Source organism: Galeopterus variegatus, unplaced genomic scaffold, assembly GCF_000696425.1.
Source record: "Galeopterus variegatus unplaced genomic scaffold, G_variegatus-3.0.2 Scaffold2042, whole genome shotgun sequence".
NCBI classification, from domain to species: domain Eukaryota; kingdom Metazoa; phylum Chordata; class Mammalia; order Dermoptera; family Cynocephalidae; genus Galeopterus; species Galeopterus variegatus.
This window is the reverse complement of record NW_007728153.1, coordinates 207,246-324,898: the sequence shown is the minus strand read 5'-3', so window position 1 is coordinate 324,898 and position 117,653 is coordinate 207,246. Positions and strand designations below refer to the sequence as shown.

At 39.8% G+C, this 117,653-nt stretch overlaps 3 protein-coding genes across 5 annotated transcripts in view; all 3 read left to right on the top strand.

The window, feature by feature from the left end:
• The first annotated feature begins 40,848 nt into the window (after positions 1–40,848).
• On the top strand, positions 40,849–64,679 carry LMAN1 (lectin, mannose-binding, 1). 3 transcript variants are annotated; one of them, XM_008580183.1, is made up of 14 exons: positions 40,849–41,104; positions 44,313–44,467; positions 44,551–44,658; positions 45,348–45,409; positions 46,414–46,513; positions 48,946–49,069; positions 50,482–50,540; positions 50,989–51,121; positions 52,427–52,620; positions 52,752–52,822; positions 59,290–59,443; positions 60,835–60,956; positions 61,241–61,303; positions 64,624–64,679. In XM_008580183.1, the coding sequence occupies exons 1-13, from the start codon at positions 40,867–40,869 to the stop codon at positions 61,275–61,277; spliced, it is 1,557 nt and encodes a 518-aa protein (XP_008578405.1). In that variant the 5' UTR covers positions 40,849–40,866; the 3' UTR covers positions 61,278–61,303; positions 64,624–64,679. The 3 variants fall into 3 exon arrangements, with proteins under 3 accessions (XP_008578405.1, XP_008578404.1, XP_008578403.1); XM_008580182.1 differs by lacking the exon at positions 64,624–64,679 and adding an exon at positions 62,880–64,567; XM_008580181.1 differs by lacking the exon at positions 64,624–64,679 and having other exon boundaries at positions 61,241–64,567.
• Positions 64,680–70,054: 5,375 nt separating this feature from the next.
• CPLX4 (complexin 4) lies at positions 70,055–92,862 on the top strand. The gene is made up of 4 exons (XM_008580179.1): positions 70,055–70,349; positions 72,869–73,040; positions 78,511–78,598; positions 92,415–92,862. The coding sequence occupies exons 2-4, from the start codon at positions 72,874–72,876 to the stop codon at positions 92,640–92,642; spliced, it is 483 nt and encodes a 160-aa protein (XP_008578401.1). The 5' UTR covers positions 70,055–70,349; positions 72,869–72,873; the 3' UTR covers positions 92,643–92,862.
• A 20,985-nt stretch (positions 92,863–113,847) lies between these two features.
• Positions 113,848–117,653, top strand: part of RAX (retina and anterior neural fold homeobox) — a 4,471-nt gene continuing 665 nt past the window's right edge. The window contains exons 1-3 of the mRNA XM_008580185.1: positions 113,848–114,136; positions 114,429–114,682; positions 117,519–117,650. Coding sequence (XP_008578407.1) covers positions 113,848–114,136; positions 114,429–114,682; positions 117,519–117,650 — 675 coding nt within the window. The remainder of the gene's footprint in view (positions 114,137–114,428; positions 114,683–117,518; positions 117,651–117,653) is intronic.

Sequence of the window (117,653 nt, the reverse complement as noted above, 5' to 3'; positions counted from 1 at the left end):
GTCCCCCCAGCTCCCCAGGCCACAGGGCTGGTCCAGCTCGGTGCTGGCCACTGGGACTATTTGGTACTCAGGGCTACAGATGGGCCACTGGTTTGGGCTGATTGAATGTTCTTGGTTACTTTATGGTTAATTCACAATCTTTGCTTTGATACTAATAAATCTGTTCTAAAATTCATGAACTTACCCTTTACCAGAACAATAATATTTAGTTAGCAAGATTCCTTTTTCTTTCCTCTATTTTCCAGTTTCCTGTAATGGGGTAATAAGATTTTTATATTAATAGAAATGCCTTTAGTAAACACACGAATCCAGTTTCCTGGCTTAAGAAATAGTATATACTAGAGAACTGAGCCTTTGTTTTATGTTTGAGAATACTCTAAGTCTTCAGACTCCTCTTTCTGAAAGTTCTCACCACAAAGGATGAATCAGAGATTCAGAGGCATCAGAGATTGTGTTTAATGTGGATTCTGATCTCAGAAAATCTAAAAGTTTAATTAATTTTTTTGTTTCAGTTGTTATGTACTTTTCTACTAAATGCATTGTGTGCTGTGTTAGTTGGGGATCTTCTGAGAAGCAGATGCAAAGATAGAATTCAATGTACGCAAACTCTATTAGGAAAAAGGCCTGTGAGAAAAAATGGGGAAGGAGCCAGGACAGTTTGAAAGCTGTCAGACTATGCAGGTGTAATCCCAAGTACTTGTTAGTGTAGTGATGTAGCTAATTAAATATTGACTAAATCTATAAAAATGAGTACACTGAAAAAGAATCCTGTGTCTATGAAAACTATATTGAATACTTTCAAGAGACTTGGTATAAACAAGTAGTCACTAAAACGTATCTGATCAAATCAGAGATAGCTGAGATTGCTGTAAAAGTTTGGGAGAAAATAATTCAAACTTAGCATAATTGTACACTTTTATTGTGTTGCAGTGTCTCTGCAGTTTAAAGAAACCCAAACTGGAAATGATTGTCAGTGCATTAAGAATATGATTTGTGCAACAGGAATGATGAAACGCTCTAACTGATGGATCTTATGCAAAGAAAAGACGGTAGGCTTGTATCTTAAGAATGGTGTGAGTACACTTTTCTATGCCTTAAGCTAAATGAAAATGTTTGCTTTTTGAAAGTCTATGATTTGATGGACTTTCTCGATTAACCAATCAACTACTGCTGACCACAAGAGGCTTCTGCATTTGAGATTCTGAGTTCAGTACAACTGCATTTGCCACTAATGTTTTCATATGGGATAATAATGGAAAAAACACAATGTTTCTGGCATGGAGGGTGTATGTGGAGGTCAGTTCATGGTGAGAGTTAGATCCTTACGTTCAATAAATATTTATTACAAATGGTTTTAGAATCTATCCAAAAGTCATAGATGGCCTACTTTGGTTTCATGTCTTTGGCAAAACTATATGTGTGTGTGTGTGTGTGTGTGTGTGTGTGTGTGTATATATATATAATATATAAAATTCTATATAAAAATATATAAATTCTATATAAAATATATACATATTTCTATATTCCCATATATATATATATATATACACACATGTACATATATTTATTATATGGCATAAATTTCTGGACCCGAAGAGATAAAGATCAGCCAAAGGGCTTTTCAGCTGTCCCCTATATTCTCTACCAAAGACATAATAGGGAATATTCAACACTCACCTACATTACATTTCAGCTCTCTACTGAAGGACAAATTAGCTTTTAATTTTGATTGCTCAGGACCAGGCTATTTCTTATTAATTCATGCATGCAGAGAGAACAATGAGGAATTTTCCTGCAAACCCTCAACTGAAGTTTATGGGACTGTTCCACATGGGGGAGATGTTACAGTTTTTTTTTAAAAAAATCTCTTCTGGAGCTTACATTATCAGCTGTTATAATATGTGATCATAGTTCTCTTTCCTTGCCTGGGGCAGGATAAAATAGAAATGTAAAATCAGCAAGCAAGTGTGATTCCTGGACAAGAAAGATTTTCACAGGGATTTGGCAAATATGCTGTCTGCTTCCCCCTTTGTTGCACCGTATAATCTAGAAGTAGAGATGTGGCCCACCGACCTTGAACTCCTTGAGGACAAGGTCGTCATCTTTGAATCTCCAGCACTAGGACTACGCCTGGTTCAATAAATGTGAATTGGTGGATCAATTTAATGAATACACTGCTTTTGTCTAAAAGGATAAAAAATACACTGGTTCCCATTCAGAATAGATTCAAAACATAAAGCATTATCCCATACTTACTTAAACCCATGGCTTGTCCGCAGGCATGGCAGCTCACGCCTTACAGCAAGGCTGCAGAATGTCCAGACAAGAAGGACTCTGTAAGCAGCTGGAAGAGAGACTGCCAAGGTTCAAAAGGTTGGGACCCTCTAATTTGCAAAGAGAAAGCCCAGGGCAAGGAGGAGATGATAAATATAAAATGAATGTTATCCCTATAGTAAACATGAACTTACCCCACAAATCTCAAGACTAGGGAGCCCCTCTTGAAGCTCCAAAAAGACATATTAGGCAAACTGAAAGAATTACTGTTTTCCACAGGGTCTAGAAAAGTCACAAAATGCTTTGCTTGAAGACAGACAGTGGTTCTCACACCTTATCAAATATCAGAATCACCTGTAGCCTTGTGTGAACAGACAGACTCTCTGGCCCTTCCTGCAGAGGTTCCAGTTCTGTAAGCCTGAGCTGGGGGCCTGGAAAGCTGCATGTTTTAACAAGCTCCCAGGTGTTGCCAGTGCAGATAATCATAGAAACATGTTTTGAAAACACTATCCTAAGAGATGGTAAACTCTGAAAACTGAAAACTGAAAACAAAGTTTCTTCCAAGATTTTAGATTAATAAATAAATGCTAGACCCATAAGTGAATTCTTTTTTTTTTTTTCTTTTTTTCGTGTCCGGCAACGGATCGCAACCCTCAGTGTCGTGCTCGTACCGGACCGGGACCGGCAACGGGATTGCAACCCTCAGCGCTGCACACGCACCTCGCCCAGCCAGTGAGCAGGAACCGGTCTGTATGTGGGATCCGAACCCTCGGCGGGAGCGCCGCCACGCTTCCCAAGCCGCACACTGTAGCAGTGCGCCACCGGGCCGGCCCAAGTGAATTCTTTTTAAAATTTTTATGAAGAACATGAACAAAAGTGGAAAGACGAGTACAAAAAACCCACAGTATGCCCCATCCGGCTTTCAAAAATACCAATCTTGTTTCACATGTCCTCCTATAACATTTTTTTTATCTGCTGAAACATTTTAAAGCCTATCCTAGACATATCATTTAATCAGTATTTATTTCTAATAAATAATCACTCTTTAAATTTATTCACTTACTGAGGGAAGCTAGGCTCTTTGGGATAAATTTCTTTTTCAGGCTGTGAGAGCCAAGAAAAACTGGGTTGAATGGATGCTATTTTGACTTCTGTCCATCTCGGCAGTGACCACTCTCTGCTTCTAGGCCTTTTTGCTCAGCCTGTGTCCAATCACCCTCCCCCCATCTTGTTTCCCCTTCCCACCCATCTCCTCATATCCACGTGCTGCTCACCCTTGGAAACATGCCTCTTCTCCATAGAACCATCCTCCCGCAATCACTTGTCTCTCTGACGTATAGTCCAACCTTACATTTCTTATGACATGAAACCTTCGTGTTCAGACTCAGGACAGTATTCTAACAGTGATATGAAACTTTCTGCCTCCCGTTGCCCAGGGGACTGTCCTCAGGGAACTGTGAAGTCCCCAAGGGTGATATAAGGAAAGCATTCTGAACAGGCTCAGAAAAGCCCCAAATCCTCTCTTCTCTGAAGCACATTACAGTCCTCAGCCTACAGTTGAAGGCTAGAGGCAGAATTTTCATTTCGAAGGAGTGAACCCTGGACGTCAAATGATTATCCACAAGCCCTTAAGTCCCACCAAACTCTGAGCACTCGGAGGACAAGCCCGGTCTTACTGATGGCTGCCACCGCAATTCTGAGGGTGGGGGGCAAGCCTAGGAAAACTGGGGGAGCAGCAGAGGGTTCTTGGCCCAATCTCTGCTCACTGAGGGCTTTCAAAGAAGAGTTGGTGGAATTGTCCAGACCTGCAGAGGAGTCTTGGGGGCATGAGGGTGGTGAAAGTAGAAATGCTAAGAAATATTCTGGTTAAGTTAGAGATTTGGATTTCTGACCCTTTCAGGAGGAAGAGGATGTGGCTGAGTGTGGCACTGGGGTGCATTAATGCCCACATGCGGAGTCGATGCTTGAGAATTAAACCACCCTTAAAGCAAGGCATTATACATGGGCTGTGAGTGTGGCAAACATTTACTTTGGGTGACAGAGGTCTGGATTTGCTGAGTGTCACGGGTGAATGAATGGCGGGGGTTGGAGGCAAAGAGGGAGGCTGCCAGGAAATTTTCAGTGCTCTGGAGGTGTTTTCAAGTCAATAAAATCAGCCTTGGTAAGATCTGATATCTGAATAGGACAATATAAAAAAAAAAAAAAACCACAAAGAAACTGTCTCCTAATTCGCTTTTTTAAAACGAAGTTGGGTGGTTACGGTTCCTATTAGAAAGTTTCATGGTATTTTTGTAGTAAATTATGAATTCCTCTTTGGAACACAGCAAAACAGTGTGAGAAAGCACCACTCCCTGCAGCTGGACTAACAGGCTGTCAGCCTGGCTTTGCTCACCTCCCCAGCTAAGGCACCTACCTTCTTCTAGGGGAGTAGACAAATCGCCCCCTGTGGTCCTGTGGCCCTGCCTCACCCCTTGAGAATCTCTTTTTTTTCCCTTTCCTTCTTTCTTTCTTTTATGTACATTTAGTTCCCACAGGCTTCCTTTATCAATATTTCAATTGGTTGCTGCTGACCTATACTTGAATCCAAATATTTGCCCTATTCAGTGTGAATTGTTCTTTCAGCCAAATGCTTGATTATGTCTGTGCTCTTTTGAGCAAACTGAATGGGCTACTTGACTATGTAATGCCGATATAGCCTGGTCATTAGTAGTGTTTGTTAGAATCGACCAGATGCGACAAGGAAGGAAGGGGAGAGGAGAAAGGGTTTGTGTTCAGTTTTCCTTCCCATGCAACTATGGTGAAGAGAATGAAATTGTGTACTTTCCAGGGCATAATTACACACTGTCTCCATGTTCTTCAAAATTAGCCCTTAGTCTAATAGGAATCAAATGGGTCAGGAATCAAAAGAGGTAAATACCCTGTAAGGCTCACAATTTTATTTATTGGAAAACTATCCCCTGAAAAATGAATATGGTATTTTTTTTTCAGTGACAGCGGGCATTCTTATTTTCATTATTTAGATCAGTACACAAGAAGTACAATAAAGCTACACACGTCACTTGCCCTTGGGTAATCCCTACCCTGACTGAATGGCATGTCTTTCCATATTCAAACTGACCTTTTGTCAGCATCAAATGTCATATGACTGCCGAATTTTTAACTATCACTATCGTATGCTCAACCACAGTTCATAATGTAGGGGAGGAAAAACCTCTACCTTCTAATGTTCAGTGACTGGGGCTCTGCAAATTAAAATGACAAAAGACAGATTAACAGGAGAAAAAACAGTTTATTTGTGCATGTGATTTTCATACACATGGGAAAGCTCAGTAATGAATAACTAAAAGATGAGGTTAGAATTAGGGACTTGTATATCATCCTAACAAAGAGTGTTAAAGTGCAGAGAAGAAGCTAGATAAAGAAAAGAAAGTTTGGGGCTTCTGGGGGTGATTTATGAGAAGGTGATTAAGAAATGAATGGTAAATAAGGGTCATTTAGTAAGGTTTGTTATGCAAATAAGAGCTCAGGTGGTAAGAGTTATCTGAGTAGTTCTTGTCCTGTTATTGAGAGGCACCTTCCCAATTTTTGTTACCTTTATAAAGGTTTTTATGCCCTATTTTTAGACCAAAAGGAGGAGGGCAGAGAGCTAATTGCCTTAAACTCCAAACAATCTTTATGCCACAATGACATATTTAGGGTAGCATACTCTGATCCTCTTCAATACAATTATTTATTGACCACCTACAACATGCCCAGTATTGAATTATGTTGTGGAAATCCTTCATGCAGAATAGGAGTTAAAATTCTTGGCCCTGACCCAGGGAGGAAACCAGCACAGGTCCAGGTGGATTTTGTCAGAAACAAGAGTGGCTTTGAAATGGAGATTAATTTGTCCAGTGCCTCAGAGCAGGAAGTGGTAATAAGAATGTGCTTGTGTGTTTGTACTTGCCCTTGGGGAGTTCATATCTCATTGGCAAAGGCAGGCATGTAAACAGTGTAGAAAAGATAGGAAAAAGACTACTTGGGGCAAGATATTGAGTGAGAAAATTATGGACCACAAAGACAAAAAACAAAATAAAAATTGTGACTAGAAGGGGCTCCTTCCCTCTGGGAGCTTACAGTCTGTTAGAGGGGATAATTTACAGACACAGACAAATAGTATCCAAGGCAGACTGTGCTTAAAGGAACTGCAAAGTAACATAGTTATTCAGAACTTGAAAAGGTCACATCCAAGTGCACTGGGCAAGTCTAAACTGTGCTTTTTAAAGCCTTACATGAAGCTCATGGCTCTGATGCTCCTGCAAGCTCACACCATGTGTATTTTAAATCTGTCTAAAGAATTTACAAAATTCTTTAAACATCTTCCACATAGCTCTTTGGTTACAACCAGATTTGCCACTTTACTTCCTTGTTTCTATTACACTAATTGTAATGCCCTATTATATAAAAGAGGGAAAGGGATGAAGAAAAACATATTTATTAAGCACTAATATGTACCAGCCATTGAACTAGGCACTTTCAGTTTGTTTCTCACTTATTTGCAGAGATTTTCACTTACTCCTTGGTTCCGCTTTATTCAAGTCTCCCTGTGTCTCACATTTATAAGTCCCTCTGCTACTCACGCACTGGGCAGCCTTGATGAATCCCTTAAACTCTCTGAGACTCTGTTTTAACACATGTAAGAATGGGCAAAACAATGCCAGCCACATCATGCAGCTGAGGGTACTACAGAGTAACATATGTCAAAGCACACAGCCAATGCTCAGTGCATAACAAGCGCTCATTAATTAGTTTTCCTCCTTTCCTGCATTTTGGTGGCCTTGTGTACATAAGGCATTAGGAGCATACATTGCAGGGAAAATCCAGTTGTTGCTCCCAGCTCTAAAAGGGTATGATGATAATAGCAGGGGCTTTATAGGATTTTCTGAGAATTAAATTGAGAAAATATATGTAAAGCCATAGTTTAATGCCTGGTCATAGTAAGTGTTCAGTAAAATGTTAAATATTATTTTTATCCAGTGCTCAATGTGTGTCAGTGCTATAAATACATAATTTCACCTATAATTTTTGAAATGTTTGTATTACCTTCATTTTACCAATGAGAGACTGAAATGACCTCCTGTTAGTAGTGAGATGGTTACCTTGACATCTGGTGTTTTCTCTATGGTCAAGAACACCACAGAGTAAAGGCAAGACATTGAAGCAGCCTAAAAATAGGACATTTGACAGGGGAGGGAGTGAGGGAGAGAAGTGGAGGGTGTCAAAGGAGTGTCTCAGAAATATTTTTTTCTAAAAACTATCTAGCAAGATCAAATTGCTAGTGCTTGAAGATGTGTTGTGCACATCAATGTCACATCAGCTGGTGGGATTCTAACCTTCTTCAATAACACACACACACACAAACACACACACACACCAATAACTACACATAGGGACGGAGGAGTTCACTCTGTTGACTGAGGTAAATGAATTCAGCAGGAACACAAAAGAAACTTTCTGAGATTGGTGTAAGAGGTCTAGTGTTTCCCAGCTATTTAAAAACCCGAATGTGTTTTCCTGTTTTCAAGTCAAAAAACAATAAGGGTCTTAATCAAGAGCGCACAGTGGCCATTTCGACAATGACCAAGCCCAGTGAGTTATGACCAGAGGCCAGAATAATATTGGTTCTCACATTGGCATGATGAATTATTTGCTAAAACAACCAATATTATATTCAATAGGGAGATATTTTGCCTTGCTGATGAAGAAAAAAAGTTTTTGCAAATAATATGCTTGGCTTTGACAATGATGGAGAGGTTGAATATGTGCAAATTATCTGATAGAGTTACAATGACTTGATGTAGAAAAATACATTTTTCGCCATTGCTGGTATTTTCTTCAAGGTCAGAGCTACTTATATTTGTGGCCCAAATATTATGACCTTTTCTCGGAAATGTTTTGAGTTTTTTATGCTTAGAAATATAGAGAGCATTTTAATGGCATGCTTAATATCTGACAGTTTTGAAATAGTTATCACTTAAAATATTATCTGATAAGCCATAAATATTAAATATATGAATTAATGCAAAACTATAGGAATTCACACACCTTGGAGCTTTTCCAAGGTGTGATGAGCATTTAGCTTGGTTCAACAAGTAGTTATTATTTCTATTGATCTTTCCTTACCCTTTGAAACTTGCAAGGCACTGTTTATATGTTTACTCTTCACATGTGTTATCTCATTTCATCTTCATGTACGGGTTTTATTATCCCCATTGAAAAAATGAGGAAACTAAGACTGAGAAAACTGAAGTAACACAATCACGGCAAAGGTGGTGTTTCTAAAGCAGACGGTCTGAGTCAGCGTCCCATAGTCTTTCCACTGAGCCTCTATACTGCCTTGTTCGTTGTTTCTGGTTTTGAAAGAAAAAGCAATATAATTTTACTTGGTTTTTACCCTTTTTTTCCCCATCACTGGAAAGCCTTATCTTGCCTCAATCAGTACGAGGTTTAGAAATAAACACACTTCTGTGGGCCTTTTATGTAAGGTACTTGGTGTGTGTTCTCTCTCTCTCTCTCTCTCTCTCTCTCTCTCAGCTTGTGCTTAATGATTGAACACCACTCTGGATCCACAAAGATCTACTCTATCCATTTGTGATTCACTAACATCATGACCCACATGCTGTACCATTTTATATATAGACATTGCAGCCAGGAGAGTATTGCCCAGTGTCCTGATCTGTCTTCTTTATAAACAAATTGAGACTGAGCCAAGGTAAACACACTTGACACTCTGGAGGTAACAAAAAAGCAGCTCCCCCCTCAAAAATCAAAGTATTGTGTCTGACCCCAAGCTTACACTGTAGTGGCTTTTGGTCCTGCATTTGTCACTAACCACAATTGTGAGGAACTCCCTCAGGTCCCCTGAGCCTCTGCTTTTTCACCAGGCACTTCGTATCTAAGCCTTATTTCCTAAGATGGTTGTAGCAAATGAGAAAATGCTGGGGAGAGAGCTTTTTAAAGGTTAAATCCCCAAAGTATGTAACTTTAAAAATAATTATGAATCATATCATTAAGCTCATCTATCTGGTGCTGTGTTAGGTCAACCCACTCGCTCAGTCTGTGCACTTAAGGTTTTATTTTTCCCCAGAAACAGTGACATGCATGGCACCCTTCAAAAATCGTGTTAGGCAGCACAGATAATAAATTATTAAGGGCACAAAGACTGAGCTCATCGAAAAGCTATTGCTCTGTGGGTAAATACAACCCCACTGTGTATTAAACAAAAATTAAACCCCATTTTCTTTTTTATAATTAAGTTGCCATCAATTCAAACGCAGAGAACAAGGCGCTGGACACAGTTAATAGTCCACAGACGGGCCAGCCCCGGCTTTGAAAGCATTTAAGCTTTTCTGAAGTGCTACTTGTACCCAATTATAACTCACTACTTACCATCTTCATAATTTAAATCTGTCCGCCCCTTAGGGGGGAAAATTTTTGCTAATCAAAGCCATGAATGCACCTTTTTCCTTTTGACAGCATTAAATTAAAGCTAAATGGTCGGTTTTGAATGAGTTACTGTGAAGAATAAAGGCATTAATGAGGTAATTTCATTATGGAGACTCATCCAGGCCTATGTGAAACGGGGGAAGTGGAGGAGAAAGCTGGGGAGGAAATTAGGGTTCCTTCCACCCTAATTAATGTTTGGGGGCATTTAGTACAGGCACCAAATTAACTGCTCCAAAGAACTCTCATTGAAAAAAATACATTGTTGCCCTCCCTTGTCATTAGAAGACAGTACAAGGAGAACCCTCTGTGAGTATAAAGCCAGCCTTTAACTTGTTGGGCTGGCTACAGAAAGCACACCATTAGAGAGCTGGGGTTTAAGGAAGCGCTGGGCATACAATATAGGATTGTTTAGGTCCTTGGACTCTGTGAGCTGTAAACAGGTAGCTTCTGAATGAGGAATTATGAGACTCCTGGGAGGCCTGTCTTCCCAGCAAAACAGTCTTAAATGCATCCAAAAGGAAGAAAGAAAGGTGAATAGGCCCAGCGTGGTTCGCAAAGAGAATGCTCAATGCTTGTCTTAAGTGATTACATGATGTTGGGCCGTCCCCTCTCCTTGAGTTATCTTTACACTGCTTTTGTCTCCTCTAATTGGAGCTGATGAGGTGCTAATTGGAGCCCTTTTTAAAAGCCCACTACTTTAATCATTGGAAAATCAAGGGAGGCTGAGGGAGTGGAGTTAATGAGAAGGGGGAAAAAAGAAAACTTGTATAGTGTAGTTTGATAAAAAATAAAGCTGTGGTTTGTGTGTGTCTAGGAGGGGTGATGGGGAGGTCTGAGGAGACAGGAAAGGAGCTCAGGATATTTTATTTTAAAATCTTTCCACAGCATCTTCACAGGTCAGCTAGAATAGAAAGCATCTAGTGAGTCTAGCGGTTTCCATCCTTGAATTCCCATATTGGGACTGAATTCAGGCTAAAGCATTTATGTTCCGGCCCTCTGGCTTCACTTCAAAATTGTAGGAAGAAATTGTACGGAGACAGCGTGCCTCCTGCTGACCTTCCTCTCTTCTCAGAGCAAAAGCTTTTCTTGAGCCCTTTGGATGCGATTTGCCATTTCTTCTGGCCACGGAGTGGATTCTTCCTCTCAGACTTTTCTCTACATCACAGGCATGAAGCTAAATGTGGCGATGAAAATGTCTTCCCGGGATATGAGTTGGGGAAAAGAAGACCATTGACTTACCAACAGTTCTGATCTTTTGGAGTTGTTTTTTTGTTTGTATTCTGTTTTTGTTTTTGTTTTTTATTCTTCTCCTTTATACTTTTCTATGCTTCCCAAATCTCCAGAATGAGTCTGTATAAGTTTTGGCTTCAGAAAAATAAATTTTTTATATCTTCTAGATAACTTTGCTTAATTTTTCTAAGCAGCAAAGTGATCAGAAGGGAATGTGTAGCAGGGAAGAAAGGAATGCTGTGGAAGAGTGGACTTCTAGAAACATCTTCTCAAGGACACAGAGGCCTTGCTGTGTAACAGACTCCTGGAAAGTCAGGAGACCATGGAAATTCAGAGATGAACGTCAAGTACGTGGTTACTCAGGCCTGTATTCAATTCTCTGTTCCCTGACCTATGGTGGAATTTATGAAGTATTTATGGAGTATCTTGGAGAATTTATAAACTATGCTAAAGGACTTAGCACCTCATATGTTATCTCATATCATGGTCAAACCCTTCTTGAAAGTTAATCTTCTGACACACTGTAACTGACTTTAGAGCAGTGACTCTGCAGTTTGTCTTTGGTTCCCACTGAAGTATCCAAATCCTTAAGTTACCTTTTCCCTGCTGCCTCAATGTAAAATCCAGCCATGCTATAGCACATCAGTCAGAAATATTAAATTGAGATGACACAGGTTGGCCCGTAAATATAGGATATGACACATGCAGAACTTAGTAGGATGGCATTTTAGCCTTGGCAATGAGGTGTACCTGTCCAGGGCTTGGAACAGTGTCTAGCATGCAGTTAGGGATCAGTAAGTTAAAGCTGACACAAGAGAGAGAGAGACCTGGGAAGCAGACAGAGTCCTAAAAGGCAAAGATGATTGTGCAAGGAAAGAGAGATGCAGTATTTGGTTTTGAAAACTGTGCATCTGTCACTCATGGGCTGAGATGGCAGCCTGCCAGTATCTGGGGTCTAGGTCAGTGAGACGACACTGCCCACAGAGAAAATCTCTGGGTCGCAGCACTAGAAAGAGCCCTACAGGTGTTCTGGCCCCAGATCACTGTTCCGCAGATGAAGTGTGGGCTCAGAGTCATCCAGGTCACCAAGAGTGGCTGATTCTGCACCAGATTCTACATCTCTGACCTAGCAGGTCAGTGCTGTTTTTCCTAATAGCATACAGACTCACAGGAAGAGGAACTTACCAGCCTCATCCTCTGAAGTTTCTGAGTATGTTAGATTACAGCAGGAGCATCCCGTTGTTTGTAGCATACACATACATGTATTTACACACATGTACTGACACCTAGAGCTCCATGTCAGCCCCAAATTGGGGGTAAATCCTTCTTTAATCTTACATGGACAGTGTGTACATCAAGAGGAAAGGAGCTGTGTGTCTGGTTGGTGCTCCAACAACCTGATTCACTCTCTCACTCCTGCACCCATGCATTCAGCTCCTGGCAAATACTGGGATGCCTACGAAGGACTATACCCTGAGCTGAGTGCAGGATACGAAAGGGAGCAAAACTTGACTCAGCCTGCCCTCGTGGAATTTATTGTTCAGTGCACGGTGTGCAATGCCATAGTCTACGGACACAGTGCTATTTGCCAAAGACTCCAGGCGACACTGAGGCAGGTGCTTCGAAACCCTGAGCTAGTCAGCAGAGAGCAGACCGCCCCCGCCCCCCCCCCAGCTGCTATTAAAGCAGCTCTTAATGAGTTAATGAGCAGCCTGAGGGTGGGGGGCGGTGACTGGGTGGGGAAGGGGGAGGGGTGCAGTAATCTGCAGAGCATTAGCAGATGCTTCAGCAGGAGGCTGGGGAAGCTATTTGCCAGTTGGCTGCAGCTTCTGAAAGAGCAAGCCGAAGCGTCAATCAATGTGGCCTTCATCAGTTCAGTGACCATATCTTTTAATAATAAATTTTTTTAAAGTAATCTAACAAATTCTTTTGTTTCACAAATTAATTTGATAAAATAACTTGCACAAACACAAAAATTAAATTAAATTTATACAATTATTCAACAGGCTTTATTAGAAAAATACCTTTATATGAGGTCTGGCACATGTGAAAGCCAGAAATAAAGATCTCAGCATTTTAGCTCCAGAGGGGGACTTGGGGATTGTAGAGACACCAACCCCACGCCCCCAATTTTATAAGGAAGAAATTGAGATCCAGAAAGATACAGGACTTTGTTATATGTCATGCCAATGGCAAGAGTAGAGACCAGGGCTCCTCCTGGTTTATAATTCAGCACACTCTTAAGTACAGCATGCTACCTACCTTGGCCTATGTACTGGTCAGCTGCAAACTTAAAGTATACCAGTTAAATACAAAAAAACTCCTGCACGTTACTATTAATAAAAGAAATGCACTGCTCACTGCACCCCACAGGTATGTACGATCAATTATATTTTAATAAAAAAAAAAGAAATGCACTTCTCATCTCTGAGATTGAAAAAGTTCAAGAAAGCAAAAAAAGAAAAAAAAACTATTAAGGACTACTGGGATTGTATTAGCAGGACACAGGAGGCAACTTGAAGAGACTACCATTGGCATGATTTGTGCATTATTAAGGATAATAGATGAAGTGGACTAAAACACATCCAATATGTTAAAATCCGTGAGTTCAAAATGATATCAAACACAAAGAAAAATAGTGATGGTCAACAACAACGAACACATAAAGGTTACTCTGGAAGATGCCTGGGAACCAACTCTGTAGTTTGAAACTGGTTTTTTAAAAAAAAAGTCTTTTTTTCCCTGTTGCATAAGAACTATAGATAAAAGTAAATAAATAGCTGATGAGAGGAAGCTTTTTTTTTTTTTTTCCTTTTTGTCTTTTTTCGTGACCGGCAACGGATCGCAACCCTCAGTGTCGCACCCGTACCGGCCCGGGACCGGCAACGGGATCACAACCCTCGGTGGCTTGCCTGCACCTTGCTCAGCCAGTGAGCGGCCAGTCTGTATGTGGGATCCGAACCCTCGGCAGGAGTGCCGCTGCGCTCCCAAGCGGCGCACTGTAGCAGTGCGCCACCGGGCCGGCCCGAGAGGAAGCTTTTTTAATAGAAGCATCCCACTAATAAATGAAGAAGAAATGATGGAATTTAAATGTCATCCTTTTATCAAATCTAATGAAATAAAAACAGTCTATGAAATGATGCCCAGTGGCTGCTAGGAACCACACATGATGTGCCTCCTGATGGATGCACACATTCCCCACTGCCTAGAACTATTCTTGCCAAAAATTCTGACTGGGTTGGCCAGTGCTTCTGATGGCTCAGCATTCTTACAGATATGGCCTTTGTTCTGGCCTCAGCAGTCCTCACTTGCTGTTTGGCAATAAACTCCTAACTGATCCTCCAGCATCTCACGGTCCTGCCAGTCTCCTCACCTCAAACCACCAGAATGACCCATGTAGAATGCGTATCTGTCTGCATCTCTCCCCTGCTTTAACTGGACAGACCCTGTTGTCAGTTGAATTATGTCCTCCCCAAAAGAAATATTCAAGTCCTAAACACTGGTACCTATGAATGTGACCTCGTTTAGATTAGGGTCTTAGAGGTTTAATCAAGTTAAAATGAGTTTATATTGCATCAGGAGAGACCTTAATCAATGACTGGTGCCCTTATAAGAAGAGAAAAAATTAGACACAGAAACACAGATGGAAGATGGCCATGTGAAGATGGAGGCAGAAATTTGAATGATGCATCCTCAAGCCAAGAAATGCCAAGGTTTGCTGGCAACCACTGCAATCTAGGAGAGTTCCCTTTCCAGCTCACCTGCAGGGGATCCATCCCTCACGCCCTATGTCAGCTGCACCAGACCAATCACGTTTCCTCAGGGAAGCCAGGCTATTGCACACTTCTCACCTTTGCACATATTATTTCCTTTACCTACAATGACTGTCTTCCCTCTCCTGGTCTACTCAGATGATCCCCTTCTGGGATCCCAAGGCACTTTGTGACCACCTCTTCTTTTGAGTTTGCCAGGCAGCATTGCAGCTGATCCCCCACCAGATGTGAATTCTGCCATAACAGGGAGCCCAGCAGAGTAATAATATTCAGCAGCTAATGTAACTGAGTGATTCCTAAATCTCAAGCACTGTTCCAAGCCTTTTCCATGTATTAATTCAGTTATTTCTCACAATTCTGAATCATCATCCCCATTTTATAGATGAGAAAACAGAGACATAAAAGGTTAAGTGACTTGCCCAGTGTCACACAATAAATGATGGAGGCATGATTCAAGGCCACTCTAGACCCAGAGCTCATGCTCTTAACCACTGTGCACTACTGCCTCCCACAACATGGAGCAGTGTAGGTGACCAGGAGGTTGGGTGGGTAGGGAGTAGGAAGTGGGGGACAAAGGAATGAATAAGCAACAACTTCTCTTCATAGGTGTTAATATCGAAATCTAACTAATCCACGGTTCTCCTTTGTTTCTCAAGTTAACCAGGTGCAAAACCCAGAATTGGAAGCAATATGAGAATGTGTCTGAACAACTCTGAATGTAATGACAAGGGAACCGAGTGGTTTCTATGTGATCTGCAATTCACCGATGTATGAATCCACTTACTGAAATTGACTTTTTGTCCACAATGCTCCCTTCTGGATTCCCAATGGCCATGCTCTTAGGCTCTTTGATTTTTATCTCCTTCACCTTTTTCCACCTTCCTGACCTTAGTAACTGTTCATTTCCTCTGCTTGACCTTGCTGAACTACCTTCAACTTGATTCTAACCTAATTCAGCCACGTTCATTTTTGTTTCAGTTTTCAACAGTATACTGACTAGGTCTATTAGCTTGATGATTTCTCAATGCAAGGTATGTGCATTTTAAAGTTTTAGTATCCAGATCACTAATAAAATGTTGCAAGATTAAAATACAATTTGCAACCACCCGGTAAACCCACAAAAATAGCAATCGGGGAAATTCCATTTGCTATGTTTTCTGCTCTTGCTCTTTCCAGTTCTTTTTATGGTGCAATAAACATAACATAAAATTTACCACTACTGACATTTACTATATTCACAGTGTTGTGCAACCATCATCACTATCTAGTTCCTGAACATTTTCATCACTCCGAAAGGAAGCCCTGTACTCATTAAGCAGTCACTCTCCATCCTTTCCTCCCCCCTGCCTCTGGCAACCACCATCTGCTTTCTGTCCCTGTGGATCTGTCTGTTTTGGGTATTTCATATAAATGGAATCATACAATATGTGACCTACTGTGTTGAGCTTCTTTCACTCAGCATGTTTTTAAGGTTCCTCCATGTCATAGCGTGAATCAGTACTTTATTCCTTTTATGTCTGAATAATATTCCATTCTATGAATATACCGCATTTTGTTTATCCCTTCATCAGATAATGGACATTTGGGTTGTTTCTACCTTTGTCTATTGTGAATATTGCTGCTATGAACATTCACGTACAAGCTTTTCTTTGAACATCTGTTTTCAGTTCTTTTGGGTATATACCCAGAAGAGGAATCACTCTACGTGGGTAACTCTACATTTACATGACTCAGGAGCAGCCAAGCTGTTTCCACAGCAGGGGCACCACTTCACATTCCCACCAGCAGTTTGGGAAGGTTCCAATTTCTCCACATCCTCACCAAAACTTGTTATTTTTCTTTTTTAAAAAAAATTATAACCATGCTAGTGGATGCAACTTAGAGTCTTTTTAAGGCAAATGCTTTTTATAGCAATGCTTCTCCAACCTTCATGTACACATGCATCATTTAGGGATCTTGTTAAATATAGACTCTGTTGCAGTCAGTCTTGGGTGGGATCTGAGAACCTGCATTTCTAATAAGCACCCTGGGGATGCTGGTGCTGCTGGGATTCGTGTATTGGCAGACATCACATAGAAAGATTACAGTAGTCACTTGCTTAAAACCCTCCAGTTGCTGCCTGCTGCAGTTAGAATACAAGCCAAGCTCCTTGCCACATTTAGAAGGCCCCTGCCAGCCCTCCCAGCCTCCTCTCCTACCATTCTCCCCCGCCTGACCACACTCCTGTCATTCTGGGGTTCTTTTCTGCTCCTTGAACATGCCATGTTTTCCAGCCTCTGGGACTTTGTACTTGCTGTCCCCTCTGCCAGGAACACTGCTCCTGATCCTCACTTGGCTGCCTCTTTATCCTGCAGACCTCAGATCAAATATCTACCCCATGGAAAGGCCTTCCTAGAGCCATCTACCTGAAGTTCCAGATTCCACCCAACCCCAAGCAGTCACTCTCTATCCCATTTCTCTGTTTTTTGTTTGTTTGATTTTACAATACTTGTCAATATTACAATTTGTATTTTTCTTTTTAAAAATTTGTCAGTAACACGACGGTCAAGAGTTTGGCTCCCCAAACCAGCCAGCAGCAAAATAAATAAATAAATAATAAACAAACAAACAAACAAACAAATAAATAAATAGTATAATATAATATAATATAATAAAAATTTGTCTGTACTTTTATTGTCTCTTTCTCCTGGCTAGCATGTGAAACAGAATGATGCCAAGACCTCACCTGTCTTGTTCACTTCCCTATCCCTAATGCTTAGAACAGTGCTAGGTGTTGGTCATATAGGTGCACAATAAATGCTTTTTGAATGAATAAATTGATGACAGTTTCAGGCCTTTCTTCTTGCATGTCTCCATGATTTTCAGATATGGTCATGCATATCTGAAATTTAATCCAGAGAAGGTTGTAAATTATTATCAGAATTGAAGACATGGAACACCTTCCTGCAGACTTCCAGACCATTTAAACAGTCAGATAAATTGGTGCAGTTTATCTCAAGCTCCCAGTTGGCTTGTTCGTTGTCTCTGCTCCCAAATCTCCTCCCCTCCCCAAACCTCCAGTGCTTTTATATCTGTTTACAAATACTCAGAGAAAGGAAAACAAGATACCCGCTTTCCCTCTCCCGGTTCCACTTCCCTTTGTAAATGCACACAGCTGTGTGAACATCGCAGATGCAGGTCACACGAGCTTTTCTTTGCTCCCCCACAATAAGCAGCACATTTTCCTGACTCGTGTCTTCGCTATATAAGGAAGTGTATTCCATTTCCCTTGGAGTTGGTATCTCGTTTTCTCTTTTTACGTTTGGATCTGAAGACTCTGATTTTCTTTCTACCTTCTTTGGGGCTCTGTCCTGCTTCTCATTCAGAGATCTTATTTGGCTTTCGACTCCCCAGAGCATTTTGAGCTTTATTCTATCAGATAGGTTACCTTTTGTCTTTCTCACTTTTTGTCAATGTTGGGCATTTATTCTTTTATCATTAACACAGTTTCCTAAATAAACACCCAACCTTCATAAATCCCTTCAGCCTTTATACCTCTGTTCTGTAGAGTTTTAAAATTAGTCTCCTAAGACTGTAAAATCTGCCCTTTTCCAATTTAGTTTCACGTTTTAATGAATGGTCTCTTTCTACTTCGTGTAATCTAAACCTGATCAATTTTGGATCACTTTCCTTCTTTACATCCTCAAGCCTGTCCTGATGGAAGAATTAGGTCAAAAGGCTGTTTACCTCATCAGATGCTGAAAACACATCATGCTGGTCTTATTTTCCTTGTTAGGAGGTTGTAGTAAATCTTTGCCAAAATGTTTTCTTTGCTCTTTACTCTTTTCTACCTTAACCCAAAAGTTCACTATTCTCTGCTTTTCGTCTGTTTCTTGATTCGGTGATTATGTGCTAAAATTTTCACTGCTGATATTTCCTAAAAACCTTTCTTCCAGAGCTGTGTCTTAGTCAACCACACATTGGCCTTGGTGTTAAATCATAATTTCTAGCTCCTCTTTCCTGTTACTGAACGTCTAAGAATGCACTACACCAAATGCGCTTCCAGCTGTTTTTACATCTCTTTTGGAGTTATCGCACTTTTCTGCTGGCTGACCTGAATCTTTCTCTAGTCTGTGAGCTTCTGCTTGTAAACACCATGTTCTACCGATCCGTGTATCTCCAGCATCTAGCACATGCCCGCCTCACAATGGATTCCTAGTAAATGTTTCGAGTGCAGAGTGAATACACCATGATCCCTTACTTTGCAAGCTGAGAGATGCAAAACCCAGGTATGTCAGACTACTTATGAACATGGAATGAAGACATACAGTTACGTGTGCAATGTGGTTCAATATGCATTCAAAGAAGAAAAATGAATAAGGACTCATAGTGTTATAGAAAGCTTCATGGAGCATGTAAGACTTAAATTTGGCCATTAAGAAAAAGAGAGAGAGAGAGAGAAAGAGAAGTATTAAGTAGAGAAAGCACTTGATGTCCCACTCTGTCCCTCTTAAGTTTCCTTGTGGGGATGCCCTTGTTTTTCCTTTTCCCTTGTCATAGCGCCTCCCTTCATAACACTTCCCTCATTAGGTTGCTTGAGCTCTTCTCTTCCACCTTTACCATCCTTGTCTAAAATCCTCTTATGGTGCTTATCTGTGCAACTTTATCTTATTTTTAGTCCAGCATAGGATATCAAAGACTCTGATAGACAATGCCACTTTTGTCTGTTCTTCCAAAAGTGCCTTGGGCCACTCTCCCAGCCTAGTGTGATAACTGAGGCTGCCCCTCAGGAAAAACCAGCTTGTGGAGTAATTAGGTCATAGGAAGCACTGAAACCAGAAGATTCAGCTGGAGACTAGGCTAAAATTCATAAATAAAGATCGGCCTCCCTTGAATTCTCAACAGGCTATTTTTAGATCTGTAGGCTGTGGTCTAGCAGAACAGTGACAATTATATCCTTTCTCTAAATGTTTTGCCACCAGCTTTTTGAAGCATTTATTTTCTATCACTGAATCATTCAATAGCAATATAATTCGTATGTCCATTTGCTTGGCTCTCACAGGTTTGGGAGGCAGTTACCTTTCCCAGTTCATTAACCGACTGGCCTTCGCATTAACAGCCCCTCCATCAGGGGTTGCCTTGGAGACAAAGCTTCCTGTGGGTAATCCAAGATTATCTAGCTCTTTGTCCTACATGTGACCCGTAATTACTTGCTAAATTAGAATGGTTTTCTGAAAATCACAAGCGGAGGTTAATATGTTCTTCCAGAGCTGGTCAAGCTAAGATGACACTGAATTCACAGGGAATTCAAGTGACATGATCCCTGAAGGCGTCTCTTTGAGTAAGAAGATGAACTCTCCCCCTGGGAGGCACTGCCCCCCCATAAAACCCCTGTCACTCACTGTCCCTCCGCCTGCTTTTCTAGTTGTGGGTTAATCTTCTCAGGACAATTCACTATGTCAATATTGAGCAGATTCATGCTGGCGCGGGATCCTGCATGCATTTGTCTTTGAAAACTAACTGCTTTAAATTTAAGGACCTATTTGTATCATAATTGCAGGTTTTTACTCTGTGTATTTACAGAATTATAAGGCTTCATGTACCAATGAGGGACAAGCAAGGGAACTGAAGAAACTATTTTAAAAAACAGATAAGTAAACACTTAAAGTAAAAAAAAGTTTGAGCACTAACATTTTATAGACCTCAAAGGGAGATTAGTGGAAAGGAGGGAGTCTTAGAATGCACCTAATGAGATGCATCTACCAATGCTTTTTGGAAGTAAGTACCCTATAAATAAATGCAGGTTTTGAATGAGGATTATCATTGGAGATCATAAATTTAGTATTACTAGATGTTTATTCTTGTAGACTATAATGAAGCTACTGGGTATAGTCCCAGAAGTAAACAACAGCAATAACAAACCACTGTCTTAAAATTTAAAATATTGAATAGATCTCAACAGTAAAGTATCAAACGAGGAAGAGTACAGAGCCTGGAATCTCACAGGCATCCATTCAATAAGAGTTTAGGAAACTGAACTGAGTTGTGTTAGAAACAAACATCATGGGTGATTTGACACTTCAAATCATTCATTCAGATTTCTGAAGAAGTTGTTGGCAGATTGCTACAATTCTGTACAATCAGAATGCTTGACTAATTTTTTATAAAGCTTTGTGTATCTGTGATTATATTCTTCAGCTGGGTACCACCTTTAAAAATATTTAAGCATCTATTGTGTACAAGGTGTCACACAGCCCTCGTTTTGTTGAAGTGTAGGAGTCTAAGAAATTAGCGGAGAAGTCCTATGAAAACTGCTTTATGACATTTGCTGACATCTTAATCATGTATGTTAAACATCAGGAAATTGACTTTGACTACAGTACACTTGGATTAGCCATCAGAGTGGATTTCTTTTAGAGGGAGGTTTGGTAAATCTTGGAGTGGTTACCAAGGAAAACTGAGATTGTCTTTGATATCATTTTAAAGTAGTTTCATTCAGCATTTCCTCAAGTGTGTTCCACAAGACAGAAGTCCTGCAGCATATTAATAAGTGCTATGCAAGAAGGAGTCTGTGATCAAATAATCTTGGAAAATGTTGTGTTAAAACAAAGATAATTTTAAAAAACTCAATTGGGCTTCACCACTAAAGAACTTCCATGACATTTTAACATTTAAATGTGCTTTATGTAAACCCAAGTCTCCTAAACTTCTTTGCTTATAAAGTTCCTGTTCTCATATTATCTCACAGTATCTCTTGAACTAGTGAGTTTAGAAAGCATACTTTGGGAAACACCTTTATATATTTTTTAACCTGCTTTGGCTAATAGGTACAGATACAACTGATTTAAAAAAAAAAAAAGTTGATGAATCAAACATCCCATTATCACACTCTCAAAACCTAACTACTTTAAAAAGATGATTGAACTCCACATTCAATTTTTTGATAGTCTACTTCTTTCCTTTACTTCAGTGATTCAGTGATTCCTACTAACCCTCATCTATGGGAGATTGTTGTTAATCCAAATATTTGCTACATGTCCCCACCCCATTGATGTCATGTGGCATCTTTTGGCTGATAGACTGTGAGTAAAAGTGACACATGCCACCTCTGAGCAGAAGTTCAACTGTCATTGTATGGCTCTGTTGTTTTCTCGTTCCTTCTCCCCCAGCAGCTCTCATACTTTATTTGGCTACCACTTTACATGTGTCCCAGAAGGCAGCTGCAGAGCCGAGCCTTGCTGACTTGCAGGCAACATGTCACATGAATGAGAAATGCGTCCTTGTGTTTGTAAACTGCCAAGATTTTGATACACCCACTTCTGTTCCTCCCCCGGATCATTTCCCAGGAACAAGACAGAGAGTGATGCTCCTTCTGAGGAACAGGTGTTGCTATTCCTGCCTCACTTCCTTTGATCATGCTGTTCCCTTGCCCAGAAGGCCCCTCCTGACCATGTCTGTCTTTAGAACCCATGTTCATCTTTTTCAAGCCCAACTCACATATCACCTCCATGATAAAACAATTCCTGATCTCCACCCCTGCCAAGGTAGCATTGATCATTCCCTCCCTTTTCACATCCTCACTGTACCCTATACCAATTACTGAATTTTAGTGTACAAAGACTCCTTGGAGCTTGTTTAAAATCAGATCCCTGCACACCTTCTCCCAACCCAAGATGATTTAGGGGTCTGGGGTTGGGGACCAGGAACCTGGGTTTTAAGTAAGCACTGTTCTGTGATTTGAATCAGCCTGGTCCAAAGACATTGCTTTGAGAAGCATTGTCATCGGAGCACAGACGGTACCTTAGGCACATCTTATTTGCATACCTGTCTATGTCTACTAGATAATGTCCTCCTTGAGAGCAGAAGCCAAGTCTTGTTTAACTTTGCAGCCAAAGCACCTAGAGTGACTCATGGTAAAGGTTCAATAAAAGTTGAGAAGAGAAATTTACACCATAACTTGTCATATGGGAAAATCTCATGCTATAAAAGATTGACCCGAAGATTGCTTTCTAAGAATTAATCTTTTGTAAGCAGAACAGTAAAATAACACAAAATGTAACTGGCATCCCCAGGAATCAGGCATATTTTTTCCATATGTAAATAGGTTATTATTGTCAACAAGCTCTTACATTTTTTACTTTTCCCCAGAAAAGCAGTCTGTAACCTCCATTAAGAATCTATTCCAATATTTTTCCACCTTTCCAGAACAGGATATGCTTTCTTTACCTGGATATAATTCCGAAGTTCTAAAATATTTTTCTTATTCAGCACCTATGCAGTACAGATAGGGAATTATTTTTAAAATATAGAATGTTTCTATGAGGAATCAAAGTTTTCATTATGAAAAAACTAGACTGAGATTTTATGATTGCTATGATCATTTCTAGTTACCTCCCTGGCCTCCAACCTCCCTGAGCTAGGCCAGGCCACTAAGGGTCGTTCTGGTTAGAGATGGGTAAGAACGAAAACTTGGACGTTGCTGACATTTCACTTTGCTTTTCTACCAGTGCAACAAACATGCTGTGCAAAGGACGCAGGACATAGGAGCATGAATGAATGGATGCAGCTCCACAGTTCTGCCCGAGTTCCTCGTGCATTCACAGCTAAAGATCAGTCTGTGTAGCCTGTTGGGAGAGAAGATGGCACTAGCCAGTGGGTCTCACCAGAACAGACAGTCCCAGAGCGTCAGGCTGGGGAGGGACCACTCCAGCCCTCCATGATCTATGTACCAACATAGAAAGCAAGTCCTGCTCTATTTTAGTTAGCCTCTTTAGTGTTCTATTTCTTATGGCATTACTGAGCCTAAAACAGGTCTATCTCATCCTCCTTCCACAAAGCCCCCTGTTTGTGTTAGCAGATCCATGAAGTTAAGGGAAGCTAAAACTAACCTTGAACAAGGGGAGAAACAAGTGACCTTGGCCAAGTCAGTCATTATTGACTGCCTTCACAATTATTTCAGGGAAAGGCACATGCCCTAAGCAGTTCATGAAGAGTGAACCTCATAACAATTCAGGGACTGCTTTGACAATGATGCTCTCTCTTGGTCTGTGTGGTGTAATGTGGCAACGTGAAGTCTGGAAGTGCTGTAGTCACTTTCCTTTCATCAGAGAGTGGGACTGAAGATGAAGCTGACACACGGAAGAAAGCAAAGGCTGAAGCCCTAATCTGACTGTGCCTGAAGCCTAACCCACCTCTAGTTTTTTTCCACTTATATGAGCCAGTACCCTTTATTGCTCAAGTCAATTTGATTTGAGTTCTCTATATTGGCCACAACAATCACCCAAACTGATACAGGCCTTAATTATTTCCATTGGAACTTTGTTTAAAACAGAAGAGGAAGAGTCGTCAGATCAGATGACCTCCTCGAAGTAAGCATTCTTGCACAGACCTCAGGGACACCTGGATCCCAGCTCTATAAATGAATGTTGGATATGAGCTCAAAATCACAAAGGAGGAAAAACATTAAGTCATTAACAGCTCAGCATGGATTAGGTGTCTGAACTTAGGTGGAGTGAGAAAGGGCCCTGGGTGCCCAAGGCAGCAGATAATAAGAATTGGTAGACTCGCTGACTTTATCTATCAATAACTCCCAGTTGCTTTGCCACATTACACATGATAAATATTCACGACATGAAATTATACACATTGTAACCATTTTTTAATAGAAAGAACCCTGACAAGGGCCTTCAACTGGGCCCCAAATTTTAATGTGTTTATTTTTAATTATCTAAAGCAAATATTGAAAGTTGCTAAGATTTTTAAAACAGACAGGATTGTGTTCCGTTCATCTCTGTACTTTTCAGTAAGTTCGAAATATTTAAAAATTTTTTTAAAAAGAGTCTTGATTTAAGCATTTAGGTGATGCTCTTCTGAAAAAGTGTGCTTTGATACTTAAGAACCTTTTTTAAGAGGCAGAAAGAGACTGGGGGAGGCTGGCCCCGTGGCTCACTCGGGAGAGCGTGGTGCTGGGAGCTCAGCGGCTGCGGGTTCAGATCCTATATAGGGCTGGCTGGTGCGCTCACTGGCTGAGCGTGGTGTGGGCGACACCAAGCCAAGGGTTGCGATCCCCTTACCGGTCAAAAAAAAAAAAAAAAAAAAAAAAAGAAAAGAAAGAAAGAGACTGGGGAAAAAGTGAGTTGGGGTCAAATTTTGTAAAAATTGTGGTAATATGATCGACTCTTGGTTCACTTTTTCTGTGCTAGCAAAAAGTATCTGAAATGCTAGAAGATCAATAGGACTGTCCCACTTATAAAACAAATGAGCATCTCAGCATGTGCTGATGCTGTGTTCCTGGGTGAGTGAAAAGACAAGGAGCAGAATGGGAGACATCTTTTCTTCTAGGGAGCCCTTAAGGTCCATGGGTTTTTGTTTTTTTTTTTAATAATTGGTGACCAGTTTTAATTTCCTTTGACCCAAGTGATTAAAGGTATTTGCGAAGTGTTATTTGCAATAGCAAAAAATTGGAAACAATCCAAACATCTGTCTGTACGAGATTGGTTAAATAAATTATGATATGTCTGTACAATGAAATACTAAAAATAATTAAGCATTTCTAGGGCTGCCAATATGGCACCTCTGTAGGGATTAGAAAAAGACACCTCTGTAAGAAGTAGAAAAAGGTAATTCTGTAGGAATTAGAATCGTCTAGATGGGTGTAGCCTTACAGACTTGCAGACAGGGTTGATTTCCTCCCACGTTTGCCCCCTTGAACAGGCACCCCTACTCAGAACACAATCATGCTGGTGGTACTGGGCAGATCCATGCTTATAAATGTGGAAAGATGTACCAGTTACATTAATGAATGAAACAGTATATGGCAGAAAGTTATAATATAATTCCGTTTTTTAAAACCTACTTCAAAAAGTTCATAGAAAGACTGGTATTATCTTTCAATTCTATTTTTTTCACAAACTTTTTGAAAAACTCTCATTATCTGTAAATGCCTAGAATAGAAATTTTCTGGAAGGACGTACACCACACTATTAATCATTGGTTACCTCTGAGGAGTGGGGGTGGAGCGGGGGAGGGGGAGGAAGTTGTTTCTACTTTATACAGTTCTCCTCATTTGAATTTCTACAATAGCATATTTTACATTTATAATTTTAATATACTTAAATTTTATTGATAAAAATTATAGCAGGAATCCTAATTTAAAATCATCCTGAGAAGAATTTAAATGGATTGCTTCGTAACCCTGCCTTGAAGTTATACAGTAGACTTGCAGAGAAAACAATGACTCCATAAACCATGAGGAGAGGTGATCCAGGGAGGGGAGTGGCTGTCCTACATAGTAGCTCAATGCAACTCCGTGTTCACCTCCTTAGAAAATCTACAGCTTGTATCCCTGCTGATTAAAAACTGATTATTTGAAATATAGCATAATCTCAAATTGAAAACCCCTTGTTCTTGTTATGTTCTCATATCTTCTTAACTTAGATCATGCCTGTATTTTGCATGATACAGTAGATAATCTAAGAGACATTATCATGTTCTTGTTTAACTACGTGCAGGAGACACTGTTGGTTACCTTCCAGTCTTTAATTTCTACCTTCTTCCTTCTGAACTAAGCCATGACTTTGTTTATATATTCACCCTTCTCACATGTAGCCCATGTGACGTGAGGGAAATTGATTTCATCCCCACCTCTTGGGGGAATTATGATTTGTCTAATGAATGATTCTGAAGTGTGTTCCCCAAACCATATTAGTATTATGTGGAACTTGTTAGCAATACAAATTCTTAGGTCCTACCCTTGACCTTCTAAACTAGAAATGTTGGGGGTGGGGCTCAGAAATTTGTGTTTTAAAAAGCTCCACAGGTAATTCTGAATTGATTACCTGTAATGGATTCAGTGCTTGGCCTCCGCTTGGCTACTGTTAAGGTTCCAAATATGGACTTGTAACCTAAGTTGGCCTAATTAGAATTAAAGGCAGGAATTTTATTACAAGATTGCAAAAGAGGTTTTTCTCACTCTCCTGTTGATCCTGAAATGCCATCTTAGAACTTTAAGAGAATTAGCCTGAGGACAAAGTCAACACAAGGTAGAGCCAGAAATGCAGAGCAGAGCCCAGTTTACCCTCCCGGGCCCAGTCCTACATCTGATATATAATTCTGTGACATAACAGGTTTCTTTATTGTTTTGGCCATTTTAAATTGAGTGTTTTGTTCTTGCAGCCTAAAGCATTCCATTTACTAAAATGTGTATAATAATTTTCCAATTGTTTAAGAATAATCTGAATTCTCCAAGCAGGCTGTATTGCTACTGCCTTGCCTCTAGTATAGCAGTGTACTTAATTGTTTGATGTGCTGAAAAAGAACAAACACACTTGGAGATGAATGAATGATCATACATTGAAGGAGCAAGCAGACAACACCATTTTCATTGTTCTTATCAAACACAATCAATTTAAAGTCATTTTGACACTCCAAAAATAGAGTTAATCCACTAACATAAAAAATGAATTGGTATGGTAACTTTAGTTTTAACACTATTTTGGCTGCAGATAAGTGAAATACTTTTCTGCTAGCTTAAGCAAAATGAGGGTCTATTATAAGATGATTGGAGAGTCTCATGGACCATAGATTTTACCCCTGACTCTAGCCAACAATATTGTGTGCTATTGGTGAGGGGAGTGTGGAGGAGTCACAGAAAATTGAAATTGATCACCAACTATGGAAAAACAACCCATTAATCCACAGGGCTCCCTGTGAGTAGGAAAACCGAGAAAAAAAGATGTCTCCCAATCTGCTCCTGGTCTTTTTTATCCATTCAAGAGCAAAGCATCACCATGCGCTATGTGCTTTGAGATATCTATAGGTTTTATAAATGAGACAGTCCTGTCAATCTGCTGGCATCTGAAACACTTTTTGCTAGCACAAAAGAGGCATGCAATGAAATCACTGACAGAAAAATTGAACATAATATAAAACATTCACAAAAGCACTATCCATTTTATCAAAATATATTTTTGTATTTGCCACATTTATTATAGACACATATTTTTATTAAAAAAAATAGTACAAATACAGTTGAATCCCTTGTGAACCTCTCCCTCACCTATTCTCAGTAATCCACTACCCATTAGTTGCTTTTTATAATTTCCATACATGGTTTTATATTATCAGTACATATGTGTAATTGACATCATCAGCACATATTAGAATGCACTCAAAAGTAAATACAGAACCATTTCACATGTGCTTTATACTTTTTATAATCGGTATCATGCTATATGTATCACCCAGCATCTTTTCTCCCCTCAGTTGCGTTTAGAATGTTTGCCCTTGCTGAGACAGCACTGGTTTAATCACTCTTTTCTTTTGGTTTATTACTTTTTAACCCCTGTATAATATTCAGCAAATAAATATATCACAATTTATTTCTCCATTTTTCTGTTGACATTTGGCTGTTGCCAATATTTTGCTATTACTCTCTATGCTGTTCTTCCCCCTGGCACATGTAAGACTGCCACTGGATTCTGGAATCTAGAACAGAATTTCTCAACCTTAGCACTATTGACGTTTTGGATCGTTTTTGTTGTGGGAACTGTCCTGTTCATTGAGAGGTATTTAGCAGCATCCCTGGCCTCTATCCACTAGATGCCAGTAGCGCAGCTGTGACAACCAAAAACATCTTCATACGCTGTCAGATATCCCGAGTTGGGGGAAACAAAATCACCTCTGGTTGGAAATGCAAATTAAAACCACATTGAGATACCACCTCACTCCAGTTAGACTAGCTATGATCAAAAAGACGGCGAATAACAAATGCTGGCGAGGGTGTGGAGAGAAGGGAACACTATTGCACTGTTGGTGGGAATGTAAATTAGTACAATCACTTTGGAAAACAATCTGGAGGTTTCTCAAACAACTACACATAGATCTTCCATATGATCCAGCAATCCCTCTTCTGGATATATGACCAGAGGAATGGAAATCATCACGTCAAAAAGATACCTGCACTCCCATGTTTATTGCAGCTCTGTTTACAATAGCCAAGATATGGAACCAACCTAAATGTCCATCAATAGATGATTAGATAAGGAAACTATGGTATACATATGCTATGGGATACCACTCTGCCATAAAAAAGAATGAAATACTCCCATTTGCAACAACATGGATGAACCTGGAGAAACATGTTGAGTGAAACAAGCAAAGCACAGAGGGATAAATACTGCATGTGCTCACTCATATATGGGATCTAAGAGAGAAAGAAGGCAGGAAAGAAAGACCACAGTAGTGCTGTGATCCAACAGAGAGAGGGAACGTTCCTAGGGCTGCAAATTGGAGTTGAGGGGAAAGGAGGAGGATTGGGAGGGAGGTTGGGGGATAATTGGAAGGGGACAAAGGGTACAAAAGTAATTTCTGGTAATGGGTATGCCCCCAGCATGAATCTGGCCCTCACATCACGGACAGGAGGGGGGACAATCAGCTTTGTATCTCATGAATATTCGTAATTAAAAAATAAAATCATCCCTGGTTGAAAACAACTGGTGTAGAATATATTCCTAGAAGAACTATTGGGTCAAAGGGAAAGAGAGAATGCACATCTCAACTATATCAGATACTTCCAAATTGCCCTGCAAAGAAATTACACCAATTTACCATTCCACAGGCAGTGTTTGAGATTTCCCATTTCAATATATACTTGCCAATATTTGATGGTATCACACTTTTTTGTTTTTACTAGTCTGATGACTGGGAAATGACATCTCATTGTTTTAATTTAAATTTCTCTGACTTAATTCACATTACTTGGGATGAACGTCTTTACATATGTAGTCTTGGCAATTCAGATTTCCTTTTGGGGGAATGACCTATTCCAATCTTTTGTCGTCTTTTCTTTCTTTAATCAGGCTGTATGTTTTTTCTTATTGATATCAAGAAGTTCTTTTTGCATTCTGTATACTAATCCCTTGCTGGATTTATGCTCTGAAATTATATTCTTCCGATAGGTGATATTTTCTTCCCTTTGTTTACAGTGTCTTTCATTAAAAGTTTCTGGTAAATTTATGGTAGGTAAATTTGTCAATCTTTTTTTTTTTCTATATTTGAAAAGTAGAGCTTTCCATTTTTGTTTGAAAGAAATCTTTCCCTACACTGAAGTCATAAACATAGTCACATATTTTCTTTTAAAAGGCTTATAATTTTGCTTTTTCACATGTAGATTTTAATTCTACTGGACTTTAATTTTGTATAATGTGGGAGGTAACGATCCATTTTATATCGTTAATTCATATGAATTAACCATTTTTCGCCATACCGTTTATCGAATAGTCCACCTTTTTTCTACTGATTTGTAATACAAAAATTCAACATTCCCAGATATGTGGATGTCTATGGGCTTTATTCTGTTCCATTGGACCATTTAGTCCTGTGCCAATACCACCTTGTTTTCATTATAACCATTACAATAATTAGACATTAGAGTTGATAAAAACAATCTGTCTAATAGAGAAGATCCTTCCTCTTTGGTCTTTTTCAAGGTAGTTTTGGCTGGTCTTGGCCTGTTGCTCTTCCACCTGAATTGTAAGATCAACTAGTCAAGTTTCATTCTCCTCATTTATTGGAATTGCTCTTAATTTATAAATTAATGGGGAGAAAATTGAGATTTTTGCCATTTAAATCTGTTCAAACATGAACACAGTATATATTTTACTTATTCATATATTTTATTATATCTTTAAATAATGTTTTATGTCTTTTCTATAAAGGCTTTGCACATTTAAAAAGTTAGAATTATTATTCAGCAATTTATAGTTTATATTCTTATTACAAATGCCATTCTAACTCATATTTCTTCAGATATCTTTGTCTCTGTGAGTTCTCTTGAGTTTTCTGTGAAGATGATAATATAATATACAAATAAGGACATTTTATCTTTTTCATCCCAATTCTTTTTTTTTAATTGGTTATGAATATTCATGATACAAAGCTGATTGTCACCCCTCGTGCCCATAGTGTGAGGGCCAGATTCATACTGGCTATATACCCACTACCACAAATTGCATTAGTACCCTGTGTCCCTCACCCAATTATCCCCAACCTCCCTCCCCCTCTCCCTTTCCCCCGAACTCCACTTCATAGCTCAAGGAATATTCTCTCCCTCTGCAAGTCCAATGCACCACTGTGGTCTTTCTTTCCTTCCTTCCTTTCTCTCTTAGCTCCCACATATTAGTGAGTACATGCGGTATTTATCCCTCTGTGCTTTGCTTATTTCACTCAACATAAGTTTCTCCAGAATCATCCATGTTGTTGCAAATGGGAGTATTTCATTCTTTTTTATGGCAGAGTGGTATCCCATAGCATCTGGTAGTTTTAATTTGCATTTCCCTGATGACTAGTGATGTTGAGCATTTTTTCATGTACCTGTTGGCCATTTGTATGTCTTCCTTTGAAAAATGTCTATTCAGCTCCTTTGCCCATTTTTTAATTGGGTTATTATTTTTTTTAATGTATAATTGCTTGAATTCCTTGTATATTATAGATATTAGTCCCTTGTCAGATGCATAGTTAGAAAAAATTTTTTCCCACTCTGTAGGTTGTTGTTTCACTCTGTTGATTGTTTCCTTTGCTGTGCAGAAGGTTTTAGCTTGATATAGTTACATTTGTTTATTTTTCTTTTGCTGCTTGTGCTTTCAGGCTCATGTTCATAAAATCTGTGCCCAGACCTAGTTCCTGAAGTGTTTAATCTATATTTTCCCTTGGTAATTTTACAGTTTCAGGTCTTATACTTAAGTCTTTAATCCATTTTGAGTTGATTTTAGTGTGTGGTGAGAGATGAATATCTAGTTTCATTCTTCTGCATATAGATATCCAGTTTTCCCAGCACAAGTTGTTATAGAGGCAGTCTTTTCCCCAATGCAGATTTTTGTTGCCTTTGTCCAATATCAGATAGCTGTAGGCCTGAGGGGTGATTTCTGGGTTCTCAATTCTACTCCACTGGTCTGAATGTCTATTTTTATACCAATACCATGCTGTTTTGATTACAATAGCTTCATAGTATAATTTGAAGTCAGGTAGTGTTGTGCCTCCGGCTTTATTTATTTATTTATTTTTTGCTCAGGATTGCTTTGGCTACTCGGGGTCTTTTGTTGTTCTGTATGAAAGGTAAGATTGTTTTTTCCATTTCTGTGAAGAATATCATTGGTATTTTGATGAGGATTGCATTAAATCTGTAGATTGCTTTGGGTATTATAGACATTTTCACAATGTTAATTCTTCCAAACCAAGATCATGGAATATCTTTCCATCTTTTTGTGTCTTCTTTAATTTCTTTCAGAAATGGTTTGTAGTTCTCATTGTAGAGATCTTTCGCCTCCTTGATTAAATTGATCCCTATGTATTTTTTTTTCTTGATGACTGTAAATGGGCTTACTTTCTTTATTCCTCTTACTGTTAGTTCATTATTTGAGTATATAAATGCAATTGATTTGGGGCATTTATTTTGTATCCTGAAACATTACTGAAGTTATTAACCAGCTCATTTTCTTCAGCTATTGCATTAGCTAAGGCTATTAATATAATATTAAGTAATATGAAATAATAAGGGTGATAATTAGCATTTTTCTGTTGTTCCTGATTTTTACAAAAATGCTTTTAAAATTTTACCATTAAGAATAGTGTTTGTTATAAGTTTTTCATAAATTTTATCATGTTAAGAAATTCTCTTTTATTCCCAGATTGCTAAAACTTATTATTTTATGAAATTATTTTCCTTATCTCTCATTGGTATATTACATTAATAAATGTCTTAATATTGAATTATTCTTGGATTCTGGGATGATATAGATGATTTTATAAATAATTTATACTCTTGCTTTAAAATGCATACTGTAAAACTTCACTCAGCATAACAAATTGGGTTAAGGTCACTTTGGTTTAGTGAAACAGTTAAAGAAGCATTGTTTTTCATGAGATATTAATTTGTACATTAGTCAGCATTGTCAGGAATTTTTTAAGGAGTGAAGTTTTATTCATTTTATTTACATACTATAACAAGTAGGAATACAGTGTTGTTTTAACAATGAAATCAACTAACCTGTCATAATCGGCATACATTTCTTTTGTATAATTAGTGAGCTAAAATCTCTAAAAATGTTTACATTTTAAGGTAGATTTAGTGTGCTGCTAGTATGTCCTTATCAAACCTTTCCCCATTAAACAATATAATGATAAATATCAGCCCAACTCAAATTTGGGTAAAACATTCCATGTTCCAAGCTATTGAAGTTTGAAAAAAATACAGATTTGTTGCATGGTATGCTCGATGATTTCCTGAAGAGAGAGGAAGAAACCTCTAATTCTGACCTAAACTGGTGAAGTATTTACTTGTCTGATGGAAGATTTGCATTGCTGAACATTCATTATTGACAAATTGCTCTCCTTCCAGTGTCATCTTACTAAAGGTGTTACAACTCTGGGTGGTTTGAAAGAATTAGATAGAAAAATGCTTTATCTACTGAGCTAACTGGTAACTGACAAGAAGTTTTTTTTTTTGTTTTTTTTTTAACTGCCTCACATGCCACTGACATTTCTTTGTGCTTCCATTTTGAATATGTTCCAGCTTTCTAACTATGTGCAAAAGCTTTTGTCTCTAGGAAATGCATAAAAAGCTCCTAAAAGCACTGACTCAATTCTTCTCTAATACATAGTAGAGGGTGCTATTTTTCCTTATCTCTGTGTAGATCCCCCTTTCTTTAGATATAGCTTTGATTCCCAGTCTAAATGTTTTGCTTAACCTCTCTTTTACTATCCTTAGTCATTTTGCACTGGGAAATCAATATCTACAAATATTTATTCTGTGGTCAAAATGGTGCAGGATACCATAGTCCAGATAAGAATATTTTTCTCCCCTCCCCAAACATTTCTTTCTTTCTTCTTTTGCTTTCTATTTTCCTGCCTCTATTTTCTTCTTCTTTTCTTTCCCCTAAACTGTGCCTTGAACTTGTCAAGGGATGAAAGATAATGTCTTGTCCCAATGTGGACAATGTGGACGTCATTGCTGACCTTTTCTAATATGAAGAAAAGTTAATTAGCCCTATTTTATAGTAAACAACATACCCTACTGCAAGCGTCAGGCCTATTGTATACATTTCGGTAAGATTTTAAATTTAAAAAAATATTAAAGGTTGGAAAGGGGTCAATTAGTCATCTAAACAAAGCAGGACTAAGAAAAGTATCTTCACGTACACTGACTTCATAATACAAATATTATTTGAAAGCTTATGAATATCTAACTTCCACATGGCATGTTAATACAGAGGCAATTGATGTCAATACATACTGTGTCAAATATGACAGCATTTTCCCTTCTGTTTCCTAACCTAAATTGTATCTAAAGCAATTCTTATCTACATTTTATTCCATTGACTAAGAGGTAAACATGAAAAAATTAAACTGAAAATTTATTATCACTGGCAAATTCTTTAGTACTAACTACCATAATATATAATACAATTGAAATATATGAAATTAATCATATTAGCTCTGCTCTTCCCAAGTCAGTGGGATGACTATTAGGCTAGTTATAAAATGTCTGCTACTTACCTAGAGGAAGTTAGGCAGTTTATGTTAATATAAAGTCAGCAAATACTTCAGTGCTCACAGTCCAAATCTCATTGCACTGGTGTATTTTCTTACCTTAAGGTAAGAAAATAAGAGATGGGAAAGAACAGATGGACTGTGAGTTCTGATGAATGCAACCTAGATGGGACTGATTAATGAGGCCGAGTTAGGCTTCTCTTTGCAATCAGTGGAAGGGTGAAGAAATGTCACTAGGACAGCTAATATTTACTGGGAGCTCACCAGGTATAAGCACTGGATTCTTTCTAAAATGTATGACATAGGTACTATTGTTAATCTCCATTATACAGATGAGGAAACCAAGCTATTAAGAGGGTAAACGCCAAGACCATGCATTGGGAAAGCCAGGATTTGCCTCTAGCTCATCGACTCCAAAGACTTTGTGCTCAATTACTGACTCATAATTGGTAAAAACCTGGAGAAGAGCTTTCAAGCTGTTCAATATGTTATTTTAGCTGAAATGAGTGAGGATCTTACCTCAGAAAATAGAACTCTGGAGGTAGGCAGTCCTGGACTGTTAGAGGGTATATAGTCCATTTCTGTTGCTTATAACATAAATACCTAAAACTAGGTGATTTATAAAGAAAACAAAATGTATTGCTTACAGTTTCAGAGGCTGGGAAGTCCAAAGTCCAGGAACACATCTGGTGAGGGTCTTCTTTGGTGGTGGCTTTACAGTAATGCAGGAGACTCACATGGCAGAAAATGGCAGAGCAGAGAGAGACTCTCACATGCTGACCTTTTAAAGCCCTCAGAACCAGGCCCCTGACCATCATTATCAATACATTCACTATGCATGGGTCCTACAGTCCAATACCTCTTCAAGGCCCCGCCTTTCAACTACCATAATAGGATTTCCCAGCCTCTTTACACTTTTACCCCTCTTTTCACTGTTATAGTGGGGACTAAGTTTCAGGGGGACATCCATCCATAGCAGAGGGGCTCAAAGAAATCACTAAAGACGGGCACGTCTGGCTTCCCGTACCACCATTCTTAGTGGTCACAAGACAGCTGCGTGTCTTCAGGCATCGCATACGCATTTCAGGCAGGGAGAATAGAAGCAGCTAAAGGAAAGGCCCTTCGTGAGGTTTTGGCTTCTTCTGGTAAGTGACTCCCTCCTCAGGCATTTCTATCCACCTCTCATTAGATGCCCAGGTGGCTGGAGAAGCAAGTATTTAGTTGGGCACATTGCCACCCTGAACAAACTAAGGTTCTGTTAATCAGGACAGAGGGATAAATAGGTAACGTGTGGGTATCTAGGAACGTCCACCCAGGCTGTTAGAACCCCAGCTGAGAGGCAGGCCTAAGGAAATAAGAGGTGGAGGGTGGGATGAGGTAGGTAGGTGTGAGACTAGAGAAGATAGCGTCTTGCTAACTGAAGTTATTTTACCCTGTCAAGTTCCTGAGCGTCTTTTCTCTTCTTTTTGTGCCCCAGCGGCCATCTCACTCTAGGCACTAATAACCTCTCACCTAGGAGTTCTCTCTCCGCAGAAACCTGCTCCCACCTTTCCCCTTTAAGACTATTACAGACACTTCTCATGTTTTAGGTCAATCTTTAAACTCCTCAGATTAATATTCACATCCTTCTGGAATCTGATTCCTTCCTACCCACCCACATCCCACTTTTCCCCTGTACAAATTGTGGGTTCCTGTCAAATGGCCTACTTATTGTTCCCTAGATAGAAGTTGTGCCTTCCTGGAGGTTTGGGAAGTGATAGGTTGGACAAAGGGCATAAAGAAATTCATGATTTGTAAAAATGGATATGCTAATAATAATAAAAAAATTTTTTTAAAAGAAAGAAATTGTGCCTTCCTGCCACCTTCTTCAGGACATTGCCGGTGCTGAGGAAGCCTCCTCCACCTTTATAAAAACTCTTCAAGGCACAGTAATGTCTCACTGCCCATAAGAAACCACTAAGTTTAGTAATTCTCCTGTTTAATTTCAGAACTACCAAAGATCTGACATTTACCTGGGATGAATCCTGAAAGCTTCTCCAATCCCCACATTCTGGGATAATTCCAAACATAAATCAACTTCATGAGAATTTGACAATAAGGAAATTAAAAGGAGATGGTAAGATGTATATACTCGACAACTAGCTACACTAATTAAGTGATTTGTTCTCAAAACTTGGTCTCCAACAGAAATGGAGAGAACACTTGGGGCCTATTTTTATTATACAAGCATAACCTTGATTCCAAATCCTGACAACAACTTCATAAGAAAGGGAAACTTACAGACTAATCTCTCTCATAAACCTAGATGCAAACATTCTAAGCAAAATCCAGAGATCTATTTAAAAAAAATAATAATACATTTCAACCAACTGGGGTTTATTCGAAATGCATGTTTGGTTTAAGATTTAAAAATTGACTAACATGATTAAAAGTCACTAACATGACTAAACAGAAAAAATATATAAAAAATAAGGAGATCATCTCAATAGATGTAGAGACATTATTTAAGAAAATTTAACATATTCATTATTTGTAATGCTTTTTAAAACTTAGCAAACTAGAAACTAAAGGCAAATCCCTTAATCTGATCTTTTAAAATCCCAAAAACCTACAGAAATTTCATACTTATTGGTGAAATATTGAAAGCTTCTCCCAAGGTATTAGAAATGAGACAATGATGTTGATTATTATTACTTCTATTCAACATTATACTGGAGGTCCTTACCCAGTGCATTAAAGCATAAGAGAAATAAAACCATAAAAAAATAAGAAAATAAAAAGCATAAAAAGCAAAAAATATTACACTATCACTATTTGCAGAAAACATGAGATTGTGTACGTAGAAAATCTAAAAGAATCTACAAACTTAGAATCAATAAATTAAAGTAGCAAGATTGCTGAATACAAAATCAATGTTAAAAAATCAATTGCAGGGCCGGCCCGGTGGCGCACTGCTACAGTGCGCCGCTTGGGAAGCACGGCGGCGCTCCCGCCGAGGGTTCAGATCCCACATACAGACCGGTTCCAGCTCACTGGCTGAGCGAGGCGCGGGAGCAACACCGAGGGTTGCGATCCCATTGCTGGTCCCGGTCCGGTACGGGGGCGACACTGAGGGTTGTGATCTGTTGCCGGACACGGAAAAAGACAAAAAGGAAAAAAAAAAATCAATTGCATATCCATATACCAGTAACAAACAGAAAACAAAAAACAAAAAGTCATTTACATCAGCATAAACAAACATCAAATACCTAAGAATAAATTTAACAAAATACATGCAAGATATCTACACAGAAAACTACAAAACCTTACTGAAAATTTTTTTAAAAATCCAAATAAATGGAGGCATCTATCATATTCATGGATCAGAATGCTTGGTCTTGTAAAGATGTGAATGTTTACTCAACTGACCTATAAATTTAATGCAATTCCAATCTCAATCTCAGCAGTTTCTTTCCCCCCAGAAGTTGACAAGGTGATCTAAAATTCGTACAGAAATTAAAGGGCAAAAAATAGCCTATGCAATTTTGAAGAAAAAGAAGAGGCTGAAGGATTTACACTACTAGATATTGTAGCCTTTTTTTTTAACACATTAGTACTTAAGACTTAAGTATTGGCACAAGGATAAACAAACTGACCCAAGGAAATGAATAAATAGTCCAGAAATAACCCACACATATCCGTCACCTGATTTATGACAAAGACGATATTGAAGAGCAGTGAGGAAAGGATGTTATTTTTAGTAAATGATGCTGGATGAATTGACTATCCACATAAGAAAAAAAAGTCTATCTTGATTTCTTCTTCATACCATACAGAAAATCAATTTCATACAGACTGCAGATTTAAATGTGAAAGGTAAAACAAGACTTTCAGAGGAAAACATCATCGTGACCTTAGAATAGGAAAAGATTCCCAAACAGGACACAAAAAACCCTGTTAACATTGTGACCTTAAAATAGGCAAAGATTCCCAAACAGGACACAAAAAACCCTGTTAAGGGAAAAAAATGATAAATTGAACTACATTAAAATTATAAACTTCTATTCATTAAAAGATAACATTAAGGGGCTGGCCCGGTGGCGCACGGGATAAGTGCGCTGCTTGGGAAGCGCGGTGGCGCTCCCGCCCGAGGGTTCGGATCCCACATACAGACCGGTTCCCGCTCACTGGCTGAGCAAGGCACGGGGGCAACACCGAGGGTTGCAATCCCGTTGCTGGTCCCCGGTCCGGTACGGGGGCAACACTGAGGGTTGCGATCCGTTGCCGGACACGGAAAAAGACAAAAGACAAAAAAAAAAAAAAAAAAAAAAAAAAAAAGATAACATTAAGAGTGTTAAAAGTCATCTCATAAAAGTGGGAGAAAATATTTGCAAAATACGAGGGTACTTCAATAAGTTTGTGGAAAAATAGAATTGAAAGATATTACAAATATTTCCATGAACTTTTTGAAGTACTCTTGGATATATCTAACCAAAGACTGGTATCAAAATAAAAAACTTCTACAAATCAGCGAGAAAAAGTCAGACAGCTGAAGCTCTCATACACTGCTGGTGGGAATGTAAATTAATACAACCACTTTGAAAAACTGATGGGCAGTATCTACCATGAACCAGCAACTCTATTCCTATGTATATACCCAATAGAGATGAGTTCTGTTTTTCTTTGTTTTTAATCTGGATTCCAGTTACATGGGATGTGTTCATTTTTTAAAAAGTTTATTGGGCTGTATCCTTGGGTCTTGGATACTTTTCTGTAGGTATATTATGCTTTTTAAAAAAATCCTCACAAAACATGAGGATTTATACTTACCATTCAGCAAAATTACAGAGTATTGTTGCTTGCATTACTTGTACTTGAAATTCATGTCTCTCATGACTTGAAACCATGAGTAATAAATTGAAAATATTCACTGTAGTTACTGTCTAACATAGAACGGTTCTTAAGATTGAAGCCTCTACTGATAGAATGCCTAGAGTTGAAACCCATCTCTGCCACTTACTGTATGACATATGACATTAACTATTTTACCTTTCTTTGCCTCTGTTTCCTTATCTGTAAAATGATATACTAATATGGTACCTACCTTAGATGGCTGCTGTGATATTTCAATAAGCTATGTAGAAGGCTTTGTACACACTAAGCACTCAGTAAATGTTTTCCATTTTTTATTAACATTATGTTTGTTTAGCTAATATTTATGGATAATATCTCTGTGCAAGATGTAGAGTTGGTTCCCATAGAGAGGAGAGAACTGAAGAAGATAAAATGATTAGATCCTATGGATTTAAAACCCTGGACAGCCTAAGGCAATGACCCACACATACTATACAGAAGATAAATGTTACTGCTGTTGCTGAGACTGCAGTGAGGGTAGTATTTTCATTTAAAATAAAATTTTATCTGAAAGGTAAAAGCCTTAAATCCATATTCAATTTTAAGGTTTGACTTGAGTACTACAAAGAGATTTAACCAGTAATGGTGCATGAGTCTGGAGATAAGAAACTGGGAGGTCAAAGAAAAATAAGAAAAAATAAGGTGGGCATGTCATCTCTAAAGCTAGTGTGTTCATAGCCCACATGAACAGAGCAAATGAAATAAAGAGCTGTGTGTAAAGACAATATAAATTATTGTCTGATTCTCAGATTTTAAAAATTCATCATAAAACACATTTATAAAAAATAAAACCCTGGATGACCATGAATACGTTTGACAATATTTTTCTCTAAGTAAGGCAAGGAAGCTTCCCCTTCTAAAATGCAGAACTTATTCATTGAGTCAAAGACCAATCCTATCTCAAAGGTTCTACTGACGCCTCAATCCATAGCACATAATCCCTCTCACCAAAACTAAACAAAACTCAGTTTCATTTGAATGCACTTTTATCACTGTTTCAAAATTTGGAAAGCTCTTGGAATTAAATATTGAGAGGTGAAGGTTGACTGTCAAATTCATTGAAACCCCCGATTCAACACCAACAAAAAGATCCTAAGACTCTAAGGCCCTGTAGATTGCTGGTTCCCAGACTGAAATGCCCTAACACAGGTTGGTGACATTTAGTGGGCTGGGACCATTAGCATTCCCGATTTAAGCCTCGTTTCTGGAAAGTTCACCTAATGAAAACCAGCCACTGAACAATCGGTGTCACATCAAAAGGAAAACCTTTCTTCTTGTACTTGAAAGGTTTATTATAGGCTGGATCCACTTGTCTTAGAGCCTCTGCCGTATTTTAAGAGGCAAGCGAGAGCCTCCGGCAGGTGAGCATCATCGATCCGCTACTCCCTCCCTCTCTGTCACGTGGGAGAGAAAGGTTGGAACCCTTTTCCCGCCCCGGAGGATGGGCGGAGCCTGCAGACCGCACCGCCTCCAGGCCCCGCCTCCACATGGCCCCGCCCCGCCCACGTGGCCCCGCTCACAGATGCTTCGGGCGCGGCGGCAGCCTGTGTAGCGGAGGTCGGGGGCGGGGCTCACCCTGCCCTCGGGGTCCCCGGGCTCCGCCAATCAGCGAGCGCCCTGTTGGCCATCCGCAGGCTCCCGCGCCCCTCCTTCTCCCGCCGGCCTCCGCGTCCCAGAATCCAAGATGGCGGGATCCAGACGAAGGGGTTTCCAGGCCGGAGCTCGGCCGCTTTTCTGCGCCCTGCTGCTGTCGCTGAGTCGTTTCGTGGGGGGCGAGGGCGTGGGAGGCGATCCCGCTGCCACTGGCGCCGCGGGCACCCCAGCCGCGCTGCCACATCGCCGTTTCGAGTACAAATACAGCTTCAAGGGGCCGCATCTGGTGCAGAGCGACGGGACCGTGCCTTTCTGGGCCCACGCTGGGAGTAAGCTGGGGCAGAGGGCGGGGGGCCGGGGGCCCGGGGCCCTGCCCGCCTTCCGCCGCCGCCTCTTCACCTTCTCTCCGCCGGTACCCTGGCGTTCCAGCCGCTGTACACCATGTGTGCTGCGGAGAGAACCCTCTCGGCAGCCCCTCCTCCGGGTTCCCTCCCGCCCGCCAGGTTCCCCCCGCCTGTCCCCGAAAGTCTTTCCACCCCTTCTGTTCACTCTCACCCCTCTCCTGTCTTCCTTTCTTTGATCTTTTCGGCACTTTCCGTTTGGTCTAGAGGTGTTCTGTTACTTCTTACACTTCGAGCACTCAGTCGCTTCTAGGCATCAGGTTTCATCCTAACTCCACGTCTCTATGGGAAATGCCCATCACCCCAAGCCTGAGACCTGTCCAGCAGCCTCCATGCCCCCTTCCCGCTTCCCCCCGCTCCACCCCCACCCCCACCCCCGGCTTTCTTTTTCTGGTATTATATAGCAATGGTTTATGCTCCGGTTTGTACCCTGTGGCCCCTGATGGCCCCAGAGATGGCATATATTGGTCTTAGAGTAATTTTTAAGTTTTTGTATGTCAGAAGACATTAGGCCGTTGAACTACACCTTAAATTTGCCTCTCAGTGACTTGGAGTGGTCTTTGACCACACTTTTTGTGTATTAACAAATTTATGTAACTTTATACTCACACTCGTGGCTTTATTTAGTAGGAGAAGGGATATATTTTTTGGTATTGATTGTTTCTGAACCTGAGACTAAGAATACCATTATATCTTCAACTCTTTTTTAAAACGATTTTTGGAAAAAGTGAAATAACTTCTGTTTCGTAGTTTACTCATTCTCTTTGTTTGGCACTCTTATAGACAAGAAAGCCTTGCTAGAGCATGTATGTTTGTGAAAGAAAACATATCTGCACGTTTTAGTACTGATGTGTCACCGCTGACTGAGGAATCAGCCTTAGCACTTGGCATGCAATAAGCTCTGTTCAGTGACCATTCTATACACCCTTTGAAACAAGTGGCAAGTGCCTTTATATGAGATCTGAAGCTCTGGCGATTTGAATTCTATGTTTATGTGTGTTCAAGCAGTCATTTGTATGAGGCTTGTATACATTGTCTTAGATTGTCCAATGCTTGAAACGAAACGTTTCATTTCGAGAAAGTAATTACTGAATAGGAAGCACACTTTTAGGAAGGGCCAGTTGCTTGAAAGTAACATGTAATTAAAAGGTATAAATTTCAATTTGACTTAATGAGCGAGTCCTCAGGTATTTGAAGTAGAGCAATTATTTTGTTACCTAACGGTCATTTATTATGCACCCACTGTTCTTGATACACAAAAATGATACCCAGCAGAAGTTTTTGGATTTTTTGGTTTTGTTTTTCTTTTTGGAATGATGAACTTTTGAGTACTGGTGATGAGTTTGCTCACACTTTTTCATTTCTACCCCTCTCCATTGCCTGCCTGTTCTCTCTTTCTCACACTCACATACACCAGATCACCCGATTAGGAATGTTAATCAACTACTCAAATTAGTTACCTTGACTTTCTTTACAGAGCTATAACGAGCTAGTCTGCTGCAGAAAAGTCAAGATAATTTTCCTTAGTGAATTGAAGTTGTGTGACCAGACTGAATTTGAACTAAAGGGATTAGTATTTTAACTATGACTTACTTACCTATCTACTGACTCTGGGAATCACTGCTTTGGATATCCCTTGCTTTCACTGTCACTGTAATTTTTACAGTCTCTCTGTTCTTTTAACGCCATTGATCATTTTCCCCCTGTTCATTCTGCCCTGCAATCCATCATTAAAACAATTTTAAAACGGGGAAATTTAAGATTTGTTTAGAGACCTTTACGTTCACATACAAATTAAGACCAATCTATGGTGTTCTCTTTCTTAACTCTAATGTCCTTTTGTACTGTTGGTCCAGAAGGGCAAAAAAAGAGATAACAGTTTGTAACCCTTTACAGCTCTGAAAGCTCTTTTGTGTTCACGCTCTGATTTGATCCTTATTAGGTGAGGCAGGTGTTATCTGTTTTATAGATGAAAAAAATGATGTTCAGAAAGGTTAATTTTCCTGGAAAAGGGTACATGGTGTCAGTAAAATTGCATTCAAATCTAGGTCTTCTGATTCTGTGTCCAGTAGTCTTTCCATGATGCTCCCCTGCCCAACCTTTGAGTGTTTGAAAGTGATGGTGACAGTGACTGATTTTACTAAAGTATCTCAACTTTTCTTTCGTTGTTTTTCCTACCTGTAAAGTGATATTACAGTTGCTTTGTTTCCCAGCATGGATGTCAGAACAGGTTAACGTCTGAGAGGGTATGCTAGATTTGTTCAAATTTTAGGTGTGGTTGGTGCTTTAATAATTACCTAGTGCTATAATAGGAGGAATAGCTAACATTTATTGAAATATTTACATACACTTACATAGGTTCTTAGATACCTATGAGGTTGTTATTTCTCTAACTTGGAGTAATTTGCCTAAGGTCAAACGGCTAGTAAGTAGCAGAGCTGGGACTTGAACCTAGTCTGAAGATTTTCTCTGAGAAGCTGCCGAAGAATTGCCTATCGAATTGAAATTCAGTTGGCCCTCTCCCTAACAGAATGTATACTTTGCATATAACTTTTAAGGTATTTATTGAAATGATTGGGCACACCCCCTTCATTTTACAGTGAGCATATGGTGACCCCAAGAGAGTAAGAGAATTATTTGATCAAAGTCACACAGCTGAACTGAGGCTAGGAACAAGTCTCTTGATTCTTAGTGATATGTTTTTTTCACACTGAGCTTTCTAACATTTCTAAACTGACGAAACACATTGCAGTTTTAAAAAAATAATATGCAAATGCTTGAGATATTTAAAAAAGAGTATTATGAGAATTGAACAGTTTGCCTTTTAAGTCATAATTAATTTCCTCCCTCTGCCCCAAGAATTTTTAGTGTATGGTTGCAGCTTTATTTGTTTTTTTTCTTTTTTTGCAGAGAGATTTCACTGTTCAAAAGATAAGGGAGGTGTTAGCCCTAAAATTTTAAAGTCGAAACTCAATATGAAACTTTTTCACAACAAAATTATTGTACAGGTTACTAAGTTAAAATTTGATTTTTTTTTAAATTTGATCTTTATAGGTATATGTAGCAGTTCGCTGATGATTCGTTGAGTTTTACCTAATTATAACTTAAAGCTTTTCTTCCCTGATTTCTCTTCTAGATGCTATTCCAAGTTCAGATCAAATTCGAATAGCACCATCTTTAAAAAGCCAAAGAGGGTCAGTGTGGACAAAGACAAAAGCAGCTTTTGAGAACTGGGAAGTTGAGGTGACATTTAGAGTGACTGGAAGAGGTCGAATTGGAGCTGATGGCTTAGTATGATCATTTCTTTAACTTAGAAAATGTGTATAAATGAGTATGGCTCTAGTCTCTAACTGTTCCCCATTATGTATTTTTAGGCAATTTGGTATACGGAAAATCAAGGCGTGGAGGGCCCTGTGTTTGGATCAGCTGATTTGTGGAATGGTGTTGGAATATTTTTTGATTCTTTTGACAATGATGGAAAGGTATGTTTATTGTCAGGACTGCTACCCACTTTGATGTATCTGCCAGCAACATTAGGCAGTAAGAAATATAGCTTATTTAACACTTTCAGTTGAATAGTATAGAACTCCCTAAGCTATATTTTAAATATGATAATTAATATTCATATAGCTGGGAATTTACCAATTTAAAGCTATGCATGCACGAATTTTCATACACCAACTTGAGATCATAATGGAGTAATTTTGATGGGTAAACAATAATCGTTAGATGTAGGCAGTGAAACCAGTAGTGTTTAGAAGACTAGCAGTTTTCTTTCATGAGAACATCCAACCAAGTGCATGACTACTGTTAGCTCACATATTCATATTTTTTCATATGTTAATTACTTTTTTTGATCAGGCCAATTTTTCTGATGACCTCTTCTAAGACAGTTAAGAACAAAGTGTACTTTCATATAGAACATTGACTTGTGGGTTATAGCCTTAAGATTGATGATCTTCCATTCAGCTGGTTGTTTCTCTACTGATTTTCAGAGGTCATTATTAGCAATTTAAAGAACTTTGATAATTCCTTGAATGCCGAGCCCATGTTATTTTTTAATTTTGAGTTTTAGAATCTTAGAGATGTGAGAGACCTCATAGCACACCAGGAATGATCTAGAATTCTTTGATTAAGGATTTTAAAACCAATACTTTCTCTTTATTTTTAGAAAAATAATCCTGCTATAGTAATTATAGGCAACAATGGACAAATCCATTATGACCATCAAAAGTAAGTGTGTATGTTTTACATTATTTCTGATTTCAGCTTTTCTTTGGAAACCTTATGAAATATATTGTTTCAAATCTGAACACTTTCCAAATAAAATGAGATTATTCTTTTTCTTGAGTCATATGAGTATTTTTTAACTTGGTGGAAAGGTCTTATTTTAATTTTGTTCTGTTTTAGAGTTCTTTCTGTGGACCACCTCAGGTTTTAAGCATAAAAAATGTTTTTATTTAAGCTAAAATTATATAATACTTCTGAAAGGTTAGAGGATGTTGCAGGCTCTCAGTGATGCTACTAGTCATGCTTTTTCATCTTTAGTAAAAGAGATCTTTCAAAAATAAAATTGAACCTTGACCCAACTGAAAAGTAAGCCATTTATGCCACTTTATTCAGCCTTAATATTGCTTTATTTAAAGACTCTCCGTAGGTTACAAAGCTTCTAAGTGATTAGTATATTTATAATATATATGAATTAGGGATACACATTTTTGATTTTCTCATGTTGGTTGTGGAGGAATTACATTTAGCCAATCAGTGAACTGTAAGAAAAATTATTTATCTGTGCTCTGGTTTACTGTTTCTACCTTAGTGATTTTCAACCTTGGTATTGTAGTTCATCACAACTCCCTGTGGAGCTATGTAGAGGTACCTAGGCCTCCTCCTTTTGATTCTGCTTCAGTTGATTTGGGTGGAATCTAGGAATCTACATTTTTAAAAGCTCTGTGAGTGATTATGTTTCTGACTCAGCGTAGAGAACCACTGCCCTAATCTCATGTGGGATAGTATAACTTTCCCTTGCCATTAGCACGTGGTAATAACATTGGGCTTCTAATGTTACCCAGAGTTCTGACAGGAAAAATTTATGTTAATTTTGTGTCTTCTGAATAAATAACATGAAGTATCCCAAGAGTTTGTCATAGCTTGATATTACTTTAATCTTCCTGAATTTTTAAATATTGAAAAGTCTTGTAAGTTTCTTGTTTGTTTCCCCTTTTCTCATACTATAGTGATGGTGTTAATCAGGCTTTAGCAAGTTGCCAGAGGGACTTTCGTAATAAACCCTATCCTGTCCGGGCAAAGATTATATATTACCAGAAAACATTGACAGTAAGTAACATGCATTAAGAGATAATCAGATGAACAATATTCTAGTATGACTTTGCATTTTGAGTTCTTGATAGAAATTAAATGCACTTAAATTTAGGTATTATTCATGTACTCATCAGTGTTACTCTAAAAGAACACAAGTGGCTTCAAAGCTCAGCATAAGTGGTCATCTGTTGTAAAACCTTGCCAGTAGATTTCCTTTTTCTCAGTAAACGTTTAAGCATCCAACTGTATGGCACATATTATGTACATGTCCAAGTCTCCAGATTATAGATATGAGAAGGACAAAGGTTATTCTCCCAGAAGAACTTAAAATCCAGCAGAGAAGACACATGTAGCATCACTGTGCTGTGTGATAAATGCTACAGCAGAGACACCATCAAGGGATCAAGGTGTTAGAATCCTGTAACTCTGCCAGATGGGGGTGGGGCACATCAGGATCTGTTTCTCAGAGTTGACCTACCTTAAAGAGGAGCCTGAAGTTCTTAAATGGAAGCAGGGGGAATGTATGTGTGTGTATTCATTCCAGGCAGAGAGAGCAGGCATAGAAATTTGAGAGAAGTTGAACTATTTGAGGAAGGCAAGTAGTTTGGTATGGCTGGAGGATGGAGATAAGTGGAAAGTGAGGTGAACGGCTGGCAGTAACAGGCCTTGCAAGGCCTCCTGTAGTTTATGCTATAAGGAACTTTTAAGAAAGTTTAAATAGTTTTAAGCAAGAAGTGAAATGATCAGATCTGCAATTTAGAAAGATGACTTAGGTCGCAGTGTTCTTATAATGGTATTTATGAAAGGAGCAAAGGGTAAGATGATTTGTACTTCTTGACTTTTAAAGTACTATGCTTTGTGCTTTGTACTGTACATGCAGTTTCTTTGTTATTCTAACAACGCTCTGGGGTAGCATCCCATTTTGTACATGAGGAAATTTAGTATGGGAGATTTTAAGTAGCTTGGACAGTGTCATACTAAATAAGTAACAAATATGATTTGAGCCCAGCTGTATCTTAACTTGCAGGATCCTACTTGTGGTCTGAACGTAAGCAAGGATGAGGGACAATAGAAGAAATGATTAGAAGGTGGAGACTATAGGACTTAGTACCAGTTTGCTTGGGTTTGGGGAGATTAACTCCTCATATTGACAGGTATTTTATTCTCTTGCTGAAAATTTGGACAGGGTATTATAATATTTCATCTGTGTGATTTAATCTTATCTGTCTCTTACTAAACTTTGACTCTGAAGTGTGATAAAAGTCCGCCTGACCTTTTGCGTCCACTCTATACTGATTGGGTTGTTAGAAGTAAAAGGTATTGAAGAGGCTAAACTACCACTTGACTGGGATAATGAAAAGATTATTCATGCGTCCAGTGGGATCCTTTGCTTTTGTAGAATTCTAAGATTTTAGTGAGAAATTTAGGATTACTTTAAACATACCTTCTGCAGAGTAGAAACTTATATCTTTTTTTTTTTTTTTTTGTCCTTTTTGTCTTTTTTACTGACCGGTAACGGGATCGCAACCCTCGGTGTTGTGCCCGCGGGGGGGGGGGGGGGGGCCCTCGGTGTTGTGCCCGCGGGGGGGGGGGGGGGGGCCCTCGGTGTTGTGCCCGCGGGGGGGGGGGGGGGGGCCCTCGGTGTTGTGCCCGCGGGGGGGGGGGGGGGGGCCCTCGGTGTTGTGCCCGCGGGGGGGGGGGGGGGGGCCCTCGGTGTTGTGCCCGCGGGGGGGGGGGGGGGGGCCCTCGGTGTTGTGCCCGCGGGGGGGGGGGGGGGGGCCCTCGGTGTTGTGCCCGCGGGGGGGGGGGGGGGGGAACCGGTCTCCACATGGGATCCGAACCCTCGGCGGGAGCGCTGCCACGCTCCCAAGCGGCGCACTCTCCAGTGCGCCACCGGGCCGGCCCGAAACTTATGTCTTTTTAAGTTTTTTCATTTTCTGCCTTTTTTGTCAGTTTGACTTGTCACTTCTGTTGTCTCTGTTAACTGTGACAGTTCAGTTACCCCGCTAATTTAATATAGAGGAGCTCACTACTTGTTGAGGCACTCTATTTAATTTTCAACCAGCTGAAGTTAAAATTGTAAATTTAACCTATTGGTTTTAGCTTTGTCACTGGTGTTTCAGAACAAGTCTGATTCCTCTTCTTATGAAACATTCAAAGAGAGTAATAGTCCTTAAGTCTCCTTAAGAAAAGGTAAACTATATTTCATTTTAGAAAGATTGTCATGGAAAGTTATCAAATTTTTCTCTTTTTAAGCATCTGACATGTAGTGGGGCAAAAAATATTTTCTTTAGTGAGATATCTTATTGTATAATGATACCAAATAGTTGAGGTTAAAGTTAATCCTTTGTAATAACAAAAAGAAACAAGACTGAATAGTATTAGTCATAAATTTGCCTAAATGAAATTCATTTTACAATGTCTGTAGCTACAGTATGTCTTTCTAGGTTATGATCAATAATGGCTTCACACCAGATCAGAATGATTTTGAATTTTGTGCCAAAGTGGAAAATATGATTATCCCCACACAAGGGCATTTTGGAATATCTGCTGCAACTGGAGGTCTTGCAGGTAATTCTTGCTATCTTTAATATTAAAAGTTTGTGAATTGACTTTTATCGTGAACAGTATATTTTGGGAATTTGTAGGCTTGTTTACTTTTAAGCTTTAAGAACTAGTTGGAACCTTCCCATAGTCTGCTGTGCCAGTCTTTTGGTCTGTTGAGACTGCTTTTACACCATTTTGTAGGTATGCAGCCAGCAGGCGCTACATGCAAATATGTAAATTAGAACACCAGTTTGAGTGCTGTTTTACAGTGAATGAGACATATTTAAAGTCAAGTCTATAAAAGGTTAATTGCCAAGTGTTTTAGGATCCTGAGAGTTGTCACATCACATATAAATGATTTTGGCGACCTGAGGAAATATTATTTGGGTTCTAAACTTTAAACAAAGATAAAGTTACCATTTTTTTCCACTTGTAGTGATAAAAGAAGTTATTATTCAACAATACCATTTGTGTTTAAATAGTAGATTGTAGTTTACATATTTTCAAGTATATGGATTATTCTTTACAACCTTATTTTTTTTTTATAACCCTATTTTTAAATGAGTTTGCCAAATCTTAAATGAAAAGAGTTTCTGAAGATCCCATGGCCAGTAGTGGTCAGCCCCAGGCAGGACTTGGTCTGGATTTCTGACCTCTGGGTCCAGTGCTTTATACCGCAGTACTTCTCAAATTACCTAACTGACACTGTAGTATTACTATTTTCTCCTTAATCTGTCTAGATCTCTAGATCTCCATAAGAGTGGCAGAAAGCATAAAGATTGCTGCACACTTGAAATTGATTGCTCTGCTTTGTGAATATGACTAGCCAAGATTGGTATTTTAGTTAAGTGTTACGAGGTTTGATCCGTTGAATAGCTTGAAATTAATTTGATTTTTTAAATGTGACTTTAGATAAAATAAAATTATTAACATGTTCCCTGTGAGAGAAACAAATATGAAAGTAAGACAAAAAGAGTTCTATGTGTGATAAGACAGGTTTAGAGATAGAGCAGTACAGGAAACAAATGGAGAACAGAATTTTGTGTCATTTTGCTGGACATTTTCCATGAAGGAGATTTGTGGGAAAATATGGGGGAGGATCTTGGTGCCAGGATTAGGAGTTTGGACTTGTTTTGGCCCTTCATTTGTTTGTTCATTCCTTATCAGACATTTATTAAACATCTGTTATGTGTTAAACACTGCTAAATGTTCTGACTTAGAGTTTAAGAAAATGATTTTTAGATTATTTCCAGTGTAAATCTTTCAGATGAATTTTTGTCTCCAAGCTCAAAGAGCACCATTGCCCTTACCAAATTAGAGCTAATTTTTCTTTACCTTATTGATCATTTTTTTAAAAGCAATAAATATCTATAAATTCAAAAATATAAAAAAATAATCTATTAAGGAACTTTTTCAGACTTTTTTTTAATTTGTAGATGACCATGATGTCCTTTCTTTTCTGACTTTCCAATTGACTGAGCCTGGAAAAGAGCTAGTAAGTATATAAAGTTTTTCAAAAAGTTTTATCAGTTTAGTGATTTTTGCCTTGTGGCTGAAAATTTGGGAAGCCTGACTTAGATTTGGATCTTGTTTCTGTCAGTTGTTGCTGTGTGATCTTGTGCAAGTTACTGCCCTCTGTAACATTCCAATTCTTCATTGATCAAACAGAGGTGTTTGTACTGGCCGCCTCATGACGTTGGCAGGATTGAGTGAAATGCTGCACTCATAGCACGTGCTCAGTAAATGGTAGTAGTTACTATTTTTGTTATTATTAGTAGCATGATGTTTGAAACATATGATTATGATTTAAGTAGGGAATAACATTTTTATGTTAACCTTTCACCTAGTGGTGAAATAGTTGAAATGAGGAAAAGAACATATATTGAAGTATCTTATTGTTTTTCTTATCTTTTTTTATAATCTATTCTTAAACTCCAAAAAAGCCCACACCAGATAAAGAAATATCAGAAAAAGAAAAGGAAAAGTATCAGGAGGAATTTGAGCACTTTCAACAAGAATTGGATAAAAAAAAAGAGGAATTCCAGAAGGGTCACCCTGACCTTCAAGGGCAGCCTGGTGAGTTGTAGTGAAGCCTGCGGTGGTTGTGGCTGTGTCATGGATTTTCATGTCTGTGTGTTGCCTGTCCCATCTCTGCTCTCTGAACTGCTACATGCCAAGTAATTTCTAGAAACAATTTATGAGAAATCTTCAATCTTTAAGGGTCTGGAGATTCATGTTTTACCCATGAGAGTCTGGCTTAGAGAGGTACGAAGAGCACCATGGTGATGTGGGTGAGCAGTGAGCCACTAGAATGGAAGCTCCGTGAAGACAGGGATTTTGTTTGCTGTGTTCACTGCTATGTCCTCTGAACCTAAAAAAAACCCCAAAACTCTGCTGACCTAGTAGTGAGGCTCAGTAAGTATTTGTTGAATAAAATCACACAAGGTTTATGTCTTTCCTTTTAGTGGAACACAATTACCTTATTAGCATAGGGATAATACTTGAAAACTGACAAAACTTGAAAGAATAGTAAAAACTTGTAATACTTGAAGTGATATCTGCCTCTCCTCCTACTACTACTCAACAGAATCTTGAACTTTAAAGATTGAAAATGTGAAAATACTAATCTAAGCCAATATGATTAAAAATTTAAGTGTGCTGATGTCAAAAATAAAACATGTTAAGGCTAAATAGTGTGACTATATTATCTACTAGCTTTTATTATCTGGGTCGTTAGCCATCAGCATAAATGCTCAAGGTTGTACTTAATAAAGCCTGTGGCCAGCTTTTGAACACTGTTTTGTGTGCAGTTCTCTCAATGATCAACAGTATGATTTAGACTTCAAGAAGATAAAAATAAAATATAAATGTCATTATTTTCTTGAATTTGTTTTAAACATCATTACGTAAGACTTAGTGTTCAGAGTATAGTTTGGTTAATTTTGGCAAATGTGTATGACCATTCAACCATCACCCAGATTAGTACAGAGAATATTTTTATCACCCCAGAAAGTTTTCTCATGCCTCCTTCAGGTCAACCCCCACTCCACAGAGCCCATCACTATTTTGATTCGTATCACCATAGATTAGTTCTGCCTAGTCATATAAATAGAATCACACAATATATATGAAAGAGAAAATTATCTTTAAATGAAAAAATTCAGACTTAATTTATAAGTGTTCAGCCACCAAAGAAGGCAAAAACAAATAGTAATTTAATCACAATTGAATTAAGTGCATGCTTACTATTTGGGAGATTATACCACTATGTTGGTAATGTTCTAATTTTGGCATATGTTGGCATTTTGGTCACTTGTGGTGTTTTGAAAAGTACATATGTGTAGGTGATTCTGATCATTTTAATTTGTAATTTTCTTTCAGCGGATGAAATATTTGAGAGTGTGGGAGATCGTGAGCTAAGACAAGTCTTTGAAGGACAGAATCGTATTCATCTTGAAATCAAGCAGCTGAACCGACAGTTAGATATGATTCTTGATGAACAGAGGAGATATGTCTCTTCCTTGACAGAGGAAATCTCTAAAAGAGCAGTAGGTGTCCCAGGGCAGCATGGACAGGTGAGCTGTCAAAATATGCAGGGATGCCTTGTTTAGCCTTTGCTGGAGGGGAAGAAGATAAAGGCTACTGTGCTATGTCCTCCTGCAGAATGTGGATTGTTGAGCTGGCTGGTCATCTTTTTTCCCTCCAGATCACTCAGCAAGAACTGGATACTGTTGTGAAAACTCAGCATGAGATTCTGAGACAAGTAAATGAAATGAAGTAAGTATGTAAAAGTAGTGTCTGAGTGTTATGTGATGTCTTTATCCTACATCTGTGACTTTTCTAGGTGCGCCAGTGCTGTATCATTGTAAGATTCCTGCATGAGGGTAAAAATCACTTTCTAGATTAATTTTATAAATAGGGGAATATACCTACAGGAACTTTTAATATTTAGAAACTACAAATATGTCTAAATTTTTACATTGTCATAAACTTGAAAAAAATGCTTTAGTATCTTTAAAAAAAATAGGTCTATAGTTACTTGACAGCCAGGTATAGTCTTATATTTATAAAATATGAAAACATGGAGTAATATGTAATAGTTCTATGAAAAATACTAGGAGGGTAAGCATATGTAGCATTGTAGGACTGTAATACAAGCAGACTTGGTGCAGGAAATTTTTGATGGAATGAAACCATTTTGAAGGAAATATGTGTGACCATCTCTTTTTCATGCCCATCTTGTACTCTAAGAGAACTGGTCAAAGAGCAGAGAGGAGATACTGTGTTCTTGGAACACTGAATGATAACTTTCTAATGAGAATGATTCATTTATGCAAATAATTAACAGCTGTCAATGCTTGCAGCAGAGAAAACAAGCCATCATGTCATGTTCTCATAAGCTAATATTTTAGTACACTGCCCCACCTAATACAACCCTTAACAAACACGAATGTCAAGGTGAGTTCTTTAGGACTAGACAATTAAATAGGATTGGATTAAGCAGAAGGTGATAATACCTAAACATCTAGAGATTAAAGGCATCTAACTTGTAACTGCAAATTTGTATTTCTTCAATTTTGCTCTTTGGCATTTTAAAAAATCTTCAAACTGTGAACTCATGATTGAAATTTTTATGATACTAAATGAATAGTTTAGCTATTGAAACAGTTTAAATAGAATTATTTTAGGAAGAGACCAGATCATGTAACAACACTTAAAAAAATCTTTTTACTTCAGTCTAATTTTAGACTTCAGAAGCTGCAAAAGTAGTACAGAAAGTTTCCATGTGTCCCTCACTCATCTTCCCCTAATGTTAACATCTTACAAACCATAGTATAATTGTCAGAACCAAGAAATTAACATTAGTACAGTACAGTCAACTAAACTAATGACCTATTCAGATTTCAGCAGTTTTTCCACCAGTGCCTTTTTTCTGTTCCAGGATATTATCAACAGTCACATGTTGAATTTAGTTGTTATTTTTCTGCAGACTTTTACAGTCATCTTTCCTTTTCTTTCATGACATTGACACTTTCCAAGAGCTTTAGTAAGCTTTGTCAAATGTCCTTTGATTTGGTTTGTCTGGTGTTTACTCATGATTGAATGGAAGTCTTTTGACAAGAATACAACAGTGCATCATGTTCATGGTGTGATATATCTCATTACTGGTGATGGTGACTGTGGTCACTTAGTTATGGTGGTTTCTTCCTAGTTTCCTTACTATAAAGTTACCATCTTTCCCTTTGTGGTTAATATTTTGGGGAAGATACTTTGAGACTATGTAATTATCCTATTTCATTTCAAATTTTTGCTCACTAATTTTAGCATCCATTGATGTTTCTTGCCTGAAACAAGAATGTGGTGTTTAACAAATGCTGATTTTCCTATTTTCATCATTTCTTCTACATTTTTTAATTGGAATTTTACTATAAGGACCAACTATTCTTTTTCTCCCAATTGTTATTTAATCAGTTATTTATAGCAATACAGACTCATGGATATTAATTCTGTGAGTTACAATCCAGTACTATCATTGTTTATTTTGCTGTTCAGATTGTTTCAGGTTTGGTCATTATGAGCTTCTCCGGGTTGGCTTCTTTGTTCTTTCAACAAGTCCTCTTTTTTTCTTGGTAAACATTTCTTTACTTTCTGTTACTGTACTATGTTCCAGGCTCATCTTGTATTTTCTCTGCCCTAGCTCTGGAATCAATCACTTCTCCAGTGAGTCCCGTTTTCTTTCCTTTTGGAGAAATGTATTTAAAAGCCAAGGTCTGGGCATTAGGTGTGCTCATTACTACTGGGATGCCATTGTTTTTAGGCCCTCTCAGTGAGCAGTGCTAGGGAATATATGTATGTATAAAACCGACACATATACATATGTCTGTATTTCTGTATCCATCAATGTACTTTTGTGTTAAAAATATATATATATATATATGAGATTATGCAGATATTTTGGATTCCAGTTGGTCTGGACTAGACTGAACAGTACAGGGTTGATTTTTCTTCTACAGGTTGACCTTCCTTCTTTTTCTATTTGAAAATTGTTTCTCCAGGGAGAAATTTGGTTCTATTACCTATATTTACTTATTGGTTCCCTTTTAGTATGCACATACGTACATGTAAAGTGGTTTCAAATTGTTAACTCATATCCCTGTGAGAAAGATATTTACTGATGTAAAATTATGTAAAATTCCTTTTGTCTCTATCCTTACAAGTATCCAAACCAGATACTATTTTCTGGGTAGTTACTTAATCTAGTTCTCTTCTTCCCCACTCTCTTCAGTATGGTTAATGTTATTCATTTATAATATAGTTATGTTCTTTGTTAGTGTTTATATTCCTCCTATATCCTGGTTGATTTTATTTGTTTATATTTTGGGTATGATTCTTAGAGGCAGAGGCCCCCCCCCCCCCAAACACAAGCACACACACACATACTTTAAAAAGTTCACGGAACAATTCATATATCTAATTCTGTTTTTCCATGAACTTTTTGAAGTATCCTCAGGTCTATGCATGTGTATGTGTGTGTGTATGTGTATATGTATGTATGACTTCTCCATTCCTGCTACCCCATTCCCATCCTTCCCTTCTTTCCAATCTTTTTCACTTCCTCTTGGTAACCAATCCTGTTAGTTTCTGGATTATTCTTTCAGTGTTTTTTCTGCACATATGTATTTTCTTAAATCCCTTCTGTGAAGGGTGGCATACTCTAGATACTACGTTTGTGCTTTGCTTGTTTCACTTAACAGTAGTATGAAAATATCATAAAATTCAGCGAGTGGTTAGGAATCCTATCCATCCAGCTGAATTATCTGAAAGCACTTCTTTAGGGTAGTTAGCAATCCTTGCAAACTCCCACCTACTGAGAGCAAATGTCATGCATACAATAGGTTAATGTCAAAACAGAACTTAAATTTCTGAATTTGTCCTCTGGAGCTTTTTCTTCAGGATTAAGCCTCAGAAAAAAAATGCAAAGAAATAGGAAATATTTGCCTTTTACAGAAAAGGTGGTTTGTGTGTGTATGGATTTTCATATTCTTAGGGAATCATGAATTTTTTTTTAGCAGAAAGAAATTTTAAAGAGCATGCTGTTCAACCGCCTTTCTGTGGCAGCTAATGCTTTTTTCCACTTCTTCATCTCAAAATTCTTCCCTTTGAAGACTTCTGGCGTTCCGCTCACTCATGGTGTTCTTGGCCCTTCTGCTTCCGTTCAGTTTTTCTCACTTGTTGCGTTTTCTCCCATCATCCCTTAAAAAGTGTTTTTCTCTAGGGTTCTGTCCAGCCCTCTTTTAACTTGACCTGTTCCCTGATCTAAATATGCCCTCCTTCCGCCACATTTCCGTCCCCATAGACCCCACCTCATCCTTTAACACTCAGTTCTGGGTACCCAGCTACATTAAATGTATCTCTCTTTGTAAAGCTCTAGTTGTTCTATCACATTGCTCTCCTGCTACACTGTTAGTCTCGGCAGGGCAGGAATTACATTTTTCTTGCAGTTTATATTCGTAAAAATTGGTTGGCTCATAACATGTACCAAATAAATGTGAGCAGAATCAACAGGCAAATAATTATTGAATGGACTTCATTAAGTGACTCAATTCTTGTATATTAAAAAACGTGTATATGTAAGTGAGTTCATGCTTTTGGAAAGTGATAGGTTTAAATACAGATATGTGAGAAAGTTATACATTCTGGAAGGTTTTAGTCTTGGTAAGTATTTTAGGTACATTAAAATATAATTCTTAATTTGGGTTTTAATGCATAAATTTTCTTGAGCAAACATATACCATTAAAAGAAATGTTCATCAACACCTGATATTGATTCAGAAAGCACTTGAGCTATTTTATACCTAGTTTTAAATTTATTACAAATATAACTCAAATATAATTTTTAAAAAATTTTATTTTACTTAACATTCTGTCTGACATATTGTGTTATTTCTAAGTAATTCTAGTATTTGAGTCTTTTTCTTTGTGTTTTCTTTCAGTAAAGCTCTTTTTCAACTAATTTTAACTCCAAGGAAATAAGTGAGATAACATGAATTTATTCATCCAAATTGAACCATAACTGTTGAAGGCACTGTCAGGAAATCAGAGACATGACTCAGGGAGCTTATGATATATGAGGGAGATCATCCATATATGCAGATACAAAGCAAAAAGTGTGTGTGTGTGTGTGTGTGTGTGTGTAGGGAGTTATTGCATCTGGCAGGAAAGGATCAGGGAAAGGAGATTGTAGAAGAAAGGTAGCATTTGAATTGGGTGTTAAATTTTAGACCATAGATATTGGGAAGGGATCATGACAAGAGAGAACATCACAAAGACAGAGGCTTAAAGGTGAAGGGTATTTTCAGGGAATGACAGGAGCCAATACAGATAAGGGAGTAGTGGGAGATAAAGTTAGGAAGATAAGCTGCAAACAGATTATGGAGACCCTTAAGGATTCTTAAAGACTTTTTATGGCCATTTTCAAACATACATAGAAGTAGAGAGGATAACACAGTGAACCTCTGCATAGCCATCAATCAGCTTCAGCAACTATGAACATTTTGCCAGTCCAATCTTATTTTATCTACCTCACCCCAAAATCACCAGACTTGAAGATAATTCATATTATGTATGTTAATTTCAAACCATTTGCCATTTATAGAGCTTTTTAATTATTCCTAGGTAAAGTAACTTGATATTTTCAGGTGAATTGAAATCCATATTCATTTTTATTTATTAATAAATAGTCCTGTTATATTTCTGCCATTAATGAAGAAAAATATATGTAGTGTCTTGCTTTTCTGCTTAGAGACTCATATCCAAAGGGCATACTCAGTGTTAGAGCTATTTATTTTACATCTGATTAGTGGAATCACATCTTGCATGGAGATTATATTTTAAAGTCAGTATATAAGGTAAAATGTTGTACAAGGGCTCTTCAAAAAGTTCATGGAAACATTCATATTATATTTTAATTCTATTTTTCCATGAACTTTCAGAAGTACTCTTGTATAAGGTCAAAATTACCCTTCAAAAAGATACTGCATTGGATACTATAACACCTCAATATACCAAACAGCAAGTTTTTTCTTTATATTTGGAACAGATAGATGCTTCTTGGTTTGGTTCCAGTTGAAGCACTAGGTTTGTATATGGGGACTATCTGGTAGAACCACAAGAAGAAATAGAATTACATTTGTACTCAGGTCCCCAAGACTCCTTTAGTTCTATGATTTGCTAGAAGTACTCACAGAACTCAGAAAAGCTGGTATGTTCATGGTTATTGTTTATTACACTGAAAGGGTATAGAGTAAAATCAGCAACAAGAAAAGATGAATAGGGTGGAGTCCAGGAGAAACCAGGAGCAAGCTTCCAGTTGTCCTTTCCCAGGGGAGTCTCACAGACATTACTTAATTCTGCCAACAGAGATGTTTGACAGCACATGTAAAGTGCTACCAGCCTGGGATGCTCACCCGAGCTTTCATGTCCAGAGTTTTTATTAAAGGTCAATTACATAGGTGTGGAGCACCCACGTGACTGACCTTCAGTACTCAGTCTCCAATCCCCCTTGAGGTCAGATTGATACAGTGGAAGCCTAAGGCCCCAGGCAAGAAAAAATCACATTGTTTGCATAAATTCTCTTGGGGGAGCTCAAGTCCCCAGATATAGAAAGGTACTCTTAAGCAGGCAGGATAGTTCAGGGGTTCATAGGTCATCTCCCAGGGGATGGTCAAGGTCCAGTCCTGAAAACCTTCAGAGTGTAGAGGATTTGGAAAGTCCAGGCCTGATAAGGTAAATCCTTTACTGGACAATATTGAACACCTAGAAAGATTTCTTATTACTTTATTAAGAGTATCATCCATTATGTTATTCAATATCCACTTATACTATTGATTTTAACACAGATTACTTAGTAGTATTATCTATGTGGTTAGGTGACCTTTAGTAAATATTAAGAGTATCATCCATTATGTTATTCAATATCCACTTATACTATTGATTTTAACACAGATTACTTAGTAGTATTATCTATGTGGTTAGGTGACCTTAGATAAAGACATAATGTTAAGTTGTAGTTTTATAAATTATTTTCCAATTTTGAAGACAATTCAGTTATTAAAAATACTTAATTTTCTTTACCTTTTTTTATCTGATATATTAAGCTTAAAAAGATACAACCATTTGAAATCTGTGATTGAAAAAATCATCTTTCTAGTGATTTCATTGTATGAAGGAATTTTCTGTTTCAGGAATTCCATGAGTGAAACTGTTAGACTGGTCAGTGGAATACAGCATCCTGGCTCTGTAGGAGGAGTCTATGAGACAACACAGCACTTCAATGACATCAAAGAGCACCTGCACATAGTAAAGAGGGATATCGATAACTTAGTGCAGAGAAATATGGTAACTTTGTTTCTTGCTCCTTTTATAATTATCATAATCTTTAGGAAAGGAAGAACTCATATTCTACTTTATTCTATTGAAAATATTTTAACCTTTTAGTTGGTACTAATGTTCATTTTTAATGTTCAAGATAGAATTGTTCCATATGTTCAAAATGTCCATGTGTCCTGGTTTTCTAGTTGTTTAAGGTGGAGGAGTAGCTCCCATAGCAGTTAACCGTTCATGGTCAGTAGCATGGGATTGGAGTTGCTCCTCCCATCCCATGAGTTTTTTATAGGTAGTATTTATATTTTATTGCTCAACAAAAATATTTTCTGATTTCCATTTTAATATCTTTTCTGACTCATGGGTTGTTTAAAGTGTATTTCTTTAGCTTATTTTTTTCCCCAAGGTTCTGATCTGATAGTTTCTTACTGTCTTGTTAGCTTCATTTGCCTTTAGTCAGGTTTTGTGTGTTTGGATTGGGTTGGATTGCATTGGGTTTGTTTCTAGCAACTTAAGTCGTCAACTTGCAATCTTGCCTTCTTTATATTTTTGGACACTACCTTTCTTAACTGTATTTTTATGTATATTTCTTGAATATACATTTTTTTTCAAATATGGCCTAATAGTTTCTTATTAACCATGACCTCTCATCTAAAGCATTATTATCTGTTTTCTTAGTTCTGTTTGAGATTATTTTTTCCCACTATTTGCATTTGTTGCAGTGACCAAGTTGATGCTGTGGGTAGGATATATGTACTGAAGAACTTTGCCCTGTAGATGTAACCATACTAAAAACAAGTCATCTTAGAAGCCATTCTGTCTGGATACATTGATGAAATCTTTGTCCCTGGTATTTAATTACCACCTTAAAATGGAAGGAATACTCATGGAAAGGAAAAGAAACATTTTTCAGAACGCTAGTCAGTAATGTTCAATGCTGTGAACTGGAGAGGATGAGGACTGAGAAAAAGCTAGTATATTTGTCAAGTAGCTTATTGATAGGGTAACCATGTACTTTATTGTCTGAACTGGAACACTTTTGAGAGTGAAGGGGGCACTATTAATAACTACACCAGTATAGCAAGTGTGAACTGGGAGTGTCCAGGGGTCTGTGGTGACCCCAGTCTCTTGATCTTTAAGGACACTAAAATCACCATCACCGAAATGAAGCTAGGAGCCACATGGCAATGAGTTAGTGACTGAACAGGAAAAGGTGGAGGACTTTCACTGTCAACTACACTTTCAAAAAAAATTGGCAGTAAAAGTTAAAGGAATAAAAGATATTTGGGGGGATGAATAAATAACCATACTTATTTATATAGTAAACTGTGAATTTAAATATTTCACACTTGTTTTTCCAAAGTACTATCTAGAGTAATTGTAATAGAAAGTTCTTTGCCTTGTAGCCATCAAATGAAAAACCGAAATGCCCAGAACTACCACCATTTCCATCATGTTTATCTACGATCCACTTTGTTATATTCGTAGTGGTACAAACGGTGTTATTCATTGGTTATATCATGTACAGGTAAGTCTCTTGATAAAATTTGACCCAACATTTTCTTGTATCTGTTTAATTTGAAATATTCAGCAAAGTTATATATGCCCATAATACAACTTGCAATACCTATAAAATTAGGTTCATACAAAGCAAATGTTATTTCTAGTCTATTTCATTTCACATAGAATATACACTTAATGTATCTTTTTTATACTTCAGAAGGCATTGGTATTTTAATTTAAGTGATCCTACTTCTTTCCAAAGTTAAATGTATAGAACTTCTTTTAGTTTTTCTTCCTTTTTTTCTTTAGGACTCAGCAAGAAGCAGCTGCCAAAAAATTCTTTTGACCACCATTTTCATATGTGTACATCATGTATGTATATACAAAATGTCCTTTTGAAGGAATTTTAAGTATTTAAATTGCTTCATAGTCTAAATTATTAAGTTTTTTATAAAATAACTGTTTATTGATTTGCAGTAAGAATAACCCTTAAACAAAGACGACTACACATAAATTTGTTCATAGTTCATAAATCTGTTTAAATTTCAGTGAATTTCTGGTCGGTAGAATGCAGCCACTGAAAAGAATATTGACAAGTAAGAGAGTTAATAATGGGGGCAACCCCTGGATATGAATGTTACCCCTAAGTCTCCAATATTGGAGGTCTCCTTATTTAACATAGATATACTTGCCTTCCTGCCTTCCAAAATGTGAGGTCTAGTTAAGATTTCCCGTCATGTTTATTTTGTAACCAAAGTATTTTTTTAGAGGTCATAATTTCCTAATCTGAGACCCAGTCCTGCAGTCCGTTAATCTTAACACAGCTCCGTATGAAATCAAAGAATATTTTGTCTGGAAGTTTTAAGATCTAGATAATAGGCTTCAGGATGTTTATTGAAGTCTTTTTTCCCTCTGATTATCAATGGTATATTTCACTTTTAAAGAAAATTCTTGGGGGAAATTAAGAGCTGCTTTTTGCCTATAAAACCATTTAGATGAAAACATTCCTCTGATAATGGTTTTTATGGGTATTTTGTCTGGTAATGTATTCATTTCATGATTGCCTATATTCTTGCATGCCTCTATTCCCACAGTGTCAGTTCAATATTATGAAAATGATTTTCGTATTTATATTTGTAATTTAAGGAACTTATTTTTCCCATTTTGTATAGCATGTAAATTCAGCTCAGATTGCATGATCTGAGGATGTTTTAAATTCAAAAAACCTACCACTACATTCTGGTTTACGTTACTCATTGCAACCTGGAGTTTGTGACTATTTGCATACTCTTTTAAATTAAGGAGGCTGTAGTTGAAGCAATTTTAAGAGTTTTGAAGGCAAAATTTGAAAAATACAGTGAATGCTTTTGATTTCTTCCTTTTTATGCCAGAACTTAAGGATATTGTGAAGCACTTGTTAGTAAAGTTAACCTTCAAGTGTCAGACTGGAAGGGGTTTTTATAGTCTGTGTACATAATTCTAGGTATTATAGAAACAGTCTCTAAATGACATTTTAAAATGCAGATTAATTTAATTTTTCGCAGTGGATGTAGACTTAGTTTTTCTGGCTTCAAAACACTGTTTTATCTCTTTTAGCTAAAGTGGTTGTCTTTCATTTGCCATAGAATTAAAAACAATACTGTTCTATTAAATAGTACTATTGAATTCTTCCAAGCCTTCTTAGGTTTGCTCTCAAATGTCATTTACAGATTGGGCTAATGACCTAAAATCTGTACAAAGACTTTATGAAAAACTCTGCCTTAACAATACCTTACTCGTCCTGTGTTGGCAAACAGACTTGTGTTGCTTTTTATGTTAGCATTTATTTTAGAACCCTGAAAGAGAATTTGCTAATGATGACTTACTCTGGTTCAGTCACTTCAACATAGAAAATGTTTCTTTAGTGTTTTTCCTTTGTAGTGTTAACATTTTGAAATTCATGTTTCAGAGACATCATCATCACAGACTTTACTCTTATTCCATGAAAAAAACTTAATACCTTCAGAAGAATGTTTAAGTTGTAGACTATGAAATTTGGGAAATCCTCTTGAGATAAAAGGCTGCCAAATCCAGTATTATAAAGTCCATGGTCACATGTGCCTGAACATTAAAGGAATACCAGATCTATGTATGCAGTATACATTTTTCAGGCTAAAATTCAAGGGGAATCGTTCTGGCCATTCCTAATACAAGTGGAGACGGCTATTAAAAAGAGCATGAACATGAATCTTTTTTCTTTTTTACTTAGTAATTTAATTTGCTTGAAAACCACTCAGTAAAGCAGTTCACACCAAGTGTTTATCATATTATTTAAGTTTAGTTTGTTTTCTTTAAAATCACTGACTTTAAGTAGCTCATTTCTGAACAAAAATGTTTGTTTTGTGGAAAAATCAGTCACTGCCAGGATTCTTTCATTTCTGTGCTATTCTGTATAATTGAATTTGTTCACTTCTCTCACACCAGCAAGTATTTCATAGGTGCCTTGGATTAAAACAAAATTGATTTAAATTTTTAATGAAAGTCATTATGTTTAAGATGCCACTTTTAAAAAGAAAATGCAATTACTTAATGGTTAATGCTCTTATTTAATGTAGCTATTTGTGTTCTAATTGTTTGAATGTTTTATTCAGCTTGAAATTTTACCATGAAGTTGCAAACAATAAACAATATTTTGTTATATATTAAAGGGATATCAGTGTTTCTCATAGTATGGTCTGTGGACCATCTAGGTCATGGTGTACTTGTTAAGAATACAGATGCTGGGGCCCCATTTCAAACCACCTGAATCAAAACTCAGGGGTGGGGCTTCAGGATGTCAGTATTTAGCAGGCACCTCAGATGATTCCAAGCACACTAATGTTTGAAAACCACTAAGAGGGGAGTGAAAAAAGCATAGGTGTTTGCTTTGTTGCTTTAAAGCTGAGCTGAGAGCATAATATAATATTTTTATTATCGATGACATGAGCAAATGTGCACTGATTCTTTTATACTTAAACAATTTAGTTAATGTTTCTTTAACTAATACTCGTGGTTCATTAGCAACTACAGACTAAGTCCAGATCATTACCTACAGCTCTTAGTACTTTGGTAATGGCTTTCATACTTACAACATCATCTTCAGATCATGGTCAAGCCATGAAAACTGCTATCTTGAAGGCTCTCTGCTAAAGCTTTTTGCTTTCCTGATTTTGATTGTGGTGACATTTTATTGCAGACAATTGTACATTTTGATAACCTGGGGAAAACAGAAATTACTTGAATAAGGGATTGCCTCCCCACTGCTTTGCAGAGATGCAATCTTTGTAAAGAACATAAATAACACTTGTGAATATTAAGATGTGATTATCTTTCCATGTGCTTGTTGAAAGGAGATAGTGAACAAATGATTATATTGGGGATTTTTTTTATTTATAAGATCTAGTGTAAAATCAACACTTGCAACTTTTTAGATCTGTATGTTGCCTATTTAATATATTTCTTTTATGATATCACTTAAAGTTTAAAAGGATTTTCTATTCGCTGTCAATTTCAATTGGATAACATTTTGTCAAGTTTTTTTTCTGATTGTTACTTGACGCTAGCTGGAATTCAAGAAATGACATTGACCTTATTCAAATAAAGAAATATTTTAGTAAATTTGCTTTTTCTTTCATTGATCTTGGGTAATAAGTAGCTATTTATTTTCCATATAGGCCCTGGTTTGTGATAGAATTTCATTTCTCATATGCTACGCACTCTGCAACACATGGAAGCATAACAAGAGAACGTAGAAACAATAATGGACAAGTATTTATCCTTGCTGGTAATGAAAAATACAAATTAATTAAAACAGTGAACTTGATGTTTTTATATTTAATAACCAAATGCTGGCAAAAATGAAGTTAGCTAAACTAGAACTCTTATTCATTATTAATTTGTGGCCATTTTAAAAATCTTAATCTTTTTGGCAACTACCATTTAACCAAATAATTTCAATTCCGTGAGATAATGGGGTGTGTATAAAGAGAAAATGGTAGGGTTTTGAAAGTCATACAAATCTGGGTTTGAATCTTGACTGCCACTTACTAAAGGTGACCTTCAGTTTCCTTATTATACTTACCTCACATGGTAGCATTGTAAAACAGAGTCTTTACAAAGAGGTTTTGAAAAATGGTAGACTAAGTTGATAGACACAAAAATGCTGGATAAAATAACAGATTTAAATATATAGATGGGTCCAAAAGAAATCAGAGAGAACTTAAAACCTGATCAGAGAGCCTGCCAGGGCAGGGGTTGGCAGAAACTGGAGTATATATATAGGCCCTACACACTATTATTGGAAGTTACATTCATTTGGGGCATTAAGGACATGGCTTTGGGCCTGGAAAACCTGGGAGGCTCAAGTTGAGGCAGTTGGATAAAGCTAGGATCCTGGAAAAGCTGCTCCTTCAGGGAAAATGGGCTAAAAGGACCTCTTACCCATACCCCAGCAACTCAGAGAAGGCATAAGAAAGCTTTTTTTCCTGGGGCTCTGGGCTGGGGGACAAAATTTCCTGTAAGAAATTGAAGCCCCATGTTTATGCTTTACCTGCGTAGTGTGGAATTCTTCAAGTCAAAAACAATGTATAAATTGGTTTGGGTGTGGTAAAATTTAGGAGAAGGCGAAACAAAACCACTTTTAGCAATAATGTCACAACCAAAGTACGTTAGACAACCACAGAATAGCCAGTACTACCTGAAGTGGACTCTAAAAATTACAAATCAAATAAGAAAAACATGAAAAAGTGACAGTAGACAAGTGAATAGGAAACTTGGCACCTCCAGGAATCTGGGATAATAGAACAGTCTGAGAAAAACAACAAATAGGTACACTTAAAATGACTTTTAAAAGACTGAAGAATTTATAAAAGAACAGAAATCACAAGGAAGGAATAGAACACTGAAAAATAGAACAGTTGGAATTTTGAAGAAACACCCCAAACAACTTAAATATAGGAGGAAAGGATTAAATTTGGATACCTGATTGAACACGGCTGAAAATAATTATTGAATTAGTGTGATGCCTTAAGTTTTGTGCTTTTTGCTCAGGATTGCTTTGGTATTTGGGATCTTTTGTGGTAGGATTGTCTTTTCTGTCTCTGTGAAGAATGTCATTGGTATTTGGATGGGAACTGCATTGAATCTGTAGATTGCTTTGGGGAGTATGGTCATTTTGACAGTATTCTTCCAAGTTAACATTAATTCTTCCAAATTAACATTGTGAAAATGTCCATACTCCCCAAAGTGATCTACAGATTCAGTGCAGTCACCATCCAAATACCAATGACATTCTTCACAGAAATAGAAAAACATCCTAATATTCATATGGAACAACAAAAGATGCCGAATAGCCAAAGCAATCCCAAGTAAAAGAAATAAAGCTGGAAGTATAATGCTACCTGACTTCAAACTATACTACAAAGCTATAGTAACCAAAGCAGCTTAGTACTGGCATAAAAACAGACACTCAGACCAATGGAATAGAATAGAGAACCCAGAAATCAGCCCACAAACTTACAGCCAGCTGATCTTTGACAAAGGTGCCAAGAACATACACTGGGGAAAAGATAGCCTCTTATATTAACGGTGTTAAGAAAACTGGATATCCATTTACAGAACAATGAAACTAGCCCCCTATCTCTTACCATTTACTAAGATCAACTCAAAATGGACTGAAGACTTAAATTTAAGACCTTAAACTATAGAACTACTAGAAGAAAACAGGGGAAACACTTCAAGACATTGATCTGGGCAAAAATTTTATGGAGAAAATTTCTAAAGCACAGATTTCTCAAAAGAAGACCTACAAATAGCCAACAGGTATATAAAAAAATGCTAAACATCACTAACCATCAAGAAAATGCAAATCAAAACCACAATCATATCATCTTACCCCAGTTAGAATGGCTATTATCAAAAAGAAAAAATAAATGCTGGTGAGGATGCTGAGAAAGAACTCTTAAACTGTTGGTGGGAATGTAAATTAGTACAGACATTATGGAAAACAGTATAGAGGTTTCTCATAAAACTAAAAATAGAACTACCATATGGTCCTGCAGTCCTGCTTCTGGGTATTTATGCAAAGGAAAGGAAATTAGCATACTGAAGAGAGAGATGCACCCACATGTTTACTGCAGCACTATTCACAACAGCCAAGATAAGGAATCAACCTAGGTGTTCACTGACAGATGAATGGGTAAAGCAAATGTGGTATATATACATAGTGGAATACTACTCAGCCATGAAAAAGAATGAAATCCTGTCATTTGCAGCAGTGTGTAGAAGACATTGTTAAGGGAAATAAGTCATGCACAGGAAGATAAATACTGCATGTTCTCACTCACATGGGAGCTACAAAAATAAGTTGGACTTTTAGAAGTAGAGAGTGAAATTGTGGTTACTAGAGGCTGGGAAAGAGGGAGGAGGGGATAGGGAGAGGTTGGTTAATGGACACAAAATTACAGCTAGATAGGAAAAATAAGTTCTAATGATGTACAGTAGTGCTAGGCATCTATAATTAACAATAATTTATTGTATGTTCTCAAATGGCTAGAAGAAAGGAGACCAAATATTCTCATTGCAAAGAAATAATAAAGTTTTATAATGATGAATATACTAATTACCCTGATTTGGTCATCACACGTTATATACTTGTATTGAAATATAACTCTGTACTCCATAAATATGAACAATCAACACATTTCAATTAAAAAAATAAATTCCTTTAAAAAAATAAATTTTAAAAAGGAATAATAAAAGAATTATTGAATTGATAGATCTGAGAAAGTTACCAAGAATGTAGCACAGAGATTAAAATGGTAGAAAATGCAATAAATTGGCAATTAATAAGTAGAATCACACATCTAGCAGGACTTCTAGATGAACAGGGAGACTCAGGAAGTGTTCAAAGTTACAATAGCTGAAAATTTTCCAGAGTTTACACACAGATACTCATATTTGAAGAATCCTGAGTCTAAGGGTAGATGGGGGTGGCGTGCGCAGATAATATTTTACAGAAGATGTTATCTGAACCATGTTTTAAAGTATGTGTAGGCATTGATTAGCTGTGCAAATAAGGGGGGCTGGCAGAGAACTTATTCCAGGCAGACAAAGTAACACAAACGGAAGCATGTCTTACAACTTTTGCTGGGGAAGAAGGGGAAGATGATAGTTGGACTGGATATACAGAGGCCGGATCCCAAGGCTCTGTAGCCTGTATTAAGGAGCTTGGACTTCACAGGGCAGTGGGAGGCCATGAAAGTTTTAAGCAGGGGGAACATCTGCATTTCAAACATCACAAATCTCTGACTGCTTCATGGAGAATGGATGGAAGGAAGAAGACTTGAGACAGAGACCAGTTACAGTGCTCCCAGTGGAAAATGATGGCCTGAAGGAAGGTCAAGACAGTGAAAACAGAAAAAGAAAATTTATGAAAGTAGTAGGGGTAAAACTAACAGCATTGTCTTAGTCCATTTGAGCTGCTAAAACAAAATACCATAGATGAGGTGATTTGTAAACAACAGGAATTTATTTCTCACAGTTCTGGAAGTCTGGGAAATTCAAGATCAAGGCACTGGCGGGTTTGGTGTCTGATGAGGGCCTAAAATGATCACTTTGAGAGAAAAAAGTTTGAAATATGTGGTACTGAAGAGGATCTTAAGTCCTGTAGTTCAATGTAAATTTTACTGTTGTGATCGGAATAGCTCTTTGCACAGTATATAACCTTGGGTTTGCATTTACAAAAATATTAACCAATCCTATAGAAATGAAAAGAACCATGCTATCTGGGCTGGCGTGTAATAGAGTTCATTAAATATGTATGAGATGTCTATGATGTACAAGACACTCTATTAGGTAAAGCAAGAGCCACTAAAATTTCTCCAGCAGGTAATTATTATAATTAGGACCATATATTTAGTTTGCTTTGTGGTTTCCATAATGGCCCTTCCATTTCCCAAGATTTTTTTCTCATTGTACATTACCTCTTTTCCCAGTCAGAATGGAGATGGACAGTCCATCCCAGTGAATCTCATCTTTTTTTTTTTTTTTTTTGTCTTTTGTCTTTTTCCGTGTCAGGCAACGGATCGCAACCCTCAGTGTTGCCCCCGTACCGGACCGGGGACCGGCAACGGGATTGCAACCCTCGGTGTTGCTCCCGCGCCTCGCTCAGCCAGTGAGCGGGAACCGGTCTGTATGTGGGATCCGAACCCTCAGGCAGGAGCGCCGCCGCGCTTCCCAAGCGGCGCACCATCCAGTGCGCCACCGCGCCGGCCCCTGAATCTCATCTTTAAGTCATCTCTACACAGCATCTGGTGACCTTCTTTGCCTGCCCATTCTGCTGATCTTCACGAGCACTGAGATTTAACTGCATAGCTACCCCCAAAACGCTGTTGTGCACACAAAGAAGATATAACAACTAAGACAGGACAACTTAATAGCCATGATTTCCTTGGGAAAGGTCAAAAAACAAATGATACCACTAACCAACTTAATTGCAGGAGCAAAATTAAGCATTTAATGTGAAAAAGAAAAATCCCAGAAGAAGGGCCTAAATGGATTTCTGCTGTTTAAATGTGATATTCTTCTAAAATGTAGTTCCACTAATGGGATTATTGCTTCTGTAGTAAATTATTTGGGTCAGATGCCATCAAACTTCTCAAGCTGAGTTGGTCACAACCAATCAGTGTTTATGAAGGTGATCCATTAAATAAGGATGAAACATGATTTTTAAAAACCATAGCAAGTAGTCTTGTTCCTGGGAACTAGTAAACAAAGCAGCAACCACTGTGGCTTTCACTTGTAAAGCACTGAGATTATACTCCTGCCTGAAAATAAGCCTCCAAGTGCCCCTCCTATCCCGGGTGGTATCTTGTTTACATCCATTAAAGATGAATGGCTTAAACTAAGCCGTTAGGGGCTGGCCAGTTAGCTCAGTTTTTTAGAGCATGGTGCTGATAATACCAAGGTCCAGGGTTCAATCCCTGTACTGGCCAGCCACACACACACACAAAAAAAAGCCATCAGACCTAGTGGCAATAATTTTTTTTTTCAAGATTCTTATCAACCACTTACTATGTGTCAAGCAAGATTCTCAGCGATGAGGATACAAAGGTGAACACTAGCCTCTCTCACGGAGCTTACGTTCTAATGGAATAGATGGAAAGCAAACAACTAAACCAATGAAAATATAATTTCAGATAGAGTTAAATCCTATGAAGAAAAACAGAGTAGGATAGAGGGGTGGAGAGTGTGGGATGGTGGAGCCAGGGTATTTTAGGATGACCAGAGAAGTCCCCTCTAAAAAGGTGAACTGGAACAGAGGCCTGAATTAAGTGAGGGGGAGCTATGTGAAGATGTGGGAGAAGAGTGATCCAGGCCAGGAGGTTCCACGAGGACAAAGGTGAGAACGAGCATGTTTAAGGGATGAAAAGGACATCAGTGTGATTAAAGCAGAATGAGCAAAGGGAACGTGGTAGATGAGGTTGGCAGGTTAGCAAGGGCCAAATCACGTAAGGCCTTGCAGGCCACAGTAAGGAGTAGGGATTTTATTCAGGGTAGGGAGCCATTGGAGGGGTGACATCTAGTGGTTCCATTTCATGAATCCTGGGGTGTTTATTTCCCCTTTCTCAAGGAATAAGAGAGTCTACATTTCTACAAGATTCTACACACAGCGAGAAATAGTTACTGGATATCTGAGTGGAAAGGCCATTGTAATAAATTGAGGAGTACAAGGTTTTTTAAGACATGACCCCATCCTCAATGGAATTATCTGTTGGGGAGAAAATGAGCAATTTGATTTCAGAAAACAAAGCAATATCAGGAGTATTCAGTTGCCACACCAGTGAAGCTACCACCTAAGAGTCTCTATAATGCTTGGCACGCCTCTTCCTCTCCCCACCCCCACCCACACATGCACATACAGAAAAGAACTGGACAGGGAGAAACTGTTTTACAAACTGGCTTTCGAGTTTAGGATTGACACCCTCACCACTAATAATATATCCTAATTCCTAATGTAATTTTTATAATAGAATCCATCTAAATGATAATTGCTTAAAATAAAATGGATTTGTGTTTTATTTTGGTTTTTTTATCCATCAAATCCAATTGACTGTAGGTATAATTTTGGGGGTTTCACTTTCTGATCAAAACTACTATGTAGGACAGAAATTCAGCAATTTGTCCTTCGAGAAATAAAAGAGTTTTTTAATGTCATGAGACACCTGTCCAGTGTTTTTCTAAAGGAGAATTTCTGTGTGCTGAACTGGAAAATAATAGACAAACACAAGGCTATGGTTTTCATTTTATGGTCTAAAAAGTCCTATGAGACCATATCAATTAGTAACACTTCTCAACAGAGATGAAATATAGGTTATTATAAATGGCAATTTAGAGATAATGGTTTGACTGTGTTAAGTTCCAAGCAACTCATCTAAAAGGGAAGGGGAGCTAAGTGTTAATGTATGTTCTCAATCAGACAGCAACAAGTAAAGTTTATATTTCACCCTAAATCATCTTTTGTTAGTCTTTCGTATTGAGACCATTTTAGCAGCATTTTAAAATACATGAGTAAAAGGGAAAGCAGATCTTAAAATATATAAAGCAATCATTTTAGGCAAAAATCCAGATTATAAAATTCTATGCAATCTGAGGGATAGTCATCTATTTTCTGAGAGGGTTCAAGCCTTTTGATAAAATAATAAGCATAGGTTACATCTCTTTCCTCCCATGCACCCCCACCCCCCCGCCTTGGAGTGCTTTAATTAAAAAGATACCAGTATAGATTAAAGTCAATTCTATCACTCAGTTCTTGCCCTGAAGACAACCACAGCCGTAGAGAATCTGCTGTAATACAAACCATGGTCAAAGTTTTATCCAAATGCACCAGTGAGCTTCAAAAGAGCACCCAGGAGGTGGACTGTATATAAGAGAAAAAAGTGACACATTACCTATTGATGGCTTGACTCATATGTTCTTACCTTCTGGATCAGAGCCCAGAAGTATTAAGCGCATAATTTCCATGCAGTAGAGTAGCATTTCCTTGCAGGAGAAAGCTAAGATGATCTTCCAGACGTAAACTGAGGACCCACTGGCTCGCCCTAGACTTGCCTTGGTTGTGTATTTATATGTGATACATGGTAACTACAGAAGCAGTACAAAATTCAAGCAAACCAAAAAGCAAATCCTTGCATAGTATTTAGAGCCCAATGAGGTAACATGATGGACCAAAATGATTATTTTTGCTTAATGAAGCATTCTGGGTTTTGAGTCTCATTGGATTCAGTATTCAACAGGATGTTGTACTCAAGAGCTGGAATTTGGAAATTCCACAACAGCTATATAATCAGTCAGCTCTAATTTAATTGAAACAGGACTCTTGATGAAGCCCTGCTGTGCCTATAATTAAAAATTTAGAAATGGGTAGGGAGAGAGGGGTAGAAAATATGAGAGGGTTTTTTTTCTTGTGAAATTAGCTGAGTATATTAATTCAGAAGGTAGTTGGTTGCATCTGATTGTATGCTTTAGTAATCTGAACCATCTGCCTCTATATACTAAGGAGTTCATCACTTTAATCCAGCTTACAGCTGACAAACCACTCTTTATCGTTATGCCCTTGAATAGATGAAGCTGTGCAGAGTCCTTTGCTCTTAATTGTCTTGCTGTCATTGAGAATATTTAGAGGTTTTACTTGGGTTTTATTGTTTGCTTTACCCCCCCCCCCCCCCCCCCCGTTTTTCCTGAGTTTTGGTTTTTTTTTTTTCTTTCCCCCCCCCCCCTCCAGTTTTGCCTGAGTTTTGGTTTTTTTTTTTTCTTTCCCCCCCCCCCCTCCAGTTTTGCCTGAGTTTTGGTTTTTTTTTTTTCTTTTCCCCCCCCCCCCTCCAGTTTTGCCTGAGTTTTGGTTTTATTTTTCTTTGGCAGAGACAATGGCTTTCCTTATGAAAAGTATGATAAGTAACCAGGTAAAAAATTTAGGACTTGGTGGTAGGTCTGAAGAAAAAAAAGAAGGAGGAGGTACCTCTGATCCTGCAGCAGCCCAAGGGATGACTAGAGAGGAATATGAGGAATATCAAAAGCAAATGATTGAGGAGAAGTGAGTACCTGTGACTTCATTTCCCTTTAAAAGCAGAAGAAATTCATTCTGGCCAGACCTTCTTCAGCTCCCCCGGGTGATTTCTCTTTGCTTGTTAAGATGCTTTTCCTTTTACTGTTTACCTCTAATCCAAGGAAAGTTTGTTCTGTTAAAGTGAACGATTCCCTAGCGTCAGCAGCGACTGTGCTCTACTTGTGTAAATGGAAATGAAAAATAATAAATGAACCTGTATGTTGGTTGTGAAGCAGCTTAACACTTTCTGGTGTAGGCATGTTTCAATTGATCTCAGTTTAATTGTTCAGATGAGAAATGTTGAGTCTATCTTTACAGTCTTTCTGAAATTCATCCTGGTAGCAAGTAGAAAGTTTTCAAATTGTAAGAATTCAGACTTTATATCTAGAAGAGGGCCTTAAAGAACATCTAGTGCCACCTCCTTGATTTTACGTGTGCGAAAAAAAGCTCAGACAGCACAACATGACAATGAGAAGACTTGGCTTATCAAAGACTATGAATAGATTTGTGGACTGTTTATTATGAAAATTCTAAGCATACAGAAAAGTTGAATAGCACAATGAATACCCATATATACCTACAACATAATGTCAACAGTTAACAATTTTCCATATTTGTTTATAGATTAAGTAGATAGATGATAGATAGATAATAATTTTTAAAGTAAATTATAGATTACTTAATACTTCACCCCTAAATCCTTCAGCTGTGTACCTCCAAAAATAAGGTCATTCTATATAAAATGTAATAAATTAAAATATGAAATATTAGCAACATTTTAGTTCAGTATTATGGAATGTGAATATTAGGAACAGTTTTTTCACTACTTGAAAACTGGCCCTTTAGTAAGTGTGATCTATGTGTAATTTTTAAAAGATTAAGGTAGAATTGATTTAAAAGTCTTTTAGTACTCAATTAAGAATTGAAGCATCAATCTTACATTCCATGTTTCAAAAAAAGGATTTCTTTTTGCCACCATGGCTATTTTGCTAATGATCAATTACATAATAGTTGCCTAAGTCCTACCACTAAGATGATTATAGGTGAAAAGGTTAACGACCTGGAGGAAACTAAGAAAGTACAAAGCCTACATTTAGTGGAAACCTTGTCTATTGTATTTTTCTGAAAGAACTGGTGGCTTATAAACTATCTAGAATGTATATTTTGCAGTAAATTGAAGTTGGTTTTTAAAAAAGTAAATTCAACTGCAAAAATGATGTTGGTGCTAAGGTAAGATTTGCCTATGGCATGTAAAAGAAAAAAGCTGTAAAAGAAAAACAAGTATAATGAAGAGATAGAAGTAGATTAATAGCACCAAACATTCTCAGCTCAAGTGCGCAAATAAAAAGAAAATGGTCGGAAAGTTAGACTATATACCTAACATGCAAAATATCATCTAATATGCCCAAGTAATAAATCTGGTTGCAGGTATGGCATCTGTTTGATTAACTAATGTCCTAGTTTTCCTTAATTTTATATCTGGACAGAGCAAAGCTCAAAATGGCCAAATGGTGTGGTCAGTTTTTTATGGTGTGCGTGAGAATATTATAAATGTATGTAATCACCCAATTTAAGGAACAGTAGCAGGACACGGGGCAGCCTGCTTTCCTATAGCAAGAGGGATGGCTCACAGTCCATGGCTTGAGTTTTCAAGAGCTTCGTCACCTAGAATGCAACATAAAGAAGTAGGCATCAAAAATGTTTCAGCACAAGTTAAATATAGAGAGAGCAATAGACAGTATAGCACATAAAATGATTAAAACAAATACCAGCAAATAAAAGCCTCTTAAACCTCCTGTCGTCATTTTAGAAAAATGGCAGGATTGACTTTATTCATTGTAGATGAAAAACTACCCAACAATGCACTCTCCTGCACACTCGTTTTTATTTTCCTTCTGTGTTCACAGTTTTGTTTTGTTTTTTTCACTACTGGTAACACTACTACTGAAAGAGGTCTATACCTAAATAGAATATTTGGAAGGGAAATAAAATGATAGTCTGTTTATCCCTCCATTTTTCTCAATTATATTAAAATACCCCTTTATCTTAGTTACAGTTCAACAGTTGCTACGGCACCATTTGTAACTTGACTTTAAACTTTGTTGTATTCACTAATAGTGTGGACCCTACAATGGGCCTGGCACTGTGAGAAATGTACTGAAATGAAAGACATGGTTTGTCTTCTACAGGAATTTCCACTCTACTTGGGGGAGACTAGCTACATCTGACTATAAATAGAGAAACCAGTTTTTCTGAGTGATTGTAGACTGGCTTTGGAGGACAGGAATCTCAGACTGTATGGCATTTAGATCAAAAAATGGATCAATGAAACGTATACAATTATTTGATTTTCAACAAAGGTGGCAAAATAATCAGGTGGGAAAAGGAAAGTCTTCTCAACAAATGGTGCTAAAGCAACTGAAAAACACTAAACTTTGACCGCCTACCTCACGCTATACACAGAAATTAATTTGATATGCATCCTACACCTAAACATAAAGCTAAAATTATACAGCTTTTACAAAAATATAGAATATTTTTGCAACTTGCAAGTAGATGAATGTTTCTTTATTATGACCCAGAAAGCAATAACCATAAAATTTTTAAATGATGAATTAGACTCTATCAAAATTAAAAACTTTTTGCATCAAAAGACATCATTAAGAAAATAAATAGGCAATCCACAGACTGAGAGAAAATATTTGCAAAATATATCTGGGGCTGGCCCGTGGCTCACTTGGTAGAGTGCGGTGCTGATAACACCAAGGCCACGGGTTTGGATCCCATATAGGGATGGCCGGTTGGCTCACTGGTTGAGCGTGGTGCTGACAACACCAAGACAAGGGTTGAGATCCCCTTACCGGTCATCTTTAAAAAAAAAAAAAAAAAGAAAATATTTGCAAAATATATCTGACAAAAGACTGGAATCTAGGATATATGAAGTACTCCTACCTACAACTAAATAGTAAAAGCAAAAAAAATGGCAAAAGAATTGAACAAATACTTCACAAAAATATGTACATGGTGAATAATACATGAAAAAAGCCGATTAATATCAGTAGTCATCATGGAAATGCAAAAAATAATAATAATAATAGAAAGCATAGTAAAGTGTCACTATGCACACACCAGAATGGCTAAAATTTAAAAGACTGATAATTCTAAGTGTTAGCCAAAATGTGAAACCACTAGAACTTTTGCTCCGGTTGAAGAGATGTAAGATTGTACAACCACTTTGGAAAAAGTTTCAACCTGTTCTTATAAAACTAAACATACTCAACTCAATTACCCTAGTAGTTGGAATTAACCATCAATTCCACACCTAGGTATTTACCTAGGAGAAATGAAAATATATGTACACAAAAAGACTTGTACAAGAAAGTTCACAGAAGCTTTATTCATCATAGCCCCCAAACGGGAACTAGTTCAGATGTTCACTAATAGGAGAGTAAATAATATTCATACACACAGGAAAATGCTACTCAGAGATGAAGAGAAAAAATAAATAAAACAAAAATAATAATAAAACAGCATTAATGAATCTCAAAAGTTTTTTATGCTGAGTAGAAGAAGCTTTACACAAAAGATGAAGTGTATGGTTCCATTTATATGAAATTCTAGAACAGGCAAAACCAAATGATGGTGGAAAAAGGACCTGGTGACAGGCATTGACTGGGAATGGGGATGAGGAAATTTTCTCAGGTGAAAATAATGTTTTCTATCTTAATATTGGTTTGGGTTACACAGGAGTGTGCTTTTTTTTTTTTTTTAATGGAGAATCATCAAATGGTACACTTAAGGTTTAGACATTGAATTATATGCAAATTTTGCTTCAAAAGAATAAAAAGAGGAACTGTAAACAAATACGTATTTCACTCTAGTTAAGAATGTGCATGTTGAAGTGTTTTGGGAGCAGTGTACTGATTTCTGCAACATTGAAAAGCATCAAGAAGTAAAATGAATAAATGAATGGATGGTTGAGAGGGATAGATATGTGATAAACCATATATATGGTGACATGCAAATTGTAGAATCTGGATGCTGGGTACACGGATTTCACTGTAAAATTCTTTCAACTTTTCTGTATGTTTGAAAGTATTCATAATAAAATATTGGGCGTGCAGGGGGAGGGAGATCTGCTTCCTGCCCATGCCACAGGTCACTAATCTCCCAGACAATTCACTTTATTCTATTTCTCTCTCCAAAACTAGAAGGTTGAAGCTCTCTCATTCCAATTGCAGACTTGACAGACTATGGACAGAAATGAGTTCAGAGAGCACCTGAGCCCAGGGCCCAGTGATCAATAGGTTAATCTGACTGTTTGCTTCAGATCCAGCCTTCCATAGAGTCAGCCTCCTATGTAATAGTTAAGATTATTTCAAAATTCAGAGTCAAGAAATAGAAACCAATTTTCACCCTGAAAATAAAAACAGCAGATTTATTTGAATGCCAATAATGCTTTATGCAGATGCTTCACCAAACCCATGAGCAGAAATCCCACCAGGCACTCTTTTCTACCTCTTGCTGTTGCTGCTGTCCCTGCACGGCTGCGTCGTCCTTTCTCAGAAGCCAGCCCCTCCATTACCCAGACTACAAGGCTGAGGGAAAAGGGCAGCCAAGGGCCTCATGTTCGTCTATTCATCTAAGTCATCTATTTCTTGACTCCAAATTTTGAAATAATCTTAACCATTACATAAAAGACCAATTTACTGCTTGTAGCCCTTCCAGTAAGAAGGGCTGGATCTGAAGCAAACCATTCAATTAAACTACTGATCTCTGAGCCCTGGGCTCTGGCACGTTCTGAACTCATTACAGCCACGCTTCAAGTCTCTGTCTTTCTCAGCCTCAATCCCAAATTCCCAGAAAAGAGATTTCATTTACCCAGCTTGGTCCAACCCAATTCAGCCAAAGGGCAGGGCCATGTGTATAAATTTAGCCACCAACAATGCACTTCTATGGGCAGCTGGGAAGGGTGGCAGTTATTGTGGGCTTCACAGACATCCCCGAATGTATCTGCTTTTGTCTGGATCATCATGAGCAAGGGAGTCCATTTCCAACCAGCATAATCATGAGTCCAGTGAGGTCATCTGCAGAGCAGGACCCTCGTCTGGTAAGATGGAAATCTACCCTACATTGTTTGAGGTTACCTCATTCCGAACAGGGAAGGGACACTGTGCCTAAATTGGGGTCTGGAGGGGGTGAAAATGAAGGGAAATTGTTTTACATTGTATCCCCAGATACCATGGGCTTCCACAGGACCCTCTGATCTTGGTTAATACCTTCAGAAAAATCCTTCAGGGGAGCTTGTTAACAATGTAGCTTCCCCTCCCCCACCCCCAGGAATTCTGATGCAGCAGAGCTGAAATCGCACCCAGTGTCTGGTTTCTCAGAGCAGCAGCTGGAACGTCCTGACCTCTCTATGTCCTTATGATCCTTTATTCTATTCTTTCACTTCTAGGATGGAAAGAGATGCCGCATTTACACACAAAAAGGCAGAGAGGGCGTGCCTCAGAGTTCATCTCAGAGAAAAGTACAGGCTCCCAAAGGTAAGACTCTGTGACCATAGTAAATGTCTAATCATTTCTTAATTAAGAAAAAACAGTTTTATCAGCAAAGGGTCACACTCATGATTACACGCACACATGCGTGCACGTGTGTGTGTATATTTATGTCTTAATGGAGGGGTTTGCTATTGTGAAAAGAGCATTGAACTAGGAGTTCAGAAGAATGAGATTATAGTCATTTAACCTCTATGGATGACACTTTAATGTAAATTTACCTAAAGGATGTAGAACTTCTCTATATAAATACACAATGGGGATGATAATCATACTGACATTTGCTGAGCTCTTTCTAGGTGTCAGGCACTGTGCTTTGCATGAGTTAATTCATTTAGGTTCTATTGTCACCTCCGTCTTGTAGCAGAGGACACAGAGGCATGGAGATAGTAAGTGTCCCCCTGCCATAGGCCAGGCAGCCAGGAAGGCCATCCCAGTGTCTTCACTTCTGTGATCTCCTGCCTCTGCCCATGGCTTGTTTTTGGAGATGATGTAGAAGTGATGGTCATCACCTAGCACCATCTCATCATTCCCAGCACTGGCTGAGAGGACTACTGCCTGTAGGCTCTGGTTGGGGGGGTGGTTGGTTTACTGGTGAGGGACAATGCGTTGGCATGTCATGGCACGTGGCTCAGATGTACTGTACCAGAACTCATATTCCCTGGTGACAGAGGTCCCAGCCCTTAGCTCCTCTGGCTCACTTCCTCTGTCTAATGGACTCCACCTTCCCCTTCTGGGTTGGGTGTTTAACTTTATATTCCAAAGATGCACCCTTTCTAAGAGAACATCTTCCATCTGGAGAAGCCAAAGGAAAAGATCCCTCCAAAGTGCGTATCCTCTCCCAAGAATGAGAGCCACCTCTGAGTCTAGGTGGTTTAAGCCCTCTGTAGATCCCTGGAAAAGCTGACTTCAGAAGCCACAAGCAGTAAACAAAGGAAGAGTCCACTGTTCGTGCAAGGTCACTGCTGAAATCACCAGAGAGTTGAGCAGTTCTGATCTATTGGAGAGGTTGAACGCTGAGATGCCCAAGGTTCTGCTCTCAATGAGGGGAGGACAGCTCACAATATAATTTAAAGTATTGTCATTTGTGACCAATGAGTTTGGAAAAGAATGACTTACTTTTACTACTTGACTCCTGTTCAGGTTTAATACTTTTTTCCACTGTTCCCATTTTGGAAGAGTGAAGCATTTCTAAACACTGTCCCTTCCACTTTCACTGTCTGGTCAATTTCCTGCAACTCGCTGGATGTCACTGGCTGTCTTTAGTAATGTGGCCTCCACTAGGCAGGAAGCCTAAGTTAGATTCATGCAATTGAACTGAAACCCCTGGCCTCCCTGCTTGGGTCCATCTGATTAAAGCACCACAAATCTTGTTTGTGATGAAGCAGAAATTTAACACACACACACACACACACACGAGCTAGGCATGCATCTTCCACAAAGGTTGAGCTTTTTAAGGATTTATTTTTGGCTACTGTTATCCTTCTGTGGGGTTCTAAGGAGAGCTGGATTTCAATTCTATCTCTGCCACTGTGACATGGTACAACTTCAGATGGATTTTTAAAATATCTGAGCCTCAGTTTCCTCATCTATAAAATTAGGTCAGTGATACCTAATTTCATTGGGTGTTTGTCTGAAATAACAGAATGTAAAGGACCTAGTACAGTGCCTGACAAGTGGTAAGAACTTAGTAGATGTACCTCTTATTATTGCTGTTATGATCTCTTTGCACAAAAGCCTTATTTCTTGATAATAACAATCAGGGGTCTTGAAGAGCTTGGGTAAGCACACTCATGTCTGTAATCAATGCAACAACTTGAGGTCCCTGAACCTCAAAAATCTGAGCATTTGATTTTTTTCTTCCCTCATGGTGAGTCGTGGTCTTGTTCACATCCAGATCCTCAGGGACAAATACCTTTAGGCTTAGCAGCAAGGATTAGATGCTCTTTGGAGAAAAAATAATTCCCAAATCTCTATGCCAAGCTATCCTTTGGGACAAGAGCCTTTCCAACAGACATAGGAAAGAAGTATAGAAATATGGAAATAGGAAAGAATTATAGCCATGAAATGTGCAAATTCAGATCCTCCCTGGAGAATGATTGTGACTATATCTGCATAACCTACTGTGCCCTAAAGCCAGCTGAGAAGAAAGGGGGGACACAAAGGAAGTTGACAAACTAACAGTGCAGCCCATATCCTTCATTGCACGACTTACCAATGCTCATACAACCCTTTCTCTATAGCTATTTCAAATGCATAATGCATTTGAGACCTCACCTGATATTTTCATGGACCCTGAAAGAGACCTTTGAGTTCATCTAATAATCCAGTGCCATACCTCATGGAACTGAGGAAACTACAGCCCAGGAGGGTTAAGTAGCTTTGCAGAAACCCACAGCTACTGAGTGATAGAACCAGGATTGGCTCTTAGGCCTCCCAACCATGAAAAAGAGCAACTTACAAAAGGATTTGAACATGGCTCCCTCTCTTCCCAAGGAGTCTGCTCTTTCTACTCAATATTCGAGCTGCCCCAAAAGTTTTAGGACACTTTCAAATTCCACACGACTTAAACTGCGCTGAGACATTTGGGACAACCCGTACTGCCTCACTATTTCAGGAAAGTGTCACTTCCCAGCAGCCGAGGGAGCATCCGTTTCCTTCTCCTGTGTAGTCGGTGGTTTGACCCGAGACCTGGAGTGGCTGCCTGAACTCCAAATACAATCTAAATAAATAGATGAGACTTTCACAGGAAAATATCCCGCACTTCATTCATTGCAGTTTACTTTCAGGTGGGGGCCTTTCTAGGGCGTGTTTATGGTTGCATTTTGTAAAAATGAACTCTAGCCACAATGTTTCAAGAACGTACCTATGGTGCGAAAAAATACTAAAAATACTAATAATACAACAGTCTGCTTTTTATAAAGCACATGGAAATTCTAATCCAGTCTAGCTCTCCGTAAAAACAGTACTTAAGAGAAACTAAACAATACAAAATGAACAAGATCATCTCCCACTTAGTCCAGTATCACCAGATGCGGGTAACTTTCCCAACCTCACCGCAGCACCGCGCTGCTCCAGCCCACCCTGGGAGCCTCCTCTGCCTCCCGTGCTGTCACCTGTCACTTGATACTTTCCCTCCCGCCCCCATCCCCGCCCACCGACGAGGTTCTGGGTGCAGCGGGCCTTCGATGGCCCAGGTGGCAAGAAAGAAGCTCTGGGGGACAAACAGCTTTCCCAGGCCAAGGGCGGCGCTCGCTCTCTGGGCAGAACGGCCACTCCTGTCCAAGCCTGATCCCGGCTAGCCCGGGGAGGGCACGGGACCCAAATCCACGACGCCGGGCGCCCCCTGGTGTTCGGAGGCGCCGCCAGCATCCGCGGGAGGACACACCGCGCCGCTGGGCAGAACCAGGGCGGGCCAGAAAGAAATCTCTACAGGTGATTTTTTTTAAAAAGAAGAAAAGAAGTCCATTCTTTTGATACTGAGGACCAGACCGCGCACTTTAGAGCTTCCCATGGTATACCGGGAGAGAGAGCTAGAAAACCCCAGGGTTTTAGCTGTCTCCGCAGTAACCAGGTGAGTGAGACATTTTAAAATGACAGTTATTGAGGATGAGTTGAAGGAATTGAAATTTTCAGCCTCGAGAGGAGAGGACTGGGGAAACGAAGAATATGAGGGCATAATCGTTTCCTAGAGTGGCTCCTGCTGCTGGTCGTCACTGAACTGTAGGTAACTCTCAGGTCCTTTGGTTGTGTGGAGGAGCCCTTCACAATGGAACCCTTAGAATGCCATCAGGAAACCACAGTGGGTTTTGCCTCCTAGATGTTCCATTAAGGAGTAAGGAAGCCCTGGAGGTCCGGGTAGTGCCACCGCGGTAGTGCCCACCCGCTGGGACTGAGCAAGCCCAGAGCATGGCAGTGTCCAGCGAGCTGCAGGGAAAGAGACGAGAGGCCGGCGGGCGGTGAGGCTGGCCCAGGTCTGGACCAGAAAGCAACTGCTGGGTTGGAAACGGGCAGCAGGTTCCCTAGTGGTGACATGGGTCCCCTCCATGAGGCTTGACATCAGGGGTCATCTGAGGAACATGCCATCTGCCCCTTCCCCCAACTCTCTGAATTCTCTTCCTAGAGCAGGTTTGAGTTCCTGGACAACCACAATACTTTGGCTTCTTGACACCAGTGTCTGAGTGGTGTTTCTCTTTCTGTTAGACTTATTTTTCACATTCAGAAAAGCACACACCATAGGTGTACACTCAAGGCATAATCATAAAACTTGTGTAAGTTTAGGGACTTGTTGAAGGTCACAAAGCTTACTGTGACAAACGGGGACTTATTCTGCATACAATACTGTCTCATGTCCTGTCCTCCCTGCACCCCGTCTAAACTGTGTATCTTGTCCATGATGACAGACTTTAGAACTGAACATGATGCTGTCTAGCAAAGAAAATGGCACTGGGCAAAAAGCAAGGGTCACCAGGACCTTAGTGGGCTCCTAATAACCTTCCTCTCCCTGCAAGGTTCGCAGAATACATAGCCAGGTGCCATCTTAGAAAATACATATTGGACAAGCAGTTGTGGTCATGGTATTAACAGTCCACAGGGAACTGGACAAATTCAACACGTCCTACGGCTAACAAGGGATGACCCCCTGGGTACCTCATTCACAATTCCCCAGGGTCACCACCCCAGTGGTTACGTAACAGCAGGGGTCAGTTCTGGACCCTTCCCCTTACCATGGCACAATGGGGAGCAGATTGGAGAAAATGTCTTCCCGAGAGCTGTCAGGTCTAATGAGGATAACTATGTCACATTTTGGAATTAGAACTGTGTTTTCTAAAGAAATTATTTGGCTGGTATTTCCTATGAAAAAGAATTTTACTCCATTGCTGACTGGGGAAAGCAAATGTGGACTCCTTGAAAAGGAGCAATGTAGGTCCTAGCCCTCTAGACAAACGGTAAAAAGGTCTCAAGTCCCAAGTTTATTGTTAATTGTTAATGACAATACCATTTGTCATACCATTTGTCTTTTGATGACCAATGTTAATTGCAGTAATTAGATAAGTAATCAAATAAGTGCGGTAATCAAATTGCAGTAATCTGAAGTATATCTGTGTATGTATATATCTGCATCAGTAATTATAATGTTTACAGATTTTCAGTCTATGTCAATTTCCTCTAGTTTTCAAATTATAGGTCATTAGCAGGCTTAAAATGCCTAAAGTAATCCATGATGCTCACACTAAATTTGGATCGCACTCCACTAGTTATTCTCTTTCCTTTTTCTCCTTCTCTATTGGCTTCTCCTTTTATAAAGGAGGTCAAATCTCTCTCAGCTACAAAGAGCACTTTTCGAGTAAACATGCCTTGCCAGGGACCCTCCCTTAAACAACTCTGGTTCCCACTGTTCTGCTGAAGCCTTCTGCAGATACTTAGTCATCTGCCTAAATATAGTATTTGGTCTCGTTATTTTCTTTGGGGGCCTCCTTCTTTCATTTAGCACTGGTGATCACTTCCTCTTCGAAGCCCTGTCTCCCCCAGCCTCTGGACACCATGCTTCTGCTTCTCATTCTCTTCAGACTGCTTTTTCTTTGTCTTCTGAGGGTTACCCTTCCCCAGTCAGTTCCAAGTTTTGGAATATTCCAGGTGCTCCCTTGGCCTTCTTGCACGTTCTCCCAGACTGGCTGCCTCTTGCAGTTGCTTTCAGCTGCCTCCCTTATTGCCAACTCTCACATCTGTACCTCCAGCTCACATCTTCTCCCTAAATGTCTCTGCTGTGTCCACCCTTACTTGGACACCTCACAGGCAGAACAAGCTCATATCCAAAACATGCTCACTTATTATCCCCTAATCCTGTGCCTCCTGTAGGCTCCACCTCCATCCCTGGCCCTCCTGGCCCACCCATCCCCAGGCCGCAACTGGAAGTCACCCTCGACTCTTCCCTCCCCGCTCCAGCCTCACAGCCGTAAATCAGCAAGTCACCCTAATTCACCTCCTGAGTAATTCCCAACTCACCCCCAAGAACAGGCCTCAATTCTCACCTCTGTTACTACAACAGCTCTTACGTAGCTTTTCTACTTAGAGTCTTGCTCTCCTCAAAACTGTTTTCAAAATGCAAATCTGATCTTGTTCCTTCCCTGTTTAAAAAAAAAAATGGCTTACTGTCACCTCTTCCCCAGGGTGACAGAGTTGCAAAGGATTACTCAAAGCCCATTTCTTCTGAGCAGTGAGGAGCCCTTAAAGGGGTTAATTTCCACGAACCCTCAAGAGAGGGTTATTAACACTGAACTGGGGTCTTCTCTCAGAATTTATTTTCCAGGCCAGAAAGTTACAGAAAATGAACATAGGTGATTACAAAAAGAACAGTAAAATAATTGTCATGGCAACAATCATTAGGTTTAGCTGCACCAAGGACATCTGCCCTTGGAGCCAGCAATTTTGCTGTGTTACAATTCTTTATCTACAACAGAGACTTTAGTCCAGGGAAAGTTTCCTGTCTTTTGAAAGCTTAACATTTCTAGGTGTAATTTTAAAAAGTTAGGCTATACCTGAAACTATAGGGCCTTGGAAGGTAGGCCCTGTGAAATATATTTGCTTTATAAATGTTAGTATCCTCCACAGCTTACCATGACTTTTTGGAATAAAGTCCAAACCACTTGAGCTGCACACCTCAAAGTGGCTCCTGTGTTTCCAGCCTCACCGCTTGCTACTCTCTGCCTGGACTGGACTTGCCTCCTGCTCTGTCCCCTGCACCCTCCCCCTGCCATATCCCTCCTTCCTCTTTATAGAGTTTGGTCTAGTGCCACTTCTTCCAGAGCCTTTGATTATCTCCCTCCAGGTCAACCATCCACCACAGCCCGGTAATACCTGAGTGCATGTCTCTTACATCATCTTACAACCCTGAATATTCATACCTACTATGCGTTCCTTAACAGAAGAGGCTGGCTTTTTAATCTTTATCCTCAATGCCTGGCATGTGCCTTACACATAGAAGTTGCATACATACATACACACATACACACAATGTTTGCTGAATAAATGGATGTTATTAGGAAAAAGGAAAGAAAGAAAATGTACCCAAAGAACAAAGTATCAAAAACAGTAGAAAATGTATCTGCCATAAGACTTATGTTAAAATAGATTTTCATGAAAAGAAGAAGTCTGGATTCGACATCATAATTTTATATAAAACACAAAAGTTACTTTGTATTATAATTAAAATGCCATATTTCTTCAAATAGAGAAAGTAGTATGTTTTAAATAAAGCCACAAGAATAAAGCGCATGTGCCTCTCTCCCCAGCCAATTCAAAATGTATATGTAAGTCAAGCCAAATTAATAAGAGAAAACAGTCCCACAATGAACCCTAATCCTATTAACAGAATTGTCAATCTAGGTTAGTCATTGAAACATAATGTCGTGCCCCCTGCTGAGATATATGATTTGGTTACACCTGGTGTTTGTCTGCTGTATTAAGGGCATCGTTCATTTTGAATAAAGATGAATACAGAAGAAACTCTATCAATAAACTTGTTTTTAGATGTCTCACTTTGAAAGCTCCATTAGAATTGAACTTAAAATCTGCTTTTAGAAAAAAAATAACAAAGATGATTCTGTGAACCTTTATTTGCCAGCCTCCTTCAGATTAGGGGCTCTTGGGTCTGTGCAGCAGGACCCGAGACACTGAAACCTCCTGCTTCTGAGCGGCTGTGTCTGGTGGCCAGGCAGCGGGAGGCCATCAGAGGCCCCTCACGGCCTTCTCTTCCTTCCCCTCCTCAGCCTGCCCCAGTTTTGTTTGCTCCTCCTACTCATGTTCTTGAAAGAGCAATGGACTGAATGTTCAGAAGGACCTGGGGATGGGAAGAGTCACCAGACGCTAGTGAAGCAGGACTGCATATGTGTTACTTAGCCACCCCAGGTCTCTCACTTAATTCTCACAACCACGCAGTAAGGTAGGTAGATATCACTTCGTCTTCACAAAAAAGATGAGAAGCAGCTCGGACAGGGAAAGCAACTTCCCAAGGTCACATGGCCAATAAATGCAGGGCAGGTCTGGACCCCAAGCCTATTTGACCCTACAGGCCATGTTTTCTTGCTACATGATTCTGGCATCCTTGCTGGGCTCTCATCCCCAAACAAGTTGAATGACGTTTTTGCAAAGATGTATCTCTCAGGACTTTGGTTTCCTCATCTGTAAATGAGAGGCTTAGATAAGTGACCTCTAGGAGCTTCTTAAGTCCCTGTGGAGTGCCTTCATAAAGGAAAAAAGTTTAAGATCTGCACGGCTAGGAATTCTCTTTCCAGGTAGGGCCCAATGCACGCACTATCTCAGTCAACATTAGAAACTGACGCCGGTTATTCGAGAAGACAAGTCCACACCATCTGTCCTATGCTGGGTGTGCTGAGGGTTCTTGAAGTAGCTAAAGAACAGCACTGGGTGTTGCAGGAACAGCCAGCAAGCCCCAGACAAGGGCCTCAACACCAGCCACAGGTCAGAATCCCCAGGGAAGCTTTTTAGGACAGCATCCTCATTCATAACCAGAACAGTAAGAAGTGACTTGGGAAGACTGCTAGAGTCAAGATCCTCACAAACAGTTAAACACTGAACGTAGGATCAACTCTTCAAAGTGAAAGAGATTCATTTGTCTATTTGCTATCCTGTAGACCAAAAATAAATGTACAAACCAAAAACAAAATCAAATCTACTACTATCAATCAAATTGGTATTTGCTTATACACCAAGCTTGATTGCCTAGACTCTAGCAAGCAGTGGACACTCTTTTTTTGAAGATAATTTATCATCATAGCTCAAGTCTGGTAAAAGATGTAGGCCACTTTATCAAGATCTAGGAAGTCTGAAATCTAAGGCTGTGCTTACCGTTTGGTGAAACGTCAGGGGTCGATCAGTCACAGGGAATGACGATAGCAGGGTATGGAGCTATTTAAATAATAGGACATTCAGCACTGGCAATAAAGATAAGAAGTCTGGTTAAAAACAAGAGATTAAAACAGATTCTGGTCAGCTGGCATAAAAATAATTAGCTCTTACCTGCATTAAACAACATCTCAAATTGATAAGATTTCTAGAAAATGAGAAGACCCCTGAAACAGAGCCTCTAAGAACAAAATGCCACCAAAATGTCCCTAATTCTATGTGGGCTTACTTCATTCACTCACTCATTCATTCATTCATGCCACGGTTCTCAGCTCTGAGCCTTTCCTTCCTCCCTGGATCTTCTTCTGGCCTGCAGTGACACTGATTCCCACTGGCTGGAACTGTACTTGTATTTGGGGGGTGTAATGAGGCATTCATTACTGCCTCTCCTTGAAGTGTGAACTGTGTCAAAATATTCCTGGTCTCCCCAACCTAAGATTTGTCAATGGGCAGCAGAAAGTCTGGACAAGACATCCATTGTTTGGATTGTAGACAAGGTCCCATCAGCAGGGCAGTTCATTAGGAAAGGAGGAAACAAGGCTGCCCAGTGTCCACTGTCTAAGTCCCATTTATGCTCCTTAATTGCTTGCTCTGTTCCGGATTTCTCTCTTAAGGGCCGACTCTCCCACCCTCTGTTCCACTGTCCGTACCTTCCTTGTCCCAGAGATCCTTTCTGCAGGGATCTTGACACTGAGCTGCTGTCTTGCCTCTAAAATATTAATAACCACAGCTACAATTTGGCCAGGGCTTAGAAGCTTATGAGGCTGTTTCACAACATGTCTCATTCAATATGCTCAATGGTCTTGTGAGTGGTGCTATCTATCATTGGGCATCAGAAATGTAAGGTGACTTGTGCAAGCTCACACAATGAGCGAATGACAGATCTGGGACTTGAACCCAGATCTCCTGACTCCAAATTCCACAATCTTTCCACTATCATAGGTTGCCTATGCAGGATAATAGTCTGAGTGGGCTGCAGCTTTTTACAAATGAGACACTTATGCTTCTTGGTCAGGCCTAGGTCTGGGGCTTGCTCAGTTGGCTGGGACCTAGGCCAGAGGCCCAGGTTTGGTTCCAGAGGGCTTCGTTTTGTCCTCTAGCCACTCACCTGCCCTGGCCGGTTTTCCTGCCTTTAGTGTCCATGGCACATAGTATCCACTTGGTGTCCACAGCACAGGCTATAGCCCAGGACTATCAATTCCAGCACTAGAATCATCACCCAAAGTAACTGTGCTGCTGACAGGGGTCAGTAGCATGGGCCTTCTAGAACAACATGAGAGTAGTGTAGCACTCTCTGACCACAGCCATTGACCACACCCAACGCTGCCTTTAGACCTGGACAACTGGGTACCTGCCTGGGCTCCATGCTTTAGGGGATTTCTTCTGTCTCTCCTCCGGCCACACTTCTTCAAGTAGGGCGAGGAGTCTGCAAGGCCAAAGAGGTGTGCCCACCCAGAGTGCACATCCCTCATTTAGACCACACTCTGGCCACTCAGGACCCCAAATGCCCAGCCTAAATGCATTCCAGGGCCTGCCCAGGCCCTCCTCGGCAGGTCTGTGCTCCTGAGAGTACACTGAGCTGCTGGCCTGAGGGACCAGACCCGAGGAGTGGGGGAGGAGCCGACACAGAAGGTCTGAAGGCCCTTCCCAGTGAGAGATGCAGCCAGCAACTGGGAGAAAAGAGGGCCAAGTCCTGAGCCAGTCCTCATCAGTATTCATCCTGTGCGATCCACAAATTTTGGGGTGGGCCTGGCAAGAGGTCAAGGAAGCTCAAATGGCCTAGGTGGCTTTCCCCCAGCATTGAGGGCCTAGTGGTAAAGGGAAATGAATAGGCCCAGCTCATAGGGAAACCGAGTCTGCATTGTGGAGCTGTGGCGCGAAGGCAGCAGTCATTCCTAGGCCAGAGGTGAGGGCAAAGAGAGCAAGGCCTCTTGAGGGGCTAACCCCTGTGCAGGATTAGCCCAGGCAGCCTCCCTGCCCACCTGTGAAGTTTATTATTTTTATGAATAGCTACCACTGCTGAGTGCTTAATAGATTCTAAGTAATTCAGTTATCATCTAATTAATCCTCCACAGCTCTGAGGCAAATAATACCGCCCCCATTTACAGATAAGGAGATAAAGCTTGGGGGGTGGGGGTGGGGGGTGGCAGTGTGAGGTGCCCCAGCTACACCTCCTGTAGGGGGTGGAGCTCACGTTCCCCTCAGGACAATGCCCTTGACTCAAGGCCGTGCTGCCCCAAAAGAATGTAAAGATAAGTCAGTAGCTGTGAAAACAGACCTTTACAGCAAAGAGGACCTACAAATGTAGTATTATTAAGGTGGTTATGGTCCCCGACAATAGGCTCATCCAGTCCCTGTAGTCTGCATCTCCATGCCAGAAACTCTGCTGGGTTCTGAGACATAAAGATGAGCGAGTGACAGCCCCTGTCTTCAAGAAATGTACAGCAGCACCAAACTTTAGCAAGCACCAGAATCATTTACAGATTGCTTGGCCCCAAGTTTCTAAATCAGCAGGTCTGGGCAGAGCCTAAGAATGTGCATTTCTAACAAGGTCCCTGGAGATGCTGATGCCACTGGCCCGGGACCCCACTTTAAGAAATACTGTGGTAGAAGTCGGGGCAACCAAGCTCCCCTCTGTGAGTCATGAGGCAACGTGAAGCCCACTGCACTCTCTTCCCCGGGCGAGTGGCATGAGGATAAAATAAACCTCAAAGTCACCCTTGAAGAAGGAAAGCATTCTGAAGCTTCTCCAGAGGCAGCAGGGGTAGAGGGTGGCCTTAGTCACCCCATGAATGGGGGACAGAACACCCTCCATGAGGCTTCGCTGTTTTAGCACCCCTGGTGGGCTCACTCCACTTCAGCCTCTCTAGCTGCCTGGCCTTCCAGGCCCACAGTGGTTACTCTGTGTAGGTTTGAACCTGGTAATGTCACTGTCAACCAGAGGGAAGGTGCCTGATTCTGCCCAGTAATGTCTTTCCAAATCATTTACATTTGACTTTGTGTGCATGAAAGAGGGTCAGAAGAAGGTCCTGCCTTTGCATGGACTGAGAATGGGCAGGCTGATGTCTGCTTTTCCTCTCCTCCCAGCCAAACTGCCCAGAGGATGATGGGTAGGGAAAGCAGCCGCTAGGATAGGTAAATAAGAAATAAGTAGAAATGCAAGATTGGCTGGGAGCCCCTAAGGATTAACTGTCTAATTAATCCCACAACAGCTTGATGAGGAACTAATTAATCCCTTAAACACTTGCAGAGTCCAAGGCTCTAACCAAGGGCAGGGGAGGCTGGGCCTAGGTGATGCTCTCCTCTGGGGTCTTCGGGGGGGCCTGTGTGAGGACCATCCTTCCTAATGGCACTGGTTTCCTTGCCTCTGAAATCTGCCTCTCCAGCTATTTCTGGAGCCAGACTCAGCCATCACTCTGCCTGGGAAACCAAACAAAAGAAGAGAGCTCTGGGGAAATGCTGTTGAGCACCAGCCATCTGCCCCTCCAGCCCTCTCCACGGGTGGAGGATAAATTTTACATGTTACCCTGACATGGCATTTGGGCCTAAAGACACCTGATGCTTCTTTATGGTCATTTCTACTCAGCACCCAAGCAAGGGAAACTCAGATCTCCCTTCAGGTGTCGTCTGTAGTGGCTGTCAGGTATGGGGATTCGAACCCCTGACCTTGGTGTTATAACACCATGATCTAACCAACTGAGCTAACCGGCCAGCAGGTGTTTAACTCCACCTGGGAACTCAGCAGATGCTGAAATCTTTCCTCAATCAAATCAAGGTGGTTTGCTTAAGACCAAGATGATCATTTTATACTTAAATAATTTTTCATGAGCTGTAGTAACAAGTTCAAGGTTGGTCACAACATATTGAGGAGGACAGTAATGTAGACCTTTTCTATCATTAGCTTTTCTGACACTCTTTTTAATCTTCTGTACCCCTGAAAACCAGTTTGCCTCATGTTACAAGCTGATCTCTGAAGATGATCTGATAGGAGCCATCTGGGAACATAAGCTACTGTTAACCTTTCCCAGAGAATGTTTTTCTTTAGATTCTTCTGTCTCATGATGAAACAAAGGGCTCTAGAGCCTAAGTGGTAAAGGAATCTCAATGACCAGGCAGCGTGCCCTGAGAATTTCTGGGACAGCCATGCCTAAAATGACAGAACAAATGTGTAAGGTGGCCTATGGAGAGAGCCTCAGCAACACAGAAAGCTGGGCCATCAGTATGCTGAGTAATAGCCAGGCGTCATGATTCACTTACTAAACACCTACTGTATACCTGGCTCCATTCCAGGTGCTAAGAGTGTATGGTGGTCAATTTGACATGATTTTGTGCCCACGTGGGGCTCCCTGTCTAGCCAAAGGAAGAAGGGGAGCAATGGTTAAGCAGAAGTTGCCACAAAAGTGTGATGAGTGAATGGGTCACTGGGTCATGACATGAGGCTGTTAGTCCCTGCAAAACTTGCACAGCTTCACTGAGGCAGCGTTGAAGTGTGATGCTCCAGCTTTCACATGCACGACTGTCACAGAGAGGGCTTCTTAAAGTCCAGCCCTGGAGTTTCTGACTCAGAAGGCCTGGGGTGGGCTTGAGAATTTGTATTTCTAACAGGCCCCTGGATGATGCTAATGCTGCTCGTCCAGGGACCGCACTTGGAGAACCACTATGCTAGAAGGTCCTTGTCAACCCCAGATGCAGTGAAGGAGAGGCCTCCCCAGCTGCCACCAGGACCAGGCTCTGCCATCAGACAGCCAAGGATGCCATTCACTTTGTTCCTTCCTGACAGACCTTCACTTTCCTGTGGCTTCTAACTTTTATTTAGTTAGTTAGTTAGCTGGTTACTTTTAGAGTTGTTTATCTATCTCTGTGTTTATTTTTCACGTAGAGTGAAATGGATGAGAACCAAATCCAGATGGCTGGAGATGATGTGGATTTGCCCGAAGATCTCCAGAAAATGGTATATGAAGATCAAGAAGAGGAAGAAGATAAGGATTCTATTCTTGGGCAGTTACAGAATCTCCAGAACATGGACTTGGATACCATAAAAGAAAAAGCCCAGGCCACCTTCACTGAAATCAAGCAGACAGCAGAGCAGAAGTGTTCTGTGATGTGAGGAGCGGGTAGGGGTGGCGGGAGGGACCAGGCCATCTGCAGAAAAGGCACTCTCCCGTGGAGCATTTCGAGCAGCATATCTTATTTTATATTTTAAAGTAGCAAAAACAGTTAGGAAAACCATGATGATAAAGCTCCCTGCAAACACATAGACAATAACTTGCTTGTTCTGAATGTTCCTGGCAGAGCATTTAGCTAGCAACTTGCAGCAGAAAACACTCTTTCCTTGTGGTTATAAATGTGACTGACTGTGAAATTTCAGCTATAAATGATGATGCAGACACATATTTGCTTAAAGGTCTTCAGGACAACCAGGAAGAAGCAAACACACATGGCATTTCCTCTCCAGTTTTCTTCCCTCCAGGGTAGGGTCTCACCCTGTGCAACCATTAGCAGGACCTCAGGTCCCCTTGATGCCCACCAGGAGCCAAGGTTGCAGGCTCCAGGGTGATCATAGGTGACACCGCCTGTTACTCCCAGGATCCTTGATGTGGTCGATGCTTCTCATCAAGTTTGGCACTTGGACACTTAGCCAAGCAGCAGCAGCAGGGATGTGTTAAAAGATGAGAAATGGAGGCAGAGAACAGATTTCACCAGCCCTTTGCATTAGAGATCATCATTCTAGGTGCCATGAGAAGAACGGAATCAAGGGAGGTCAATTAGAAGCACAGGGATGACTAGGGAGCTGTTGCTACTGGTGAGCTGAGCATAGCGCCTCAACTCGTCTGAACTCGGTCATAGTTGTGGGAACAAAGCAGGTGGACAGACAGAGAGCACTAAGAAGTTTAACCAGCCTCTCACCCTCTCTGTCTCCTTCCCAGTCCTCTCTCATCCTCTTCTCCTCTTCTTGCCCCCTCTCCCTGCCCCTCCACATTCCACCCCTTCAGACTAGCTCCCAATAAATCACACTGTCATTCCAGGCAACAGTGTTCCAGGGCAGACACTGATTTCTCTTTTCTAACATCTGCTCTCTTTCAAAGGGAATCATTCAAAGGCTTACAATATTTACCCCAAAACACTTAGAGTTTTTCAACCAAAGCCAACCAAACCAAACCAAAGTACTGACTTTTCAATGACTCTGTTCATAGAATGAATAATGCCCAAAGACACATCTTATCAAGAAGAACTGCTCTATCAGATGAAAAGGGAACCAAGACCAAAAAATTAGGGGCTAATCTGTTCAATACCCAGAATTCTCAATAGTGGCATTGTACAAGAAGCAGCTCCATATTATAAAAATATACAAATAAAACATATTATTAGAAGTCCAGAACCTGTGGTCTTTGGCAACGTTAAGACCTTCTTTGAAGTTCCTGGAAGAATATTGATACAATGTTTGAGGCTAATTAGTTGTAGTCCATGAACCTCAGAGACCAGGGACACATTTAACTGCCATGTGAGTTGTGATTTGTTTTATAACACAAACTTTAAAATATTCAGTTTAAAAATACAAAATAATGGATAAGATTTGTTTTTAGTTCATTGCCTGTCTCTGTCCTCTAGTTGACAGGATGGGTGGGATGGATGGGTCAGAGGGGCTGCATGTGGCCCTTTGTTGGTACCCTTTGTTGTGATACAAAATGCTGTTGCTGCCAAATTATTTCATAGAGAAGCTACAAGATGACACAGAAGATTTTCCTTCTTGTAGAAGATGCGGCCAGTGCTGCTTAGGAAATCACTAAATTGGCACTACATTTTGACAACCAGAATTATTCCAATACCATTTGGTCACTGTCCCAGTGGAGCTTCAAAGCTGCTAGAAGATTCTGACCATGATTCTTCTCATATCACAACATACCAGACCATAACAACTCACACCACACCACACCACCCACACCACAGCACACTACACAACCCTATGACATAGCACACCATTTCACACCAAACCACATAGTTCACCATATCACACCACACCATACCATACCACATTACACCACAACCCATCACCCCTCACCAAACCACCCCTTACCACACCATGGTACATCACACCAGACCACATCACCCCAATCAATACCATATCATATGTGTATGGGGTTGGGACAGGGAGGGCATGTATTAGGGCATTCAGAAGTCCCCTTTCCCTCTAAAGGGTAGATAGGTGTCTTCGCCATGTAGGAGGGAATCTACTTCCAAAGTCCCATGCAGTAGAGGAACCCCTTCCACCCTGTCCCAACTGAGCCTTATCTGAAAGCTTCCAGTAGTACAGAATTCCTCAACTGCTGCTCCAAAGGAATTCAGCCACCAGCCCTTCCATTTGCAGACACTTCTAATTATTAAAAAATCCTTGTCTTAAGCTGAAATTGACTGCACCTTTAACCCATTTGTCATGGTTCTGTTGTATGGAACTCTACAGAGTATGCCTAAATTCCCACACAGGCCTTCGATAATGTCCCCATTCAGTTTTCTCTTTTCCGGATAAGACATCCTTACTTCTTTTAATCAATTCTCATCACCCAGTGTTGACACTGTCAACCCCCTAGGTGACCAGGCTCTGACTGTCACTGTTTGAGTGTGAAGCCAGCCATGCAGAAAACCGCAATGCTGCCACCTTGCACACCCTGCCATGGAACCTGATGCCTGAAGCCATTCCTGAGCCAACTCATAGTCAGGAATTAGTATTTCAGCCCCAATGCCACTAGTGTGTGACCTTGGACATGTCATCTATCCACTTTGGAAATTCATTTTTCAACAGTAAAAATGAAGAGGCTGGATTATATTACATTCTGTGATCCATTCTATGGTTTCAGAGTAGTCAATATCAAATGGAGATTTATCTTGTGAAAGAGAGCACATTAGCCCATCATCACTGTCAGAGAACTAGGTTTCAGTCCCTTTACTAACTCTCCTGAGCAAAGGGACGACAGGCCCGGGGAGGGGGGCAGAAAGAGTTTTGGTAGGTACTAGAAGAGAGAGGGGTCAGAAACATAGAGGGTTGCCCACGGAGAAAAGATCTAGAGATCCGGGAACATTTCCATCTGAGCAGAAGGAACCATAATGACTTTGGGGAGAGATGCTAAAGAATAAGTTCCAGGCAAATTAAATGGACTTCCCAATCTTGTCTAGAGTTAGCCTAGTTCCAACTAGATATGGACTCCTATAGCATAATGAAGCAGGAGTTCTGCTTTTGAATGAATAGTAACAGAGTGAGCTCAGTTATTCAGAGGCCAGCTCATCCAGTTAGTGAGTTATATAAACACTTCAGTTTTGCTCCTGGCCCTAGAAATTTGGCCAGATCACCACTTACAACAGAACCATGGAAAACAGAAAGAGGAATAAGATTAAAAATGAACAAACTAGGACTTCGGTTTTGTAACAGAGGATTAGCTCCTACTGGATCAATCTTCCTGTAAATAACTATACATTCTGGATAAAATATAAAGAAACAACTGCCTGAAAGAACTGGATGCAGCCAAAAGCAGGTCTACACTGGAGGTAAATGAAATCTGTGCTTGGAAGGAGGAAAAAGCACTGGTGATTTCCTTTGTTTACAGATTTCATCTGAGGATAGACCCTCAGATGAAAGCAAGTAAGGCAGCCAAACTCAGAAAGAAAACCTGCAGCTTTACTGGCTTGAGGAACAAGCAGAGTTTTGGGGTGACCACAGCAGCCATGATATGAAAGAGCAAATCCTAGAAAGGAGAGAGCTGGGGTGGGAAGGAGTTCTAAATTCTGTGTATAATGTCTGTTCAAGACTCTGGCATGTGTTAGGAAGATTCCAAGCAGCCCAGTTAAGGCTAAACAAACTGAACTCTGTTGCTGCCCACTTAGGGGAAACAGAGTTTGGAGTTTGAATCCGGCCAACAGACAAACAAAAAAAAAAAAAAAAAATGAAAGCAATCCTCAGAAAAACATAGCAGAACTCAGCAAAGTAAGTAGAAGAGAGAAAATAACAAAGGACACAAATCAATGAAATAGAAAACAGACAAACAATAGAAAAAATTTAAGAAGTCCAAAAGTTGGTTCTTTAAAAATACCTATAAACTTGAAAGATACCTAGCTAGATGGCTCAAGAAAAAAACTGAGTGCACAAATGACCAATGTCAAAAGTGAAAGAGATCTACAAAAAACTGAGTGCACAAATTACCAATGTCAAAAGTGAAAGAGATCTACAAAAAACTGAGTGCACAAATTACCAATGTCAAAAGTGAAAGAGATCTACAAAAAACTGAGTGCACTAATTACCATTGTCAAAAGTGAAAGAGATCTACAAAAAACTGAGTGCACAAATTACCAATGTCAAAAGTGAAAGAGATCTACTATAAATCCTACAAATGTTCAAGGACAATAAGAAAACATTATGAAAAACTTTATTCCAATAAATTTGACAATTTACATGAACTTGACAAATTCCTTGAAAAAAAAAATGTACCTCACAAATACTGACACGAGGTAAATAGAATAACCCCACACCTTTTTAAAAGATAAAAATAATTCTCAAAACCCATCTCACAAAGAAAACTCCAGGCCTAGATAGATAGCTTCACTAGTCAATTCTATTCAATATTAAAGAAGAAATAATACCAGTCTTACATAAACTCTTTCAAAAAATGGAGGAAGAAGAAATTCTTCCCACATCATTTTAAGAGGCAGGGATAACCCTGATGCCAAAACCTGACAAAAACATTATAAAAACAGAAAATTGCAGGCCAATATCACTGTTTAACATAAATGAAAAATCTTTAACAACTAATAGCAAATAAAATCTAGCAATATAGAAAAAGGACAGTATATCACAAACAAGAGAGGTTTATCTCACAAATTCAAGGTTAGTTTAATTTTCAAAACTCAACAATTATACTTCATCGTATTAATACAAGAAAAGAGAAAACTCATTAATCATTTATTTCAACAGAGAAGGCATTTGTCAAAATCCATCATCCATTGTTGATTTAAAAATTCTCAGCCAACTAAGATTAGTAGAAAATTTTATCATCTTGATAAAGGGCATCTATGGAAAACCAACAGATAACATCATTACTGCTAAAATGTTAAATACTTTCCCCTATTATTGGGAACAATTATATTCACTCTTTTTACATCTATTCAACATTAGAGTCCTAGCCAATGCAATAGGTCAAAAAAAAAAAAAAAAAAGGAGGGAAGGAAGAAAAGAAAATATATATGGCATAAAGATGGGAAAGGAAGAAGTAAAGCTGTCTCTATTTAAGGATGACATGATTATTTGTAAAGTACTAAGAAATTTATAAAGCAATCACCAGAACTAATAAGTTAATTTAGCAAGGTTGCAGGAAACAATGTCAATATACAACAACAAATTATATTTTTATATACTAGCAATGAACAATTCAAAAATGGAATTTGAGACAATTTTATTTTCAATAGCATTAGGAAATATAAAATTCTTAGTGATTAATGTAGCAAAAGATGTGGAAAGCCTGTACACTGAAAATTGCAATCCTTTCCTGACAGAAATTAAAGAATAGTTAAATATATGTTCGTGGATCAGATGACTCAATATTGTCATGATGTCAGTACATTCCAAATTGTGCTACAGAGCCAATGCAATACCAATCATAATCCCACCATGTAGAAAGAGGTGAGCTATTTCCAAAATTTAATTGGAAAGGCAAATGCAGTAGGATATATGGAGTAATCTTGGAAAAGATAAACAAGATTGGAGGATTTGCTCTCCTTGCTCAAGGCTTTCTACAAAGCTGCAATAACCATGACAGTGTTGTACTGGTACAGATAGATCAGTGAAACAGAATATAGAACCCAGAAATAGACCCACACTTAACATGTCAACTGATTTTTCTAAACTTTTTATTTGAAAATAATGAGACATTCACAAGAAATTGCAAAGATAGTACAAAGAGGTCTTATGTTCATGTTTAGGACTTTGATTTAAGAGTTCAAAACATTAAAAAGTATATAAATATCAATCCCACAAAAATGAAAATTTCTACAAGAACTTCATATTTCTTAATGCAATTAAAAACATAAAAGTTAAAATGAAATAAGTACTCGTATACTCACTGTCTAATCACAGGAATTCTGGAGGAAGAATTTATGTTTTGTTATCTTCATAGGCATTTAAAATACTAGTGCCTCCAACCTTTCAATTCAGGAAGAGTGTTTTGGGTGGACTTTCAGATCCAGTGCAGTGCTAAACCCATGTTCTACCGGTCATCAACGTGGGGCTGCTGAGGCTCTCTGTCTCCTTCTTCTCCTTCCTTCTGTTTATGCCCAAGGCCGGTCCATATTTTGATCAGAATCATCATCACCAGGTACTGCATTTAAATATCTCCCTGAAGATATTAAAGATATAAAATGTATTCTCACATAATGTCAGCATAAATCCCTAGAAAACCTCAAGATGAAATTCCTTGCCCAAGGCCATAATGTGCCTCTTTCGAATAATAACACAATTTTAAAAGAAAGAAGAATATAAACAGATTTGAAGGTTTGCTGCAGTGGAACTCAGACTTTCCCTAGATTTTTGTGGGGTTTTAAAAAACTTTTTGCTTTAAAAAATTATTTTATTATTATTTTTTAATTGTGGTAAAATATATACAATATACAATTTAGCTTTCAACCGTTTTTAAGTGTACGGTTCAGTGGCATTAAGTACATTCACATTGTTGTGCCGCCATTACCACCATCTGTCTCCAGAACTTTTTCTCTTCCCAACCTGAAGCTCTATCCCTATTAAAAAATAACTCCCTACCACCCCCTCACCCCAGCCTTGGCAACACCATTCTTTCTGTCTCTATGACTACTCTGTTTCTTATATGAGGTGGAATCACACAGTGTTTGCCCTTCTGTGACTGGCTTATTTTACTTAGCACAATGTCTTCAAGTTTTATCCATGTTGTAGCCTGTTTAAGAATTTCCTTCCTTTTTAAGGCTGAATAATATTCCACATCTGTCAATAATATGTTATACACATTTTGCTTGTCCATTCATCTGTTGATGAACACTTGGATTGCCTCTACCTTTTGGCTATCATGAGTAATACTGCTGTGAACATGGGTGAACAAATATCTGAGTCCCTGCTTTTAACACTTTGGGATATATATACCCAGAAGTGGAATCTCTAGATTATTAGGTTTCTGTCCACATTATAAATAGCAGTTTTGAGAGTCACAAAATTTATGCTTAGAAAATGTCATGAAATTTGGAATAATACAAATTAAATTCAGATTTAGAAATCTTGTGGTGTTAGCTTTTTGCCTTTTAAAAAACTTTTTATTATGAAAAAAAATTCAAACCGAACCACAAGTAGAAAGACTAGTATACAAATCCACATGTACCAAAGTTTAGCTTATCTACCCAAACCTAAAGTGTTGGCGTTCTTGGAAAACTATATATTTTCACATCGATTGTCTTTAGTTCATCTATAAACTAAAGGACATTCTTAGATGGTGTCTAATTGCTGGATCTATAGACAGATAGCATATACATACAACATGATGTTTGCTTGTTTTCTTAAGTAATTTTAGAAACCTTTAAAGATTTTCAAGCTGTATTTCTCAAACGATCATTCATCTGACTTACAATGCACATACCCTGCAGTAAGCCTGGTAAGCTCCTGACACTTGAATGAAGACACTTCTGGGGAGCATCCTGAAACCCTATTGAAAGCATCTGGTAGCTAAAAGGGGCTAATTAGATTCACCAGGACATATAGGATCAGCATTTTTAGGGCTTAAGGGGTCAAAGGAGGAAGCACAATAAATATCAAGAAACAAATGTCCATAAATCAGAATAGAATGTAAAAGTGCAGTACTAGAGCTAATAGTCTACAGTAGAGTTGCAGGAGCCGCTTTGGAAAAAGAATGACATTCTGTAAAATGGTGTGGGCTCTGAGCAAGACGGCAGTGGTGTTGCATGGGAACCCCTGTCTCTTCATTTAATGAATGCTCACATCAAAGGCAGTGAAGGAAACTCCAGCCAAAGCTGATGCTAACAAGACTGGAGTGAACTGAAATGCCTTTTGAAAGTGATCAAATGATTCCTGTGGACTATTTGGGAAGGAAAGCAAAGCATTTTGACATTTTCCAAACACATGAGAAATAATTAATATTTTAGAAAAAGTCCAGATGACTGAGTATAAGAATGTGAAAAAATGTATACTTGTGCCAATTAATAGCTGTGTGAAATTAGACAAGTTACTTAACTGTTTTCTCATGTGTAAAATAGAATTCCTTGTGGTTGTTCATTAAGTCGACCACCACTATGTGCAGCGTATATTCTGAGTGCTGGGGAGCCAGCATACAATGTCCCTATTCTCATGTATCTTAGATTCTAATGGAGGCAGACAGGTAGTAAACAAGTAAACAAATAATAAAGAAGATAGATTTGGAGAGTGGTAGGTGCTATGGCAAAAATGAAATGACAAGAAAGATCATGTGAATATTTGAGGGAGGGAATTTCAGGCAGAGGGAATAACAAGTGCAAAGGTCCTGAGGCAGGAAAGAGCTTGGAGGATTTCAAGAAGAACAGCTCAATGAGTGAGTTGTGGCTGCAGTTCAATGAGCAAGTTGGGGAGGATAAGAAAGTGGTCGTAGGTGTTGAACGAGGGGGTCTGAAAAATGGGGAAGGGGTAAGTCTAATAGAGCAGTACACTGCCTTTGATGTGAGCCTCTGGATAGGTTTTATGCAGAGAGTGGCATGATCTGATTTAGATTTTTGAATGGTTGTCTGGATACTGAGTGGAAAGTGGAGAGAAGGGAACTAAGAGTAGCAGGGAGGAGACCAATAGAAGGCTGACTCAGTACACCGTCCAAACAAGACAAGTTGGTGGCCTGCACTGTGGTAGAGAAGTGAGCCAAATGGGTGCATTGATAGACTGAATATGGGGGATGAGGGAAAGAAAGGATTGTCATAGCATTGACCTGGTGGGGTGCTTTGAGAATGAAATGAGACAACTGTAAAGTTAACACATGGTGCCTGGATCAGTGATGTTATTCAGATGATCGTGACATTGACAATGACTAAGGCAAGGAACAGGAGGAGGAGGAGGAGGAGGCTGTGGCTTGCTCTTTCCTGTAGGACTAAAGCAAAGCAGTCATGGACCATTTGACTTGCCTTTAGGGTGGCAGGACCTTGACAAAGTCTAGAAAACAGGCAATCTCTACACTAAATTTGAGAATGAAGAATATTTGAAGGTTGAATTCTGTCAAATGCTTTTCCTACATCTATTGAAATGATCATATGATTTTTGTCTTTCATTCTGTTAATGCAGTGTATCACATTTATTGATTGCATATATTGAAACATTTTTGAATCCCAGTAATAAATGCTTGATTATGTTGAATGATCCTTTAACATGCTGTTAAATTTGGTTTGCTAGTATTTTGTTGAGGATTTTTCTGTCTATGATCATCAGGGATATTGATCTGTAACTTTCTTTTCTTAAAGTGTCTTTATCTGGCCTGGTATGAAGGTAATGCAAGTCCCGTAAGATGAGTTTGGAAGTATTCCCTTCTCTTCAATGTTTTTGGAAGAGGTTATTTTTTTTTTTTATTTTTATTTTTTTTGAGACCGGCCACACCACGCTCAGCCAGTGAGCGCACCGGCCATCCCTATGTAGGATCCGAACCTGCGACGGGAGCACTGCTGCGCTCCCAGCACTGCACTCTCCCAAGTGCGCCACGGGCTCGGCCCATGTTTTTGGAAGAGTTTGAGAAGGATTGGCATTAATTCTTCTTTAAATGTTTGGTAACTCATCAATGAAGGCATCAGGTCCTAGACTTTGCTCTGTTAGGAGGTTTTTAATTACTGATTCTTCTCCTTACTTGCTATTGGTCTGTTCAGTCTTTCTATTTCTTCATGATTCAGTCTGGGTAGGTTGTGTGTTTCTATGAATTTGCCCATTTCTTCTAGGTTATCCAATTTGTTGGCATATAATTGTTCATAGTATTCTTTTATGATCCTTTTATTTCTTTGGTATCAGTTGTAATGTCCTCTCTTTCATTTACCATTTTATTTATTGGACTCCTCTCTCTTTTTTTCTTCATTAGTCTAGCTAAAGTTTTGTCAATTTTTTGTTTATCTTTTCAAAAAGCCAACTCTTCATTTTATTAATTTTTTATTGTCTTTCTAGCCTCTATTTTATTTATTTGTCCTTTAATCTTTATTATAAAAACTCTCAACACATTAGGTATAGTAAGAGTGCACCTGAGTATAATAAAGACCATAAATGAAAAGCCCACAGTGAACATCATACTCAATTGTGAAAAGCTGAAAGTATTCCCTCTAAGATCAGGAACAAGACAAGGATGACCACTCTCATCACTTCTATTCAACATAGTACTGGAAGTCCTAGCCAGGGATATTAGGCAAGAGATAGAAATAAAAGGCATCCAAACTAGAAGTGAAAGAGTTAAATTGTTCCCATTTGCAGACATCATGATCTTATATATAGAAAACCCTAAAGATGCCACCAAAAAACTATTAGAACTAATAAATGAATTCAATAAAGCTGCAATATACAAAATCAACATACAAAAATCTGTGTGTTTCTATAGACTAACAACAAACTATTAGGAAAAAAGTTAAGAAAATAATCACATTTACAATAGCACAAAAAGAATACAATGCTTAGGAATAAATTTATCCAAGGAGGTGAAAGATCCATACACTGAAAATTATAAGACATTGATAAAACAATCAAAAAAGACACAAATAAATGGAAGGATATCTTGTGGTCATGGGTTGGAAGAATTAATATTGTGACTATATCCATAGTACCCAAAGCAATCTACAGATTCAATGCAATCCTTATCAAAATTTCAATGGCATTTTTCACAGAAATAGAAGAAGCAATCTTAAAATTCATATGGAACTACAACATACCCTGAATAGCCAAAGCAATTTTGTGAAAGAACAAAGCTGGAGGCATCATACTTCCTAAGTTCAAACTACATTACAAGGCTGTAGTAATCAAAACAGTATGGTACTGGCATTCAAACAGACACATAAACCAATGGAACAAATAGAGAAGCCCAGAAATAAACCCACACATATAGTGTCAACTAACATTGGTTTCAAGAATACACAAAGAGAAAAGGATGGTCTCTTCAATAAAAGGTGTTGGAAAACTGGATATTCATAGGCAAAAGAATAAAATTAGACCCTTACCTTACACCATACACAAAACATTAACTAGAAAGGGGTTAAGACTTAATTGTAAGACCTGAAACTGTAAAACACTTAGAAGAAAACAGGGGGAAAGCTCCTTAACATTAGACTTAGTGATTATTTTTTTGTATACAAAAACAAAAGTACAATCAACAAAGGCAAAAATAAACAAATGAGACTACATCAAACTAAAAACTTCTGTACAAAGAAAACGATCAGTAAAATAAAATAGGCAACTTATGGAATGGGAGAAAATATTTGCAAAACATATGTCTGATAAGGTGTTCATACTCGAAATGTATAGAGAACACACACAACTCAATAGCAAAAAAAATATATAGCCCAATTTTTTTTAAAAAGTGGGCAAAGGACCTGAACAGACATTTTCCAAAGAAGACATACAAATGGCCAACAGGTACATGAAAAGATGCTCAACATCACGCACCATCAGGGATATGCAAACCAAAACTACAGTGAGATATCACTTCACACCTTTCAGAGTGGCTATTGTCAGAAAGACAAGAAGTGGTAAGTGTCGGGGAGGGTGTGGAGAAAAGGAAACCCTTGTACCGTGTTGATAGGAATGTAAATTGGTGCAGCCATTATGGAAAACAGCATGGAGATTCTTCAAAAAATTAAAAATAGAACTACAATACAATCTAGCAATCTCACTACTTGCTATATATCCAAAGGAAATAAAATCAGTGTCATAAAGAGATATCTGCACCCCCATATTTATTGCAGTATTATTCACAGTAGTGAAGATATGGGAACAACCTAAGTTTCCATCAACAGATGAATGGATAAGGAAAATGTGATATATATATATATATGTATGTATGTATGGAATGGAATGTTATTCAGCCATACAGAAGAAGGAAATCCTACCATTTGTGATGACACGGATAAATCTAGAGGACATTATGCTAAGTGAAATAAGCCAAAAACAGAAAGACAAATACTGCATGATCTCACTTATATGTGAAATCTAGAAAGGTCAAACTCATAGAAGCAGAGGATAGAATGGTGGCTGCTAGGGGCTAGCTGGGGGTTGGAGGATATGGGGAGATGTTGGACAAAGGGCACAAACTTTCAGTTATAAGATGGATGATTTCTGGGAATCTGATGTATGGCATGATGACTATAGTTAACAACACTGCATTGTTTACTGGAAATTTGCCAAGAGAGTAGATCTTAAGTGTCCTTACCATACACACATATTCACACACACACCAGTAACTATGTTTGGTAATGGATGTGTTAATTAATTTGATGGTGATAATCATTTTACAAAGTATATAAATATCAAATCATCCCATTGTACACCTTAAATATATTATACAATTTTTATTTGTCAGTTGTACCTCAATAAAGATGGAAAAAATATTAAAAGTAAATTTTAAAAAAGAATATTGGAATAATTTAACTGAGACTGTACAATTTATTCTTTTATTTCATCAAAATTGAGCAAAGTGCAATGGGCAAAGAATCAGCACAGATACCCAAGTGATTAGGTGAATATGAAACAGTGCACTGCTTCTCAAAATTTAGTCCTTTACAAACCACCTTCATGATTTGTTATATCCATGATTTGCCAAAACAATTGTTTAGTTACTATTCTTTTTTAAATCAAATCACTCATAAATTAAATATATTTGGCTTTTAGCATGAACAGAAAGCCAATATGTGCTAATATGATGGTAACTCTAAACATGAATGTGATGCACACAAAGCAACATTCTTCAGTTCTAGTAGGTTATTGCTTCCTGCTGAAGGCTGAGTCTGTGGCCCCCTCTTTGTTAAACAGGATGTTTAGGGAGTACAGTGGGCCCTTCATATCCTCATGTTTTGCATCTCCAGATTCAACCAACCTCAGACGGAAAGTATTCGAAGGAAAAAAAAAACAATAAAAAATAACAATACAACAAATAGAAAATAATATGAATAAAAATACATAATAGCAACTATTTACAAGTATTTTCATTGTATTATGTATTATAAGTAATCCAGAGATGCTTTAAAGAACAGTCATCAGTCACTTAACAACAGGGATATGTTCTCAGAAATGTGTTGTTAGGATATTTTGTCATGTGCAAATATCACAGAATGTATATACACAAACCTAGGCAGTATAAAATTACACACCTAGCCTATATATAGCCTGTTGTTCCAACCCCTGTGATATATGCTGTCTGTTGACCAAAATGTCTTTATGTGGCACATTACTGTATACAGAAGAATGCGCATAGGTTATATGCAAATATTATGCCATTTTATATAAGGGACTTGAGCATCTGTGGATTTTAGTATCTTTTGGGGTCTTGGAATCAATCCCCCAGGGATACCAAGGGATGACTCTATAGGGAAGTGTTAGAAACTGATCATTAACAGACAGAGAAGTTGAGCTATGATGCAGTCACAACAGAGGCCCCAATCCATCCTCAAGGAGCTCTGGAGCTGAAATTGCTCTGCAGAGCTCTCCTAAATCAAGAAAAGATGGCTAGGCCCTTGTTCTCCTGCAATGACCAGTCATTGAATATGAGCCACCAAGAGAGAGGAAGTGACCACAGAGGGAGCAAATCTCTTCAACCCAGGGCAATTCCCGGAAGAGACCCAGCAGAGAGCCATCAGCCACCAACACTCTTGGCTACCAGGGGAACAACAGTCCCATTGTTCTGTCTTACATCTACCTACAAAATAAAAAATAAAAACAGACAAAATTCTTGCTCTCTTGAAGCTTACAGTTTAGTAGGGATGGAGAACCAAAACAATAAATACAAAAAATGAATAATATTGCACATTTGAAAGTGAAAAGAACTATTTTTTTTAAATAGACAGTAAAGAAAGGAGATGAGGAATATCGGGGTGTGGGGTAGTATGCAGTTGTTAATAGAGTCATCAGGGCAGGCCTCACTGAGAAGCAACATTTGAACAAAGGCTTAAAGAGAGATGAAGAGGTTAACCATGCAAAAATCTGGGGGAAATGCATTCTAGGCAGAAGAAACAGCCAGTGCAAAGGCCCTGAGGTATGTTTCAGGAACAGCAAAAAGGGCACTGTGGCTAGAACTGATCAAGCCAGAGGGAGAAAAGTACGAGATGAGGTCAGGGGCAGCCAGGTCATGGAGAGCCTTTTAAGCAACTGTAAGAACCTTAGGGAAATGGGGAGCCATTCCAAAGATTTGAGCAAAGGTTAATCACGATGATTAACATGATCTAATATGTTACAAAAGGATCACTTTAGCTTCTGTGTTGAGAAGAGACCAAAGGGAGACAAGCAACTCGGGAGAGATGTAGTGGTGGCTTGCACTGGGTTGGAGATGGTAAAAAGTCATCAGAATCTCTTTGTGTTTTGAAGCTAGAGCCAACAAGATTTTCTGACAGACTGGACAAGAGAGAGAGAAATGTATGATTCTGGACCTGAGAAACTTGAAAGATGAAGGAGCCATTTATAGGTATGAGAAAGACTGCGGTAGAACAGGTTCAGGAGGGAAATTCTATTCAGACGTTCAGTTTCAGACACGTGAAACTGGAGGTGCTCAACACACATGCGAGTGGAGATGTCTCATAGGCAGTCAGCCATGAGCCTGGAGTTCAGAAGAGAGTTCTGGAATAGAGTCAAAGAGATCATCAAGGAAGTGAGCAGAGACAGGGAGCAGGACCCAAGGGTGGGCCGGGCATTCCAGCATTCAGAGGTCAAGGTCAAGAAAACAAATCAGGGGAGGACACTGGGAAAGACAGCCAGTGTCTTTCCCAGAAAGGAAAGCAGAGGTTGTGGAGAACTGGAAGCAAAATGACTTTTAGTCAAGTACTAAAAATGTATGCACTGCTGTGTGCATGCAGGTGATCAATAAATACTCGTGAATGGAATTGGCTCCCTGACAACTCTTCTTTCAAAAAGAAGAGGGGAGAAGAATACCAGAGATTGCCAAAGCCCGGGTGGGGGTTGGGTCAAGGCTGCTGCAAAATGGACATCCTGGGATTTGTCTTCTTAGCACTCTAAGAGGATTGATGGACTTCAAGGCCTTCATCCCCTCAAGATAAATGTCTCTAGTGCTTCCCCCCAGACACTCTGAATTCAATTAGTTTAATTAGAAAACAAGTAAAGAGGAATTATCTTAATATAGCTTTGTTCCTAACAACCCAAAAAAGTCCATTTCTTTGGCAGAAATCCAAGTTTCCCTCTTTTATTTACATATTATGAGATAATAATGTAAATTTCCATTTTTTAGCAAAAAGGTGGACATCTCTTATCCCACAGATCATGTTTTAATTTTAGTTTTAATAATAATAATAAGTACGTTATGATTTCTTCATTCTTTAGAGAGGTAGGAGCAGTGGTATGCTAGTAAATGTTTAAAAACCATTCGATGAGAGGGGGATGCCCTGATTTTTAGCGTTTGCCAATTTCTGTGGTGAAAATATTCTCACTGTGGCTGATTTAAAGCTACTAATATTAATCACTGAATCCAGAGCTAAGAAGAGATGCTAACCATTGCCTCTCACAAGCCGTGAAGAGCTGGTTTCAGCACAACAATGGGTAGGAAAATCAGTTGTTTGCCAAAATGCCCTGCAAATCTATTGCCAAGGGAATGTTTTCTCTTAACACAGAGGCTACTTGGACTTGCAGCAGCTGTAAAAGCAAGCTCAGGACCAAGATAATTGGTAAATGATGGGAAAGTGGTGTAAAGAGTGGTGTGAAGCCCTACCACAAATGCTCTGTCTCACCTTGAGCAAATCACTTAATGTTTCTGGGTTCCCACTCCCACATCTAAAAATTAAAGGCAGGGGCTAAAAGTGAGAGAACAGAACAAGATAATCATAAGGTCCCCCCCTCCTAAATCTTCAACATATGATCCTCTGAAACAATAGGAAACTAAATGGGAGATTAGTTTTAAGTGATGTTTCCAAAAATATTAGAATTGGAAAAAAAAATGGGAATGCCAAAGGAGGACACACTTCTTGCTAATTGCTGGATGGTCTGCAGAGCTGTGGTCCCTATTTGCACATAAAAAGAAATCTTTCAAACAGGTTGTTGCTGCTGCAAAACACAACAATTCCCAACCGCCCTTGGCTTCGTCTTGTGATCAGATGAAACGTTGCTTCCAGATGCCCATCTGAGAGGGCTCTCAACTGATCCAGAAATGCTTACATGAGGCCATCTTTTCATTGGCATATGGCAGTTTAGCCACAATTAGGTGATAGGGGTTATTATTCACTATATTATCCTTATATAAACATTTACTTTAATTTACTCTGAAAATACTAAAGAATATTCAGATTGTCATATTGAGAAGTAAACTGGTGTATAGGAAGTGTGTTTATCATCTGTACAAAGGTCATATATTTATGAAAGTAGCCAAGGATATTCATTATTGGTTGCCAACTTGTAAAAACTGGCTTTCCGATAAGCACCTCTAAGAACATTTTTCTGATATACCTTCTGTGGGGCTGCAAGTAGGAGAATATTTCATCAGTTAGGAAGATCTACTAGAGAGAGATGAACAAGCATAGTGTGTTTTATCTCAGGCTGCAATAAGTCAGAATTAAAGAGGGAGTTTAGCTACTGATTGTTTGGGTTTTTTTTTTTTTTTGGCAACTATTGTCAGCAACTTGCCTGTGACATACAATATATAATAAAACATAGCAGAGAATTCATAGCATCAAAGGCAAGTGCTTTAAAATACATTTTAGGTGCTTAAAAATATATTGTTCACAAACCACTGAAAGTAACTTGGAACTCTGAGAAAAGAGAGGATTCCCTAAACTTCACAGGACAGCCTTGGAAAGTTGAATGGTATCTTTAACGTATTTTTTTTTTTTTTAGCATATCTGTCATCATTTCAACAGACTTAATAAATGATAGACTATGCATCATTACTTTCTCATTCCTGTGTCACTCAGAACTACAAGGGTACTTCAAAAGTTCCTGGAAAAATAGAATTAAAAGATAATATGAACCTTTCCATGAACTTTTTGAAGTACCCTCGTGTATTATTCCTGTTATCCTTGACTTCCGAATTTTCTTGCTTTAATGTACCTTCTAGTTCTCTTAGAGCCACTGGAGAATTAACAGTGCACATGTGTACACACACACCATATTGGGAGGTAGTACACGTGGTGGTCACGCAGATGCATTCCTAAATAAAACACTGGGTTCAAATTCTGGCTCCACCTGAAACCAGCTATGTGACCTTGGACAAGTGACTTAATGTCTCTGTGTTTCCTTATCTTCAAAGGGTTATTGTGAGGACTAAATTAGGTAATTCATGTAAAGTATTCAAAAGAGTATGGTATATACCTGCTGGCATATGGTTAGTACTCAATAAATAATAGCTCTTTTCATATATATTTTGAACTCATGACAACTGAATTCGTTGAACTTCAGTGTGTGTATGCGTGTGTGTATGTGTTTAATGATCACATCATTTTTGTTTTGCTCTGGCTAAAACTAAAATTAAATTGCCTTTCCTGAATATTATCAGCTAGTGGGGGAGATGGTCCTCAGGTGTGGTGGAACACGGGTGAAATTGCACCAGAATTAAAACACGTCTACTAAGGGAGTGATCTACGTGCAGACAATCAAGTTGGTTTTATATAGTTTATGAAGTGATATCCCACAAGCTCTTTAATAGACATTTTTCACCCAAACATAACGTATTGAGAGGTGAAATTGCTACAGGCTATGGACAAATGGCATTAATTCACTGACACCCCCCTCCTTCTGTTTCTCCTAAGAGTGTTGTAGGTAAAACAGTTCACCTAGGATACTTCCAGAAATTAGACCTCCTGCGTATATCCAAAAGAAAAGAGCCACTTTATACTATGACCTCCTCACTTCTGGAAATGTGTTTCTCCAAAGCATGCCAAGTTTAATGGGGCTTTAGTTGTGTCTAAGGTCAGCCTGCAGGTGGGGGCTTGGAGGAGGAAGCTTTCTTTGATCCATCTAATGAATTAATGAATTAAACAGAGGTGGAGTTCAGAAGCCAGGCTCCTTACTTTTGCTGAACTGGGGCTGATTATGAGCTGGCCTAACTGCTGGAAAAATGCAGCTTCATGCTAGAAGAATTAGGGACATGGCCGAGTCCATTCATCTTCCCTAATCGAGTTCTTGGGAAATACACATGTAGATTAGCCCCTAACAATGACCCCCGGCTGATTGCTTGGAGTACCCTCCACCTTGCCCACAATGGTATTGACTAGCTCTTTGTGTCCCACACAAAGGAAGCCCCAACCTCTCCTTGTCCCGCTCTGCCCTGTTTCTCCCATAGGCCCTTACCAGTGGCTGTTGAAGTCTTTTCTGCCTTTCTCCAGAGACTCTGAAATAAACAGTAAATAAAAGCTAACCTCACCTGGACCTATTAGAGAGAGTTGGGCAGTTCCAGAGGGAATTAACTTTGGAAAATAAGGCCATAAACCCCTTAACAGCGTGTGAGCAGGAGCTTAAGAAAACTCTGCCAATCTTTATTTAGCGGTGATTACAGAGATCAGTTTAATATTGGGGAAGTTGACATAAGAGACATTCTCAAAGGGAAAACAACAAATACCAATTAATTATCCCTAAGGCTGCCCTCTGGTCACCACTGCCCCAGCACCTCAGCCACCTGGCCTATGTAACTGGTATATCAGGTATGTTAGGGTGCCACCAAGCCATATGCTGGGGGGCAGTGCCTTTGACAGCCTAGAAAGCCTGAGGAGGGGCTGAAGGCAGGCTGGCTGTCAGGGGAACCTCCTAAGAGTTTGTTAAGTCGTCCTGGACACCAGTGCCCAAAGGTCACGCACTACAGACTCTTAACTTCATTTCTTCAGGGAGCTAAACTGCTTCCACCTCAGGCTCTTAGATCCAGGATTCAGTCTCAGAAGGATTAAAGACAGACTGCAGGCTCAGATATGCTTCGATTCTTTTCAAAAACACCACACTCTGCAATAATAATTACAAACGAGCTTCAGCCAGAAAACACTGGACAGGGAGTCAGCTGGTCTGAGTTCTAGTCCTGCCCTCCGCCTTAATAGCTGTTTGACTTCGAACCTCAGTTTTCTCTTCTGTAAAGTGGGGACCAATATATTTGTCCTGCTCACCTCACAGGATTGTGAGGTAATAGGAAGAATGTGAAAGGATTCTGAAAACTACAAAGTGGTACGTGGAAACTATAAATGCTATTAATTTTCATTAATTTAGCTTTTTCTGAAAACTATAATTGTCTGACTTCAATTGAAACTCAACTTCTATCTGCTGCAAACTCACATGCTTGCTAGGTTAGTTTACCTTTTCATAGTTTTATCAAAAATAGAGCAATTAGTGTAATGAATCCCTCCCCCATGCCCATCACGGACAATTAATCACTTAACAATCTTTAATGTATTCACTTGTCCTTTATAAATATCCTTCTAACACCACTTTAAAGGTGGCAGATCCAAGGTTGTGTTTTTCCCTTGTTTATTTCTTTGTCTTGTCTCCCAAATGGGACGTTAAACTCCTCGAGGCTAGCAGCCCTAGACTTTCCTCTTTTGTGTGACGCCGGCCCACGACATTGCCCACGACAATGCTGCCCTCAGAAGGGACCCAGTGGACGCTTGTCTGAATGCAAGCGGGAAGAAACAAAAGTAGGGATAAGAAAGACGCCCCTGCCGTGGAGAGCAGAGCGCCTACTGAAAAGGAGCCTTGGGGGATGTGGTCCCCAGGTCTCAGGCCTTTAGGAGAGCACTCTATCCTCCTCTGCGGCTAGCCGTTCAGCAGGGCCGGAGCCCGCCTTGGGTCCTGGCCTCGGATTTGAAGGGTGCAATGCTCACAGTGCCATTGTCCGTCAGCACCGTGGGATGTGAACACACGCGCCCTCAGAAATCATCTTTCCACTTGACCTGTGAGTCGCTCTGGGCCGTGGAAGCCTCGAGAGGCCCCCAAAGGGGAAGAAAGGCAGGCGGATTAGGCCTCTGTCCCCCAGGAAAGCGAGAGGCCTTCTCCCCGGACGAAGGTCCTTCCCCAGGGGGGGGGGGGGAGACGACGCTGCATATCAGTAAATGACTCTGTCCTTCCTGCAGGACGGTCAGCGAGATGAGGCACTCCAAGCGGGTATCCTGCAGAGAGTGAGCCCCAAAGCGAGAAGGACACCCAGCCTCCTGCTGGGCGGCCGGGCCCTTGACGTCACCGGGCCTGCGGGCACACACGGCCCCGCCGCCTCCTGGGGCGGCCTGGAGGGAGGGCGGCTGGCGCGCGCAAGTCCGAGGGGACCGCGGGGAGTAGCTAGATATAGACAGACCCAAACGACCCCAAGTCCGCGACCTCCGACCTCCTAGCGGCGAAGGGAGTGCCGGTGGGGGTCTAGGGGAAGAGACGTGGGATTCCAGTCTGGGAGGAGCGTGGACTGACTCCAGCGCCCTAGAGCTGGGAGGCCTTGGGCTGGTGCTTTCAGGGTGCGCCCGGCCAGGGTGCGCAGCCCTGCGGAGGAGGCGAGCCAAAGCGGGGACGCGGGTCAGGAGGAGGGGATAGCTGCAGGGGGCGGTGAGCCCCAGAAGGGAGGCCAGTCCGAGGTGGGAGGTAGTGCAAGGGGGGAAGCGAGCCTGAGGCGGGAGGTGAGTCCGAGGGCGTCGACCCCCGGGGGCGCAGGATGTTGGAGGGGAGCGGGCCCACAGATCGGGGTCCCTGGGCCTGTTAAATATCCCACCGCCAGTCCCGGGAGTGTTTGTAGCGTTTGCAACGGATCGGTAAGTGGGAGGACGGATGTTCCGAGTGCTGGCCCCGGGGTGTCAGGGCAAGGACCCCGAGGCTGGGCGGGGGAAGGACCCGCCCCTCTGAGGAGGGAGGGACTGAGAGAAGGGGCTGGGTCCCGGGCGAGAGGGGAGGAGCCCGGGGCTAGGAGGCTCCCCGCCTTGAGCGCCCTGAGTCCCAGCTACCCCGAGGCCGAACTTCCGACTCCTGCAGGGACAGAGGTGGCCGCGAGCTGAGCGCTCGCCCACCTCCAGCGCGAGCAGCCCGGGCGGTCGTCGCCCCCCGAGCTTGACCTTGGGTCGGGACCCGTCGGATCGCACGGCCACACTCGGGAAGAGCCAACTTCGAACCTCTTCTCACCGTCTCCAAAGCGCCCTCCGGTCTCCCGGCGCTCCCCATGCACCTGCCGGGCTGCGCGCCCGCCATGGCCGACGGGAGCTTCTCACTGGCCGGCCACCTGCTCCGCAGCCCGGGCGGGAGCACCTCGCGGTTGCATAGCATCGAGGCCATCCTGGGGTTTACCAAGGACGACGGGATCCTCGGCACCTTCTCGGCGGAGCGGAGCGTCCGGGGCGCGAAGGAGCGAGATAGGAAGCTGGGCTCGCGGCCCGCCTGCCCCAAGGCGCCCGCGGAAGGCTCCGAGCCCTCCCCGCCGCCAGCCCCGGCGCCAGCCCCGGAGTACGAAGGTGAGTGCGCGGCCCGGGCTGCTGCCCACGCTTAGGATCTCTGCAAGAGGAGAGCGCCCCTTCCTTAGCTTTGATCAAGGCACCTGGGCGCGGGGTTGGGGGCTCTGTCTATGGCAGGTGCTTCCAACTTGCGTTCAGAGAAAGCTTAGGGGTTAGCCGCAGCCCCCATTCCCGACCTCCCCAGGCCATCTCAGAGCCCGCAGCCGGGCCGGCCAGCGCCCGCGGGGAGGCAGGGAAGGCCCAGGAGGGCTTCGGAGAGTGTCTCTGACCCTCCGGGGCCTCGACGCCCCAGGCCCTCGTCCCTACGGCCCCAAGGAGTCCGGGGAGGCACGACCGAGCCCAGGGCTGCCCATTGGACCAGCCCCCGGCGACGTGAAGCTGTCGGAGGAGGAGCAGCCCAAGAAGAAGCACCGGCGGAACCGCACGACTTTCACCACGTATCAGCTGCATGAGCTGGAGCGCGCGTTCGAGAAGTCCCACTACCCCGACGTGTACAGCCGCGAGGAGCTGGCCGGCAAGGTCAACCTACCCGAGGTCCGGGTCCAGGTAAAGCGCCCCGATGGAGGGACGGGGACATGGGAGAGCCAGAGGCCCAAACTGCTGCCAATGAGCCTCAGAATTCCCGGGCGTCCACGCATTTATTATGGCACCTCCTTGACTTGGCACGCCAAGGGCCCCAAAGGAGCGTCACGGATCTTCGGCGTTCCCCACGCACCACCCCTCGGGCAGTCTGCTCCAGCTCGTAGTGCGATCTCCCCTTTGGGGGTCCCCCTCTTCTAAGTTATAAAGAGTAATTGGCAATGGCTTTCAAGATGAAGAGGCCGACAACTCATTAGAGGAAGCTAGGATAGGGGCGGGTGGGTAGGGGGCTGAGTAGAAAGGCAGCAGCTGGAGGGTAACCAGATGGGGGCCCCCGAAAGTCACCCTCGTCACTAGTTGCGCACACCATGTTGAAAACGAAAACCCTGTCTCCTTGTGAGGGGCCTGGCACCTCACAGTAAAAACTTACGGTGGATTTATTTAAGAAACTGACTTTTCCTTCTCTGGTACATATCCAACCAAACTTCGCGCTGCACAGCCCTTTTCTTTTTATTGTAAAAGGGTTTTCGCTTTAATTAAAGCTGAATTATCTTTAATCCCTGATCATTAAAATATTTGAAAGCCTTAAATATTTGCTAGTCATCTGTGAAAAATCTGGGAGGATTTCCAAATTAAGAGAGTTTACGGAGGCCTGAAAGAGAGACACTGGGAACAAATTTCACTGCATCTGAAAGGCAGTGGAACTAAGGATTTTTGTGTGTGTCTAATAAATTAGATCTCCAGGAAATGAGGATACTCAGGTGTTTGCAGGCATTTAGCCATGTCTTAAAAATAACAGGGGACAAGCTCTTGCCTTTTATCTCTTCTGCTTATTTTAGGGGTTGGAAGTAATGAGTAAAAGTCATGGTTTTAAAAAATAGTTCTCTAATGTGACTCAGGATTAACTAGCAATAACAGTTCAATTTCTCGTAATTTGGGGCAGTAAAGTTACAATGATTTCATTGACGGGGTGGAAATTTTAGCACTTGCTTTTCAGGGTGGCCGTGTGGGATAGGGAGAGGGAAAGAATACAGAGGAGGGTGAAGAAAGGGGAGGCAGAGCTTTCCAGTGCCCTACAGAATACAAGCAAACCAGACTCAGGGCTCCCTTCTTACCTGAGCCCACCTTTGTTCCTCCCTCTTTGCTTGTTTGGGGGTTTTCCTCTGAGTTATGAGATTCTTGAACAACGTTATGACTTCTTTCTGACCACAGGACCAGCACAGTGCCCAGCATATGGCGGTTCTTAACACATGACTATGACATAATCAGCTGCGGGGGTGGGGACAGGCAGAGTCTCCTACAATGTTAAGTGCAGCAGTAGAACAGTATAATAGCTGACCATCCCAGCATTCGTCCTATGACCCTGGATACTAGATCTGAAGGCTACAGCTGATCTTGCAGCAGATGGAGTGGGACAGGCCAGGAAGCCAAGGAGGTGGGGGGTGGGGGGAGGAAAGCCCTCACCCATGCCAGTGTTTCTCTTTTCTTTATTGTTGGCAAATAGATAATATTTCCAGGAGACTCATGGCCTTGGATATGCAGATAAACCTTTTGTGGGAAGGGGACAGGGTACTTACATTTTTGTTCTTTCTCTTATTCTCCCAAATTCAGCCTCATGCACCTGCTCTGTTCAGGTGCTAGGTTGCTGTTTTCTCAGCTCTCCTAGGAAGTCCCCCCCACTCCCACTCCCACTCCCACCCTTTTTGACTCAAAACTGCTTTCTCCTTTGAGACCGCAACTATACCCCCACTTCCCTTCATAAATATAACACTAAAGCCACCAGTTTGGCCAAAGTACTTTAGTATTCTCCGCTAAACTAAACCAATTCTCTACGTTCTGTTTGTGAGAGTGGAACTTGGTAGCGAAACATTAATTACACCATTTCTGGGGCTTTTGACAAATCGTTAATGGAGGTATCATTGCAAGAAACTAGATTTCACTTTGGCCAAGACTTTCTATATGTAAAAAAGAAGAAAAAACATGTACTCACTGAGCTAAGTTCTTAGGGTAATGTCAAAATTAAATTTATAAAGTAAATGTAGATATACAATTGTAATCTTTGAAAGTCATTTATGAGAAACATAGGAAATACTAAACAAATATCAATTAAATAAAAACAAATCTTATAAAGCAGCAGTTCAAATATGCATGGGGTAAAATAAATCCACTTGCTTCTATCTAGTTATCATAACCAGTAATCCGTGGAAATAGCTGTATTTTAACATCCCATGTTACCATTTACTCGACTGAGCAGTATTTATTTATATCTGTGTTTATAATAGAGACAAAGGTAGGTGAAGCACAGAAAGTCTGAGACAAAAACGCAGCAATTGAGAGCTGTACGGTACAGGGAAGAGGCACAGTCTAAACTGAAGTGTCAGGAGGGGCTGCTAAGCAGCAGGTCACAGAAATTTGGTGAGACCTGGTTTCAGAGTCGTACGGTCCGACGGCAGAGTTAAATCCCCTTGTTTCCTGATCACTTGCTGCGTGTTAGGAGTTGGAAACAGATACAAGTATTACTATGGGCGAGATAAACTAGCATAGGACAAAGAGACTCAGGGAGGCAAGAAAGAAGGGAAGACACAAAAAGGAGAAAACGGGATGGAAAAGAAAGGGGAATGCGGGGGTGGGGCAACCGGACGGGGTGAAAGGAAGAGCTGAACCCGCGCTGCGGGTGCGGAACAACCGAGCCCCCGTTTTATGTGCGGCGGGGGAGTCCAGCTGGCCCGGCTGCAGCGGCGCAGGGCGGGACGCGGGCCCAGCCTCCGCCGCAGCCCGACGGCCGCTGTGCTCCCTCCCGCAGGTGTGGTTCCAGAACCGACGGGCCAAGTGGCGGCGGCAGGAGAAGCTGGAAGTGTCGTCCGTGAAGCTGCAGGACTCGCCCCTCCTCTCCTTCAGCCGCTCCCCGCCCTCCGCGGCTCTGGCGCCCCTCGGGGCG

Bases quoted from the DNA above. Each gene is read 5' to 3' on its own strand.
- LMAN1 (XM_008580183.1), top strand. From the start codon at position 40,867: ATGGCGGGATCCAGACGAAGGGGTTTCCAGGCCGGAGCTCGGCCGCTT. The intron at 49,070-50,481 runs GTAATTCTTGCT...TTTAATTTGTAG, and splicing joins TGCAACTGGAGGTCTTGCAG to ATGACCATGATGTCCTTTCT. The intron at 50,541-50,988 runs GTAAGTATATAA...ACTCCAAAAAAG, and splicing joins CTGAGCCTGGAAAAGAGCTA to CCCACACCAGATAAAGAAAT.
- CPLX4 (XM_008580179.1), top strand. From the start codon at position 72,874: ATGGCTTTCCTTATGAAAAGTATGATAAGTAACCAGGTAAAAAATTTA. The intron at 73,041-78,510 runs GTGAGTACCTGT...TTTCACTTCTAG, and splicing joins AAGCAAATGATTGAGGAGAA to GATGGAAAGAGATGCCGCAT. The intron at 78,599-92,414 runs GTAAGACTCTGT...TTTTTCACGTAG, and splicing joins AAAAGTACAGGCTCCCAAAG to AGTGAAATGGATGAGAACCA.